The following is a 128,124-nucleotide window of genomic DNA, read 5'->3' as shown; positions in this document are numbered from 1 at the left end:
TCTTTTTCAGATTATAAAAAAGTACATAGTCATCATAAAACATTTAAACTGTACACAGAAGTGGAAAGAACGTAAAAAATCACCCCAAAACCAAATACCCAAAGGCTACTACTCTTAACAGTGTGGAGAGCCTCCTTCTAGCCCTCTCTCGGGACATACACACATAGTTATGCTATCATTCTTGTGATGTGCACGTTTCTGTCCCATGCTCCTACAGGGTGGCCTTGTGCTGAAGTCAGTGTCTCTGCTACCTCTTACCTATGGTCCTCCCACATTTCCCCAATTTTAAAAGTTATGTATCTTTATAGAGGGAAAGGGAAAATATAAAAACCATAAACAAGAAGATAAAAATGCAAAAGAAGTAAAATAAAACGTAAACATCACCCCCACTACCCAGATAACACCATTAACATTTCTATGTGTTTCCTTCCAGTCCCCTCAACTACCCAGGTATCACCATTAACATTTCTATGTGTCTCCTTCCAGTCTCTCCATCTTTTACATAATTGTATATATACCTCATAAACCTTGTCTTACCTCCTGGCTTCTCACAAATCTCACTCCCTCACTCCTTCCCTTGCATCCTGGACAGCCAACCTCTCCCTCCATTTATCCTTCTTATTAGCTTCATGTTCTTCCCAGGGTACCAAAACAAGAAAATCCTCTTCTAATCCTGTGTCACCCTCCAGATACTGCCCAATCACCTTCCATTCATAGCCCTTTAAAATTTTTAAACAATATTTTACTTAACCCAATATATCCAAAGTAATATCATTTTGGAACATAATCTTTATAAAAACTATTGAGATATTTCACAGTTATTTATATACTAAGTTTTTGTGTATTTTACACTCACAGTTCATCTCAGTTCAGACTAACTTTCCAAGTGCTCCATAGCCACATGTGGCGAGTTGGCCACCATACTGAGCAGAAGAAATCTAATTCATTGCTCCATCTGATAGATGATTACATACCTCCCCCAACCAAAAATCATCTAGTGTTCTGCTATTCAAATGTGGCCAATTAGTAGCATCAGCATCACCTGGAGCTTGCTAGAAATTCAAAAATCTCAGGCCCCACACAGGACCTATCTAAATTAGAATCTGCATTTTAGCACTATCCCCAAGTGATTCATTTGTATTTGAAACTTAAGAAGTCTGGTCTGCCTTCTATTAAACACTTCCAGTAGCAAGGAACCCCCAATTCCATCCCCAACGAAGCCTGCCCCTTCTTTAAATGGTTGTAATTATTAGAAAAACATTTCTTCTTTATTGAAGATTCCCCGTAAGCCTGGCATTGTGCTAAGAACTTCACATCAATTATCCATCTCATTTAAACCCAACACTCTATGAGATAGTTGCCAATTTTGACTCCTTTTGTTGTGGTCACTGTTTATTGTGATAAAATATACATAATCATAAAAATTTACCATTTAACCACTTTTAAGTGTACAATTCAGTGGCGTTAGCTACATTCGCAATATTGTGCAACCTTCACCACTCTCCATTTCCAGAACTTTCATCATCTCAAACTGAAACCTATTAAACAATCACTTCCAAAAAAAAAAAAAAGAGGTTAGAGTGGGAGAGAGCCAAAGCGTAAGAGACTCTTAAAAACTGAGAACAAACTGAGGGCTGATGGCGGGTGGGAGGGAGGGGAGGGTGGGTGATGGGTATTGAGGAGGGCACCTGTTGGGATGAGCACTGAGTGTTGTATGGAAACCAATTTGACAATAAATTTCATATATTTTTAAAAAATAAATAAACATTTCCACATCTCCTCTCCCCCCAACCCCTGATAACCATCATTCTTTCAGTCTCTAGGAGTTTGACTATTCTAGGTACCTCTTATCAATGAAATCATACAATATTTGTCTTTTTGTGTGATTTATTTTGCTTAGCATGTTTTCAACATTCATCCATGTTATACACTGTATCAGAATTTCCTTCCTTCTTACAATAATTATTCCTTTGTATGTATGTACCACATTTTGTTTATCCATTCATCTACTGATGGACATTTCGGTTGTTTTCACCTTTAGACTATTGTGAATAATGCTGCTATGAACAGTGGTGTACAAGAATCTGAGTCCTCGCTTTGAATTCTTTGGGGTAAATACCTAGGAATGGAATTGATGGATCATATGGTAATTCTATATATTTAACTTTTTAAGGAACCACCAAACTGTTTTCCACAGCAGCTGCACCATTTTATCATAGCCTTTAAAAAAACAGTTGTTGTGGCTATTTTTCAGATCAGAAAAAAAATTTTAACCCTTTTATGAAAACTGGAATACAGAGAGAAAAAAAGATTTTTAAAAAATTATAATCCCATTATCCAATGAAACTCTTCACATGTTCATACAGATTCTTCCAGGATGTATCTTTATGACAATTGTTCCTTAAAATAAAGGTTTTGGGGGTGACTGGGTGGCTCAATCGGTTAAGTGTCTGACTCAATTTCGGCTCAGGTCATGATCCTGCAGTTCATGGGATCAAGCCCCACATCGGACTCTGCCCTGTCTTGGTGGAGCCTGCTTGGGATTCTGCCTCTCTCTCTGCCTCCCCCCGCGCCCCCAACCTCTTTCTCAAAAGAAATATATAAACTTTTTAAAAGAGAAAGGTTTTGTTACCATGGAATTCTAAACATGCTTTCGAAGGAATATTTCAGAAGTGTACTTCCCTTAAAAATATACCATTTTTCAAATAATATGCAGCCATCAGAAATTATGCTTCTGAGAAGTATGCAATCATAATGAACTTTATCTTCTATTGAATGCCTCCTTTTTTCCAGAAAGTCACCCATGCTGACTCTAATCCTCACTACAACCTTGTGTAGGCTTTACCACTGGATGGACCAGGTTTTGCCTGCTGTGTGGTCTTGAATAAGTACCCAACCTTCCCATCCTTAAGTTTCCCCAGCTGTGAAAACAAAGAACCTACTAGCACCAACCTCTGGGGTTACTGAGCATTCAAATGAGACGATCCGCATAAGGCATGTGGAACGGAGCCTGGCTCGTCATAAGCACTCAGGAGATGTCTATGTTCATCAAGTAAATTCGGGTTGCCCTGGCAATTTAAACATGAAAAATGAGGTGCAACCATGACAGTACTCGAAGAACGTGTAGCTGAACACTTTGATAATCCTGGGGGTGGGGGAGACCTTCTAAGCATGCTATCAGAGGCAGAGACATCAAACAAAGAATTATTGGAACCAGGGGCACCTAGGTGGCTCAGTCAGTTACGCATCCGACTTTGGCTCTGGTCATGATCTCGCGGTTTATGAGTTCAAGCCCCGCATCGGGCTCTGTGTTGACAGCTCGGAGCCTGAAACCTGCTTCGGATTCTATGTCTCCCTCTCTCTCTACCCCTCCCCTGCTCACGCTCTCTTTCTCTCTCTCTCAAAAATAAAGAAGCATTAAAAAAGAAGAATTATTGGGGGCACCTGGGTGGCTCAGTCGGTTGAGCCTCCGACTTCAGCTCAGGTCACGATCTCACAGTTTGTGGGTTTGAGCCCTGCATCTGGCTCTGTGCTGACAGCTTGAGGCCTGGAGCCTGCCTCGGATTCTATGTCTCCCTCTCTCTGTGTCCCTCTCCCGCTCGTGCTCTGTCTCTCAAAAATAAATTAAAATGTTTAAAAAAAATTAAAAAGAATTATTGGGACCAACCACACAATAAAAATCATGGCTGAAAACACCAAGAAGTTAGAAGATAAGCAATAATTTGGGGGGGGGGGATGTAACTAATTTGACAGACAAAAGGTCTTTAATATACAACAAGCTTTACAAATTAAATAAATACAAACACTTAAAGGTATTTTCGTAGAAAAACAGGCAAAGGATAGAAACAGTCAAGCAAGGGAGTCCAATGTGGCCAATTTATGCATGGGGACATTTTGATGAGCCCCACCGGCACAGCTGCTGTGACGCAGCCACCCGTTCCAGCTGTCTCCATCACAGTGCACTCCCCCACCTACCCTCTCTCCCCAGCCTGCAGTCCAGAGGACTCTCACTTTGTATTTTAGTGCTTTCTGCACTATTTACATTTTCTTCTACAAAAGTGTTACTTCCAATCATAAAAAATAAAAATAAAAAATCTTTTATACAGCGTAAACCTCCAAGGAGAAACTAAAATCATCTTTATAAAAGAAGTTTTATGGTATTAAATATAATGTTTGCATACTCTAATCCTGAGAGAAAAGTTGGGAATTTCGTTGAGCATTTCCTCTACGTCTGGAGCTGAGACTAAGGAATCTTTTGTGCTTTAAATACTTTCCTTCCCCTCCATTCAGTGTCAGATAGATAGGTAGGTAGGTAGGTAGACAGACAGACAGACAGACAGACAGTTGCAATTTATTCATCCATTCACTGGATAGGTACTTATGGAACACCTGTCGGGTGCCAGGCATCGTGTTAGGCACGGGGACCTAGCAGTGAACTAGAAACAGTCCCTGCCCCCTTGAAATAGACAGTCTGGTTGGGGGAGGGGTGAACAGAAAGGAAGTCGATATTCAGGTGGATGACATATTGTCAGGTGTGAAGAAAAATGAAGCAGGGAAAGGACACAGAGAATGGCAGGGGCTGCTGTTTTGGATTAGTCAGGAAGGCCACACTATCTAATGTGATATTTGTGGAGAGGTGTGAAGGAGGTGAGCGAGTGAGCTATGAGGATTTCATTCCAGGCAAAGAGAACAGTAACAGCAAAGGCCCCGAAGCAGGACTGAGCCTGGTGTGTTTGATGAACCCTGAGGTCACCAGGGTGGCTGGAGCAGGGGGATGAAGGGGGACAGCAGTAGGAGATGAGGTCAGAGAGGTCATGAGTGGAAGGAGATCAGGTAGGGCTGTGTATATCATGGTAAAAACTTTGGATCTTCTTTTTAAGAGTCTGGAAAGGTTGACATAATCAGGAGAAAGCAAACCTACAAAACATAGAGGTGTCTATCCTTTATACTTTCGAATGAAAAAGAGAGTAATTCCCATTAAAACAAATGACTCCTAGTTATATGTGATTATAGACCAAATGGTGCCCAATCCCTAACCATCCTTTACTCCCCCATCACTGAGACCTTAACCTCAGATTGGAAGGGTTTAGCAATAGGGATTTGGGTGTTATGAGGAAAGAGTTAACAGAGCAGGTCTGGTGGCTTACTCCTTGTCTGTCTCCAGGAGAACCATGAGAGACCCTTAGGCAACCCATGAGGATCTAAGAGTTGTTTTTAACACCAACGGATTGATGATTTTGTTGTGTAGTACACCTACAGTAATAGGCCATGGCCATGCTATCTTGTTATGATTACTTTGCACAAACATGAAGATTGATGATGTGAACCTGGTTTCATTGTTGGGGTCCTGAATCTCCTGGTCATGGCCACTCGTCAATAAGATGTACATATGTGACCAGTCTTCCCATCTGTGATCCAAAACCTGAGACTCAAAATGGTCTTTACTGGACACAGATATTTCATGTGTATCCCTGAAATTCACTGCTACAAGACACTGAAAGAGAAATTAGAAAGTATTTTGAACTAAATGAAAATGAAAACACAACCTAACAAAAGCTGTGGGCTACAGCTCAAGCAGTATTTAGAAGGAAATTTATTGCCCTGAATTCCTATATAAGAAAAGAAGAAACAGCCTCAAATCAATGACTCCAGCTTTGATCTTCAGGAACTAGAAAAATAAGAAGAAATGAAACTCAAAGTAAGCAGAAGAAAGGAATTATTAAGGCAGGGGCAGAAATCAATGAAATAGAAAACAGGAAAAAATAGAGAAAATCAATGAAATCAAAAGCTGGTTATTTCAAAAGATCAACAAAATTTATAAACCTGTATCCAGACTAATCAGGAAATAAAAATGGAAGACACAAATTACCATTATCAGAAATAAGAGCAGAGATATCACCATAGATCTTCCAGACAACAAAATAAGGGAATATTATAAACAACAAACAATATAGGAAATTTAGATAAATTAGACTTCTTCAAAATTTTTAAATTTTTGTGCCTCAAAAAAAATTAAGGAGTGTCAGGGTGGCTCAGTTGGTTAAGCACCTCTTGATTTCAGTTTAGGTCATGATTTCACGGTTCATGAGTTTAAGTCCCTCATCGGAGGCCACGCTAACAGCACGGAGCCTGCTTAGGATTCTCTCTCCCTCCCTGTCTCTCTCTGCCCCTCCCCTGTGCTCACTCTCTCGCGCTGTCTAATTAAATAAATAAACTTAAAAAAGAAAAAACTAAAATAAATTAAAAAATAGACATTTTTGAGCCTTAGAAGACACTACCAAGAAAGTAGAAAAACAATCCACAGAAAGGGAGAAAATATTTGCAAATCATATATCTGATAATAGTTTTAGTATCTAGAATAAATAACTCTCATAATTCAACAGAAAGAGAAACAATCCAATTAAAAATGAGTAGAGAGATGGGGTGCCTGGGTGGCTCAGTTGGTTAAGTGTCCAACTTTAGCTCAGGTCATGATCTCACAGCTTTTGAGTTCTAGGCCCGCGACAGGCTTTGTGCTGATAGTTCAGAGCTTGGAGCCTGCTTCAGATTCTGTGTCTCCCTCTCTCTGTCTCTCCCCCGATCACACTCTCTTTCTCTTTCTCTCAAAAATAAATAAACATTAAAAAATAGAAAAAAATGAGGAGAGAGAGAGAAGGACATTATATGATTATAAAGGAGGCAGGGGGAGCACTTGGGTGGCTCAGTTGGTTAAGTGTCCAAGTCTTGATTTTGGCTCAGGTCATGACCTCACAGTTCATGAGATAGAGCCCCATGTTGGGCTTGTGCTGACACCATGGAGCCTGCTTGGGATTCTCTTTCCTTCTCTCTCTATCCTTCCCCCACTCACTCTCTCTCTCAAAATAATGAAATATTTTATTTTTTAAACATTTTTAAAAATTAAAAAATAAAAGGGTGGGTAAATCTTGCAAGAGGACACACAATTCTAAATATTTATACATCTAATAACAGCTTCAAAACATATGAAACAGAAACTGATAGAATAGATATGAAAGGTGGCATCTGGGTGGCTCAGTCAGTTAAGTGTCCGACTTTGGCTCAGGTCATGAACTCGCGGTTGGTGAGTTGTGGGGCTCTGTGTTGACAGCTCAGAGCCTGGAGCCTGCTTCGGATTCTTTGCCTCCCTCTCTCTTTGTTCCTTCTCTGCGCTCTCTCTCTCTCTCTTTCTCTCTCTCTCTCTCAAAAATAAAGATTTAAAAATTTTTTAAAAAAGAAATGAAAAGGGGCGCCTGGGTGGCGCAGTCGGTTAAGCGTCCGACTTCAGCCAGGTCACGATCTCGCGGTCCGTGGGTTCGAGCCCCGCGTCGGGCTCTGGGCTGATGGCTCGGAGCCTGGAGCCTGTTTCCGATTCTGTGTCTCCCTCTCTCTCTGCCCCTTCCCCGTTCATGCTCTGTCTCTCTCTGTCCCAAAAATAAATAAAAAAAAAAAAAAGAAAAAAAAAGAAATGAAAAATAAACAAATACACTCTTAGAGATTTCAACATATCTTTCAATAATTGATAGTAAAAGTAGACAGAAAATCAGTAAGGATATAGAAAACTTAACACTGTCTACCAACTTGACCTAATTGAAATTTATAAAACACTCCAATGAACAACAGAATATACATTCTTTTCACATGGCTAGGGAACGTTTACCAAAATAGACCATATTCTGGGCCACAAAACAATTCACAACACATTTAAAAGTATTAGAATTATAAAACTGTATGTTCTCTGAACCCAATGAAATTAAATTAGATTTTACTAGATTAGATTAAACTATATCAATAAAACAAAGATTTCTAGAAAATGCCTAAATATTTGGAACCTGAGAAACAAACTTTTAAATAACACAGGGGTCAAGGAAGAAATCAAAAGAAATTATAAAGCATCTGAAACTGAATGAATATGAAAACAGCAAAAATTGTGAGTTGGAGATAAAGCCATGGTTAGAAGAAATTTTATGGCAGTAAATACATATATTAGAAAACATTAAGGATCTTGAAACAGTGACCTCAAATTTCACCTTGAGAAGCTAGAAGACAAAGGACAAATTAAACCTAAAGTAATCAAACTTAAACCTAAAGTAAAGACAGAAATCAAACACTGAAAATTAAAAACAACAACAACAAAGAAAAGCCGGTTCTTTGAGAATGTCAGTAAAATAGATAAACCTCTAGAAAGATTGACCAGGACCCAACTAACCAATATTAGGATTGAGAGAAAGAACAGAAGTTATAGATCCTATAGATACCACAATTAAAGACGTTATAAGAAAACAAAGACCAATACCGCTCATAAACTTAGATGCAAAAATTCTTGGGGTGCCGGGGTGGCTCAGTTGGTTAAGCGTCCAACTCTTGATTTTGGCTCAGGTCATGATCCCATAGTTCATTAGTTCAAGCCCCAAGTTGGGCTCTGCACTGACAGTACAGAACCTGCTTGGGATTCTCTCTCTCCCTCTCTCTGCCCCTCCCCTGCTCACTTTCTCTCTCTGTCTCAGAAAACAAACTTAAAAAATTCAAAAATTCTCAGCAAAATTTTAGCTAATTGAATCTATATGTATAAGAACTACTTCATCATGACCAAATGAGGTTTATCTGAGGAATGCAAAGTAGGTTGAACAATCAACATCACTATAATTCACCATATTAACAAAAGAATAAAGGAAGAACATATCATCATCTCATTAGACATAGAGAAAGCAGTTGAAAAAATGCAACATCTTAGCATAAAATCTCTTAGCAAAGTAGGAATAAAAGGAATCTTCCTTAATCAGAAGAAAGGTAACTACAAAAGACCTACAGCTAAATCACATTTAATGATGACAGAGTGAATTGAATGCTTTCCCCCTAATATCGGGAACAAGGCAAGGCTATCCACTTTTACCATTTCCATTCAATATTATACTGGAGATTCTAGCCAAGCCAGTAAGTCAAGAAAAAAAATGCATCTAAACTGGAAAACCTTAAGGAGAGGAAAACATTAACCTCTCATTAGTCATGGATGATAAGTTGTCAAAACATAAAATCTTCCAGAATGCATAAACAAGCAACGACTAATAAGTGAGTTCCACAAGGTTGCAGGAAGTCAATATACAGGAATCAACTGTATTTTTACACATTAGCCACGAACAACTGGAAATTAAATTTTTTAAAGCATCAAAAACATGAAATACTTCAGGATAATTGGGTTAAAAATGTCCAAGTCTTATACATTGAAAACTACAAAAACATTACTAAGAGAAATTAAAGAAGAATTAAATAGAAAGATATACTCTACTCATGGATTGGAAGACTCAATATTAGTAAGATGCCATTCCTCCACAAATTGATAAATAGATTCAACAAATACCAACCAAAATCCTAGGAGACTTTCTTGTAAAAATTGACAAGCTGATTCTAAAATTCATAATTGGTATGGAAAGAACCTAGAATAATAAGCAAAACAACTTTGAAAAATAATGACAAAGTTAAAAGACATACTACCTGGTTTTAAGATTTATTATAAAGGTACAGTAATCAAGACAGTAGTATTGCCAGGATAGAGACACGGCCAATAGAACAGAATAGAGGGTCCAGAATAGAAGGTACAGGTTGCATATATGGTCACCTGATTTTTGACCAAAGTGACAAGGATATTTTCAACAAATGATGCTGTCAAAATTGGATAACCTTATGCAAAAAAAAAATAAAGTTTGACTCATTTTATGTCATATATAAAAATAAACTAACAATCAACCTTAGACCTAAAGGTGTTAAAATATTTCTTGAAACTCTTATGTAGCAGTTAAACTTAATCTGATATAGAGGGATTCCATCATGTAAAAAAGATGTGAAGAATTATATTCCTTTCCTAAAGATTTGGAATTTAAAATAACCAATTAAAAACTGATAAATTCAACAATAAACAAATATCTTTAATTTTGTTTAATCCAGTAACACACAAATGTATTTGATCATGGAACTCTTTATTTGCACATTAGTAATATTCTATGAAACACACTTTGGAAATCATGATTTTGTTCAACACTTTTGCTTTACTTGTGAGGAATCTGCTACCCAGAGACAGCAACTCACTTGACCAAGACCACTTGTCTCCAGGCATAAATTATCTGCTCTTTGCATTATGCAACAGATTATTATTTTCACTAGGTATGGGATATGTCTTGAAGGTTTCAAAAACAAGTACTGCTTCTATTTCTGTGCTTGCACTACTCCAAGGGCTGTTCCTATTATATAGCATTTGTCATCATATAGTACAGCAGTCTGTCTTCCCCATTAGACTGAGCACTCCCTCTGCCCAGAGAATGTGGACTGATCATTTTTGTTTTGCCCAGGTGGTTCCAGTGAGTAGAATATAGTGGAATCTCAGTAAATGTTCCATGAATGAAAGGACTTGGGATGGTTAAAGGACTTCCATGTGAATAGCCCAAAAACAAGAGTACAGACATCCAAGAGAAGAGTAGAGGACTCCAAGTTGGACAAAAAGATACTGAGGAAAAGTGACATATGGGAGAGAGGCAGGACTGGAGAAGTATTAGGAACAGTATTCGAACAACAAGGAATCAAGAAAGTGGACCCAATGAGAAGTAGTGGTATCACCAATGGAGAGAAGGTATTTGGCTCAGGACAATTAGTAGATTATTGCATCATCTCTAAATACTTATCTATTCTATCTAGATGCCAAGAAAATGCTCTGCTCCATGCAAAAAAAAAAAAAAGAAAAATAGCACATTATGACATAACCACATTATAAAATACTTATTTCAGGGGCGCTTGCCTGACTCAGTCAGTAGAGCATGCAACTCTTAATCTCAGGGTTGTGAATTCAGGCCCCACTTTGGGGTGGAGCCTACTTTAAAAAAAATAGTTATTTCAGGGCGCCTGGGTGGCTCAGTCAGTTAAGTGCCCACCTTCGGCTCAGGTCACGATCTCACGGTTTATGAGTTTGAGCCCCGTGTCAGGCTCTGTGCTGCCAGCTCAGAGCCTGGAGCCTGCTTCAGATTCTGTGTCTCCCTCTCTGTCTGCTCCTCCCCTGTTCCCACTCTGTTTCTCTATCTCTGTCAAAAATAAACACTAAAAAACTATTTCAGTTGGATAGCACTGAACATCTATCATAAGTATCAGTTCAATGTGTAGAGCGAAATCATTTCAAGCTGGTTATTCTCAAAATAAAAATAGTAGAATATATGAAAACACAATTACATCGCAAAAAGAACTAACATTGATCATGACAAGCTCTTGGTATACATAAACTCATTTAGGTCTCTCAACTACGTTGTGAGGTAAACATCTCCCCACTGGTTTCAAAAAGATTTGAGGAACTAAAGCATCTTCTAAGAACCTGCATTCTGTCATCAAAATCTGGGTTGCCCAAATTTTTCCAATAATTTCCAAAACCAAAGTTGTTTTAATGTGGTGAACTTCTCCAATGCCCCAATTTTTTTTAATGTTTATTTATTTTTGAGAGATAAAGTGCAAGCAGGGGAGGAGCAGAGAGAGAGGGAGGCAGAGGATCTGAAGCGGGCTCTGTGCTGACAGCAGAGAGCCCGATGCAGGGCTTGAACTCATGAACCTTGAGATCATGACCTGAGCTGAAATCGGACACTTAACTGAGCCACCCAGACGCCCCTCCAGTGACCCCAATTTTATAAAAAGAGTTTGATTTCCCTGACTTACATAATTTCTTGTTGAACAGCTAAAAACGATAACACGTGCATCATCTTATTCAGGGCAAACTGTAGGATTTCAAAACAGCTGCCTCTCTAAGGAGCATCCAAGACTTCTTAAGAGTTACTAATATGGGTTCTGTATCAAAATCAATTTGTAACTTTTCATTGGAAGAGAAGAAAAAGAGGAATGAATGTTTATAGAGTGCTTAAGAAATTCCAGATATTGTGCTAAACACTTTAAAAAGTTTCCTGTATATTATTCTCATACCCTCCTTATGAGATCAAATGGACCTTGCTTCTGGAATGCTTATAAAAAACTGTGAGTTTTAAAAGTTAGAAAAACAAAGGACAGGGGCATCTGGGTGGCTCAGTCCGTTAAGCCTCCAACTCTTGGTTTCAGCTCAAGTCACGATCATATATGGCTTTGATGGTTCGAGCCCCACATTGGGAGATGCTCTAGCAGTGCGGAGCCTGCTTGAGATTCTCTCTCCCTCCCTCTCTCTCTGCCCTCTCCCCACTCGTGATGTCTCTGTCTCTCTCAAAATAAATAAACTTTAAAACAAGAAAAACAAAGTACACAAATAGGATAAAAATTTAATAATGGAAATTAGTCGTAAATATGCAGAAAGTAAACTTAAAGACAGCACTACTACAAAAATAAAATCTAACTTTACTTTTTATTTATTTTTATTTTTTTAATGTTTATTTTACTCTTGAGTGAGAGAGAGACAGAACACGAACAGGGGAGGGGCAGAGAGAGAGGGAGACACAGAATCTGAAGCAGGCTCCAGGCTCTGAGATGTCAGCACAAACTCATAAACCGTGAGATTGTGACCTGAGGCGAAGTCAGACGCTTAACCAACTGAGCCACCAGAAACCCCATAAAATCTAATTTTAAATCTAAATTTCTACTTATTTGTCTCACTTATTTCCTTAACATTTTAAATAACAGTCCATAAATATAAGGCAAATATATTAAGTGATACTATTACCTAACAACACTTGGAAATATTAGTTATGTTCTATTCTAGAAAACCACTTACATGAGAGATTCTAAGATTAAGTTTGAATTGTAAAGTTTTGCTTATGATCTCCACTTTGGAAAAAAAGTAAATCTCATTACATTTACATTTACATGGATGCAGTCAAAATCGTGTCCAATAACTCTGCCACAGGAAAGATTCATTATAACACAGTTCTATAGAGCAGGTATTGGTCCTGCCTCCTACCCAGCAGTCAACAACAAAATCCAACCCATTAAAAGTAAGGGCAGGCCCTCTGGTTTCAGCTGATATATTTTTTGTCATTAGTTATTACCTCCCTCCCCCATAAAATTCCAAAGCAGTCTTAAAAGTGCCCCGCTCAAATGGCTGGAAATTCTACCTCTGTACTGGCTTTCCTATAAAACTGACACCTTTCAGGTTATCATCAACTATATTAATATGATCTTGGGAGGGGAATGGAAAGGGATGTTGAAAAAAATATTTTTTTCATAGAAGACCCCTTCCCTAAATTCCTAATAAATATCAGGATCAGAGGGTGACATATGATTACACTGTTATCCTTTTAAGTGGTTAAATCGAATGACCCCTCTGGCATTCACATTTTAAATCTGCAAGGCTAGACATTACATCATTTAGATGTCAAACTTGGGGAAGCTGGACTCCAGGCCCCCGAACTACTACTACCCAAAGTAGATGGAGTTCACGCTACCTTGTCTCCACATCGCCTTTTTTGTTTCTTTGTTTTTCTCCTTTTGTAAACTCCAAGATGCCGCGGAAAATTCTCCTGCGGCACTGAAGTCGAGCCGATCCCTATTAGCGGCCGTGCGCTGCTGCTGGGATTCATCTTTTGCCACTTCTGGGAGGTCCTAAAGCTGAGTAGACGGGCTCCGTGGGAGACACACCAAAGCCCAAAGTGGAGAGTGGGGAGATGGGGCAGGGCATCAGGAAGAGTTTGAAAGTTTGGGGCGCTGGGCTCGTTTCCAATGTCCCCCATTTGTTACCAAAACAGTGTGAGCAGGAGGGGGAAGAGCCCGGGACTGGGCGGCGAGGAAGGACGAGAAGGGACCGGCTTGCCAGGCAAGGACAGAATTGACAAGTTGCAGGGAACACGCCTTCAGCAGCGCTGAATTCGAGCTGCGGGCCGTTAAGTCCCCAACCCAGTCTGGGGTCGGAAAGCTCCCCACTGCAGGTCCAAGGCGCGTTGTTAAAAAGGAAACGGAGACACTGACCCCTAATGTCACTCTCGCCGGGCTTCCTCCCGGTTTTGATGCCCGGTCCGCGAGTGACCAGCCCTGGACCTGCTGAGCCCACGAAGCTCGCTACGCGTCAAAGCCACGTGCTCTCCCACTTGCCCCAGAATCCCGGCACCCGCCCCAGCCGAGCGCGCCGCCCGCGGGCTCGTGACCGTGAGTCGCCGCCCCACTCAGCTGGTCCTCGTGGAGCGGACAGCGAGTTTGGCACCCTGCAGAGGAGCGCGGGCCAGGGGCGCCCCTCTCCCAGCCTGAAATTGCCTGCCGCCTTGTGGCCGCATCCAGTCATCAGGACTAAAATTCGCTTTGGCTAGGAGAGCGCCCAGGCTTACTTTGCCCCAGGGGGCTCTGGGTCCCAGCGGGGATGGGGACCCCCTCGCGGGACGAAATGGCCGCCCCCCGCCCGGGAATTGAACTGGTGGGTCTCCTCGGGCGGGCAATTGTTCCCTGGGGTGGTCTCAGCCCTGGGGCTTGGCCTCAGCTCCAGCTCTGGCGCCCGCTGCGCCTGGAAAAGCCGCTAGTTAACCCCTTAGTCACCTGCGGAGGAAGTAGGTGTGGGTGAGCGAACGCGGAAGAGCTGGCGGGAATCAGGCGCGACCGCGGACCGGCTGGAGGACAAAGCCCTCAATGAGGGGAGGCGGGGTGGGCGGGAGAGGCGCGCAGGCCCCCCTGGGGAGCGCAGCGCTGCGGGCGCCCGCACGTCCTGCTTCCCGCTCTTCTCACTCCTTCCTCCGCCCTGAAGCGGAGCCACAAGGAGAAGCAGCTGCGGACGCATCTGGATCCATTGCGGATCCATCCACGGCTGGCTGCCGTCCCCCAGCGAGCCGCGCTGCATGCTGGCGACTGAGGCCGGGCGAGGCTGCGCTGCTCTCGGCGCTGAAGATGCGCGCGTGGGGGAAGGGAGGCCAGGCCCCGTCGGCCCTCTCTTCGGAGTAACGTTTTGGTTGTTCAGATTCGGTGCGGAGCCCAATGCAGAATATAGGGCAAAACCTCCCTCGAATTCTACAAAGCAGTGTGGGCTTCATGTTTCCAAACACTATAGTCACTCAACCCCTCCCCCTTCATGTTCACAATCATTTCCTCCCACTCGAATCCTGTTCGGGGCCACGGAATTGGGCAGTGGAGCCAGTCCTTGGAAATGGATCAGGACAATGCTTTTCGTTTTACAGAGGAGAACCAGACAGGTTTTGTCACATAGCCACTATCTGGCACAAGTTTTGAACTTGGCTTGAGGAAGAAGCCTCAAAGGTGTAGAAAGAAAATATTACTAAATCTCTATTACGTTCAATTCAGGGATGGAAGTAAGGACTTCTCTTCTGACATCTTTTTGGGTCAGTGAATGCAATAAAACCGGTAAGACCTAAGCAGAAGAGACAGTGCAGAGAAAGAAGATATGTTCAGAGTAATAAATTCAAGGAAATAGTCATAGCTGAGGGCAAGAACATGGCAAGAAGGAGCCATAGGTACTCTGAGTTGGATGAAAACAGGGAGGTAGATTCAATGGAAAATATATGGATATAATTCCTTACGAAGGCAGGGAAGGCAATTTTGGGGGTGGGGATTTCCAAGGTATCAGTGGCCAAACCAAGACCCTGTGCCAGACAGACCCTGTGGTAACTTCGCCAATATCCACTCCTCCTTATTTTGGTGGCCACCTCCTGTTCCTTAATGTTACATCCCTGCCCTGACTGCCTTCTGATTCCAATTTTAGCAAATTAGCATAATGCAAATCTAAATCAACATAATACCATTCCCTGGCATTGACTGGCTAAAAACATGACCCAATTGGGGCTAGTGAGTGTAGCAATTTCCTGGGGGCTTTGAGAAAAGTTTTTCTTTCATGTTCTGGAAGAGTTTCAGAGGCAACCCCCTCTTCTGCATGTGCTCAAAGAAACAAGGAGCCCCTGATATTCTGAGCAGCCATATATCAACCATAACAAAGAGCCAAGTTTAAATAATGCAGACATCAAGAAAGTATAGGCGGAAAGAAATCTGACATTGGTTCCATTTTTGATCTCCGAATAGTGCAATTTTTCGTATCTATTATGGCCCGTGATATTTTATTTTATACTTTCTTTTCCCCATTAGATTGCATATTCCATCAGGGTTGGAGCTGTCAGGCCTCTTTCTACAACATATACCTAATGCAATAGACACTTCAAAAATTGGGGCTGGAATCATATCTATCACTCACTTGACATTATAACAGAAATAATTTTTATGCTGCAATACAGTCTTTTCATGTGTCATTTTTAATGATTTTTAATGACACATTTTTTTATTCCCACCAGTGGATTTCCTATAATAGCTCTGTCCACTTGGGAAAAAGGGAACAATGTGATATAAAAATTAATAACAAAATGGGGCACCTGGGTGGCTCAGTCGGTTAAGCATCTGCCTCTTGATTTCAGCTCAGGTCGTGATCTCGTGGTTCATGAGTTCGAGACCTGCATCAGGCTCTGTGCTGACAGCCCAGAGTCTGGAGCCTGCTTTAGATTCTGGGTCTCCCTCGCCCTCTGCTCCTCCCCCACTGCACTGTTTCTCTCTCTCTCTCTCTCTCTCTCTCTCTCTCTCTCTCTCTCTCTCTCTCTCAAAAATAATTAAACATTAAAATAAATTTTAATCATATAATATGTGAGTTTTTGTGTCTGGCTTCTCTCAATTAGCATTATGTTTTAGTTTTTTTTTTTTTAAGTTTATTTACGTAAGTAATCTCTACAGCCAATGTGGGGCTCTATCTCATGACTGAGAGAGCAAGAGTCACATGCTCCTCAGACTGGGCCAGCTAGGTGCCGCAGTTAGCATTATGTTTAAAAGGCCCATCAATGGGGGCGCCTGGGTGGCTCAGTCGGTTGAACATCCCGCTCTTGATTTTGGCTCAGGTCACGATCTCACTGTTCATGAGATAGAGCCCTGCACTGGGCCTACAGTGTGGAGCCGGCTTGAGATCCACTCTCTCCCTTTCTCTCTCTGTCCCTACCCCACCCCACCTTTCCCTCAAAATAAATAAATAAACATTTAAAAATTTTTTTTTAAATAAAGGTCCATCAATGTTGTAGCATGCATCATTCCTTTTTAGGGCTGAATAATGTTCCATTTATGAATATGCCATATTTTGTTTATCCTTTCACCCACTGACGGACTTTTTGGTTTGTTTCCACCTTTTGGCTAATATGAATATTGCTGCTGTAAACATTCCTGTACAAATTTTTGTGTGAACATGTTTTCATTTCTCTTGGGAATATACCTAGAACTACTAGATCACATAGTAATTCTATGTTTAACTATTTGAGGAACTGCCAAACTGTTTTCCACAGCAGCTGCAACATTTTGCGTTCCCACCAGGAATGTATGAGAATCTCTACCTCCGTATATCCTCACCAAGATGTTTATTATCCACTTTTTTTTTTTTTACCCACCCTAGTGTGTACTAAGTGGTATCACAGTGTGGTTTTGAATTACATTTCCTTACAGACATCTCTTCATGTGTTTGTTGGCCTTTTGTAACATATCTTTGGAGAAAATTTTATTCAAGTCCTTTGCCAATTTTTCACTGGGTTGCTTGTCTTTCTGTTGTTGAATTGTGAAATTCACTTACATATTATGGATGTTAAAACTTTATCAGAAATATGATTCGCAAATATTTTCTACAATTTTCCAAGTCACCTTTTCACATTCTTTTTTTAATGTTTATTTATTTATTTTGAGAAAGAGAGAGAGACAGAGTGTGTGCATGCACGTGCAAGCAGGGGATGAGCAAAAAGAGAGGGAGAGAGAGAATCCCAAGCAGGCTCTGTGCTGATAGGGCTCAATCCCACGAACCTGGAGATCATGACTTGAGCCAAAATCCAGAGTCAGACGTTTAACCAACTGAGCCACCCAGACCCCTGTCTTTTCACATTCTTGATAATGTACTTAGAGGCACAACAGTTTTTGATTTTCATGAAATCCAACTTATTTATTCTTTGGTTGCTTGTGCTTTTGGTGTCAATCGAAGAAACCATTACCAAACCCTTATATAATGCTTGTAAGAATGTAAAATGGTGCAGCCACTGTGGAAGACATTTTGGCCATACCTTACAAAGTTAAACATAGACTTAATATATGATCTAGCAATTCCATTCCTAGGTATATACCCAAGAGAATTAAAAATATGTGTTCATAGGGGCGCCTGGGTGGCGCAGTCGGTTAAGCGTCTGACTTCAGCCAGGTCACGATCTCGCGGTCCGTGAGTTCGAGCCCCGCGTCAGGCTCTGGGCTGATGGCTCGGAGCCTGGAGCCTGTTTCCGATTCTGTGTCTCCCTCTCTCTCTGCCCCTCCCCCGTTCATGCTCTGTCTCTCTCTGTCCCAAAAATAAATTAAAAAAAAAAAGTTGAAAAAAAAATGTGTTCATAAAAAAACTTATACACCAAAGGTCCTAACAGTATTATATATAATAGTAAAAAATGGAAACACCGAAATATTCATCAATTGACAAATACATAAACAAAATACTTTATATCCATACTGTGGCATACTATACAGCCATAAGAAAGAATAAAGTACTGATATGTGCTGAACCATGGATGAACCTTAAAACATATGTTAAGTGAAGAAGCCAGGCACAAAAGCCACATTTCGTATGGTTAAATTTTATGAAATGTCAAACATAAGCAAATATAGAGAGCTAGCAAGTAGATTAAGGGTTTATTAGTGTTAAGGGGTGTTAGTGTTAATATGGCAATACTCCCCCAGGGTGCCTGGGTGACTCAGTCGGTTGAGCATCAGATTCTTGATTTTGGCTCAGGTCATGATCCTAGGGTTGTGGAATCGAGCCCTGTGTCAGGGTTCAAGCTAAGTGTGGAGACTGCTTAAGATTTTCTCTCTCGGGGCACCTGGGTGGCTCAGTTGGTTAAGTGTCCGACTTCAGCTCAGGTCATGATCTCATAGTCCGTGAGTTCAAGCCCCGCGTCGGGCTCTGTGCTGACAGCTCAGAGCCTGGAGCCTGCTTCGGATTCTGTGTCTCCCCCTCTCTCTGACCCTCCCCCGTTCATGCTCTGTCTCTCTCTGTCTCAAAAATAAAAAACATTAAAAAAAAAAAAGATTTTCTCTCTCTCTCTCTCTCTCTCACTCTCTCTCTCCCTCCCTCTATCTTCCCCTCTCCCCCACTCATGCTGTCTCTCTAAAAAAGTTGGCAATACTCCCCAAAATTGTACCTCCAGATTGAATGTAAGACTAGTCAAAACATCACCTCCTTTCTTTTTTATTTTTGCAGAAATGGATGAGCTGGTCATAAAATTCATATGAAATTGAAAAGGATCCCAAATATCCAAAACAAATTTGAAAAAGAAGAACAATGTAGGATTAGTCCCATTTCTCCATTTCAAAACATACTACAAAGCTACAGTAATCAAAAGAGTGTGGTTCTAACGTAAGGATAGAAGTATAGAGGGGCGCCTGGGTGGCTCAGTCGGTTAAGCATCTGACTTCGGCTCAGGTCTCACGGTTTGAGTTTGAGCCCCGCATCAGGCTCTGTGCTGACAGCTCTGAGCCTGGAGCTTGCTTTGGATTCTGTGTCTCCCTTTCTCTCTGCCCTTCCCCCACTTGTGCTCTGTCTCTCAAAAATAAATAAACATTTTTTTAATTAAAAAAAAAGAAATGTAGACAAGTGGAGGAGAATGAGAGCCCTGAAGTAAGCCCATACAACTATGGCCAATTGATTTTGACAAGGATGCCACAACCATTTAATGAGGAAAATTAGTCTTTTCAATGAATGCTTCTGGGACAAGTGATATCCACATACAAAAGAATGATTTTGTACCATGTTTCATACCCTATTACAAAAATTAAAATGGGTCAAAGACCTAAAACTATGATATTCTTAGAGTGAACTATATGTATAAATCTTGACTTTGGATTATCCAACTTTCCTAAATATGACACCAAAAACACAATTAAAAAAGGAAAAAAATAGATAAAGTGCACTTCATCAGAATTAAAAATGTTTGTGCCTCAAAGGAAACTAAGTGAGAAGGCAACCCACAGAATTGGAGAAAATATTTGCAAATCATATATCTCATACAGGTCTAGTTCAGAGTACAGAAATAACTTTCCAAACTCAACAACAAAAAGATAAACAATCAAGTTAAAAATTGGGCAAAGGACTTGAACAGACATTTCTCCCAAATGGCTAACAAACACATGAAAAGATGTTCAACATCATTCCAACGCAAATAAGAATTACAATGAGGGACGCTTGGGTGGCTCAGTCAGTTAAGCATCTGACTTCAGCTCAGTTCATGATCTCATGGTTCGTGGGTTTGAGCCCTACATTGGGCTCTTGGAGCCTGGAGCCTGGAGCCTGCTTTGAAGTCTGTGTCTCCCTCTCTCTCTGCCCCTCCCCCACTCACTCACACACGCTCTCTCTCTCAAAAAAAGAAAAACTACAGTGAGATACCATTTCAGACCCACCATTATAAGTATTAAAAAAAAGAGAAAGTAACAAATGTTGGTGAGAATATAGAGGAATTGGAACCCTTGTGTATTGCTGGTGGGAAAGTAAAATGGTGCATCTCATAGAAAACAATTTGGCAGTTCCTCAAAAGTTAGACATATAATTATTGTCTCAGTCTGTGTGGGTGGCTTAAACAACAGATAATTATTTTTCATAGTTCTTGAGTCTGGGAAGCCCAAGATCAAGGTGCTGGCCAATTCTATTCCTAGTAAGAGCCCTCTTCCTGGCTTACACATGGCTGCCTTCCTGCTGTATCTTCACATAGCTCTATTTCTCTCCTGTCTCTTCTTTTTTTTTTTATAATAATACCCACTTTTTTTTAAGTTTATTTATCTTGCAGGAGGAGGAGCAGAGAATGAGAGAGAGAGAGAGAGAGAGAGAGAGAATCCCAAGCAGGCTCCACACTCTTAGCACAGAAATTGACACAGGGGCTCGATCTCACAAACCATGAGATCATGACATGAGCTGAAATCAATAGTAGGATGCTTAACCAACTGAGACACACAGGCGCCTCTCTCTCCTGTCTCGTCTTATAAGGACACCAATCCCATCATGAGGATATACACTTATCACCTCATCTAAACATAATTACCTCTCAAAGGCCCCAACTTCTAATACCATCACATTGGGGGTTAGGACTTCCACATATGAATTTAAGGGGGACACACAAACATTTAGTCCATAACAATACCATATGACCTATCAATTCCACTTCTGGATATACACACAAAAGAATTGATAGCAGGGACTCAAACAGGTATTTGTACACCCATGTTCATAACAGCATTATTCACAATAGCTAAAAGGTGGAAGTAACCCTAGTGTCCATTGACAGATAAATAGATAAACAAAATGTGGTATATGTGTATAATGAAATATTATTTAGCTTTAAAAAGGAATGGTTTGTGACACATGCCACAACATGGATGAAACTTGATAACATTATGCCAAGTGAAAGAAGCCAGACACAAAGGAGACATTATATTATTCCATTTATATTAAATGTTCAGAATAGGCAAATCTAAAGAGAGAGCAAGTAGATTAGTTGTTTATTATGGTAAAGGTTTTGCAGGCTAGGGAAACGATTGCTAAAGACTATGAGATTTTTGTTGAGGTGACAAAAATATGTTAATAATAATTGGCTGTGGTGATGTTGCACATATCTATGACTATACTATACTAAAAATTATTGAATTGTACAGTTTAAATGGGTGAATTGTATATTCACAAATTATATGTCAATAAAGCTGTTTTTTAATATTTTATTTTTTATCCTAAATATTCTCCCTTTCTTTTTTCTTTTTTCTTTTTATGAATATAATTTATTGTCAAATTGGCTTACATACAACACCCAGTGCTCATCCCAACAAGTGCCCTCCTCAATGCCCATCACCCATTTTTCCCTCTCCCCCACCCCCCCATCCACCCTCAGTTTGTTCTTTGTATTTAAGAGTCTCTTATGGTTTGCCTCCCTCCCTCTCTGTTTGTAACTACTTTTTCCCCTTCCCTTCCCCCATGGCCTTCTGTTAAATTTCTCGAGGTCCACATATGAGTGACAACATATGATATCTGTCCTTCTCTGACTGACTTATTTCACTCAGCATAATACCTTCCAGTTCTATCCACGTTGCTGCAAATGACAGATTTCATTCTTTCTCATTTCCAAGTAGATGTGGTTTATATATACAATGGAATAAAGATTTTATTTTGAAATAATCTCTACACCCAATGTGGAGCTTGAACTCACAACCCTGAGGTCAAACGTCACACACTCCACCAACTGAGCAATCCAGGTGCCCCTGGGTTTTTTTAAATTGTATTACTATATACTTACATGGAACAATTGAAAGCAAATAAGAAAATAATTGCATTTGGGGCGCCTGGGTGGCGCAGTCGGTTAAGCGTCCGACTTCAGCCAGGTCACGATCTCGCGGTCTGTGAGTTCGAGCCCCGCGTCAGGCTCTGGGCTGATGGCTCGGAGCCTGGAGCCTGTTTCCGATTCTGTGTCTCCCTCTCTCTCTGCCCCTCCCCTGTTCATGCTCTGTCTCTCTCTGTCCCAAAAATAAAAAAAAAATAAAAAAAAAAAAAAAGTTGAAGAAAATAATTGCATTTAAAATAGAGTCAATACTGATTTAAAAAATACTTAGGAATATTATTAACTAAAGAAGTAAAAGACTTATTATAAACTGAAAACTACAAAATATTGTCAAAATAAACTAAAGAAGACATAGAGAATGGGAAAGTCATTCCAGTTTCATGGACTAAAGTACATAATATCGTTAAGATAGCAAATTCCCCAAATTGATTTAAAGATTGAATGAAAAGCCTATCAAAACCTGCATTTTTGGGGCCCCTGGGTGGTTCAGTCAGTTAAGCATCTGACTTTGGCTCACGTCATGATCTCACAGTACGTGAGTTTAAGCCCCGCATCAGGCTCTGCGCTGACAGCTCGGAGCCTGGAGCCTGCTTCAGATTCTGTGTCTCCCTCTCTCTCTCTACCCCGCCCCCGCTCGCACTCTGTCCGTGTCTCTCAAAAAACGAATAAAATGTTTAAAAAAAAATTTTTTTAACCTGCCTCTTTTTTGCAGTTATGGACAAATAAATCCTAGAATTCATATGGAATTGAAAAGTACCCTGAAGAACAAACATCATATTGAAAACATAGAGGAGTGAAATAAAATGAAAGTACAGAAGTAACCTCACACATCTATAATCAATTGATTTTCAATGAGGATGCCACAACCTTTCAATGAGAAAACAATAATCTTTTCAACCAATTGAAAAGATTAGATTGGAGAATTGGATATCCACATGCAAAAGGATTTTGTCCCCTACCTCATACCATAATCCAAAATTATCTCAAAAGAGATCAAGACCTAAATGTAGGAGTTGAAAATCTAAAATTCTTGCAAGGAAACATAGGTGCAGATCCTTGCGTTCCTGGATTAGGCCATTTGTTCCCACTCCTAATTCTATACCTAATGAACTGAAAACATATGTTCATACAATAACTTGTCCATGAATGTTCATAGCAGCCTTACATTTTTAAACTTTTAATTTATACTCTGCTTTTTAGGGTGATGAAAATGTTCTGACATTAGATTGGTGATAATTGCACAATATTTTGAATATACTAAAAACACTGAATCGCACACTTTAAAATGTACATTTTAATTTTAATTTTTATAATTCAATTTTAATTTTATGGTATGTGAACTACAACTCAATTAAAACTATGCTTTCTATAAATGAACAATATAGAAACAAATTTAAAAAATTATATTTCACTTCTAATCCCGCCAAACAGCTAATAAGAACTTTTTGGTATGTTTCTTTCTCTTCTAGTCTGTGTGTGTGTGTGTGTGTGTGTACATATATAACATATATTTCAAAATTAAAAGTGAGATCATATTCAAATATAATTTTACAATCTAATCATATTTTATAAAAAATTCATACCCTTGGGGCGCCTGTCTGGCTCAGTCGGTGGAGCACGGGACTCTTGATCTCAGGGTCGTGAGTTGGAGCCCCACATTGGGTGTAGAGATTACTTATATAAATAAAACTTAAACTTTAAAAAAAATTACGTTTTATTTTTACTTAAAACTTTTAAATAAAAAAAACTAAGCTTATTTATTTATTTTGAGAGAGAGAGAGAGAGAGATCGCACGCATAAGCAGGGGAGGTCCAGAGAGAAGGAGAGACAGAATCCCAAGCAGGCTCCGCACCATCAGCACAGAGCCCAATGCTGGCTCGAACTCACGAATCGTGAGATCATGACTTGAGCCAAGATCAAGAGTCAGATGTTTAACCGACTGCACCACCCGGGCACCCCAATAAATAAAACTTAAAAAAATTCATTTCCTTACAATATGAATAGAACAGTATAATTAACCCCCATGAATCTACTACCTGGATCAACAAATATTAAACTCATGGCAATTTTCCTTCATCCTCACTTCCTGAGTAATTCAAAGCAAATCCCAGACAGCAATTCATATTATCCATAAATATTTCAGCATACATATATAAAAGGTAAGGATACTTCTTTTTTTTTTTAATTCTTTTAAAGTTTATTCATTTTTTTTAGTGTTGTTGAAGTTTTTTTTTTTAATTTTTTTTTAACGTTTTATTTATTTTTGAGACAGAGAGAGACAGAGCATGAACGGGGGAGGGGCAGAGAGAGAGGGAGACACAGAATCCGAAGCAGGCTCCAGACTCTGAGCCATCAGCCCAGAGCCCGACACGGGGCTCGAACTCACAGACCGCGAGATCGTGACCTGAGCCGAAGTCGGACGCCCAACCGACTGAGCCACCCAGGCGCCCCGAAAGCTTATTCATTTTTGAGAGAGAGAGAGAGAGAGAGAGAGAGAGAGAATGTGAGCAGGGGAGGGGAAGAGAGAGAGAGAGGGAGACACAGAATCTGAAGGAGGCTCCAGATTCTGAGCTGTCAGCCCAGAGCCTGACGTGGGGCTTGAATTCACAAACCCGTGAGATCATGACCTGAGCTGAAGTCGGACACTTAACCTACTGAGCTACCCAGGCACCCCAAAGGTAAGGATACTTCTTAAAACCGTAACAAGAATGTCAATATTATAATTTTATAATTATTTTATTTATTTGAGAGAGAGAGAGAGAGAATGAGGCGGGGGGAAGCGGCAGAGAGAGAGGAAGACAGAGGATCTGAAGGAGGTTTCATGACCTGAGATGAAATCAAGAGTCAGACACTTAGCCACCCAAGGACCCCTGGATTGTCTGTTCTGTACAGTTTTCCATAGTCTGGGTTTTTGCACTGTGTCATTTGGTGTGGTTTTTATCCTCCATATTTTCTGTGAACTATTATTTAGATTTAGAGGCTTAATAGACTTTAGTGTGATTTTTCTTTTTAAAAAATTTTTTTAACATTCATTCATTTTTGAGAGACAAAGTGCAAACAGAGGAGGAGCAGAGAAAGAGGGAGACACGGAATCTGAAGCAGGCTCCAGGCTCTGAGCTGTCAGCACAGAGCACGACACGGGGCTTGAATTCAGAAAGGCAAGATCATGACCTGAGCCAAAGTCGGACACTTAACCGACTGAGCCACCAAGGTGCCTAGTGTGATTTTTCACAAGAATACTTCATATGTGGTGCTGTATACATGCCATCAGGAGGCAAATAATGTCTGCTTGTCTGTTCTGGGGGAAGTTAACAGCCACTCAAGATCCTGTCCTAGCTGTAATTTTTCATTAAAGATAATAAAATTATGACATTCTATCATTTCTTCTCCATTTATTAACTGGAATACTTCTGTTAAAAAATATCCCCTTATTAACTCCATGGATACCCTTAGGTACCATACGGAAATGAAAGGCGAGATAAAATACTTCATTCTTTTTTATTTTCCAGTTTTTAAAATTATGAGTTGGTTCCCTAGCATTGTTTTTAGAGTATCAGTCAGATCTAATGCATTGAAATAGATTTGATATGTTTCAATCCATTAGAGTTATTCTTCTCATTGCTACTCTAATTGTCCCCTCTTTGAGCAGCAGGAGGATCTTCAGGGTGGTTCCTGAGTCCTTTTTAGCATGAGCCAGCATGAGCCAGCCATACTTCTGATATGACAACATGTTCCAGGATCATCTTGTAATTTTCTGCTCCAATCCTAAAGTCAGCTATATCTCCAAGAATGCCTGGACAAGATTGCTTTTAATGCCTGCAAGTTATGGATGTGTTATTATTTATTTAACCAATCCACTATTTGCAGGGAAAGAGCTTTAGATAGTTTCTAACTGTTCTGCATTATGAATTAAACACTGAGCTATTTTATAGAAATAGTATATATAAGATGACTGACAGCATGCTTATATTTTTCTTTATTATTTAATATTTAATGAAAGCCTAGTCAGTTGACTCATTTATGGCCTGACTCATAAACTAGTGTGCATCATTAACCTATTAAAAACACCTGCCTCTAGAGCAGGGCTTGCAAACAATGAATTAAAATGTGGCAGCAAAAAAAAATTAATTAAAAAAATAAAAAGTGGTACCAAACATGAAATAAAATCTCTGGACGGAAAACTATATATATTTAGTCCCTAATACTCATTAGCCCTTAACGATACTCTGCTTCCTGGAACTATAATCCCTCTGACAGTTCCTAGACATTTCATCACCAGCCAGGAAGATAAGACTTGGTGGGAATAAGTTAACTGAAAGGTTTTTATTGTTAAGCTTCATTGGAGGTGGCTCACTTCTTGTGCACCTCTCCAAGAAGTTTTTATCTAGAAAACTACTCACTTACTCCTAAGAATTATACATGGAAAGTCACTGGCTCCCAACCACCCAAAATTCCCTATTTGTTTGCTTGGCAATTTTTGTATTGGCTGAAATGTTAGAGTGAATTAAGCCATCTCATACTTTATACACACACACACACACACACACACACACACACACACACACCAAGGCAATTGGTATATATTTTGGAGTACTAAAAGTTTTCTTCAATTTTTGAACATGATGCCTCTAATTCCTATTGATACATTATAGAATTTCTCTTTTTCTCAGACAGAATGTTTGAAACCTATTTTTCTAAGACTCCCAGACATGGGCAACAATCTTTAGGAAGAAAACAAAAGCATTCTCCAGAGATGCCAGTACATACTTTCACATTTTTTAATTTATTGCGTATTTTCTTTTCTTTAAATTTTTTAAATGTTTATTTATTTTTGAGAGTGAGAGAGAGTGCAAGCAGAGGAGGGGGCAGAGAGAGAGGGAGACACAGAATCCGAAGCAGGCTCCAGGCTTTGAGCTGTTAGCATAGAGCCCACCGCAGGGCTTGAACCCACAAACCATGAGGATTAACTGACTGAGCAACTCAGCTTCCCCTACTGTGTATTTTCTTTACTTACTTTAAGACTCATTTCATCTGTATTTTGAAAGAAATGTAAGTCAGTTTCTATGAGATAAAGGTGCTTTCGGTCAAATTTCATTAAGTAAAAGCAGTTGCAACTCATAGTGTACTTTGGCGTGGGGAAGACTTCATTCTATGGGATAGTTAATAGGAGAAGCCACTCTTCCTTCAAATTATAGAGACCCAAGATATGGAATGCTTACAACAGAACCCACTGTTCTTGAGACTGGGTGGAGTGTACATGTCCTGCTGTCATGCCGTCTATAACCTTGCCAAAACAAACAAACAAAAAAACTGGTTTGCATGCATTCGTGTAGGCTATGTCAATTTTTATGTTTGTTCATTTTGTTAATTGTGGGGAAAGGGGTATATGGTTAAGTAGAGTCGTCAGATAAAATACAGGCCATACTTACACTAACAATTATTTCTTGTTTATCTTGAAATTCAAATTTAACTGGGAATCTTGTATTTTTATTAGCTAAATCTGACAAACCTACTTATGAGTAGACAGTAATAGTGATTGATCTTTGGAAATTAAAAAGGACTACATATTGTATAATGCAGAGGGGCACTTCTAAAGTTTAATGTACATACATAATTATCTGGCGTGCTTGTTAAAAACCAGATTCTGATTCTGCAGATCTGGAGGCGGGCCAGAGGTTCTGCATTTTTTTTGTTTCTTAATGTTCATTTATTTATCTTTGAGAGAGACAGAGAGCAAGCAGGGGAGGGGCAGAGGGACAGAGATCATTACAGATCCTGCAGACACCAAAATGATAAAAAAGGAATATTACAAACAATTCTACACACATGTATTTTAGAATTTAGATGAAGTAGACCAATTGCTTGAAAATCACAAACTAATAAAGCTCACTAAAGACAAAAGAGATACTTTGAATGCTCCTTCTTATAACTATTAAATGATAATTAATTCATAATTTAAAACCTTCTTAAAAAGAAATCTCCAGGCTCATAGTTTTACTGAATAATAATACCAAATATTTAAATAGAAATAACACAATTCTACCCAACCTCTTACGAAAATAGAATAAGAGGTAATACAGTGCAAAAAAAAAAAAAAAAAAACAACTTCAGATCAATATCTGCCATGAACTTACACACGAAAGTCCTCAGCAAAATACCAGTTAACAGGATCTAGCAGTTTATTAAAAGAATTATACACCATGACCATGCAGGATTGATTGCAGGTACGAAAAGCTGGTTCAACATTTAAAACTCACTCAAAGCGGAGCAGATTCTAGCTGAGTGGCGGCGGAGCGCAGCTCACTGCACCCCCCCCCCCCCATTCCGGCCTCGGCCAGGCCCCCAAAGGCAAGGAAAAAGAGGCTGTCACAGAGGCTCCGCCCGAGCCAGGCTTACCTGCGGTTTCGGGAACCGCCGGCTCCAAGATGGTGTGAGGGGGGCTTCTCGTGTTCCAAGAACTGCCTGTGCGGCGCTCAAGCTGCTGTACACAGGTCAGCTTTTAGAAAAGTTGGTCGGAACAATACAGCAAGTGCTCGAAATGAAATCCAGAGAAATTTAGACTGATGTGGGTTTCGAACCTTTAACCCAAATGACACCTGTCTGGCTAGCTGTGTGAAAAGCAGTCACCCATGCTCACCATATGCTCCAATAATAGGAAAATATGAAAAAAAAATAAAAGGAAAATATGCCGGGGAGGTTTTGAGATTTGTTGGTGGCATTGACCTCTTCTTCAGCTTTACAGAGATTCTGGGTGTTTGGCTGACCTACAGATACAGGAAGCAGAAAGATCCTTGTGCTAATCCTAGTTCATTCCTTTGATGCAAAAACAAGGCACATCTTTCATATTCTGATCTTTTTCACTTTCTCTAACTTAAATTTCTGCTAATTTGTCTGTTTAAGAAAGCAGTGTCTGAAAAGTCACATTATTGACAGTGGAATTATATATTTTTACTCTTATGTTTCTCTAAATGTTTTCTTTTTTCCATTGCTTAAAAAAAAAATCAGAAACTTATGGTCTCCTCTGAATCTCAGTGGTACCTGTAATCTGTATTCTCGGTATCTGTCACTGTCCACTGTGGCCTTTCTTAGCATTTTTACCTGCAGAAAAACTTTTTATGGCACTATTGTGCTGATCATATTGTAAATATAAATATACGTCTCACTGGAATAATTGTTTGTAGTACTGTCCTGTGTAGATAGTTCCTACTGGAAAAAAGAGTTGAAGTTTATTAAAGCCAGAAAGTATCAGATTTTATTATGTTAAATTCAGTAAGGGAAATCCAAATTCTCAATTTTTTTGTCTTTTTAGGAAAGCTGTATTGTGAAAATTGTTAACATAAAAGTGATAATTTAGTTCCAGTAGTCTTTTCTGATTAAACTAATGTAGCCTAGAAATAGCTATGTCTTTAGGAAAGTGTGGTTTCGTTTTTGATTTTTATAGTTAAGTACAAAGGAGAAATGAATGGTCTCATGAATGTTCTGATGTGTAACATTTGCCTTCAGCCTTCGAGATGGAATGAACTTGAGAAATTTAGAAAGTATCACTATATAATATTCATATTTTTTATAATAATTTGAAGTCCAAAAAACTGCATTTTTAAAAAACTTACTATTAATGCATTGGCCCACATAGCAAAGAGATACTTGATTATCTTACAAACTGTTAAATACCTTTTTCATGAATTTTCCCAGTATTGTAATCCAAGCATATCTGAATGTGAGCTCCCATAATTTGAAATTGAAATAGTATTGTGGTTCTGTATATTATGTTAAAAAATTAAAGAATGGAAACCTTAAAAAAAGAAAAAAAAGAAAAATCATTCAACACAGCAAACCATATCAACAGCTTAAAGAAGAAAAATCCTCTGATTGTATCAATTGATACTGAAAAGTATTTGTCAAAATCCAAACTCCATTCAGAATAAAATCTCCCAGTAAACTAGAAATAGAGGGGAACATCCTTAACTTGATAATGTACATATATAAAACCCTACAGCTAACATTACACTCAACAATGATTGAGCATCAGACTTAACTATAGAAACTGAATGTTTTGCCCAGGGAAGTACAATTCATCCATGTGGCCCCAGGAGTGGAGTTGCGGTCCAGTCCACTCACCTCCCTCTGGCCCAGCCTCTGGTCAGTGGAGCAGCCAGAGAGAGAAATTTGTCCTTCTGCAGCAGGGGTCCAAGGCTCTGAGGCCCCAGTGCCCTTGTCTGCTCTTCTGGCCAGTTGAGTGGCAGGAGATTAGCCTAGGGCTAATGCAGAATCTCTTCACTCTGGATAGAGCAGCCTCCACCCACAGCCTTGCTCCCCTTCGTCCTGGGCATTCTTTCTACCACACCCACACCATTTCTCCTTTGAGCCTTCTCCAGGTCGGGACCCTGTCTTCTAAACACCTTGATATTTCTCTCTACAGTGAAAATGAATGATGAGTGAGCAAAGAATGTGTTCGTGAGAATAGTAATTAGCATTTCTGTCAATGTTTATACCAAACGTTCCACTGCCATCCAGGCTTTCTTAACAGACTACATGTAAAGTGATGCAATGGAGACTTCTCAGTGAGGAGGAGTAAAGAATGCATCCCTTCTGATTCTTTAGTGACTCAGTGATGAACCCTTTCAACATTCTTGAGTGTTCTCTATTAAGAGAATCTTGAACTGGTGAATTTCTCACTTGGTGTTCAGCTGTGGTCCAATCAGAGCATTTGATATATCTTTTACTCATTACATCTGAGGGGGGAAAACAGCACCACTCCCTCCTGCACACATTTTCAGACTTATGGGCATTTTCAGACAATTGATACGTTTGAAAGAGGAAAATACTATATTGTACCTTGTTTTCTCACTTGCATTACATCCTCCTGAGACTGTGGCTTGACCTGTAGCCTGTGGTGTTCCTGAGTATGATTGGCATGGGTAATTAGCAAGCGACTAAGAAAGAACAAAGAAAGTGATATCAAACAAGTATATGCAGGGACATCGGAACAATGGCTTCAGAGCCTGAGGACTTAGTGGATCACTCTAGCTCTGCACACAACTCCATGTACCTTCACTTCTTCTTGGTAAATTAAATTAAATTAAATTAAACTGTTCTTACCTTCCCTATATCATAAGTATGTTACAAAAATAAACTTAGATAATTGAGGTGAAAATACTGAAGGTTTTGTTTGAGGAGGGAAGTAGTGGGTGAAAGGAGCTCTCTGAATGGAACATCCAGTAGAAGAAAGCCATTTGACCTTCAGTTTAGAAACCATTCATTTAATTAAATTCAATGCACATCTTTTGAGCACTAACTCTGTATATGTGGCATTCTGGGTCGTGTGCTATGTGGTCTTCATAGAAGTTATGACCCAGGGGAGCAATGCTAACTCCTATGTACTCTGACCTTCTCTTATACCTGTGCCAGTTCCCAGCCCTGAGTCCGGTCCATTTTCACCTCTTTCTGTTTATGCTCAAAGGCAGCACAGCATTCTAGATACAGGCCAAAACAATGATGTTGAAGTTGGGGCCCCCCACTTGAGCCTAAGTTGTGGGTTGAGATTTAGACATGTCTGATTACCCCAGTGACTGAGGAGCCTCCTGGGAGAGAACGTGTCCTCAAGGAAGAAGAAACCAGACACAATAAGCTTCAGCCAAAAACAAAGACTAGGTCATCAGAAGGGAGAGATTCTCTGAGCCCAGTTCTGTGTCTCCTGGCCCTTGTCCAAGTCCAAAGGGCGGTGGGGTGGGATAGAGTGAAGGGAAGAAGAGGGAGTGGGGCTATAGATAAAAGCTGAAATATCTGTTTCAAACTTTTCAAATCCCAAATTTTGTATGTATTACACATGCTCTTATTTCTTATTTTACTCTGAAAGGATGAAGGCATCAATACAAGTGCAAGCAATAGAATACCTGATTGGAGGTGACTTTTTAAAAATAAGAAATGTGTTACCTCATAAAATAAGTTTGGAGGAAGATGATTCCAAGGTTGGTTAATTGAATAGCTCAAGTACATCATCAAAGGCCCAAGTGGATTTCTTTCTGCTCTGCCATCTCCAGCATGACGGTAATATTTCCTGTCATCTGTCAGGGCTATACCATGGCTTCAGCATTCTTTGGCATCAGATGCAAATAGAGGCATCCAGCAAAGAGGGATGATGCCTCCCAGACCTGTGATTCATTCCCTACACCCTCCCTCTAAACAAAGGAAGGAAAAATCTTTCAGGAGGCCTCTAGCCGAATTTCCCTTGGGTCTCATTAGGCAAAACTGTGTCATGTACCCATCTTAAACTGACTCCTTATAAAGACAATGAGACTAATCATAATCCACTCCTCATACTGAGAAGAGAAATCACCTTTCCAGAACATGCAACAGAGTAGGCTCCAACAACAATCATATTTTTCCAGAAATAAGGATAGGTGGCTATGGCTTAGGCCTCAATGAGTTCCTTCACCTTCCTTCTCCACCATTTCAAAGGTTTGTACATAGTCCTATCTACTGTAAAATGTTTCTATATCTATCCCTCTTCATCACCTCTAAATTGTCCTGTCTTTACCTAGATTCTGTACTATCTCCATCTGAGAAGTAATACCCCTCCACTTCAAGACCTGGCCCTCTGTGTACTTGGTGTATCCTCGACATTGCTCTTGTCCTAGACCCTCACTCTATTCCTGAACCACGCCTATAGGCTGCTCCACCTGGCACTCCATAACTGAGAATCAGAAGAGATCTGAAGCCCTTTTCTTTGTCCCAGGAGAATACAGATTTAAAGATTAGAGAACACTTTTAAACCCTATGAGATGGGGCAGGAGTGGTGGTGGAGAGGCAAAGACCAAGAACATGCTTTATTGTGTCCTACCAGAATTCTATACCCAAAGATTCTCTGTCCCACTCTGGTATGTAGGACTGCCATGTGGCATCCACAGCCACTTGACTGGGGTCTTTTGGGGGCCACTTCCATTCCCCACCAGCCACAATCCCTTGGAAATTGAGTTTCACTCTAATTTTCTAATTTATCCTGGAGGAAATCCAAGAATGACTGAGAATGACTTGGTTTGAACTCAAAACTTGTTCCCTTTTCTTACACGCCATTGAGGCATTTATTCATTCAACAAATATTAAACTCTGTTCCAAGAACAATATGCTAGGGAGACATTGGTGAATGAATCAGGGTTCCCAACCTTCATGCATCTTACATTCCGGTGAGAAAAACTATTTTTCCCACAAGACTTGGCTTGAAATTCATGTCTCTCTGACAGGGACCAGAATGGAAACAGAAGCTGGCAGCAATGTTGAGTTATTAACTCTATACAGTACAACCCATGTTCTAATCCTTCACACACAACTACTATTATTAGTATAAAGTATTTTGATCTTTATACAACTCTTATCACATTTTCCACTGAGGGCATTGTTTCAGTCAGTCACTGTTTCCAATGAGATAAACACTGTGGGATATACTTGTGGTACAATATGCCTTATTAACAGTATGTTTGTCATCTGAGTGGAATAGGCTAAGGATACAGATTACAGCAAACATGGAGCCAGTATCTGATCCAAATTTATGTTCCATCATCGTTGTTACCCTTTCTCTGCTCATAGTCAGGAATTGATCTGACTATTCAACAGAATAGCTTATAGATGTATTTTCAGGAGATAAAATATTTACTGTTACCTACCCTCCTTTGGTTCTACTTACTGGGGAATATATAGTAAAATAGAATTTTATTTTCTATTTTAATGTTTCAAAATTCACCCCAGTTAATCATTCCCATATTTTCTCAGAAAAAAACAATTTTTCACAAAAAGTGCTACATTGTATGGAAATACAATACTGCTTTTTTATACGCCTTACAAATGCCCTCTATTCATTTGAGGAAGTCCTTAATTGTTTCTAATTTTCTAAAAATTTTTACCAGGAATAAATATTGGATTTTGTCATATGCGCTCTGAATCTATTGGAATGATTGTATGGGTATTCTCCTTTATCCTGCTATTACAGTGAGTTACATTGATTGATTTTTGGATGTTAAATTAACATTTAATTATCCCAGAGGACAAATCCTCCTTAGTCTGGAAGCATAATTCTTTTTATATGCTGTTTATTTTATTTGGTAATGTTTTGATAAGGAAATTTGCCTCTATATTTATGAAGGATATTGATCTGCAATTTTTTAAAATGTTCGTTTATTTTTGAGGGAAAGAGAGAGACAGAGCGTGCAAGCGGGGAAGGTCCCCTACTATTATTATATCGCTACTATTATTGTATTATTAGCAATGAGATTCTTTATGTTCGTTATTAATTGATTTATATATTTGGGTGTCTCAAGTTGGGAGCATATATATTGACAATTGTTAGATATTCTTGATGGATAAATCCCTCTACCAAACATTTAAAGAAAAATTGATACCAATGTTTCACAAATGCTTCCAGAAAATAGGGTGAGATGCTTCGCAATGCATTCTATGAGGTCAGTGTTACCCTAATACCATGACTAGAGCGAGACATTACAAAAAAAGAAGAAAAAGAAATGAAAATTGTAGACCATTATCCCTATGGATATAGACTCAAAAAAATCCCCCAAATTTCCCACTTTCCAAAAGTGGAAACAACCCAAATATCCATCACCTGAATAATGGATAAACAAAAATATGGTATAATCTATATAATGGAATATTATACAGCCATAAAAAGGAATGAACTACTGATACATGCTACCACATAGATGAACCTACCTCAAAAACATCATGATAGGTGAAAGAAGACAGACAAAAAAGCTATATATTGTGTGATTTTATTTATATGCAATGTCCAGAATAGGCAAATCTGTACAGACACAAAGGTGATTAAAGGTTTCCAGCGTATGTGGGTAGAAGGGAATTGGGAGTGGCTATTAACAAGTATGAGGTTTCTTTTTTGGGAAGAAGTAAATGTTCTGAAATAAGATAGTGATGGTTACACAGTATTGTGAATGTATTAGAAGCCACTTTATTTTTATTTTTATTTTTTTAATTTTTTTTTTATATTTATTTACTTTTGAGACAGAGAGAGACAGAGCATGAAGCGGGGAGGGTCAGAGAGAGAGGGAGACACAGAATCTGAGACAGGCTCCAGGCTCCGAGCTGTCAGCACAGAGCCCAACGCGGGGCTCGAACTCACGGACTGCGAGATCATGACCTGAGCCGAAGTCAGATGCCCAACCGACTGAGCCACCCAGGCGCCCCTGGAAGCCACTTTAAATTTTTTTTTTTAACGTTTTATTTATTTTTGAGACAGAGAGAGACAGAGCATGAACGGGGGAGGGGCAGAGAGAGAGGGAGACACAGAATCTGAAGCAGGCTCCAGGCTCTGAGCCGTCAGCCCAGAGCCTGACGCGGGGCTCGAACTCACGGACCGCGAGATCGTGACCTGAGCCGAAGTCGGACGCCCAACCGACTGAGCCACCCAGGCGCCCCTGGAAGCCACTTTAAAACAGTGAGTTTTTTTATGCAAGTACCTCAATTTTAAAAATTGCTCCCCCCAAAGGCTATATAGGAGTAAATCCTCGTTTAATGGCAGTCCTGGGGAAAAAAAAAAAACACCAGTGGCCAGTTCATCAAAAGTACTAACAGAATGGTTTTCTAGAAGCTCGGGGAGGGGTTTTAAGCAGAGTCAATCATTCACATAATTTCCCATGTGTTAAGTACATTCTCACCAGGCATCCTTTGTATTATAGTTGGGCTTCTTGAGTACATTTCCTTTTGAGAGAAAATTTGCCAACCAGGTTTCTGGTCTTCTTGGTTGTTATATTTTTCACGAAAACAGAATAACTTGCATTGGAATTTTGATTTGGTTTATAAATGTTTTCTGATCATCCCATTGAGGAGAAATTGACCCTCCCCTCTACTAATTTTAGTTTGGATGTGGAGGCTCATGACACTTTATACACTAGGAGAATTAGAAAGAAATTTTATTACTCAAGGAAACTCCTGGAGAGCAGGAGGGCCAAACAGGCCTGGGGTGGCTTGAGAGAGGCAGAGAGAGTGCACTGGACCTTTATAGTGTCTAAGGGATGGAACTGGGGAAAAGCTTCCCCTCATGGGCTGTAGACTTATAAGTTTTAAATTTCACACCTGTGCCAAAGGATATGGCAGGCAAGCTGCAGTTAGTTGCCAGGTTTTTTTTTTTTTTAATGTTTATTTATTTATTTTGAGAGAGAAAGGGAGGAAGGGAGAAGGGAAGAGAGAGAGAGAGATGGAGGGAGAGATTCCCAAGCAGGCTCCACACTGTCAGAGCCTGATGCGGGGCTCAATCCCACTAACCATGAGATCGTGACCTGAGCTGAAACCAAGAGTCAGACACTTAACTGACTGAACCACCCAGGCGCCCCTAGTTGCCAGTTTTAAATGTTCCATCAATACCAAAGGAAGAGGCTGGCTGGAGAGTTGCAAGTTTTAAATTCCCCACCAGCACCAAGGGCAGGGGTGCCAGGGCTGTAAATTTGCTAGTTTAAATTTCCCACTAACAACAAATGAGAAGGCACTGGGCTTTTCTATCAGCCTCTCTAGAAGTGGGGAGCAATCTCTGAATGCCTCAAGATTTTGGAACTTAACTTTCCATATTTGTTACTTTATTCTGTCCTTTTCTGTAAAGCTTATTTTCAGTACTAATAGCAAAGGACAGTATAGATGAGAAAGAAGAAACTAACTTAAAAAGAAGAATTGGTAGGATTCAGTGACTGACTGAACTTATGTATGTGTTAAGGAACTAGTGAAACAAGATTCTAAGTCTGGGTAACTCTTGAGAACAGTACCACTAGTGCCACAGACTTTCTGAAATTCTATTGGGAGAGGAAACTTTCTTAACTGTTCAGAACACACATATTTAGAAAATGTTCAAGCAGTATCTTGGAAAATGTTTTTCTTGTAAATGTATATTTTTCTTAACATTTTAATAACTATTATAGATATCTATATGACAGGAATAACAAAGAGTTGAAAGCAAAGTTATATGGTTTAAAACAAACTTACTGGCAAAATTAACCAATAATTTAAATAATCTAACTTTTATTCCTTTTATGCATCTGGTTTATTTATGTCTTTGCCTCTAAGGCACAGTATTTTTTTTTTTTTATTGGTGTTCCTAACTCTTATACACAAGGAACACATTTTCAGGGTGTGCAGTCCAAATTTCAAGAATGCAACTCAGGATGAAGAGTAGATTCCCTGAGGACGCTGGCATCAGCCTAGGACCCTCACCCTGTCCCTCTGCCTTCGAGAATGTGTAAGTCCGTGCACATGTCCGTGCCGCCCTCCCCGATCGGTTAGAAAAGAAACCCGGATGTGCATGGGCGGGGAGGAGCTGGCGTCTACCCATGAGGCAGTGCGCGTAGTTATACATTTCTGCCTTGGTCTGAGGCGCTCATTCCGCGCTGGGAGTCGTCGCGGCTGCCGCTGTTTCGGCGGCGGCCGCCTAGTGTTTTCGCGCTCCTCCCTTTCCTCCTCCTCTTTCTCCTCCTCCTTCCAGTCCCAGTCAGGGCGACCTGCACTGCTCGCGGTAAGTGTCCCCCGCCCCCGCCTGCTTAGGCAGCGGCTCTGCCACACGGCTGTGGCCGCATTTCTCCGAGGGTGGCGGCATTGCTCTGAGGGTGGCGGCAGCGGCCCGGCTCTGAGGAGAACAGGTTGAGGGTCCGGTTGCCGGCGTGTGTTGCTGGGATCGCCCAGGGAGCGGGGGAGGGGACGAATTTGGCGGCGCGGTGGCGGGTGGGCCACCATCTTGCCGCCAGCCCTGGCGGGGGAGGGATCGCGGAAAGGTAGCTGCTCGGCGGCGGGCCGGGTTCGGAGGCCCGCTCACGCCATGGCCGGCCGGCCGGGCCGCCGCCGCTGCTGCCTCCTCACCGCCCAGGGCCTGTGCGTCTGTCAGCGCTCAGCCTGGTTTTCGCTTTTCTTTCTGGTGGCAACTCCCTTTGGTCTTTTGTATATTTGATACAAATGTTTGGCGAAACCACAGAAGGTTCCGAACTTTCTGGCTTCAGGGCCCCTCGGGCTCCTCCTTTGAGCCCTTATTCCCCCCATCCAGGTTACCGTTCATTCAGTGCTGATACCCTTGTTCTTGCCAAAGGAACTGTGCTCCTCGTCATAGAAATCGTGCTCCATTCAGTTATTGTCTAGAAGAGCCCTAAGGAGAAACGTGGAGTTAGGTACCTAGTTTTTAACAGTACAGTTTGTACCTTTTGCTGAGATGAAAACAAATGTTTCATTTTGCGGTCTTATCCTTCTCTAGACACAGAGGGAATACCTCTTAACTTCTCTCAAGTTTTAATGCTTTTTAAAAGGAGAAATCAGAGAAGAAAATGTCAAGTGAACCAGCTTCTGCAAGAACGGGGGATGTTCATCCAGGGGATTCTCTTTGTTTGCAAAGATTTTTTAGTTTTTTAAAAAAAATCTGTGAACTTAAAATTTGCTTTTATTGTCTTCAGATTTGAACTGTGAATTTAAATATCTTTTAGTGTCATTAGACATAAAATGTAAACCAAGAAATAGAGTTTCAAACTAGCATAGTCTTCTAGCATTTGTGAGATGCCCTGTTTGGGGGGTTACTGTAAAAACTCAAGCTGTCTCCTTAAGCAGAAACTTTACTGAGCTTATGAGGGAACTGGCTTGCTTATAAAATTAAGTTAGGGCTGTGTGCCCTTGGTGCTTTAACATCTGTACAAGTTCTGCTATCATTGCATCTTGCATTTGTATATTTCATTGACAGTCCTTTTAAGATGAGCTGTGGAGTGTTGGTAGAACTGTTTAGAAAGTGAGAAAATAGCCTCAAGGAGAGGACTTTCCCTGAGGTCACTTTGGATAGGAGGTGATAGAACCTAGGTCTTCTGACTCCTCCAATGCTCAATTCACTATAACATGCCCCACTTTTCATGGGAATGAGGTGGTCAAGGAGAATAAGCAAGGACACTCACTTAAAAAAATATAGGAGACATTTTTCAATTCCCCTTACCTTTATATTTTCATTTTAAGACTTCGTATCGTTTCAACTTTGTAGTATTTAAATAATAAATAATATCATTGTTTCCAAGCATATTGAAAAGTTGAAAAACAGCTCATTCTTCCAATAACCCATTTTTCCATCAGAAAAAGTTCTGATGTTGAAGGGCTCCAAATTTCAGCTTCCCTGTTCAACCCATTTTCCTCACTTAGGTTTTCTGGTCCAATGTGATTTCTTCAGCCCAGTGTTTTACTACCCAGCACCAGCATTTTAAATAGAAAAGCAGAGTAAGCAGAAAGAGTATATAATTCTGTACCCCTGCTTCTCTCCAATTTGTTTTCTTTATTCAAGAGGACATTTAGAACCATACCAAAGAATTTTTTGTTATATTAATTGGACAGGAAAATTACTTAAATGAAAAACAATTGTTATAAATAGAAAGTAATCCATAGTTTTAGTGACCAGATATAGGAACTTATATTGAGAAAACCTGTTTTGTTATTCCAAAAGTAACTTTTCAAAGAACAGAAATATTTATGATACATTCAGTAATTAATATAGCCCTGAATATTTTTTTCTGTACTCCTGCTTCAGAGAGGGACTTAAAAATGTTTGGTTTTCAGTCAGGTTTTAAATAATGACTCAGGGAGATGTGGTTTACTTATTTGTATCAAAAATGTGTTTTTGATTCATTCTCTGCAAAGCAGTTTTCTTTTAAGGAGTGGTTTTATTAACCCTCAGTATGTCAAGAAAAAGTCATCACTGTGTATCATCTGGATAAAATGGACCATTTTTATTTTATTTTTTATAAGTTTTCTTTTTAGTGCTTATATGCATCAACTTGTAGTATGACTTTCAGTACAGAAGGAAAAGTTTAGTAAAATAATGTGAAGTACTCTACAATAATTTTTCACGTGCTTTATTTAGTCTTCCCAATAGTGCTGCAAGGAAGGTATTACTGTTTTTTATTTTACAGGTAGAATAACTAAGCTCAGAGAGGTTGATTAAAAATCCTATAGGTTTGGGGTGCCTGGGTGGCTCAGTTGGTTAAGTGTCCAACTTCAGCTCAGGTCATGATCTCGTGGTTTGTGGGTTCGAGCCCTGCGTGGGGCTCTGTGCTGACAGCTCAGAGCCTGGGGCCTGCTTTGGATTCTGTGTCTCCCTCTCTCTCTGTCCCTCCCATGCTCATGCTCTGTCTCTGTCTGTCTCTCAATAATAAATAAACATTAAAAAAATCCTATAGGTTTGGTGATCATAAAGTGGTAGATTCAAAATTCCCAGTTATCCAACCCCTATTTCAAGTTTTTTCATCATTGTACTCTACTTTTTTTCTTGATATTTTCCCTAGTAGATAAGTTTTACTTCTATAAAATGTGCATTAATTAATAAGCATACTTCCTGAGGTTACTTTAGTAATTAGTGATTATAGAATATTTTATGAAGCTTATATAAAATATTTATTATATAATTTGGCTTTGAAAAGCCAATTATTAGTCTTTTTCTAGGTTATGCCTTTTACATATGCACTACAATAAAAACACATTCTTATAGGTAAAATATTTACCCTGAGTATGATATACAAATTACTTTGCAGAAAGTAAATTTTATTATTGTGTCCCATCCCAAAAACTAACATAAAAGAAAGTGTTTTTAAAATATAAGCAATCTTTGCAAAGTATTATGTGAATGAACTTTAATCTTAGTGTCAACTAGGTGTTTTCTACAAATAGCTGAAATATGAAAATCAACAGAAAAATTGAAAACCTAAATAAAATTAGGGAGAAAATAGTAAAGTTATTAAAGAAATGTCTTCTCAAAATGTGCCTGGACTAAATGGGTTCAGACTTTCAAAAAATAATTCCCATAATATGAAAATTTCTTAAATAAAAAAAAAGGTGAGCCTGTGTTTTTCTTCTAAATAATATGTGATTTGTTCCCCAAACCTGGTTTGAGAGTTTGAATTGTTTAGATGCCAATGAAATTGTCTAAGGAACTAAGGTATAATCCAGTGTTTCTTGCATGTGAGTACTGGACCAATTAATTTCTATTATAAGAAAAGGTTTGGGGCGCCTGGGTGGCGCAGTCGGTTAAGCGTCCGACTTCAGCCAGGTCAAGATCTCGCGGTCCGTGAGTTCGAGCCCCGCGTCAGGCTCTGGGCTGATGGCTCGGAGCCTGGAGCCTGTTTCCGATTCTGTGTCTCCCTCTCTCTCTGCCCCTCCCCCGTTCATGCTCTGTCTCTCTCTGTCCCAAAAAAAAAAGAAAAAAAAAAAAAAAAAGAAAAGGTTTTCACAGACCTCTTCCTACTAAAAATGTTTAAAATATCTCTGGAGCTCTTACATGATCATAAAATAGTCCTATAAAACTATAAAATCAATACTATTTGAGTCAACTTTAATACATTGAATGGATAATACATTTTTTTTTTTAATTTTTTTTTTCAACGTTTTTTATTTATTTTTGGGACAGAGAGAGACAGAGCATGAACGGGGGAGGGGCAGAGAGAGAGAGGGAGACACAGAATCGGAAACAGGCTCCAGGCTCCGAGCCATCAGCCCAGAGCCTGACGCGGGGCTCGAACTCACGGACCGCGAGATCGTGACCTGGCTGAAGTCGGACGCTTAACCGACTGCGCCACCCAGGCGCCCCATGGATAATACATTTTGATGAAACAGAGTCACTGCCTGCTTATTATTGAGTTTTTCATACCTATCTTAAACAATAGCAAGATTTTTCTATTTGAATCTTTTCAATACCATCATTTCTGTAGCTAACTATACTGTCACTTGCCCTTCATTTGGTGCAAATTCGTCACTTAGATATTTTCTTCCTATGTTCTTGAGTTTGTTACTAGCCAGCAGCATTAAAAGTGGTAGTACTTGATGAACAGGCTGTAGTAAAGACAGACAAAAACATGAGTATTAATATGCTCCAACAATTCCACTTCTGGGTGTTTATCTGAAGGAAATGAAAACGATAACTCAAAATGATATTTGCATCCCCATGTTCACTGCAGCTTTCTTTACAATAGCCAAGACATAGAAACAACCTAAGTGTCAATCCATTGGGTGAATGGATAAAGAAAATATGGTATATAAATATAAAATGGACTATTAAAAAGGAAAGAAATCCTACCATTTGTGACGTGGATGGACCTTGAGGGTTTTAATCTAAGTGAAAAATCAGAGGAAGACAAATACTATATGATCTCACTTATATGTGGAATTTTAAAACAAAGGAACTTATAGAGAGCAGATTGGTGGTTGGGGGTGTGGGATGGGCAAATTGGATGAAGATGGCCAAAAAATCTTGGGGATGTAACGTATAGTATTGTGACTACAGTAATAAGACTGTATTGTATATTTGAAAGTTTTTAGATAGACAGCAGAACAAAAATTTATTTTATTTTATTTTTTTAATGTTCATTTATTTTTGAGAGAGAGAGAGACAAGCACTAGCGGGGGATGGGCAGAGAGAGAGGGAGACACAGAATCCATAGCAGGCTCCAGGCTCTGAGCTGTCAGCACAGAGCTGGACATGGGGCTTGAACTCATGAACCACAAGATCATGACCTGAGCTGAAGTCGAATGCCTAACCAACGGAACGACCCAGGTGCCCCAGAACAATATATTGTTTTAGGGCTCTCTTGCACCATTTTCTATATATCTATTTTCCCCAGAGGTCTATTAGTTTGAAAAATATTGGGGTATAAGCCATTGGTAAATGTATTATTACTGTTGAATGCAAGTACCAGAAACCTGGCTCAAAGTAGATTAAACCATAAGTGAACAATTATTCCCTTTTTTAACTGAAAAAGCTTAATAATTTACTTCAAGCATGGCTAGCTTCAGGTGTTTAAATGGTGTCATCAGAACTTGAATATCTCCCTACCCTACCCTCTTTCTCTACCGCCATAATCTTAAGGCTTTGCTATTTTTTTTCTTGGTTTCTTTCTTAGACATTCTTTCTCCACACAGTGACTCCATTCCTCCCAGGCTTATATCCTTCCAGCTTATTATTTTCTTAACAGCTTTATTGAGATAAAATTAATATAACATACACTTCACCCATCTGAAGTGTATAATTCAGTGGTTTTAGTATATTTACAGTGTCATGTAACCATCACTACAATCAATTTAGAACATTTTCATCACCCCTGAAAGAAAACCCATATCCATTGGGAGTCACTCCCCATTTCCCTCCAATCCTTCCAGCCCTAAGCTGTACTTTCTCTCCTTATGAATTTGCCATTTCTGGACATTTCATATAATGAAGTCATACAATACGTGGTCTTTTTGCTGTCTTCTTTCACTTAATATGTTCCCAAGGTTCATCCATATCATAGTATGTGTCAGTGTTTAATTTCTTTTATGACTGAATATTATTCCATTGTATAGGTATATCACATTTTATTTATTGATTGGGCATATGGGTTGTTTCTACTTTTGGGCTATTATAAATAATGCCGCTACACACGTTCCCATGTATAAGTTTTTGCATGGGCATATGCTTTAAATTCTCTCTCACTTGGAGTGGAATTGCTGTGTCATATGGTAACTATTTTTAACTTTGTGAGTGACTGCCAAGTATTTTCCATAGTGTCTGCACCATTTCATATTCCCACCAGCAGTGTATGAGGGTTCCAATTTCTCCATATCCTTGCCAACACTTGTTATTATCTGTCTTTTTGATTACAGCCATCCTACTAGGCGTGAAGTGCACATAACATACAGTTTACCATTTTAACTATTTAATCTATTAATGTTTTTTTTGAAAATATCATAGACTTGAACTCTTAAAAGTGAGTCTTAAATATGTAGAAGCTGAAACCATAAAATATCTAAATAGTAAGTATTGATACAGGCAGTCTCCAAAAACGATCGTATTCCAAGAGGTCTTTCATTAGTTACTTGGAATTCGCTTTTGCCCCATAGGAACAGTGTATTATGGGTATAGTAACTCTGAGTCAATAGCTGAAGTGGAGACTTCTGTTCTGCCTGTTTTGGTGCCAGTTCTGAGTTGCAGAACATAGAGACCCTCTGGAGTTGCTATTATGGGAGCTCTAAGATCCTCATTGCATGTTTTGCTGGGTATTTCATTTCTCTAACAGATTATTTAATCTCCCACAGAATTCCCCGCCAAAACTCTGATGAGAATTTTTTGTGGTGATAGTTTTGGAAGGCTTGATTACCTTACTGTATAGCACAACTTTAGATGAAGTTATGATTCTAATGGCATCTGGGGATTTTTGACTTTTTTGAGTGTTTATGAATGTACCAATTGAAGCTCCTTGGTGACGGTTATGGGCCTCAAAATTCATCTTTGTAGATATAGGCGGTGTATATGACTTGTTTATATAAACTACTTGTACATTTAGTACTAATTTTAGGGTATTTGTGCCAATAGACATTTTATTTGAGCATTTAATAAAAGTGTTATACATGAGTCTCCATAGGCTATGTGGTTATGACTCTTAAAAAAAAAATCCGTATTCCTGGTAGCCGTAGGTCTTTAATGCTGAGCAAGAATTGACATGGATTTATCTATGGGATATATGCATTACCTTAATTCTAGTTTAGGGAGAAATGGTAACTATTCAAGTAATTGAGTTAAAGAGATTTCGGTAGTCAAACTTCAACAAGGGAAATTTACTTAAGTTCAGAATTCACTTGAGATCTTTGTGATAGTAATTCAAACATTTATACCAATAACAACTTCTGGAGTGAAAGTGGGTTTTTTTCCCCTTTGGTCTAATGCAGTGTAAATAATTTGGAATTGGAAAAAGCAGGAAAGTTTGCTTTTGCCAGTCTGAAAATAAAGACGCATGTGAAGATTCAGCTCTGTTCATCCTAATACTTTAGGTATCTGATGACTATTTTTTAACTTTTTTTGTTTTATAACTGAAATAGTTTTTTACAGCATTTATTTTGTCTGCAAAAAAAAAGTGTGTGTGTGTGTGAATTCAGAACACAAATACCTGCTTTAAAGAAAACAATTCAAAAAATTTTTGATAATGTTTACTATAACAGCTTTTTTTAAAAGCTCAAAGAACTGTAGATATATTAAATTGTAATCTTCTGAAGGCAAGGACTATGCCTTATTCATCTTAACTTTTTCCCGAGAATTGAGCACATCATTTTGAACACAGAAGGCAATGAGTAATTAATTATTTTTAATGAGTTAATCTATGATGAAGTATATACAACTAATTCTTTGTTTCTTGTAATTAGTGTGAATAAGAAATAAAAATATATAAACTAAAAATTTTTTAATGTGTTTTGTAATAATTACATTTATTTCTGAAATATGAAGAATAAGTAATGGTTAAAGATTGTCACTTAGCATTTCAAAATTCGGATTTACTAAAGCATGTATATTACATGTATTAACTAAAATATGTATTTACTAAAACGTGTTAGTCATATTTACAAAAAGGTATCTTTCAAAATTTATTTGCAACTTAACAATCGTCAGATTTCTTCAAGTAATAAATGCTTAATACATTCAGCATTTTATTTACTAAATTTGCATTCATTCAGGAATGAGCGAATCATGGAAAGTGAGTAGCATATGTATATCAAACATAATAAGCTCAAAAGGTAAATTTTTCGTAGAACAATATTAAATGTGTGTACATTTAACAAATCCACCCTAATAGTAGTTATCCTTATTTTTTTATAGGGCAGAATACTAAGACCTAACTTGCTATCTTGTCTGGAGTCATATGGTGAGTTTGCTGGAGATCAAGATTAGACCCAAAAATTTCTGAATCCCAAGTCTCATGTTTCAATATTTGGTGTTAAAGTAACTCATAAAATTGATTGATGTCATGTGTTGGTGTCTTAGGTGACTCTGCAACTTGATGGATGACGACAACCCTTTTCCATCAAAAAGTAAGTATTGCTGTTGCAAGTGATACCAATGTGCATGGCTTTTATACTGATAACTTTGTTTTATAATAGGTGAGAGAAGCAGTGATAGGCACGTTTTTAAAAAAAAATACCAAAACACTTAAATTGATTAAAGTAATACATGTGCATAGTAAAAAAGAACAATATACAATAAGAATGTCAGTAAAGTAGAAATGAAGTGTGTCTTCTTCATCTCTAGAAATAATTACTATTACTGGTTTGGTATACATTATCACAAACTTTTTTCTATGCATAGACAAAAAAATAAATTATTTCTAAATAAGATCATACTATTTATGCTATTATGTGGCTTTAAATTTTTTTTACTTGGGGCGCCTGGGTAGCTCTGTTGGTTGAGTGTCTGACTCTTGATTTCAGCTCAGGTCATCCCAGGGTCGTGGGATCAAGCCCCATGTCAAGGTCCGTGCTGAGCATTGATCCTGCTTAAGATTCTCTCTCCTTCTGCCCCTCTTCCCCACTCGCACTCACACTCTCTCTCTCTTTTTCTCTAAAATTAAAAATAATAATTTTTGGGGCGCCTGGGTGGCGCAGTCGGTTAAGCGTCCGACTTCAGCCAGGTCACGATCTCGCGGTCCGTGAGTTCGAGCCCCGCCTCAGGCTCTGGGCTGATGGCTCGGAGCCTGGAGCCTGTTTCCGATTCTGTGTCTCCCTCTCTCTCTGCCCCTCCCCCGTTCATGCTCTGTCTCTCTCTGTCCCAAAAATAAATAAAAAATGTTGAAAAAAAAAATAAAAAAAAAAATAATAATTTTTTTTTTTACTTTTTTACTCTACAATCTATCTTGAATATATTGACAATGGTAGTACCCAGTTAAAAAGAATGAGGAAGATCTATGTGTTAGACATAGTATCAAGACCATGGTATCAACATAGATATAAATGATTTTTTAATTATCTGCATACATGAGTGTCCCTCATTTTTTTTTAATTTGGCATTGCCTGACTGCCTAGTTTCTTAGCTTGTTGATTATCATGTTAAGTGTCAGTGCTTATTCAGTAGACTTCTGTGAATAGGAGGAAATACAAAGGAAGAAGAAAATATGTTTTTCATTCTCACTTTGGATCTTACTTTGGAGTTAGATGCATACAGTTAAGAAATCCACATTAAGGGGGCACCTGGGTGGCTCAGTTGGTTAAGTGTCCACCTCTTGGTTTTGGCTCAGGTCATGATCTCACAGTTCGTGGGTTTGAGCCCCACATCAGGCTCTGTGCTGACAGTGCAGGGCCTACTTGGGATTCTCTCTCTCCTTATCTCTGCCCCTCCCCTGCTCACTCTTTCCCTTTCTCTCAAAATAAATACACATTATTTTTTTTATTTTTTTAGATAAAGAAATATTAAGAAATAGTGAGCAGTTTGAGATCATATATAGTAAGTCTGGAACTGCATGGCATAGAATGTCAATGTAGTAAAAGGTGGAAGAAAAACAGGTCTACTGGTTTACTAAGGAGGTTGTAACTGAACCAGGAGTTGGGAATTAAGGTACTGTTAAGTATCTGCTTGAGGTTAGGTTAGGTACTTTATATGGCATTTTCCTCAATCTACATTACCATTTCCATTAGGTAGATATTGTACACATATTAGAGGTAAGAAAACAGATTGAAGTAATTTCTCCAGAGTCACATCATTAGAAATAGTGCAGTGAAGATTTGAACTATTAAATTTTATGTGAGGTCCATGCTCCTACTATACTCAACGTGGACAGTATAAGGTAAGGAGGGAGGATATTTTAGGTAGAAGAAAATACAAATGAGAGGTCCAGGAGACACAATGAAGATGGTGTTTTCAAGTATTCAGGATATGTAAATGATAAACTATGAATTACTCTTTATTTGACTTAGAGCATTCTGTATATATGTTTTTAAAGTAAAGTTAGAAAAGACAGTTTGTAAAATTGGTTACATTTGGAAGGGTGGGAAGGTTTTTGTTTTGTTTTGTTTTATAGTAAGTAACTCACCAAACATTAAACATTATGCAAGAAATAATTTTGGCATACCTATATAGAAGAGCAAATTAAGTTTAAATAATTTTAAAAGAATAGTGCCAATTGATTTGTTAAGGTGTTTCTTTTGTATGCCATCCCCACATCATTGTTTTCACACACTAATTTTGAGTCAAAATTAGAAATGACATTTAATCTAGCAAAATTATGTTTAGAAATTATTGCATTTAAAAGATAAAGATATCATTGTCTTAAAAAAACCAGATGATCATTGTCTAAGCCAGATCCTGGAGTTATTGTTTTGTTGCTTTTTAGTTGTCCCCCCATCGGCAGGCATCTCACTCCACGTATCTAGTACCACTTGTATCCATCCTCCTTGCTATTATATTAAATTAGGTGCTTCCTCAATACTTTTTTAAAACCATAACAATACATGCATAGTTTTAAGAAACAAATAATCTGAAAGTTATAAATTGCATAACCACAGTTTTTGAAGGGTAAGAATGAGAGGTGTGTGTGTGATCTGGATGTATGTATTCCCTATTTGTTCAGGCATTCCCTTTCAATAGGTTAGCTTTTTTCTCATAATTATTTCCATATTTCTAAATTTTTTTTAAATTTTTTTAACGTTTTTATTTATTTTTGAGACAGAGAGAGAGCATGAACAGAGGAGGGGCAGAGAGAGAGGGAGACACAGAATCTGAAACAGGCTCCAGGCTCTGAGCAGTCAGCACAGAGCCCGACGCGGGGCTCGAACTCATGGACCGTGAGATCATGACCTGAGCCTAAGTCAGACGCTTAACTGACCAAGCCACCCAGGCGCCCCCATATTTCTAAATTTTTAACACATATGTGTACTGCTGTCTCTTCAATCAATTTTTTTGCCATTATCTAATAATTTTTTTTATCTAACATGAGGATTTTAGTTTTCTTACACTTAGCCCTCCCTCCAAGCATCTTTCACTGCAGTTATAGCTCAAATTTTGGTTAAATCATTAGATGTTTTTATTACGATGACCATAATATTGTTCACTGATGAACATAGTACTATGGTATTAATATGCTATGCATACATTGCCTTTTTCTCTTTTTTATATACTCAGAAATTCAAATATTTCATTTTTAAAAATTTGCTAAAAGTTATATTGTTTATTATAGTTGACTAAATTTGCTAAATTTCATTAAAGTCTATAGCCAAGTCTTCTCACACCCTTCTGTAGCTTCTTAATTCAATTTTCTATATGGTAAAACTCATCAGGTAATCTAACACTTTGTGTGTGTGTGTGTGTGTGTGTGTGTGTGTGTGTGGTCTCCTGGAGACATTCCTCCTGGGAGTAATGTTCTCTTGTTTTACTCTGGCTGGTTGTTATCTAGACCCATTGAACAGCTATTATCCTGGGACTTTCCTTTGTCTTGGTATTGTGCTGAATGCTACAATTTCTGCATTCTGTATCTTCCTCCTTCCTAAGTCCCATATTTTGGTGGATTCTTCCTAAGAAAGGAAGAATGAATAGGGGGTAATTTTCTGTGATCTTGGTGATCTTTATTTTTGATGAAAGAATATGTACCTCATGCTTGATGAAAATCTTGGCAGGGCACAGAATTCTAAATTGAAAATTATTTTTACTAATACTCCTGAGAACATTATTCTAACTTTCTTTCTGATTATAGGATAGTTTCTATGTCTAGCATTCACAAATCACGTGATATATTCCTATAGTGTAGATTTTTTTCTTTTCAATCTGGACATTTATGTCCTTTAGAACTAAGAATTTCTTTTGTATTTTTCCTTTGATTATATCCCCTCCCCTTTTTTTCTATTAATTTTTTTGAAACTTCTATTAGGTGACATTGATTACTATATATATATTTTTTATCTTTTAAGTCCACTTATGGGACATTTATTCAACTTTGGCATTTGGGTTTGGGGGCTTTTCTTTTACTGAATTTTGTCTGTCTTTTTAATCTTTTTGTTTTCTGCATGTTATTTTTTATAATCTTATTTCTCTGAAAATGCTAATTACATTCTAATAACACTTTTTTGAATTCTGTACTACCTCTTTTTTTTTTAAGATCTTTTAACCTGCAGGGCGCCTGGGTGGCTCAGTAGATTAAGTGTCCGATTTCAGCTAAGATCATGATCTCACGGTTCATTAGTTCGAGGCCCACATGAGGCTCTCTGCTGTCAGCGTGAAGCCTGTTTCAGACCCTCTGTCCCGCTCTCTCTCTCTCTCAAAAAGATTTTAAAACATCTTTTAATCTGTTTCATTGTTTTGGTTTTTCACGTTGGAGGTTTAGTCCTATTTCTGGTGTTCATTGGCGTGTCCATATTTAACAATGAGGCACTAAAATGTTTCCTTGGAACTCTGAGTGCTTGGTCAGCACTTGTAGGCTGGTGGTACTAACAGTATGTTCTTTGGTTAGTTTCTCCAGGTGAGAAATGTCTAATCTTTCCTGGGATGGAATAAACCTCACCTTAAGTCCCCTGTTTTCATTCTAGCACCTCATTGCTGCTTTGCTGTGTGCCTAGTGTTTCTGAAGCTGGTTCGGTTTTTCTGGTAAAAATCTAACCTATTGCCTCTTGTTTTTAGTTTATCTCCGTTTTGTTAATGTAAAAGTTTATGGGTTTTTTTTTTTTTCAGATATAGTTAGGTAGTTAATAGGTATAATCATATTTTATTAATAAAACTGAAACTCATTTTCATTGGATTTGACTATTTAAGTTTTTATTTAAATTCTAGTTAGTTAACATACAGTGTAATATTAGTTTCTGGTATACAACTTAGTGATTCAATACTTGAATACAACATCTAGTGCTCATCACAAGTGCCTTCCTTAATTCCCATTACTTATTTCACCCATGTCCCCACCCACTTTCCCTCTGGTAGCTGTTTGTTTTCTATAGTTGAGAATCTGTTTCTTGGTTTGCGTCTCTCTCATTTTTCCCCTATGTTCATTGGTTTTGTTTCTGAAATTCCATATCTAATTGAATCATATGGCATTTGTGTTTCTCTGACTTATTTTGTTTAGCATAATACTCTCTAGCTCCATCCATGCCATTGAAAATGGCAAGATTTCATTCTTTTCATAGCTGAGTAATATTCCATTGTATCTATATATACCACCTCTTTTTTATCCATTCATCAGTCGATGGACATTTGGGTTGTTTCCCATAATTTGGTTATTGTAGAAAATGCTGCTATAAGCATAGGGGTGTATGTATCCCTTTGAATTAGTATTTTTGTATTCTTTGAATAAATACCTAGTAATGCAATTGCTGGCTCATTGGGTAGTTCTGTTTCCAACTTTCCGAGGAACCTCCATACTGTTTTCCAGAGTGGCTGCACCAGTTTGCATTCCCACCAGCAGTGCAAGAAGGTTCCCATTTCTCCACATCCTCATCAACACCTATTGTTTCTTGTTGATTTTAGCCATTCTGACAAGTGTGATATCCCTTTGTAGTTTTCATTTGTATTTCCCTGATGATGAGGGATGTTGAGCATTTTTTCATGTGTCTGTTAGCCATCTGTAGATCTTCTTTGGAAAAATGTGTATTCATGTCTTCTGCCCATTTTTTAATTGGATTGTTTTTTGGGTGTCGAGTCTGATAAGTTCTTTATAGATTTCTGATACTAACCCTTTATCAGTTATGTCGTTTGCAAATATCTTCTCTCATTCCATAGGTTGCCTCTTAGTTTTGTTGTTTCCTTCACACTACAGAAGCTTTTATTTTGATGAAGTCCCAATAGTTTATTTTTGCTTTTGTGTCCCTTGCCTCAGGAGACATACCTAGTAAGAAGTCGCGACAGCTGATGTCAGAGAGGTTACTGCCTGTGTTCTCCTCTAGGATATTGATGGCTTCCTGTCTTACATTTAGGTCTTTAATCCATTTTGAATTTGTTTCTGTGTATGGTGTAAGAAAGTGGTCCAATTTCATTCCTTTGCATATTGCTGTCCAGTTTTCTCAACACCACTTGTTGAAGAGACTCTCTTTCATTGGATATTCTTCCCTGGATTTGATTACTGAAACTTTGATGTTTCAAGTTTTTCTTGGATTTGATTATTCTTTTTTAAAATATTTATTTATTTTTGAGAGAGAGAGAGAGATCAGGAGAGGGGCAGAGAGAGAGAGACAGAGGATCCAAACTAGGCTCTGTGCTGTCAGCACAGTGCCTGATGCGGGGCTTGAACTCACAAACCTGAGCCAAAGTCTGACACTTAACCCACTGAGCCATCCAGGCACCCCTTGTATTTGATTATTCTTAACATTTATTGGCCACTACTGATGACTAATGTTACCTGTTACTTAGCCAGCTAGCTTAATTTTATTACTATAAATCTTAGAGATTGAACTGAGTTTCTTTTGCTATCATGTACTGACTGCAAATATCAATTCAGTAACTAATATTAGGATTACTAAAGTAGATCTTAAATATCATGCTATGCATTGCAAAAAAGTTACTCAAAAATATGTTTCTCTCCTTTTGACATTTAGATAATTCAAAAATGGCAGAACTCTTTATGGAATGTGAAGAAGAAGAGCTAGAACCATGGCAGAAGAAAGTAGAAGAAATTCTGGATGAAGACGATGATGAGCTGATCTTTGTTGGAGAGATATCAAGTTCAAAACCAGCCATTTCAAGTAAGCATTTATTTCAGTGAAGTAAAGTTTTATAGAAGATGCTATTTCTATTAGAAAAACCTGTGGGCTGTCTTATCTGTCCTCGTTATTCTGTAAGGAGTTGGAGCACACAGGTCAGTAAGAATTGGTAAGAATCAGAGGGAGGATGTGGTTGAGGACTTGAGTAAGGAGGAGAGAGGTTAAAATATCATTTGAAAAAAATGAAATGTTAACTAAGTTAACTAAAGGTTAAGATTACCTAACAGCATTGTAAGCCTTCTGAAGTTGGAAATCGTAAGTTTTAGTGGAGCTGAGTAGCCTATTCACCGGTTTTCTTTTTCTCCCTTAAGCCCAAATACACCTAGAAAAGAAAGCGTTTGGAATGTTTTGCTTGAAATATCAGAATACTGGGTGGCTGGGTGGCTCAGTCGGTTAAGCATCCAACTTCAGCTCAGGTCATGACTCATGGTTCATGAGTTTGAGCCTCGCATCGAGCTTTCTGCTGTCAGCACAGAACCCTCTTTGGCCTCTGTCCCCTCTCTGCCCCTTTTCTACTCGTGCACTTTGTCTCTCAAAAATAAGTAAAACATTAAAAAATAAGGGAGCATGAGTGGCTCAGCTGGTTAAGCATCTGACTTTGGTTCAGGTCATGATCTCCTGGCTTGTGAGTTCAAGCTCCGCGATGGACTCTGTGCTGACAGCTCAGAGCCTGGAGCCTGCCATGGATTCTGTGTTTTTTGTCTCTCTCTGCCCGTCCCTGGCTCATGCTGTCTGTCTGTCTCTGTCTGTCTGTCTGTCTGTCTCTCTCTTTCAAAATAAATAAGTAAATAACATTTAATAAAATATCAGAATGTTAAATACGTTTGTGTTAGTCTCTGGGATGCTCACATACAGGCAACTGCCTTATCACAGTGTCATCTTGATTCACAGCTACAAAATGAACAGGCACTGCATGATTCTCCAGTCTCTTGTTTGTGTACCAACATGGGCTATAGTTTTTGGCCACACATATCTTCCAGCAACTCTTGATTATATTCATGAAGGAAGGAGGGTCTGGTCTTTAGCCACTGTGCTTGGACAATGCAGGCAGTTAGCTTACTTAATTATCATGGCTTTCTAGTAGAACATGTCCAGTAATTTTGTGGATTGTTAGGTTTCAGTTAGAGTAATTAGTCTTGATGCTGTGATAATGTTATAGTGAAGTTTTTGATCACACTTGTTAAAATGTCCAATCAACAATGTGTAAAGTGCAGAGGAGCAACATAGAGAATTTCAAGGGAGAAAGAGGAAATAGATTCTTTTCCTTTATATTTACTTTTTTCAAGCCAGGAGAATTTTGCAAAGAATATAGCCAGCATACCAGTGTTCTCTTATTTACCATGGCAGTACATTATATTGTGGTTAAGACATGAGTTTTTAAGTTTTTTGAAAGCCCAGTTCTTGCTTTTCTTGACTCCAAACTTGGTATAGCACTTCTATTCAGTTTTATCAGAGATAGAATAATTTAATTTAATTCTCAATATAATTTCCTGTAGCAAATTGAGAAGTGCCAAGTGGAAAGCCACTTCAGTTATAAACTGAAGTAAGTATGTTGGCATGTTGGTTGCTGACAGTGGAACAGAATATTATAATTATTTCCTAGTTGCTGTGATTATTTTTATCCTGAACTATTAGGATATTTCAAAATTATTATTCAAATAATTCTATTGAAATCATGGTAGTTCAAGTCGGATTTATATCAATTGTAGATAACTTAACAGTACTCAACTAAAATAGTATGTATTAGTTTTAAGTAATTCTATCTAGAATAATGTGTATTAGTTTTAAGTAATTCTATCAAAAAGAAAGTTGACCTCAGTGAAATTTCTCTTCTAAATGAACTCAGAATTTAAATGAATTTATTGATGTTTAATTTTTGAGCCAAAAAATATTTTTGGCATATGGACCATGAGCTAAATATTGATATAGAACCATCATAAAGTTAGGGGTGGTGGTAAAAAGTTGTGTTTGATAGATTACAGTCACCAGAAAGTACTGTAGGATTGACTCTTTAATGGTTTGAGTAAATACCTACCTTAATTTATGAATGAAAACAGTATCAAGTTGTTTGAGCAGATTTTTCTTCCAGAAGACTTCTGTGGTGCCTAGTCTTAGAGAACTGAATTTCCATTTTCTTAAAAAAACCCTACTTTTGTGTGACCCTTTACTTTACAGAATTATTCTATGAAATCTAGCTCTTTTCCCCTAGGAGGGGGAAAAGGAAATATTTTGAGGTTTTATGTGATTTTTAAAATGTTTTGTACCTTTTCCTGATTAGCAATTTTAAGCAAATGTCTGCTCTTCCAAAACTGTATTTGATTCCTCAATAACCTAGAAGTTATGGGTTTGCATGGGTATAGGAGTGAACAATCTTTAAAAAATTTTTTTTTACCTTTTATTTATTTTTGAGAGAGAGAGAGAGCAAGTAGGGAAGAGGTAGAGAGAGAGGGAGACACAGAATCCGAAGCAGGCTCCAGGCTCTGTGCTGTCAGCACAGAGCCCAATGCAGGGCTCGAACCCACAAACCGTGAGATCATGACCTGAGCCGAAGTCAGACACTTAACCCACTGAGCCCCCCGGGTGCCCCAGGAGTGAACAATCTTAAACTGATTCAGAGGGTCATGTCAGGCTCAGATTGACTTTTGGTATAATAGTAGATTTAAGACACTCTGGTAAATTCTAGGTTAAGTTTAGTCCGTGGTCTTCAGTAGTGTCCCCTTCAGAACTCGAGAGCAGTGGCACAGATAATCTAATCAGCTTGCCCATAATGAAACTTTCAGGCTTTGGGGTATATACTTAAATTATTAGTTGTATATGGATATATTGGGAAATTTTTTTCTATTATCTTAATATATATTTAATTCTACTTGTAGATATTTTGAACAGAGGTAACCCCGGCTCATCTTCAAAGGGAATAAAGAATGAGACACTCACTCAAGGTATGGTATTATTGTACTGATTTTAATTCTAAAATGAAATATTTTGATAAAATTGGTTGTGTGGAACAATATTCAATATACTGTGTAATTTTAAAATGCAGGTGTTACTGATACATTCAAGCCTACGAGTCAACACTACAAAGATCCAACATCAAATCCAGTGGCTGCCTTGCCTAGATTTCATCCTGAATCTAAATCTTCACAAAGCTCTGTTATTGTTCAGAACGTGTCTAAACCTGTAAGTGTTTCTGAAACTACACAATTAGCTCAGGGACACATTGGATAGTATAATATCCAGTTAGAATTGTGGACTATCATAGCTAGTCACCATTCCATTAGAAGCATAATTGCAATCAGAGAATGTCAGTATCTTTATGATAGCTCAATCAGTACCCAAAGTAATAACTGTAGGAACTAGCCAACTTGTCAATATCAGGTAATATGCTTAAATAGGTAGAATATTGAAAACTATGCTATCTAAAGGTGAGTAAAAAAGATCAGTAATGATTGTTGCATACTGGCAAAATTCTTAAGACAGTAAATTGAACCAAGTATTCTTATTTGGGAAGATTGTTCTGAGGTCATTGTTCCTGTTTATTCTGAAAACATACTTTCATGGCTTAGCTTTTATTTTTTTAAAGTTTATTTATGTTGAGAGAGAGCGCATGTGTAAGCAGGGAAGGGAGAAGGAGAATCCCAAGCAGGCTCCACACTCAGCGGAGAGCCTGACATGGGGCTCAATCTCAAGACCACGAGCTGATATCAAGAGTTGGATGCTTAACGGACTGAACCACCCAGGTGCCCCTTTGTGGCTTATCTTTTAAAACTTCTAACAGATATAATAGTTAATGGTAATATTTAATATTTGTTATTATGGGTCCTTATTCTAAATGCTGTATGTAAATTAATTTCATTTAATTCTTATGATTTCTCTATGAAGTAGGCATGATTATTATCCCATGTTATACTTGAGGAAACTGAGACTCAGGCTAAATAATTCACTCAAGGCCATATAGATGGTAAATAGATTATGGATATGGGATTTCAATCCAGGTTAACCCAGAGGTGTTTTGGTTTTGTTTCTTGTATTTTGGGTTTTTTTTAAAGCTTAAAAATTTTTTTTTCATGTTTATTTATTTTGAGAGAGTGTGAGAGAGAGAGAGAGAGAGAGAGAGAGAGAGAGAATCAATCCCAAGCAGGTTCTGTGCCATCAGCACAGGGCCTAATGTGGTGCTCAATCCCATGAACCATGAGATCATGACCTGAGCTGACATCAAGAGTCGGATGCTTAGCCTACTCAGCCACCCGGGATCCCCTAGCCCAGAGGTTTTAAAATATGCACGTACACACATCCATCCATACATTTAGCATTGTCATACATAGAAACATTGCTTTAGAGGGGCGCCTGGGTGGCGCAGTCGGTTAAGCGTCCGACTTCAGCCAGGTCACGATCTCGCGGTCCGTAGTTCGAGCCCCGCGTCAGGCTCTGGGCTGATGGCTCAGAGCCTGGAGCCTGTTTCCGATTCTGTGTCTCCCTCTCTCTCTGACCCTCCCCCGTTCATGCTCTGTCTCTCTCTGTCCCAAAAATAAAAAAAAAAAAAAAAAAAAAAAGAAACATTGCTTTAGAGCGGTGTTATAGTCCGCATACCATTGGCATTCCCTGAGACCCTTTCAGGGGTTTGTGAAGTTAAAACTGCTGTGATAATTACACTGAGACATTTCCTCTTTTCACTGTCAGCATTTGTACTGATGATGCAAAAGCAATGGGGGATAAAACTGTTGGTGCCTTACTATGAGTCAAGGCAGTGGCACCAATTGGGTGCTAGTAGTTTTTGTATTAGTGACCACCAAACACTCACAGAAAAATTTCACTTTCACTTAAGAATAACCTTGAAGATGTAATAAATTACTAATTTTATTTTTTTAATTAAAAAAATTTTTTTAACGTTTATTTTTTTGAGACAGAGAGAGACAGAGCATGAATGGGGGAGGGTCAGAGAGAGAGGGAGACACAGAATCTGAAGCAGGCTCCAGGCCCTGAGCTGTCAGCACAGAGCCCAACGTGGGGCTCGAACTCACAGACTGTGAGATCACGACCTGAGCCAGAGTTGGACGCTCAACCGACTGAGCCACCCAGGTGCCCCTTAAATTACTAATTTTATTAACTCTCAGTCCTTGAATACACTTCTTTTGAAATACTGTGTGTGATGAAATAGGTAGTATGCATAAATGATTTCTGTATCTACAGTATAAAGGTTTTCTTGAGGAAAACCACTTGAATTGTAAGTTGAACTAGCTGCTTTTTTTTTTAATCCAAAGACATTTTTGTTTGAAAGGATGATCGGCAAAGCACCATGTATTAATTATTGCTGCATAACAATAGGATCACAAACTTAGCAGTTTAAAGCAATATGCAGTTATTATCTCATGGTTTCTGTTAGGAGTCAAGGCATGGCTTTACTGGGTCCTCTGCTTCAAGGTCTCACAAGGCTGCAGTTAAGGTGTCAGCCAGAGCTACCATACCATTTAATATTGCTTCCAAACTCACATGGTCATTGGCAGTATCTAGTTCTTTGTGGGTCATCAGACTGAAGGCATCTGTTTCTTGCTGCTGTTGGCCAGAGACTGCACTCAGTTCCTTGTTATGTAAGCCTTCCTAACATGATTGGTTGCTACCTCAAAGACAGCAAGGGAAAGTGAGTCCTTAGCAAGACGAGCTATATACCATAGTCATGTACATTCTATCACATTTGCCATACTCTTTTGGTTAGAAACAATCACAGGCCCAACCCACACTCAAGGGGAGATAACACAGGGTGTAAATATTAGGAGGGAGTCATGGGGGCCACCTTTAGAATCGCCCATACAGTTTTTCAGTCCTCAAAAATGTACAAAGTGTGCCTGTCACAGAAAAACAAAAACAAAAACAAAAAAAAACCTGATAGTACTCTTGCCAATGATAAGATTTGAGCTTTCAAGCAAAAATTAGATTTTTGTGGGGGCATCTGGCTGACTCAGAGGAGCATCTGACTCTTGATTTCAGAGTTGTGAGTTCAAGACCCATGTTGGGGACTTTAAATAAAACTTCTTTAAAAAATAGATTTTGGGGGCACCTGAGTGGCTCGGTTGGTTAAGGGTCCGACTCTTGATTTCGGCTCAGGTCATGATCTCACAGTTAGTGAGATTGAGCCCCGTGTTGGGCTTCGTGCTGACAGCACAGGGTCTGCTTGGGATTTTCTCTCTCCCTCTTTCTCTCTCTCCCTCTTTCTCTGCCCCTCCCCTGCTTGTGTGCACACATACACACTCTCTCTCTTAAAAAATTAAATTTTAAAAGATAGATTTTTGGAAAACTTGTATCTGCATTCTGAAACAATTATCAATAATAATATGAGTTCTGGAGTAGTAGTTCAAAAAACCTGAATTGAAAATGAGAGAGACATGGGGCGCCTGGCTGGCTTAGTCAGAGTAGTGAATTTTAGCCCCACATGGGGTATAGAGCTTACTTAAATCAAGCTGTATAAGAAAAACAAAGAAAAGAAAATGAGGGGCTTGAGTGCTAATTCTAGCTAGAGCATTGTCACAACCTCAGTGGCCCTCATTTTCTTCATTTCTAAAATAAGAATATTTACCCAAACTACTGGCTCTCAAACTTGGATCCTCTAAGCATCCACAGGATGTTTTTCTTTTTAATTAAAAAAAATTTTTTTAATTTACATCCAAATTAGGTAGCATATAGTGCAACAATGATTTCAGGAGTAGATCTCTTAATGCCCCTTACCCATTTAGCCCATACCCCCTCCCACCAACCCCTCTAGTAACCCTCTGTTTGTTCTCCATATTTAAGAGTCTCTTAATGTTTTGTCCCCCTCCCTGTTTTAATATTATTTTTGCTTCCCTTCCCTTATGTTCATCTGTTCTGTGTCTTAAAGTCCTCATATGAGTGAAGTCATGATATTTGTCTTTCTCTGACTAATTTCACTTAGCATAATACCGTCTAGTTCCATCCACATAGTTGCAAATGGCAAGATTTCATTCTTTTTGATTGCCGAGTAAGACTCCATTGTATATATATACCACATCTTTTTTATCACAGGCTGTTTTTAATAAAAAGTTAGTAGGTGTTCTTGATAATGGTAGGCTGCCAAAAATGTAAAAATTATTTTAGCTGGAATCAGACTAATTCAGTGGTTTCTCATGCTATCATAAGCTGTTTGGCATTTAGGGGAAAAAAAGCAAAAAGGAATATAATCATTTACATGGAGATAGATGAAAATCATTCCTACCTTTGACCTAGGGAAAAAGAATAATGGAGTGGGTGGTATCTTTCATATTAAAAAAATTAGAAACTAGAGTTTACTCAGACTCAGAATTTTTTGTTTTTGTGGGTATGGTTGTTTAATCAAAGTTCCTCAGTTTCCCAATCCTAGGGAGCTTTTAGAAAACAGTTTTTTTTTTTTTTTGTCATTTGATCTGGGGTGAGGCCTGGGCATGATAGATTTTTTTTTTAACTCTCCAGGTGATTCTAATGTGAGCCAGGATGGAGAATGACAGATATATATTTTCAAATCAATTGAGAATCCTATGTAAGGGAATTTTCTCTGAAAACGTTAAGCTTCATTCTTCTCTTACCACAACAGCTCTTTAGGGCAGTCTAGAAGATAATTTTGTGTGTGTGTGTGTGTGTGTGTGTGTGTGTGCGCGTTTCATAAAAGTTTATGAAACAAAATAATTATAACTTTTTACAGGATTTTACAAAGAATTTATCACAAGTTGAATCGGATGATTCTTCAGATTTACTGTTTGACTTGACCCAGGATACAATTCCACTGTCCCAGGAGGGACCAACAATTTATATAGAAGGTTTGGCTTAGCACATTTTATGAATATAATAAAAAGAAACTTAGTGAATATACATGTGGATTGAATTTCTATTTTGAAACCCATACCTTCATGTTAAGTTTTTCATATACCATAAGATAGAAGCTAATAATCCCTGACTGCCTTTCTTGTGTGATTTCTTGTGTATAAATTTGAATTTAATAGTAGAATATTGTATTTCTTTCTATTAAGTTAGCTAACATGTATTTTTTAGCTCATTCTCACTTGGAACCAGCCATGGCCTGAAAAATCTTAATATAATTTCTGTGAGTCAAGAAAGTCCCCTGATGTCCTAATACTATCATTTTTTAAAAAAAGTATTAATCATTTGGAAGGCCATTAGTATGAGAAAAAGCACATGGTTATAGTTGATTTTTTAAATAGGCTAGTGTCTTTCTTTCCAAATAAATCATGTTGATGTGATAGTTAAATATGATTATAGAGTATTATTATAAAAAGGCAGTCTTTAAAAAAATGGTTATTTGCACATAGTAAGTACCTAGTAAATATCCATTGAAGGAATAATGAAAATTTTCAATTGAAGTATTACAGTTCTTTGTGTACCATAACAAAGTTCTTCATTAACCTGAAATAAATTAGTATGCCATGAATTTTATTTAGTTAAAAATTCCCTTATAATCATAGCAATTGCTATTTGTATATTAGTAAATTTGTTATATTTCACTAAATGGACAGAGGTATGTAAAGATTTTTTTAATATTTAAATTGTTTACTAACAAATTCACGCACATTTACCAAACCAAAATAGAAAAAACATCTATAGTAATATGTGTGCAAAAATATTTTTCCCATTTTGATAATACTTGGTTTATTTACCAATCTAGGGTCACTTATCTAAGTTAGTAAAATAACCAAGAACCAAAATAAATGAGAAGGTAAAATAGTTGTCTGAAGTCTGATTTTATAAAGCACATGGTCTTTATTCATAGAAAATGTCTGAAATCTTGAAGCTTCTAGGGGGTAACAACAGTGACACCTAATGTGAATTGTTGTACTATAGGGAGTGGAACTTTGCCTTGATGGTAAATGGGGTTATAGTTGATTAGCAAAGTATAGGTTTGAGCCTGTATTCTAAAGGTTTTTGTGGCCTTTATCATGTCACATCTTTATGTTTCAGATTTCTCATTTTATTGAAATAGATACTTTTATTTTTGTCAGATAATACATTCATTCTCCAGACCTGAAGTCAGCCATTTGGAGATATAATTTTAATTCTTGCTCTACTTATCTCAGAGCTTTTTTGAGGCTCAAATGAGATAAGTGAGAAATGATAAATGCATTAAAGCTTTAAAGGACTTGACAGTAAACAGTTGTTAGAATGATAATTGCGAATGATAATATGTATTATGTGTTCAGAAGCCTGATTAATGGACTCCTGTCTAGAATAATCATAGAAAGTCCTTGGAGAAGGTTGGATTTGAACTTGATTTTGGAAGAATGAGAATAGGATTTTTATTGGCACTGTTGAAGATGGTGAATGGCACAAGCCAAAGACAGTAGAAATAAACAGGTTAAGGGGTTAGAATTTAAAACTATTGAGCTCAGAGTGATTTTATTTAACTTGGGAATTTACTCATGCTTTAAAAAATTATATATGAAACAGTCTATATTTATTGTACAGCCTGCTAGATAATCAGTTGCCAAAATAACAGCAATCATTGGTTGTTCAAGTAACCTAAGTATCTTAGAAGAATGTTGGTGATTACACAGAAATTGATCCCAAGTGCCTGCAGTATAGCTGTCAGTAAGCATGTGCTTGAAGATGGGAAAAATCATTTCTGTGTTATCTTAAAGAATGAAACACATATTTGACAGTGGAGCCCACTAATACAATACTCTCATTTTCTGTTATTTGTCTGTTCTACTGCTTCTCCTATTACTGTACAGTTGGGAGCATTAAAATAGGATGTGCAGTTTTAGAATCTTTATCACAAAGTACAATTGTGTGTTATTTTCTACAGGACTTTTGCTGGGTCTGGTTATAGCCTAAATAGCCCCACTTCTCTTGAAAATACCCTGAATTACATGATTCTTTAGCCTTTTAAGGTGATGGTTTTCAAACTCAAAACTGTCTTTAGTAATGAAATCTCCTCTCAAACAAAATTTTATGTAAAAGTCTAATTTCTTTAAAAAGGTAAAAGGAGAGTTTTTCTATCTGATTTGCCTACTATATTCCCTAAGACAAAACCATTAACCTCAGGGGAATACAGTTTGAAAGCCATCATACTTTTTTAAGTTTTTCATATGAATGTGTGAGGTATTATCATTCAGGATTAGTTGTTTGTACTTTGTTCATGGGTTTAAATTAGTTGTTTATTCCCTATCAGGTTGTTAATAAGTAGAAAAAGAACTTTTTATGAGTATCTTAAAGGTTTTCTCTAAATTTTTAAAATAAAAGTTGTTTTTGTTTACAAGCCCAAAGGTGTTTAAGCATCTGAAGGTAAATCTGTTTTATGGGAACTGAGCTTAGAATGTTCCCTGTGCTTCAACTTTTTTTTTTTGCTGAGGATTTTTTTGGTCTGCCTTCTTTTATGTTACCTATTTATATATATTTCTTTATGTGGAAGTATTTTTAGAATTTTCTTGCATAAAAAGTTTATTTCATAAATTGTTCAAATGTATGTAGTTCATAATAACTATTTGTACAATTTCTATCTTGATCATATAAGTTTTGATCATTCTGTATTGTCATTTGTATGCTATAATTCATTTATATTATCTTTAATTTAGCTTCAAAGTATTTTTACTTAAATTTAAATGTAAAGCCATTTTAGTAGCATTTGTAAGCAATGGTCTATATTAAAGTATTTACAAATATTTTCCCCACTATTTAAATCATTGTAGGTATAGATGAAACTCTGCCTATAATAAAACGTTCTTCTACTTCTAAAGTAAACAGTGTTAATCCAAAAAAGCCAAAGACCAGTGAAAGTGGTTCTGACATAAGTCCTTGTGCTTCGTTGTCCTTAACTAACTCTCCTTCGGTGGCATCTTCCCATGTTATGATATCAAAAGGTAAATATGAATCTAGCATGTGAAATAGAGATTATATTACTTATACATAAATTTTAGACATTCTAATGAATTTTTAAACTTTTATTACTGGTTGTTTCACGTTTAAAAAAGAATTTGAGTCACGAAAGTCCTTAATCTGTTTTAGGTACAAATACCTCATCACCTCACTATAAAACTGGAGCGCCTTTTCTAAGATCTTGTCCGAGGTGCAATGTAAAGTTTAATCTTTTGGATCCCTTGAAATATCACATGAAGGTAAAATTTTTTCAAAATTTGAATTTTAAAAATACTGGCAAGTTTCTGAAAACATTAAGGATCGGTCCATTGTAAATGCTCGTTTGTCCGGGTATTTAGATAAGGAATCTTCTCATTGATATTTTCATATAACTTAAGTAAAAATTGATATTCATGATCATTGTCTTTATACAAGATTTAAGAATCTTTCCCAATCATGAAATTTTAAATTTAGCTTATGTGTACTATAGTATATGTATATTGTATTTTACAGGGGGCATTAGAGGATACCAAGTAATCCTTCATTAATTTTATTAGATGTGATAATAGCTTTATCAGCCATAAAATTATCAATAAAAATATCCATTTTCTGGAGCTGGATGATGAAGTAAGGTGAAATTGACAGTGTTTGGGAATTGCTTTAAAACTAAGGATGCTAGACCAAAGCTTTAGATGTTGCTTTTTCTAAGAGATGTGATTGTCATTGATCTCTCTCTGAGGCTTTAGAATATATGAATACATTAAACACAGTGTGTAGTACTTTAAGAAATAGAATAGTCCCGAGTGAGGAGGAGATCTTCCCTACCTCTGACCCCTTTATTATTTTTTTAATGTTTATTTTTGAGAGAGAGAGAGAGAGCTGGGGAGGGGCAGAGAGTGAGATAGAGGATCTGAAGCAGGCTCTGCAGTGTCAACGCAGAGCTGGATGTGGGTGGGACTTGAAATCATGAACCGTGAGATCATGACCTGAGCTGAAGTCGGATGCTTAACCGACTGAGCCATCCAGGCACCCCTCTCCAATCTTTTTAAAGTATTATATTTAGAAGACTGTAAAAAGTCCAGTGTTTCTTTTAGCGACAGCCCTCAGAATGTTTGCAGGTATTGGAGCTTTCCCAGGTGAATCATTTATTTCTCAGATCTTAACATTTCTTTCTCTTCATTTCTGGCATTTTTTTTAATTTAAAAGTTTTTTAAGATTTATTTGTTTTTGAGAGAGTGCAAGCGGGAAAGAGACGGGGACAGAAGATCTGAAGTGGGCTCTGTGCTGACAGCAGCGAGCTCAATGCAGGGCTCGAACTCACGAGCTGTGAGATCATGACCTAAGCCAAAGTTGGATGCACAACTGACTGAGCAACCCAGGTGCCCCTCGTTTCTAGCATTTTACCACTTGCAGGACAAATGTCTATGGCAAATCTCATTTGCAAAACCATTTGCCCCTACCCATGAAATGGTTCATGGGTGGAGGAATCCTCTCCTGCTCCTGGATGGCCTCCAATCGAATTGCTTTATTCAATCCCATTGCTTTATTCAATCCCAAATGGTTCCCAGATAAGTTAGTCCAATGCACCACAGCTACCAAGTCACGCAGGGGCTGCAGCCTTTGATAAGGCCCGCCAGGCCCTGGGCCGAGGCACCCTTAGCCAGCACTCACACATGGTGCTTGAATCTCTGGGCATACTATATTTTAACTTCTAATGAAAATAATGTATTGATCAGAATATTTTATTGACTAGGTCATGCCATTCTTCAAACCTCTTGTAAAGCAGACATTTTGTTAGGTGCTTAATCTTTCATGGCACTTAAAAATTCTTTTCTTTAACGTTATTTTTTTTGTCTGGTGATATACGTGTGTCACGTTACTCAATGAAAATCTTAGTCTTGGCATTTTAGTGTTTATTCATCAGGCAGAAACTAATGGTAGAACATTTCATAAGTAATGCATGTTACTAGTTGTTACAGGTTAATTCTAGCTTTATGTTGGTGTAGGAAGCTCTTGAAATTAGGTTTTAGATATTTCTTTTTAAAAAAAATGTTCATTTATTTTGAGAGGGAGAAAGAGAGAGTGGAGGAGGGGCAGAGAGACGGGGTAGGGGTGGGGAGAAAGAATCCCAAGTAGGCTCTATGCCCAATGTGAAGCCCGTCCCAGGGCTTAATCTCATGACCATGAGACCATGACCTGAGCTGAAATCAAGAGTCAGATGCTTAACCGACTGAGCCACCTATATTGCAGTGTTCTGTGTTGTCTGTGGAAAGATAGTCTGTAGTCTTGTATGCCCAATATAAATGGCAGGCAGGGGGAAAAGAGGCAAGAAAAAAGGCCATGTAGATTATATTTAGGAAAGACGGGATGAGAAGAGTGCAAGGCAAAGAAGCAACTTAGGAAAAGTTCTTGCTGATTCAAAGACTGGCAAATTTTTCACTGAAATTCAACATTTTATAAAAAATGTAGAAAGAAGTGTCCTAAAATTCCAAGTACAATCTTTTTTTTAAATTTTTTAACGTTTATTTATTTTTGAGAGACAGAGAGTAGGGGAGGGGCAGAGAGAGAGGGAGACACAGAATCTGAAACAGGTTCTAGGCTCTGAGCTGTCAGCAGAGCCCAGTGCAGGGCTTGAACTCATGAACCATGAGTCATGACCTGAGCCGAAGTCAGATGCTCAACCTACTGAGCCACCCAGGTGCCACTCCAAGTGCAATCTTTATTCTTGGGCAAAACTGTATTTGAATATTGAATATTTGAATATTGGAAATATGGTTATTTCCACCTCCCTGAGTGTGATTCCTGTTAACTGAACTTTGGGTTTTGGTTTTATATAAGAATTAGCTTTTACCAGCATTTTCAGTTTTCCTATGTAATATAGAGATATACTTGATGTTTCTACGTTTTACATTATAGATGGAAAGTGAAAAAAAGGGCTGACTTTTTTAGTTATCCTTGGTTTATTTAATTGGGGGTGGGTGGGTAATATAGTCACATGATTCAAAAAGTGTAAGAAGGTAGATATTCATCATCCCTTACCATCAAGGAAATGCAAATTAGAACTAGAGTGAGATATAACCTCACACCTGCCAGAATGGCTAAAGTCAGCAACAGGTGTTGGCAAGGATGTGGAGAAAAGGGAACTCTCTTGCACTGTTGGTAGGAATGAAAACTGATGCAGCCTCTGTGGTAAATAGTATGGAGGTTCCTCAGAAAGTTAAAAATAGAACTACCCTATGATCCAGCAATCACACTACTGGGTATTTACCCAAAGAATACAAAAATACTAATTCAGAGAGGCACATGCACCTCTATGTTTATAACAGTATTATTTACAGTAGCCAAGATATGGAAGCAGCCCAAGTGTCTATTAATAGATGAATGGGTAAAGAAGATGTGGTATATATACGCAATGGAATATTATTCAGTCATAAAAAATTAAATCTTGCCATTTGCAGTGACATGGATGGAGCCAGAGAGTATAATGCTAAGCAAAATAAGTCAGAGAAAGACAAATTCCATATAGTTTCACTTATATGTGGTATTTAAAAAACAAAACAAATGAGCAAAGGGAAAAAAAGAGAGAGGCAAACCAAGAAACAGACTCTTAATTATAGAGAACAAACTGATACCTACCAGAGGTGAGGATGGGTGAAATAGGTGATGGAGATTAAGGAATGCACTTGTTCTGAGGAGTACCAGGTGTTGTATGTAAGTGTTGAATCACTGTATTTTACCCTGAAACTAATATAACACTGTATGTTAACTAACTTGGATTAAAATAAAAACTTAAATAAAAAAGAATGTATACAGTGAAGAATCCCATCCTGTCTCCTGTTTGCCTGGTTCCCAGTATGAGTTGCAAACGAAATAATTTTTTTAATGTTTTGTTTACTTTTGAGGGGTGGGAGGAGCAGAGAGAGAGAGAGAGAGAGAGAGAGGGAGGGAGGGAGGGAGGGAGGGAGACCAACAATCCGAAGCAGATCTGAGCTGAGAGCCCGGAGTCCCATGAGGAGCTCAAACTCAGAACCTTGAGATTATGACCTGAGCCCAAGTTGGACGCTTAACCAACTGAGCCACCCAGGAGCCCCAAAATATTTTTTTATTAATTTTTTTATATACTCTTTGACATTCTTTCTGAATGTATAGGCACACGTGAATGTTCTTATTTTTCATATATTTTATACACAAATCATAGCATATTACATATATTTCTTCACTTGAAGAAAGTGGCACACATGTTCTCTAAAATGTAGCTTTTATTCATTGTAGTATTGTTTGTGATTAAAACTATGTGAGGGTTTTACATTTTAGCTTTACATTTTTATATTTCAGTTAAATTTTTATAATATTACAATAAGGATTTCCATTTTGAAAAAAATGTGAATTTTAGATTATTTGTGGATAATCTTTTGCTGTTATTATACATATGTAGATTGGAATACCACAAAGATAATATTTTCTTCCAAAGGAAGTATTTTAGAGTGTAAATGAAACATCCTATTTATCTAAGGCACATTACTAAGCTTTAAAGTATTATTTCATTTAATCCATAGAAAATTCTTCAGGCTCGATCTTTTTCTCCTTGTTTTATAGCCAATTAATTGGTATAGCTGGGATTCAAACCTCAGTCTCTTTGATGGCAAAGTCCAGGTTCCCACACTTTTCTCTCTGTTTTGAAAATTGTATGGGCTCTTTTCTTGGATGTTACATAGAAACTTGAAAATAAGGGTTGTTATTTTTTTTTAAGAGTATGGAATTTGATAGTTATCAGTCAGTTCTAACATACAAATATGTTATTTAGGTTCCTGTATCTTCATTTATATTCATCTACCTGCTCTGTCATTTTTTTAAGTTTCAAATTAACACTATTTTCTTTGATGTCTTCCAATTCTGTTTTATGGCTGCTGCTATTTAGGATATAGATGGATCTATCTCTTTTAACTTCATTGTGAATGTATCCTATATCATTTTTATAAAGTGTTCCCTTTTTGGCCTGGATTCTATTTTGTTTGACATTTATATTCTTTATCTTTTTATTTTCACCCCTTCCAAATCACTTTGTTTTTGGTACGTTTCTTGCTTCCACAGAGTTGTTTTTTCTTTTGTGATCCTGTGTGAAATTTCTTTTTTCAGTAGTTGAATTAAACCCACCCATTTGTATTGACAGGATAGATTTAATTGATCTGGTAGGTTTAATTGGTCTTGATTCTGTCACAATTTTTTTGTTGTGTTTTATTTTTCTAAGCTTTTCATTTTGTGGTTGCATTGTGAGTATGTAGTTTGAGTTTTTAGAAAAGTTTATATTTTTGATCTCTAGTTATTCTTAAAGAATTCTTCTAGAGAAACTCCACAACTGCAAATTGTGTATAATAAATGAATTAGTTTTATCTAATTGAAAATTAAAAGTTTATGTATGTAAGTATTCCACATTAGGGTCAGTTTATATGAGGTCTTGGGTTGTTTTTTTTTAAGTTTATTTATTTATTTTGAGGGACGCCTGGGTGGCTCAGTTGGTTGAGTGTCCAACTTCTGCTCAGGTCATGATCTTACAGTTTGTAAGTTCCAGCCCCACATCAGGCTCCGTGCTGACAGCTCAGAGCCCGGAGCCTGCTTCAGATTCTGTGTCTCCCTCTCTCTCTGCCCCTCCCCCGCTCACACTCTCTTTCTCTCAAAAATAAATTAAACATTAAAAATTTTTTTTAACTTATTTTTGAGAGAGAGAGAGACAGAGAGAGAAAGAGCATGCACACTAGTAGGGGAGGGGCAGAGAGAGAATCCCAAGCAGACAGTGTGGAGCCCGTTGTGGAGCTCAAACCCACAAACTGTGAGATCATGACCTGACTCGAAATCAAGGGTCAGACACTTAACCCACTGAGCCACCCAGGCACTTCTAAGCTATATCATGACAAATATGAAATGAATGACTTTAGGCCAAGGATCAAATTATTATTAAATATTTATATCTGAAAATTTTACTTACAAGGAAAATGGTATTAGATATATAGCTATCCCTGGTCTTAAGGTTTTTAATTTGTTTTTGAAATTATTAAGATATGAGTGTTTATTGTTTGAATTTTTTAGATTATATGAAGAAAGAAGCAAACATTTTGGTGACTCTCTCTCCAGATATATTGCCAAGCATATTTTTAGCTAAGCTGGCCCTAGTTATAAACACAGAATCATTTTATGGCACCTCACTTTTTAGAGAGATGTAAATAAAACATACATATATTTTTTTCTCTTTCAGCGTTGTTGTCCAGACATGGTGAATAAATTCTTGGAAATGATTAAAGCAGAACTTATAAATACTGAAAATAAAAATAAGACTGGTGCAGAAAAAGGAAAATTAATTATGTTAGTTAGTGACTTTTACTATGGAAGACACGAGGGAGCTGTCGATGATGAACAGAAGACTTACACAACTTTTAAATGCTTCAGTTGCTTGAAAGTTCTTAAAAATAATATTAGGTATGTAAATATTTGTTACTGTTTCTGTTTGAAAATTGGTATGCTACTGATGTAAATATCGTATCTTTATTTTCCTGTGCTATCCTAGATAAGCAATTTTAACACTTTCTACTAAGAATAAAGGCAGATTATTGTGTCGAAAATCTTTTGTTTTTTATTGTATTTTAGGTGTTTGACACTTAGATCCACTTTGTTGTATTTTTTTAATAAAGCTTAAGAAAGGAAAAAATTTGTTTTAGCTTAGAGAAAAATCACATTTGTCTGTATTTATCATTGAACTAGGAATTTTCAATGAGATATTTTTATTATTTAGCTACTTTTGAATCTACTTTTCCTATCACAAGAACTACTTCATCCAGTTTGACCTCCTCCATATTAGTCTTATTTAATGCTCTAGTTTTCAATTCATATGTATCATTTTTACCACATTTACCTTGCAGAGAAAGTGATATTTTAAAAATATTTTTTTAATTTTTTTTTATTTTTGAGAGAGAGAGTGCACAAGAGGGGAAGGTGCAGAGAGAGGGGGGGACAGAGGTTCCAAAATGGGCTCCACACTGACAGCAGAGAGCCCGATGCAAGCCCAAACTCACGATCTGTGAGACCATGACCTGAGCTGAAGTCAGACACTCAACCGCCCCTAGAAAGTGATATTTTTTGATGATCTTCTTTTTTTTTTTTTATTTAAAAAAAATTTTTTTTAACGTTTATTTATTTTTGAGACAGAGAGAGACAGAGCATGAACAGGGGAGGGTCAGAGAGAGGGAGACACAGAATCTGAAACAGGCTCCAGGCTCTGAGCTGTCAGCACAGAGCCCACACGGACCTCGAAATCATGACCTGAGCCGAAGTCGGCCGCTTAACCGGCTGAGCCACTCAGGCGCTCCTGATGATCTTCTTTAGAGAAGTTCCAGTTTATGAAACTTGTCTGCTTTTATTTTATAATTTAACATATTTTAAAAGTAGAGATATAATTCTCGATTTTGAAGATTTATACGTGTATGGTTTAAATTTTAGGAACTTACACTTTGCAGTCTTTGAGTAATATGGCATATTACTGTCATCCTAAGTAAGATAGTAATGAACAAAGTAACAAGCAAGACACTGACTGGTATTTTTCATTGGGTATGTAGTCTGACATTGTTTTTTTCAACATTTTATTATAAAACTTTTCAAATACTCAGCAAAGTTGAAAGTATTTTACAGTGAACATCTGTATACTTACCACCTTGATTCTACCATTAGCATTTTACCTCACTTGTGTTGCCATGTACCTATTCATCCATAGGCTCCATTTGATGTTTGTTTTTTTTTGTTTTTTTTTTGTTTTTTTTTTGTTTTTTACTTTTCAGAGTAAATTGCAGGCATCAGTGCACTTCCTTTAGATGTGATACTGATATGTATATATGTGTATATTGTCACACACACACGTATTTGTAAACTTTTAAAAATATTTACCCTTGATAGCTATGCTTTGTAATTAGCATTCTTAAGTATCCTGCAGGTCATTTCTAAGCCTAGTATTTATTTTATTTTCTGATGAACTCTTGGGTCCAAAATGAAGTACCTGGAAAATCCCTGAAATGCACTATAATATAAACCTAAAACAATTATGAATGCTACATTTGTGGCAGTGCTTTCTATTCAAAGACCTTTCACATATATGATTCATATGAGTTTTTACATTTCTTTACCTCCTTTTATTAAGCCCTAACAGCCATCAATAGCTAATGGCCAGTAGCTTAACAGAAGAGAATTGTGCTTTGAGATGTAACACTGAAACAATGTTATGATGAGAATTCTGTGACTTCCTTCCATATCTTTACCATTTTTACAATAAAATACATCAGAAAATAATAGTAAATTTGGTCAAATGCATAGGAAAGCGGTTCACTGTTTAAGTATTTAACTTATTATAGTTAAATGTTAGGCATGTGATACTGGAAGTTCTTTCAGCAATAGCCTTTTGGTTTTTCCTTTAAGATTGGCCTGTTTAATATTAAACATGAAATTTCCTTTTTTGTTTCATTTCAAAAGACTGGTTATAGATTTCTAGATTATCAGAATATCTAGAAATTTTAAGCTAACCATATTTTATAACACTTAGAAATCTTGTAAGATTTTTGTCATATTGTTTAGTAAATAAAACCTGAACAGTTAACCAAAGATGTTGTAGATGTGAAATAACATTTTACCTTAACAGTAAATCTAGGATGGCAAATTGATGGTCTTAGAGGGTGATAGAAGTGAATAGGTCAAGATTTCTACTCTCTGCCCTGTCAAGATATTGTAGGATTTTTTTTCTACATTAAGTGTTACCAAAACCAGTTAGGGCTATTTTATTCTGAGAATGGCTTTGTGAGGTGGTTACTTTTTTCCACATCTCCATCTCCTGGCTTGAGAAATGTGCACTGCAGATGGGGGCAGTGGAATAATTGAGAGATAGCTAGTTAATAGATCACTTTATGCAGGTAGATTGTATTACTTAAAAGTTATAAGCTGAAAGTTTAATGGCTCATGACCTTTATATGTAAATATTTAGGCAAAACTTGGATTTTTAAAAATAGATTTTAATAAAGATGATGTTAAAATTAAAGAAGGGGGAAGGGGGGCTGCTGGCTGGCTCAGTTGCCAGAGTATGTGATTCTTGATCTCAGGGTCGTGAGTTCAAGCCTCACATTGGGCATAGAGCCTACTTAAAAAAAGGAGGAAAAAATATGTCAAGGTGTACTGTAAGCAGGACGTGTCAAAAGATAAATGTTAAAACCTCCAGGGGCGCCTGGGTGGCGCAGTCGGTTAAGCGTCCGACTTCAGCCAGGTCACGATCTCGCGGTCCGGTCCGTGAGTTCGAGCCCCGCGTCAGGCTCTGGGCTGATGGCTCGGAGCCTGGAGCCTGTTTCCGATTCTGTGTCTCCCTCTCTCTCTGCCCCTCCCCTGTTCATGCTCTGTCTCTCTCTGTCCCAAAAATAAATAAAAAAAAAAAATGTTAAAACCTCCATATTATGATTGCTATCTAGGCTGATGACATCATCACTTCAAGATTGTATCCTTTGGGGACTCATAATGGGTAACTGTTAATATTTGTCTCTGTATTAAAATTGTTAACGTGATTGAATAGCTTTACTTTGAAATTCAGTAAAAAGTTTCAGTGAGCCTTCTGAAATAGATCTGCCTTTTTATTTTATTTTTTTTTCAACGTTTATTTTATTTTTTGGGACAGAGAGAGACAGAGCATGAACGGGGGAGGGACAGAGAGAGAGGGAGACACAGAATCGGAAACAGGCTCCAGGCTCTGAGCCATCAGCCCAGAGCCTGACGCGGGGCTCGAACTCACAGACCGTGAGATCGTGACCTGGCTGAAGTCGGACGCTCAACCGACTGCGCCACCCAGGCGCCCCAGATCTGCCTTTTTATATTGTACTCTCTGCCATCGAAGGTCATAGTTTCCTTCTCATAAGAAACCTATTAGGGAACCTGACGTAGCAGAATGTAAAAAATGAACTGCGCTACAGGGGGCATGGCCTGCGGGTCAAAATGAAGTGTTTGTGCTAATAGTAAACCACTATCATGAAATAAAACAAGATGTTCTTGTAATTACGAAAAGCTCTTGTAATTATAGGTATTAAAATTGCTACTACATGGCATTTACAAACCAAAACACAAATAAAAATACTAATTTGTCTTTTAAGCAGCTGAAACCTATTGTATGTCTTTAAGACCTTTAAAAGACTTCTCTCTGGCTCCGTAGCCGCTTTTGGTGATAGGGTTTTCTCTCTTTATGTATTTAATGTATTTAAAATGGAAATAGTATTTCATGTATGGAAAAGAAGCCTGTTGTTTTTCTTTGCAAACTTTTAAAAATCTGAATGAACGATGAAGGCTTGTAGCAAAGTAGTGGTATTTCATATGAACTACATTAATGGATGATTCTCAAAGATGCAGAGAGAAATGTTTACTGGGCCACCTAATGAAAGTGATTATTTAAAGTGCACACTTTTCTAGAAGACTTTAAGGCTTTGCAGATACTACTTTGAGTAATATAACTATATTTTTAACATTTAAGTTCAAATACTTATCTGTGAGTTTTTTCCTTGGTTATAAATCTGAATATTTGCATCTATTGACAATCATTTATAGGTTTATGAACCACATGAAACACCATCTGGAACTTGAGAAGCAGAACAGCGAGAGCTGGGAAAACCATACTACCTGCCAGCACTGCTACCGTCAGTATCCCACACCGTTCCAGTTGCAGTGTCACATCGAGAGCACACACACTCCGCATGAGTTTTCTAGTAAGTCACCATTTTGCTGAAGTCGTGAACATCCATGACTTTGGTTATCTAAGCTCTGAGGACTCCTTACGATTTCTGATGAGAAACGTAAGAAAAAGAAATAGACTTTGGATTGTGGGCACAGTTGAAAATCAAGTTTTAACGTGTATAAACTCTTTGCTAGAATTGCTTTCTAAAACTGAAGTCTTGTAAATAGAAACTTCCTTTGCATAATTCGTGCATCGTACATAGGGGGCTAATGTTAGAAAATTCGGATGCCCCAGTTTGCAATTATGGAATCAATGGCCTTGATTTACACCCTAATAAGAAAAGTAACTGCAATGATAGTTAAAAATCATGGAGTCTGGAGTTAGCTAGGATTTAAATTCCAGTTCTGCATCTTAATATAGCTGTTAAGACCTCCGGCAAGTTACTTAATCTTTCTGTGCCTCAGGTCCCTCATCTGGAAAATGGGGATAAAAATCGCAGTACCTCTCTCAGTGACGGCATATAAGTAAAGTCCATAGAACAGTGTTACAGAGTTAACAACTCTAGAACCGTTGGAACCACCATCACTATTACTATTACTGTTATTATTGCCATTCTTATGGGTATACAAAATGCATCTTTTATTTCTATACATCCTTAAAATGGTGTAATTGTTTTCTCCACTTTCAGCTATTTGCAAAATCTGTGAATTATCATTTGAAACCGAACATGCTCTTTTGCAACATATGAAGGACACTCATAAACCCGGTGAAATGCCATATATTTGCCAGGTACACATTTTATCATGTACTTAGGTTTTTGTTTTACTTTCATGTGCCACAAAATCATATTCTGTTGCTCTTATTAACTGTTTGAATAAAACGAGTTACTAAAATTGAAGACACTCTTCAATAATGGAAACTCCATTGATGTAACTCATATACATGGGCAATGGTGGCTTGGACTTTGTAGGCCATAGTTTACTGACTCCTGGACTAGACAAACAAAATGCCCTGCTGCAGAAAGACACGTATGGATTTTCTTACCATGTAGAGAAGAATATAGATATGACAGAGAAATAAGAAATGCTATTAGTTATGGGGAACTCAACTAAATGCTTTGAGACCAGTATTTTTCCAGAATTTGAAATGGTTCCCAATCAGATAGCAAGATAAATTGCCTCTGTCATAGCCTGGGTGCCATTTAAAACCCAAAGAAGAGAATACTCTATTTTATATAGCAGGAAAAACTTTCTAGGACAAGAGGTGTCAAAATTTGGAAATTCAAACAAGATAGGGGGGCAGTAGGTCTGAAAAAAAAGAAGAAAATCTGGTTATATTTAGGAATATATCCCCAAACTTTGAAAGATAATTTTTGTTTCAAAGATTATACTTATTATTTTCAGTAATAGAATTCTTGGTTGTATACGCAGCAGAGCTGAATTAGCGTTTCATAATATTCCTCTAAATAAATGACTCATCATTACTACTTTGATGTAATTGCATGTCCGTTATAAACTTTCAAGTTAAATTAAACCTTCTTTATATTTCTAGGTTTGCCAGTTTAGATCTTCAACATTTTCTGATGTAGAGAATCATTTTAGAGCATCCCATGAAAACACTAAGAACTTGCTGTGTCCATTTTGCCTCAAAGTTAGTAAAATGGCAACTCCCTACATGAATCATTACATGAAGCATCAGGTGAGATTTAGCAGTTATTTGTTCATTTTGTCTTAGTAAAAAGGCGTGTGCGTGTATATATGTATGTATGTGCACATATACGTATGCATATGTGTATATACGTATATGCATATATGTATACACACACACACACACACCTTAGGGCATTGGTTAGATTTGTTCTAAAAGGAAAGTTAAGTGGTTCCAAATGACATGATTAATTTACAATTTATGCTGAACTGTGAAATTTCCACTCCTTATCTCTGTCCACTTCCTATTGGTGGTGAGGCTCTTGAATAGAGAGAGTTCTGAGGTAGAAATGGGAGGCCTAGAGCAGAGGGGAAGAGGGAAGATGAGGGAAATATTGAAGTTGAATATTTCAGGGGTCTACAAGTGGTGAAAACAGGAATGATTTTAAAGGTAGTGAATCAAGAGCAGGGAAAAGGGTATTTTTGAACTGAGAAAGATAAGCTTGAGGACTCCATTTTTTTTTCTCCTTCTCCAAACTTCATTTCTACTTTCTAGCTCAGTTTTTATTATGAAAAGACATGTGGTTGTCTTAGCAACCTAGAATGGTCTTTTGTAGCAGCCAGTGACAAAGGAAATAGCAATGACACTTGTTTCTAGATATGTGAACTCTTCCAGAGGACTATATTTAGGTTAGAACTTGTTTCCTAGATGACTTTTGCCAGTTTAGCTTTGTCATTTCTGGGATACCAGTGTTAGTGCTGGCACCTTTCCCTTGAATTCTCAGTTTATTCTTGCTGGGTCTTTTCCTGACACAATTAGACCATCCTTTATTTAGGCTGAAAACTTTGATGAGACAGTAAACCTATTCTTTTTTTTTTAATGTTTATTGATTTATTTTTGAGAGTGGGGGGAGGGGCAGAGAGAGGGAATGAGAATCCCAAGCAGGCTTTGTCAGCTGTCAGCACAGAACCCAGTGCGGGTCCTGAACTCATGAACTACGAGATCATGACCTGAGCCGAAATTAAGAGTCAGACACTTAACTCGACTGAGCCACCCAGGCACCTTTAAACAGTAAGTCTATTCTTGAGTGTTTGAAAGAGCAGTGGTACCTTTGCCAAAATTAGAAGTCAACAAGTTTACCAAATGCAATTATGTGATCGAGTTTTGTCTCCTCACTCATAAGCTCATTACATTGTCTTATTGTTGATTGCATTGTCATGGCCAATTTACTCAGCACTGGTTTTCTCAGCATTGTCTACTCAGTATTGTTTTCAGTTCCACTCATTAAATGACCATGAAATCAACTTGTACTTGTTAATTGAAAAAAAGTATAAAAAGTAGAATACCCAAATATATTCAGGATCACCTGTGTCATGACTGGGATGGTTCCAACATGCTGGGTATGCCATCTCACCCTTAAGAACCTGTGGCAAAATCTTTCTTTTTTAAAAAAAATTTACATTTTTAAAATTTATTTTTGACAGAGACAGACAGAGCACAAGTGGGGGAGGGGCAGAGAGAGAGGGAGACACAGAATCCAAAGCAGGCTCCAGGCTCTGAGCCCGATGTGGGGCTCGAACTCACAAACTGTGAGATCATGACCTGAGCTGAAGTCAGACGCTTCACCGACTAAGCCACCCAGGTGCCCCCCGGCAAAATCTTTCTATTCTAGAGTTTCCCAGGAGTGTTCCATCAGATGTTAATAGATGTTCCACTCTAAAATTGCTCCTGGAAAAAGAAGTTCCGTAATTGGCTGGATTTACAAAATTAACAATTTTTTGTTTATGTTTAAAAATAGAGCTTTTAATATGCTAGAAAACCTTATAAATCCCCAAGGAAGGGATATTGTCTATATTGTTCCCAAAATTTATTTAATCCTTTATTTGCGCAATGCCTACTAACATTTCTTGAGGAATAGTTTGGAAAACACTGGTCTTGGTGCTTTATTTCATGTTTTGACCTTTGATTTTGAAAGGAAGAATGAGATGTAAAACAGTAGCTCTAACTATTTCATTATGAAGCTTTTAACATAATTCTTCCTACCATGCTTTACTAATCTCCAGAGTGAGGTACAGATGCAGAGGAAGTAAGAATGTCCTTAGAAAGGTAAAGAGATGGATGGGCCTGCCATGTGGACTACGTCTCTTAAGTGGTTTACCTGGTCTATAGTCACTCTTCATACCCTAAATTGTATGCCTTATCTTGCCATGTATATAGGAAAGAGTTGACCCAGCAGGTCTGCGTTGTTCAAATCATGTACATTTTCAGAAGGGTCTGTTTGCATATTGGCATAATTAGCCCTTGGCTAACTCCAGGAAATTGAGCCTTTGTTATTAATTGATGAGTGTTTTACATGCCTAGGACCTTGAGCCACATTGTGCCAGCTTTTCTAGATCATTTGTACAAAGATATGATTATGGTGAACACCTGCTTTTCTTCTGGGAGCCTGAAGATTTGGTGACTGAACCCTTTAAAAAAAATAAACCTGGCTTCTGGTGACTGAACCCTGTAAAAAGAACAAACCTAGCTTCTTAGACTCAAGAGAGCTTTCCTCGTAAAAAGCACTTCATACGTATTGCTGCAGTTAGTTGCCGGGGGATTGATTAAACGTGTCCTATGCAGCTTGTTGGGAGAGTGCACTTGGAAACTGGTGCCAATATCCTCCAAACTCCACCCAATGCATTTTTCTTCCTTTATTAATCCTGTTCTGTATCCTTTCACTGTAATAATTGTGTCTATGAGTATAACAATTTCTAAATCCTGTAAGTTCTTTTGCATCATCAAGCCTGGGAGTAGTCTTAAGGACTTGGTGCCCAATATTTGTGAGTTTGGAGTACCTAAGAGGTAGCCAGTGAGCAGTCAACAGAGGAAAGAGTCTAATAATAGGATCATCAAGAGTTTTTCAAAGTACTTTCAGTTTATGCAGTTGTCCACAAAAGACTCAAAAACCATAGCTGAGCAGAATTATAAACTTGTAATTGAGCTAACATTAGTGTGATTTTAGATAATAGGAATTATTGAATCTGTGGATCATTTTATTCTTTTTGAAGACTTTGGTTGTAACCTTTTCCTAAAAAGAATATATTAGTATGTCTTAAGTGATTTTAAGAGCTATGGATATGGTTTGTACAACTTTTAAGAAAGGATGAAGGATTTCATATGTTAGATATTCTTATTAAATCTTTATAGAAATAACAAGTAGCTAATATATACTAATCACTTGTTGTATGGCAGTCACAGTGTTTTTACTTGCATTATTTTCTTCAATCCTCACAAACATCCTACAAAGCAGGTATGGTCATTTTCATTTCATAAATGAGGAAATAAAGCTTTATAGACAGTAAGTTACTTTGCCCAGTGCCACATTCCCTAATAAATGGCAGAGCCAAAAATTGACTTAGAGCCCAAGGTTTTACCATAGAGTCATATCCTTTACCAACATTAGGTCTAAAAGCAGATATTACAGATAGTCAGAATTAGCCTTGAAAATTCCTCAAATCACCCAAACAATATAGTATGTTTGTCAGAAAGTTCAACACAGACGGGTAATTCTCTATCCTTGGAATAGATCACCAATTTTTTGGTTGAACATCATATTATTTAAAACTGTACTGTATTATCCTTTTTTTTTTTTTTTTTAAGTAGGCTTCATGCCCAGCGCGGAGCCCAATGCGGGGCTTGAACTCACGACCCTGAGATCAAGACCTGAGCTGAGATCAAGAGTCAGACGGTTAACCGACTGAGCCACCCAGGCGTCCCTCTGTATTATTCTCCTTACCACATCTCAAGCATATATGCATAAGAGAGATATGCAAGACTCGAGTCCAACTAAGGGAATAGTAGATTAATGTCTCCCATTCCAGGGCTCTGGGCAAATGCTCATTGAATGGCATGGCAGACATTTTGAACTAGTTAAATTGTGCCTGCTTCTCATGTGCATGCTCCTTCAGTCTCTTGCTGTCTTCCTCGTTATTTATTTAACAAATACTTATTGAGTGCTTAATATATGCCAGGGACTGTTTAACAGAAGTGAACAAAACAGTTTGTGCTCTCTGGAATTTGCATGGTAGTGGAGAAAGAGTATGTGTATTATGTCTGAATGTAAATGTATGCCAGCTGGTGATAAGTACCATGGGAAGAAAACATGTGAGGTTAGGGAGTGCCAGGGCTTAGGAGGTGAAGGAAGCCATTTCTGTTTTTATATGGGATGGTCAAAGAGGGCCTCTCCAAAGGACATAAGAGAGTTAGCTATGTGGATATCTGAGAGAGGATATTTCAAGGAGAGGGAATAGTAAGTAGGCAGAGAGGTGAGCGCCTATCTAGATGTCCAAGGAACAGCAAGGGGCCCGTGTGGCTGGAGCATGGTAAACAAGTGGGAGGGAGAGTAGGTTGAAATGAGACTGTAGCAACAGAATGCAGAGTAAATGGCGTAGGGTCTTGTGAGCCAGAGTTAGGATTTGGATGTGGTGTGGAAAACCATTGGAAGCTTTAAGCATGTGAGAGATCACTCTGGCAGCTATAGAGAGAATAGACTGTTAGGAGGAAAGGGTGGGAACAAGGAGAAGGTAGGAGGCTATTGGAAAAGTCCAGGTGAGTGGCTTGGACTGACATGGTAGCTGAACAGGTGATAAAAAGTGGAAAGATTGTTTTTGAAGGTAGAGCTGACAGGTTTTATTAATGGGTTGGTGGATGTGGGGTGTGAAAGAAAGGCATGAATTAAGTGTAACTGAGTTCTTTTGTCCTGAGCCACTGCAAGAATGGTGTTCCCATACACTGAGATATTGGGAAGACTAGAGAAGGAACAGATTTTTTTTTTTTTTTGCAGGGTGGATGGGGGAAAATCTAGAGTTCAGTTTTGTTTATGTTGATTTGAAATGACTGTTAAATATCAAGTAGTGATGTCAAGTAGGCAGTTGGATGGATGCTGTTTAAAATCATGAAACTGGATGAGGTATATGCACAGGTAGAGAAAAGATTTCTAGGAATTGTACTCTGGGGAATTTTCTACCTGTCCTGTCACCTTGCTATCTGTTTCTTGACTGGGATCTTTTTCCCTCTTTCCTTCTTTCTCTTGAACACATGTTAGGTGAATCTGTTTACATTGCCTATACCTAGGATATGATCCAATGCACCATACTTCTAAAATTGTCTTAAAAATGAAACTAAAATAGTAATACAAACATTATATTTATATATTGCTTTGAAGTTTTTTCAGAACTTTTATTTATCAAATGCCTGCTGTGCACCAGTAACCACTAGCTACTTACACATGTTAACTCATTTGCTTTTCCTAAATAATTATGCTTTACATGAAACTAGTGATGGGCCTGTGGAGATACAGCTTTGGAGAAAACATTCTTTTGCATTTGTATGTTGTTCTAAATTTACCTATAAATATAGAATATATTTTTTAATTAATGAAAACATATACATAAAGATTGCAATTGATAATGTGTAATAGAAAGAACATCAACTAGCTATGAGCAAATGACTTAGATCTCTCTTGGGTCCTATTTCCCATTGATAAAAAAATAATAGGCCTAAGTTTGAGAAGGGATGTAGTCAAGGGGTTCTCTGACAGTAGATTGGGATCAGTTGTTCTCATTTGTGCTTCTGTAGCCATACTGGCCAGTATCACAGCCACTAGCCATCTGTGCCTACTTAAATTAAGTAAAATTAAGTAAAATTGAAAAATCAGTTCCTGTGTTGAACTTTTTACAGTTCAGGTGGTCAGTAACAACATGTGGCTGGTGAATACCATATTGGACAGTGCAACTATGTAATGTTATCAGACACTGTAGAAAGTTCTGCTGGACAACACTGCTTTATACAATCATTTCTGTAACAGAACTTTTGGAGGGGATGTCTGGTTAAATTTGTTTTGGTTTTAGGAAGTTCAAATCTTTTAAAATGTTTACTTATTTTGAGAGACAGAGAGAGAAAACATGAGTGGGGGAGGGGCACAGAGAGAGGGAGACAGAATCTCAAACAGGCTCCTCCACACTGTCAGCACAGAACCTGATGCAGGCTTGATCTCACAAACCACGAGATCATGACCTGAGCTGAAATCAAGAGTTGGACCCTTAACTGACTGAGTCACCCAGGTGCTCATAGAAAGCTCAATTGTTTTTGTGAAACAAATAGAAATGTAAAAAATTGGGACGCCTGAGGGGTTCAACTGGTTAAGTGTCTGACTCTTGATTTCGGCTCAGGTCTTGATCTCGAGGTTCGTGAGATCAAACCCCACATCGGGCTCTGCACTGACAGCACGGAGCCTGCTTGGGATTCCCTGACCACCCCGCCCCCATCCCCACCTTCTGTCTCTCAAAAAAATAAATAACATTAAAAAAAGAAATTTTAAAAATTAAAAATAACTTCACCTTTTCTAGGATAAAAATATAGTGTAACTCATTTTCACTGTATCGTGTGCTTGAATGGTTTATACTTAAATTTATAATTAAAAAAGCTTTCACACTACAAAGGTATAGGACTTGTCACATTTGAACCTAACTGATAATAGCTTTTGTTTTGATTGCCTATATGGCAATAAATACTTATTTTAAAGATTTCATTTTTAAGTAATCTCTACACCCAGTGTGGGGCTCAAACTTTTAAACCCTGAAATCAAGAGTTGCCATGTGTTACCAACTGAGCAGCCAGGTGCCCCACAAATACTTTTGAAATACAAATACTAATGCAAGCAGTGTTCTTGAAAAAAAATGAAAGAATATTCTGGCATTGTTTATGATGGGATATAGTAAAATACTGGTTTATAAAAATTATTTAGCTATTACAATTAAGAGCAATTTCAGATTCCAGGATTTGTGGTGATAGAAGTTATTATTTCTCATAGTATTTTTAATGTTTCTTCTAAACAGAAAAAAGGAGTTCATCGTTGTACCAAGTGCAGACTACAATTTTTGACCTGCAAAGAGAAACTGGATCACAAGACCCAGCATCGGACATTTATAAAGCCTAAAGAGCTAGAAGGATTGCCTCCTGGTACAAAAGTGAGTTTTAGATATGTTTTATTTTAACATTTTGTGTGATAGTAGAAGTAAATTCCTGCCTGGTTTTGTTTTAAATGTCTATTTATTTATTTTTAGAGAGAGAGCACAAGCAGGGGAGAGGGGCAGAGAGAGGGGGAGAGAAAGAGAATCCCAAGCAGGCTCCAAGCAGCATGGAGCCCAACACGGGGCTTGATCTCACAACCACGAGATCACGACATGAGCCGATATTGAGTCAGTGACTGAGCCACCTGGGCATCCCAGATTTTCTTTTCTTTTTTTTTTTTTTTTTTTTTTTAAATTTTTTTTTTCAACGTTTTTTATTTATTTTTGGGACAGAGAGAGACAGAGCATGAACGGGGGAGGGGCAGAGAGAGAGGGAGACACAGAATCGGAAACAGGCTCCAGGCTCCGAGCCATCAGCCCAGAGCCTGACGCGGGGCTCGAACTCACGGACCGTGTGACCTGGCTGAAGTCAGACGCTTAACCGACTGCGCCACCCAGGCGCCCCCAGATTTTATTTTCAAGTAATCTCTATACCCAATGTGGGGCTCGAACTTACAACCCTGAGATCAAGAGTCACACTGAGCCAACCAGGTGCCCCCTGCCTGGGTTTATCTATTGACTATAATATTAAAAATTAACTTCTGCTTGTCATTAAGATATAAGTTTAGGTTTTACCATTGTTTTGCTTGGAAAGAAACCTATCCTTTTTTTTTTTTTTTTTTTTACTTAATTGACATGTGCTATGTTGGAGCATATTCCTATGTAGTGAGTGCAACTAGATTAACCATAGGCTGTGTCAGTGAGTTGTTTCAATATTTTATAGGCTGTTTCTGAGTTCTTCCAGTTGGCAGCATATATGTCTGCTTTAGCTGCTAGACTGTAAGGAATCCTCTTTAATTTATCTTTGTGTCCCCAGCATCTGTCATAGTGCCTTGAATGCCATACTTTGTTGAAGTTGGTATTACTGAATCTACTCTCAGAAAAGCATCGCTCCTCAATAGCATTGCTGTCTTAAGTGAGCAAACACACATATCTGACTACAAAACTTCCTTTTCCCTATTTGTCTTATGTACACCTGTTTTCTCTGACTTCTTATGTAAGTAAAGTCACCTCTTGATTATTTGCTCTGGTAGAAGGATACATAATCCAAAGTGAAATAGTTCCCAAACATTTATATTGGCTTTGAGTGCTTACCTTTGAATGTAAGTATGTCCACTATTTGAATTAATTAAAAAATGTAAAGCAGTGCTCTGAAGATCTAGAGTGAAAGAAGCTATCCAGTATCCTTACCTGTAATCCATTCATTCCATGCTGGGACTAGACATGCAGAAGACTAGTATAAGCAGTACAGTCCTTTCCCATATCTTCTCTTATTAATAATTAATAATAATAACAAGTGTATCATGATATCGTCATCATCATCATCATAGTAATAGGTGTCTTGTAACACTTTAGAATTAAGCTTTCTGTGTGATTTTTCATACATTCTATTATTTAATAACAATTTAGTGAGGTAGACAAGACAGGTATTATTTCCATTTTATAAATGAGGAGGCTTAGGGGCGCCTGGGTGGCTCAGTCGGTTAAGCGGCCGACTTCGGCTCAGGTCATGATCTCGCGGTCCGTGAGTTCGAGCCCCGCGTCAGGCTCTGTGCTGACAGCTCAGAGCCTGGAGCCCGTTTCAGATTCTGTGTCTCCCTCTCTCTCTGCCCCTCCCCTGTTCATGCTCTGTCTCTCTCTGTCTCAAAAATAAATAAATGTTAAAAAAAAAAAATTAAAAAAAAATGAGGAGGCTTAAAGAGGATAAATTACTTACTCAAGGTCAAATGGCTAGCAAGAGGTAGTATTGAGACTTAACCTGGGTCTTTTGACCCCTAATTCAGTGCTTTTTGTATGATACCAGGTCACATGTATTTCAAAGGACTTCCTCATTGGCTGGTCCTCAAGTACATGGGAGTAGTATAGTCAAGTGATTAAAGAGAATGTTAATAGGCAACTGTGTTTTCCATTATTAATCAGTGGGTATAACCGAACATCACCTTTTTTGAATACTAAATGATAAATGTTATGTTAGTTCCCTTTAGGGAAATTCTGAATATTTTCAAACTCTTCATTCTGTATAATTAATTGATGTAACCTCCACAATAACCTTTGGAATTATAAATCCTGACCAATGAACCTCCAGATGGAGCAGGTCACATTTACTGGAGATCTGTTTTATAGTTACCAAAGAGTAATGCAGGGCTTTCCAAGGTTATTATTTCTGGTTTTGAGATTTAAATTTTGACTTCTGTGTTTGTGAAAGCTACTTAGTTGTATCAGAGAATAAAATAGACATGGAATGTGCTTTTTTTGATATTCATATAATTTGCACTAACTCCTAATTATCTGTTAATATCTGTTAACATAGAAACGCTATCAATACAAAACTGCAATTTACAACAGTAAATAAATAATGAGGTAAATGTCATTTAATTGGTATGACCATTTAGAATAAATGGGATACTTAACTGATTGTAGTTTATATTTACCATTTTCAAAATAATGATATTTAAATTTTGAACTGCAGTGATTTTTTGGTAAAACAGCTTTATTGAGATATAATTCAGTGGTTTTTAGCATATTCACAGAGTTGTGCAAACATCACTACGACCCATTTTTGAACATTTTTGTCACCCCAAAAAAAAACCCTATAGCTGTTAGGAGTCACTCCCTATTTCCCCTCCACCAGCCCTAGGCAAACTTTACTTTCTGTTCCTATGGATTTTCCTATTCTGGACATTTCATAAAAATGGAATCATATAGGGGCCCCTGGGTGGCTCAGTCAGTTTTAAGCATCCGACCTTGGCTCAGGTCATGATCTCATCATGATTTGTGGGTTCAAGCCTTGCCTCGGGCTCTGTGCTGACAGCTCAGACCCTTGAGCCTGCTTCGGATTCTGTGTCTCCCTCTCTCTCTGCCCCTCCCCTACTCGTGCTCTCTCTCTCAAAAATAAACATGGAAACAAAAATTTTTAATGGAATCCTACAATATGTGGTCTTTTATGATTGGCTTCCTTCACTTAGCGTAACATTTGTGAGATCTATCAATATTAAAGCTTGTATCAGTAATTTATTCTTTTTTATTTGATTTATCCATTCATTATTTGATGAGCATTTGGGTTGTTTGCACTTTTTGGCTATTGTAAATAATGCTCTTATGAAAGCTCATGTACAAGTTTTTGTGTGGACTTACTTTTTCATTTCTCTTAGGTGGAATTGCTTAGGAGTGGACCACTAAGGAGTGGAATTGCTGGGTTATATGAGAACTCTCTTTTTTTTAAGTTTTTATTTTCATATTTTTGAGGGAGAGAGAATCCCCAGGCAGGCTCCATGCTGTCAGTGTGGGGCCAAATGTGGGGCTTGAACCCACAAACCATGAAATCATGACCTGAGCTGAAATCGAGTCAGACACTTAACCAGCTGAGCCACCCAGGCGCCTCATATGATAACTCTTAAGTTTAACATTTTGAAGAACTACCAACTGTTTTCCAAAGCCACTGTACCCTTGTACATTCCTACCAGAAATATATGAGCTGAGCATTGCAGTTTCTCTACATCTTGTTAATACTTATTATTAATCTGTCTGTTTTTTACTGTAGCCATTTTAGTTAGTCTAAAGTGATACCTCACTGGAGTTTTGATTTGCATTTTCTTGATGACTAATGATTGTTGAGTATGTTTTCAAGTGTTTATTGGCCATTTGTATATCTTTAAAGAAATGCTTGTTCATTCAGATCATTTGCCCATTTTTAAATTCAGTTATTTGTCTTTTTGCTGAGTTGTAAGCGTTCTTTATATATTGTGTACACAAGTCCCTTATTAGAAATATGATTTGCAAATATTTTCTCTGATTCTGTGGGGTGTCTTGTCACTTTCTTAACAGTGTCCTTTGAAGCACAAAAGTTTAAAATTTTTATGAAGTCCAGTTAATGTTTTTCTTTGGTTGCTTATGCTTTTGTTGTCATATTTAAAAAGTCATTATCTAACCCCAAATCATGGAGATTTACTCCTATGCTTTTTTTCTAAGAGTTTTCCAGTTTTAGCTCTTACAATTTGATTCTTGATACATTTTGAGTTAATTTTTGCATCTAGTATGAGATAAGGATCCAAATTCGTTCTTTGTATCTATTTATCCTGTTGTTCCGACACCATTTGTTTGATGACTGTTGTTTCCTCCACTGAGTTGTTTTGGTACCCTTTTCAAAAACCAATTGACCATAATGTCAAGGTATGAAGTAATCTTTTTAATATTAATGTGATGATTAATTTTCTAAAATATGTATATATTGTCTTCCTTATTATAGGTTACTATTCGAGCCTCAATTGGACCTCTTCATTCAAAACCAGTAACTACATCTCCCAGTAGCAGTGTTCCAAGCACTTCTTCTTTTCAAATCTCACCTCCAAGGTCTAAAAGTACAACTGCTAAAAATATAAAATCTACTACAAGTAAATCCAAGACAAGTAAGCCTCATGCAGCTGTATCCAGTGCAAGTAAACCTCATGCCAAAAGGCAAGGTAGAGTTGCATCTAAATATAAGACCAAAAAAACCTCTTGTAAACAAAAGAAACAACGCAACAGAAAGAATAAAATCAGCATAGCTTTGAAGAACTTAAGGTAATATCTTTTATTCCTGATACGTAATATTTATTGAATATTAAATATTAAAGGTTTATTTTAATATAATTTACCATATCACAGAGCTCCCTTGTACATTGACATGATGATCATTTGTCTGGCCTAAAGGCCTAGAAGATAATAAAAAGGTACTTTTTACAACTGCGGAGCAGAACTAGAATTAGCGTTCATTGTACAGTTGTCATCATTTACACTAGTCTTCTGTTTTGTGCTTATATCTTGTCATAATTGAATTGATTAATGCAGTCGTTTTATTCCAGGGAACATTAACTGGTGTTTGATTTTTGACACTTATTCTAGCTTATTGTTTCCAATCAAATTTTCAAATTATGTCTCTATTTAAAGATGCTAATTTAAACATCTTAGCTTCAATTAATAAAATGTTAAGGCTTTACCTTATTATTTTTGTTTCATGAGAAATTTTCATTATTTTTTTTCTGTCTCCATAAGGTGCCGTCGGGGAATTCACAAGTGCATTGAGTGTCATTCCAAAATAAAAGATTTTGCAAGCCACTTTTCAATATATATCCACTGTAATTTTTGCAAATACAACACTAACTGTAACAAAGCCTTTATAAATCATATGGTGAGGTAAGTTAAACATGTACACCACCAATCAAAATTGCTATTTGACAATTTTGTTTTTTAAAAATAAGGTTGTTTTTTTAGAAGCCAGTTTGTCACTTAAGGGGCTAAAAGGATCTAGCAAGAGGGAACATCTAGGATATTACTTAATATTATTTTCCAATGTAATACCTCATGAAATTTAGGGGACCAAAGTTTTAAGAGCAGTTAGACCAATGAAATTAGAATAGGTTTGTTAGGAAATTTGTTTTTCTAAGTCTTTTAAGAAGTGGTATTTTCAAACATAAAATTTTTAATGTTTTTAAAATATTTGTCAAATAAATACATGTAACCACAAGAGTGTTAGCCTCTTCAAAGGAGTCACTTTGAGAGACTCCAGGTTTGTCAAAGATGCTAAGAACAATATTGGCACTCTCATGAATGGACTCTCTTCCTCCCTTCTCCCTCCCTTCTGCCCCTTCCCTTTCATCCATCTTTCTGTCCATCAGCCTTTCAAGCCATTTATCTTTGTATTCATTCAATGAAATGTGAAGTGAGAGACTATAGGTATATTTTAGTCATGATGCTACTGTTAGAATTCCTTTTCAGACAAAAGTTCAGTTTGAGCACCTACCATGTACTCTGTGCTAGAGAAAAACTACAGAGACCACACTACTTCACTACTTTCATTTGAACCTCATTAGTAGTAGCTTACTTTATTCTTTCAGGAAGGATTTTTTTTAAATATGTAAGAATTGTTCAGATATAAATATGCTAAGTTGATTATCCAAACTGATGTCGTTCCATGTATTTTCAGTCAGAAATAAAGTGGTTTTCTTGCAGATCATAACAAGACCTCTGTTACCTGTTACCCCCCCCTTCCTTACCACTGTCCCAATGTACTTCATCATATACAATATTTATTCATTTTGAGTTCTCATTACCTGATGATTTTGAGTCTTGACCCTTCTTTCCAGTGCAGCAGCACCAAACTTGATATCAACCTCACCCTTAAGGTCATCTGTTTTGAATGTTGCTTGCTTTTTGTCTTAGAATCTTTTATATCTTCAGTCATGTTTAACCTTACTATCCTTGGATCTCTTACCCTTTTTGATCTTTCTTTCTGCTGCTTTCCAAACTACCAAACTGTGTTTGATTTAATTATCTCTGAATCCATGATTTTTTTAAAAAAATGTTTATTTTTGAGAGAGAGCGAGAGAGTGCAAGCAGGGGAGGGAGGGGGGGTGGGGGACGTTTCAGGGTATCCGAAGCAGGCCCTGAGCTGACAGCAGAGAGCCCAATGCAGGACTCGAGCCCGGGAACCACAAGATCATGACCTGAGCTGAAGTCTAACACTTAACCAACTGAACCACTCGGGCAACCCTCTGAATTCATCATGATTTTTAACTTTAATTTGGTTGTGCGTTTTTAAAAAGACCTCTTTATTTTTTTCTGCAGCACCTGTTTAAATCCTTTTCAATACCCTCAAGGTTTTATTTTAGTCTCTTAGTTGTTAGTCTCTTTCCTAGTAACTACCCAGAGGTCATCTTCTCGTTTTTCCCAAGATTAACTTTTTTCTATCGCAAGTTTTTCCCCCTTTATCCAGGTATCTCAGAAAAAGACATTTCTCACTTTTCGAAAGCTAATCCTGCTTTCATTTGCATTCATCTCTTCCATTTGCTCCACAACCTTACTCCTTTATTTTGTCCCTTCATTTCATCTCTTTCTCTCTACCACATTCCTTCTGCCTGCTAATATTTTCAGGTATTTTTCTAGAATGAAGGAGATTTGCGTTTTCTTTGTGTATTTTCTTGTCTTCCTTTTATTGTCAACATTTTCAAGAGTTTCTTTACTATCTTATTTGCTTTTTCTTTACCCTTTGTAATTTGAGTATCGCCCCCACCTATCAGTTAAAGCTTCCCCTTTAAAGGTTATCAGTCATATCCTAATCATTAAACGTACTCATTATTTTTTATTCTTATTTTTCCATGATTTCTTTAGAATATTTGATACTTTTCATCACTCACTTTTGAAAATCTTCTTGTCAACTTAAACTGTTACCATCACTTTTTTTCTTCCCTTTTGGCTACTTCTCTATTTCATTACCTTTTCTTTTTTTTGTCTCAGACTATTTTTTAGTTTTTAAGTTTTTAATTTTAGTTCCAGTATAGTTAACATACAGTGTTATATTAGTTTCAGGTGTACAAGATGATGATTCAGCAATTCCATATATTACTGGGTCCTCATCATGACAAGTGCACTCCTTAATCCACATCACCTATTTCACCCATCCCTCCTACCTCCCCTCTGGTAACCATCAATTTGTTCTCTGCAGCTAAGCATCTGTTTCTTGGTTTCTCTCTCTCTCTCTCTCTCTCTCTCTCTCTCTCTCTGCTGATTTGTTTTGTTTCTTAAATTACACATACGAGTGAGATTATCTGGTATCTATCTTTTCTGATTGACTTATTTCGCTTAGCATAATACTCTCTAGCTCTACCACATTGTTGTGAATGGCAAGATTTCACACTTTTTTGTGGCTGAATAATATTCCATTTGTGTGTGTGTGTGTGTGTGTGTACATATATATACCACATCTTCTCTATCTGTTCATCTGTTAATGGATACTTGGGCTGCTTCCATAATTTGGCTATTTTAAATAATGCTACAATAAACATAGGGATGCATGTATGTATCCCTTTGAGTTTTTGCGTTTGGGAGGGGTAGAAAACCAGTAGTGTGGTTACTGGATTCAAGGGTAATTCTGTTTTTAACTTTTTGAGGGAACTCCATACTGTTTTCCACAGTGGCTGCATCAGTTTGCATTCCCACCAACAGTGCATGAGGGTTCCTTTTCCTGCACATCCTTGCCAACACCTGTTGTTTCTTGTGTTTTTGATCTTAGCCATTTTGACAGGTGTAAGGTGATATCTCATTGTGGTTTTGATTTGTATTTCCCTGATGATGAGTGATGTTGAGCATCTTTTCATGTGTCTGTTGGCCATCTGGATATCTTCTTTGGAGAAATGTCTATTTATGTCTTCTGCCCATTTTTAATTAGATTGTTTGGTTTTTTTGGTGTGACCTGTATCAGTTCCTTATATATTTTAGATGCTAACCCTTTATTGGATATGTCATTTGCAAATATCTTCTTCCATCCAGTAGGTTACCTTTATTTCATTACCTTTTCTTTTTTTCAATCCTTCTTGCCTCTTTACTTTCCCTTTCTTGGTACCTTAATCACTCTCAGAATATTATTTTACTTTTCTACTGTAAATCCTCCAATTTCAGTGCTGAGTTTTCCTAAGATCCATCTCTTCATCAGCTTGACAGATATTTTTATCTTTGACCCACTGGCATCTATGAAGAACAAAAATAAGTCAAACATTATTGTTTGTCTAGGATCCAAACTACTATCACCCCCAATACTCTTTAAGTTCAGTTTGTCTCAGGGTATCATTTGCAGAAATGTGGAGCATCAGCAAAATATAATACACTTTAAGTTTCTGAAGCCTGTGGTGCTCTCTTGATCTGCCACCATTCATAATGACTTCCTGAATGTCTACCTGCTGCAGTTTGCCACTCTGCCTCCTATCTACTGCAGGGGTTTCCATTCCTTGGTTGCCCTAAACCAGGCCCCAGCCAGTCTCTCTCAGTATACTGCTGGGAGGAATGCTGGTGTTTTCATTAATTGAAGTATAATTAACATAAATTAGTTTCAGGCGTACAATATAATGATTCTACAGTTCTATATATTGCTCAGTGCTCGTCAAGATAAGTGTGCTCTTAATCCACTTTATTTTGCCCATTCCCCTCCCCCCTCCTCTCTATCAACCACCAGTTTATTCTCTGTATTTAAGAGTTTAGGGGGTTTTTTTGACTCTTTTTTTGTTTCTTTGTTTTGTTTCTTAATTTGCACATTATCAGTGAAATCATAATGGTATATTTCTTTCTCTGACTTACTCTGCTTAGGATTATACCCTCTAGGTCTGTCCATATTGTTGCGAATGACAAGATTTCATTCTCTTTTATGGCTGAGTAATATTCCATTTTATAGAGATAGATAGACACACCACATCTTTATCCATTCATCTGTCAGTGGACATAAGTTGAGTTGCTTCCATATCTTGGCTATTATAAATATAATGGTGCAGTAAACATAGGGTTCGTTTTCTTGGCATAAATACTCAGTAATGGAATTACTGGATTATATGGTAATTCTATTTTTGTTTTTTTGAGGAACCTTCATACTTTTTTCCACAGTGGCTGCACCAGTTTGCATTCCCACCAACAGTACATGAGGGTTCCTTTTTCTCCACATCCTTGCCAACACTTATTTCTCATGGTTTTTATTTTAGCCATTCTGACAGATGTTAATGTGATATCTCACTGAGGTTTTAATTTACATTTCCCCAGGCGTGCCTGGTTGGCTTAGATTGAGTCCAGGGTCTTGAGTTCAAGCCCCATATTGGGCATAGAGCTTTCTAAAAAAATTAATTTGCATTTCCTTGATGATTAGTGATATTAAGCATCTTTTCATGTTATCAGTCATCTGCATGTCTTCTTTGGAAAAATGTCTCTGGACTATCTTGTTGTAGTCCCAGTAGTTTAATTTTGCTTTGGTTTCCCTTACCTGAGGAGACATACCTAGAAAAATGTTTCTACAGCTGGTGTCAAAGAAATTACTGCCTATGTTTTCTTCTAGGATTTTTATTGTTTCAGGTGTCACATTTAGGTCTTTAATCCATTTGGAGTTTATTTTTGTGTGTGGTGTAGAAAAGTGGTCCGGTTTCATTTCTTTGCATGTGGCTGTGCAGCTTTCCCAGCACCATTCATCAAAGATACTGTCTTTGTCAGTATCTTGCATCCTTTGTCATAGATTAATTGACCATGTAAGTGTGGGTTGATTTCTGCGTTCTCTATTCTGTTCCATTGATCTATGTGTCTGTTTTTGTGCCAGTACTATACTGTTTTGAACACTACAGCTTTGTAGTATATCTTGAAATCTAGAATTGTGATGCCTCCAGTTTTTTTCTTCTTTTTCAAGATTGCTTTCGCTATTTGGGGCCTTTTGTGGTTCCATGCATATTTTAGGATTATTTTTTTCTAGTTCTGTGAAAAATGTTGTTGGTATTTTGAAAGCAATTAAGAATGCTGGTCTTTTATTCTGTGCCAAACACACAACTGCCCCAGTGGAGCTTTAATTCTACCCATAACTTATAGGAGATTACATTGGAAAATATTTTTAGTGTTTCTTAAACCCATGGTCATTCCGTCCTCCTATCTCCCATTTTCCATAGGCTCCTTGGCTGTCTTGTAGGACCTCCCATATCAGTTCTATCCCCACATACTTCCAGTTGGCCTCAGGCTTCCTTTGTAACCTTCTCCTATTTTCCAGTGAGCCCCAACCCTACATTGCATTGTCATCACACACACACAGCACTTATTATTAGCCTCATATAGAACCAAAAGCTTCCACTTCTACTTTTCTAAGGGCCTTTGCATTTCCCCTAATTCAGTGATGCCTTGCTTCCTTTGTTGCCTCAGGTACCCTCCCCCTGACTGGTACACCCTGACCCAGTGTGGACTTTTGTCATAGATTTGAGCTCTGCATCCACAGAAGCCTCATTTTCTTAGAGGTTGAGTACCTTTATTCCCAGCCCATACTAACTCTATAACCACAAATCAGGCCCCCCAAATTAATTAATCTTCCCCAACATATAGTTTGTTTCATATTCAATATCTAAAGTGTCTTTCCTTATTTGTTATTCCTTGGAATCCCCCTCTCCTTCCCTTTCAGTTTACCTTCTTTTGTGAGGAATCTGATCCCCACAGCCACTTAATAGGAATCATTCCTTCCTTTGAGTTCTGTACCATTCAGCTATTCTGCCTCGTATTAAATATGTGTCTGTCTTATCTACTTGAGAAACAGTTCTTTGCATTCATCATGGCACCTATTCTGCAGCTGTTTTCACAGGATTATAACTAGCCAGAATCTTTCTTTTCCCATGCATAGGTGGTATGCTGGTGATAGTTACCTTGTGTCTCAGGATAATCATTGATCTGGTGTGTTGGCTGGTTTGGGTCTGTCAGTGCAAGCTAGGGCCAGTGTTTCTCAAACTGTAGCTTGCATAAGAATCACCTGAAAAACTTGAACTGATTTCTGGGCCTCACTGCCAACGATGAATTCAGTAGGTCTAGAGTGGGACCTGAGACTTTGTATTTCTGATGATTTCCCAGGGGGTATGGATGCTGCTGGTCCATGAACCACACTTTTGGATGCTATGGTATGCTAGTCCTTGTTAATCCTGCCTGGTTTTCTAATACAGGAAAGCTTTCCTTCTCAGTTTAGAAGGGGATATAAAAGCTATTACCATTTGTTGCAAAATTTGGTTAGTGTTTTTTTTTGTTCTGTGCATAGAGCTGTTTTCTTTAATTCGCTTTCCCTAAAGGCTCTCCTAATAACTGCAAAAGATTCTTTAAATGTTTCATTTTACTGATGGCAAGTAATGTAATTTATCCCAAGTAGCATTTACCTTGAGGATCATTCAGATTCTCTCCCCTTGCTAATAAGTATAAGATAAGAAAGTGATAATTATTATTCATAACAATTTATATTATAGCAAAATACATTATTAGCAAATATCTTTTAAATTGTTTTCAACTCTTAGGGCACCTGGGTGGCTCAGTCGGTTGAGCGTCTGACTCTTGGTTTTGGCTTCGCTCATGATTTCATGGTTTGTGGGTTTGAGCCCCACATCAGGCTCCATGCTGACAGTGCAGAGTCTGCTTGGAATTCTCTCTCTACAAATGAATAAATAAATAGTTTTCAACTCCTAATAGTTGAAAAAATTTAATTTTATGCTCTTTGCATTTTTAACTTTGAGGGTTTTTTAAATAATGGTGAGGGTACTGATCATTTAAGAATATTCTCAGGAAGGGGCACCTGGGTGGCTCAGTCAGTTGAGCATCCAGCTGTTGATTTCAGCTCTGGTCATGATCCCAAGGTTGTAGGATCGAGCCTCGCATTAGGTTCTGTGCTAAGCATTGAGCCTCCTTGAGAATATCTCTCTTCTTCTGCCCCTCTCTCCTGCTCACATGCATGCACGCACTCTCTCTCAATATAATTAATTAATTAATTAACATTAAAAAAGAAAATACAAAATAAAAGTCTTGAATTAGGGACACCTATGTAGCTCAGTCAGTTAAGCATCTGACTCTTGGTTTCGGCTTGGGCCATGATCTCACGGTTCGTAGGTTCAAGCCCTGCATCAGACTCTGCACTGCCAGCGCTGAGCCTGCTTAGGATTCTCTCTCCCTCTCTCTCTGCCCCTCCCTCGCTTGTACACGGTCTCTCTCTCTCTCAAAATAAATAAATAAACATTTTTTTAATCTTGAATTAAACAGATGAATAATAGAATTTTAATAATTTAGCTCATGATCTTTTATTCAAAGCTAAGAAACTAAACATGTACTTGAAATATGTTCATAAAATTAATATGAATTACTGTATAATAACATCTCATCTGTCTGTTCTTTTTCCAGCTCTCATAGCAACCATCCAAGTAAACGGTTTTATATTTTTAAGAAGCATTCTGGAATTCTCAGGTAACTAGTTGATCTTTTTCCATTTTCTCTATTGAAAAATTCTAGTAACTTTTTTAACCTTATTCTTGAGTACCTTGTTTGGAAAATGAAGTGATTACTACCAGACGTAATACAGTTCTCTTCATTATAGCATAGAGCAAAGCAGAAATAGCCTATATTCTCTGGCTAAACTTTGTTTCAGTGGTGTTAGGCAATAAGGCGAAACTTTCGTGGATTTACATTATAAAATAAAAAATATTTGAAGATCAAAAAGAGGTTTAAGATAATCTAGTAAATTGACTAACACATTTTGATTTTGAGCAATATATAGCCTTCATAATTCTTGGGATTTTTTTTTTCATTTGTTAAATAAAGTACACAACCTGTTTACTCTACAAAAGGAATTGCTGATGAACATTTCGAAAGGCACTGATAATTAACCCTAATTATACCACACACGCTTAGCTCAGAATCCACTATGCATCATTTTTCCACATTCTTCTGCTTTCTTTTTACTTCATCTTCTTTTGTTTATTTTGTTCATGTTGTCATTGCTATTTGAAATATCAGTGCCAAGATTTTGGTAGCATCAAGATGTCTTATGGCTAAGACGTAGACTTAAGTTTAGCCAGTACTTGTTTTGATGCTTTGGATTAATGGAAAAGCGGAGGGGGAGATGATACATCTCAGGACCTTTGTATTCATTATTCCTTCTGCCTTGTTCACTCTTCCCCAGATATCTGCATGGCCAGCTCCTTCCTTTAAATCTCTAGTCTAGTGAGTGAGACTTTCTTTGACCACTCCATTTAAAATAGCATCCTTTCCCCTAGGCCCCATCCCCACCACTACCTATCTCCATTTATTTTATTTTTCTTCACTTTTTGCTTTCCACCATATTGTATACTTCACTCTTTTGTTTATTGTCTGTGTCTTCTCACTAGAATGTGTGTGGTTTGGATATTTGTCAATGCCATATGTTTACTGAGCATTGAATAGTGCCTGACACATGGTAGGCATTCTGTAAATATTTGAGTAAATTAATGTACATGTTGAAAATGACATATGTGGATGATGTTGGACCAACAGTTCATAGGCAGAGGAAAGTTTGATTCTATTTTAAAAATATATTCATGCTATTTTAAAAGTATTACTAAATTTAAGGAAATAGAATTTTTAAGAATGAAAAAGGACTTGTTAATTCTAAAGATGAGCGTTTGTTTTATTTTTACATCATTGTTATCAAGCTCAGTTGTGTGGTTGATTCTTAAATTGATTCTATGACTTTAAAGATCTGAGGCTTTTTTTCTCAATTTGGATGGGCCTCAGATTTAAATATAAAATTGATTAGTTTCTGTGTATGAGACTTAGCATATTTGTAATTCTATAGAACAATAAATTTTGTAATTATTATTTTGTTAAAAAATGCAATGTTCATTTTTTTAATTTATTGTGTACCTATTATGTATAACACATCGTAGCAGTTCCCATAAAGATGACAGTGATGAAGAAGGCTTGTCCAACCTTCAAGGAATGTACAATATATGTTAAGGTGTGAATATAAGTAAAAGGTTTGCAGGGGCGCGTGGGTGGCCCAATTGAGCATCTGACTTCAGCTCAGGTCATGATCTCGCAGTTCGCAATTGCAGGAGGCACATGGACTGTTTAAGATTATTATGGTAGTTAACATTGACTTGATAAGAATCTGGGTTAAGGTAGTGAAGTGGTATTACACTGTTTAAGAACATGGGCTCTGAAATCAAAGGGCTCACTTTCAAATCTAATTTTGGCCTTGATAGGTTTTTAAACCTGACCCTGTCCTCTATAAAAAAGTAATAATTATAACACCTACGTCTTTGGTTTGTTATAGCATTCAGATAAGATGATATATCTAAAACCCTCAGCATGGCACAGAGTTAAGTGCTCAATAAATTGTTAATAATGTAAAATATTTGAAATATTGACTATTTTAAGAAAAAAGAGAGAGATAATTTTGAGCCATTGTGTTGGGAGCATGACATCATAAGAGAGATTGGTTAGGAGGAATGGTTTTGGGGGCTGGGGAGGAAAGCACAATTTCAGTGTATGAAGATCATTTTTGATGTTCCAGCGTGACACCCAGGTATAAATATATAGCAGGCTGTTAAGACTAGAACCACAGGGGAGCAGTCAGTCTAAGGTATGCTACTGGTTTTTATTCCTTGACACGTCGAAGTACTTAAATTTAAAGCATCCAGTGAACTATAAAACTATGTTTACGCTCGTTAATTGGTAATAACAATAATTAAATTATATGATTTACTTTTAAAGCCTTCCCATTTCTTTTCTAATTTTATCACCTCTAAAATAAGATACTAGATTATAGGCTCCAGAGGTTGCCCTCTTTTGTTCACTCTTGTGTCCGTAACATCTAGCAGTAGAGTGTGTGGAAAGAAGGTCCTCAGAAATGGGCCAAAGCACGGAAAGAGTGTGACTTGCACAAGCTACACAAATTGTTAGTGGAGCCACGATTAGGCTTTAGGTCTCTTGACTCTTGCCCTTTAGCAACCGGTATGAGAGGAAGTGGTTTATAAAGCAGTAAATGTTAGCATAACTTAAATGTGGCTATGTCATTTTCTAGGGTACCATTTCAGATAAATCAGGCTTAGAGAACAAAATTGGCAATTGATGGTCATAACACATAAAAAGCAAATCAAGAGTTATTACATGGAAAAATAATTATTGAACGTGCCTCTGGACTTGGATAAAAGATGAAAACCTTTGCTTTCCTTTTTTCTTCATAGGGGCATTACTCTAGTGTGCCTTAAATGTGACTTCCTAACTGATTCTTCTGGCTTAGATCGTATGGCTAAACACCTAAGTCAGCGTAAAACTCATACTTGCCAAGTTGTAATAGAGAATGGTATGTATTTATAATTGTGTTACTTTGAATTTCTGATATTTACTCCAGTACTTTTGATCAGCCACAATATGGGCTCTTACGTACTAAACTGATAGTGTCACTCATCACCTATACTACTGTAAATGTAAACCTCTTCTTCTAATTTCAGTTCCTGAAAGTACCTCAACTTCTGAACCCTCGTCTGAGTAAGTTCAATTTCCATTTCGTGCATTTTTCTTTGATGGATTTTAGCACTGTTGCATTTTTAAATGTACCATTAATAGAAATGAAAAATATTAAAGTATTTTGTTTTTGTTTTTGTTTTTAAAGCGCTTGTTGAAATAGATTCCTGCTCTATGGAGCTCGTGCAACCTGGTGCAAGACAAGTTGGAATTTCCTAAGTTCAAAGTTCTGAAGTGTTTTCTTACACAAAGGCAGTTTCCTAAGTTCAAACTTCTGAAGTGTTTTCTCACAAGAAGGCGGTTAAGCAGTTCATGACACTAGTTCTGATTCAGTTCTTTTCAGCTTTCAGATGGCACTAGATTCTTATTCCACCTTATCTTTGTGTCAGGTTAACATATCTTAACATAAGCTTTTTTCTCCAGTTGGCTCTCTCCAAAAATAGCTTTTGTTGCCATGGTCGTTTTTGCTTTGCTTAAAATAGTTTGTGTTTTTCTCTGCTGTACTTGCCTTCAGAATATCGCATTCCAAATGATATGGCTATTCATTTTCTTTGTCTGTTTTGTCTGGTTTCTTAGTTAATTTCTTATAAGTCTTACATTTTTAGGTCAGATAGCTGTCTTTTTCCTCTTTCCTTGTCTGTCATTGTTCTATTTTTCATATTTTTCAGATGCAGAAGCAACACAGAAATTTCAAAAAATGTCCAGGATACTCCTGGTCAGTGTCCCCCTTCGATGGACACAACTGATGCCTGTTCTCTCTTTCCAAGGAATGTGAATTATTTGACTGTGAGACCTCCTCTAGATTGTGGCCTTAAGAAATCAGATCTTGGGGAGAGTCCCTTCCTTCATGACTGGCCTCCCATAAGGCTGATGCTAATTTGGCCAGAGATGACCTCAAGGCCCACCAAATTGAGCACAACTTCCCACTGGGGGCTTTGGTTCTTGATCTTACGCTTATGGGTTCATTCTGACCAAGAAAGGCCCATCAAATCAATGCTTCAACGTCCAAGTTGGAGTTTAATCATTTTGGCTGCTGCCCTTTAATCTTCGTCTAGTATGCATGCAGTCCAAGGAATATAAAAACTGGTTGTGTAGGGAACCAAGGTTACTTTCATGTTCTTGGAAAATAAGTTTCTAAAATTACAGTTCCAAAGTTATAGTTATTTGTACTGTCATTTAAAGTTTTATCCAGTATTAATCCTAGGAGTTTTCAGCAATACTAATATTCAATTTTTTTAAGTTTAATTTTGTCTTGATTTTATGTTGTTCTTCACCAAATTTATTAATGTGTGTTTTGTTATGTCCACTTTTATCTCTTTTCTTTAAAACTTTTGTTTTGTGTTTGTTTTGTTAAGAACTCCAAGAAATTCTTTAGAATTCTCTACAAATTTCACGTAGCTACCTATTGATAGCTTCTAGATTTGGTAGTTGTTCAGACCACTAGACAGGATTACATCTTCTGTCTGTTTTGGGACTATCATTAACATTATCTTAGTGATTAGGAGCTCAAAGACATAAAGAATTGGCAAAAAACACTTCCTACAGCCCTTAAAACAAATTTTAAAGTTATGTTTCTGTACATCTAATACATAATATCTTCTTAGCCATTAATGTAATTCCTTTGGATAAAGATAATATATTCAGAAAATATTGGGACCAAAAAATGCACTTGTTTCTTGCCCATATATATATAGATGTATATTTTTTTTAATTTGGTGTTTGTTTATTTTGGTTACATTGAATATAGATTTGCTGAACAGTTTTGATGTTATTACTTATTTTTTTAATAAAATTTGTATTGGTAAAGTGCCTGAGGAATTATTTTCTCATAAATAACTTCATATAAAAGCTGTAGATTTTACCGTGTGACTAGGAGCATTGCTTTGCTTCTTACATGGAAGCCTGATTCCTTGGCCTACAGACTGAGAGCTTCACCAAATGCATCTTGCAGTTTTTCCTCCAGCACAGTTAAAAGTTCACTATTTATACTTTACTAATTTCTTGGACTTTGGAGGCTGACAAAGCCCCTTTGTGATCTTAATAACTATTAAGGTGGTCAGGCTTTGAAGTTGTTTGACTCCATCATGAGTGGTTTTTTCATCCTAACATCAGAACTTCCTGTACTTTTTACTTGCACCTTGAAACTGTCTTAGTCCCTTTGGGCTGCCATAACAGTATCATAGACTAGTAACATGAGCAACAGAGATGTATTTCTCATAGTTCTGGAGGCTGGAAAGTCCATGATCAAGGCACAGGCAGATTGAGTATCTGGCGAGGGCCCACTTCCTGGTGCATAGAAGGTCGTGTTATTGCTGTATCCTCCTGGCAGAAGTGGGGAGAAAGTTCTGTGGTGTCTAATTTATAGGGGCATTGGAGCACCTGGGTGGCTCAGTCGGTGAGGCGTCCAGCTCTTGAGTTTGGCTCAGGTCATGATCTCATGGTTCGTGAGGTCAAGCCCCGTGTCGGGCTCCATGCTGTCAGTGCTTGGGATTCTCTCTTTGCCTCTGTCTCTGTCCCTCCCCTCTGTGCAGCTGGCTTGCAGGTGCCCTCTCTCTCTTTCAAAGTAAATTAACATTTTAATTTATAAGGTTACTAATCCCATTCATGAGGGCTCCACCCTCATGATGCAGTCATCTCCCGAAGGCACACCTCCTAATGCCATCACATTCAAACATTCAGCTTATAGCAGAGACATATTGAAAGCCAATTTCAATGACCACCTGTTATGTAATCTATTTGTAATTCAGTCAAAAATGTAGAATCTATTAGTTTTAATTTTCCAGACATTTTTTTTTATTTTAATGTTTGTTTGTTTGTTTATTTATTTATTTATTTATTTTGAGAGAGGGAACGTGAGCAGGGGAGGGGCAGAGAGAGGGGGAGAGAGAGAATCCCAAGCAGGCTCTGCATTGCCAGTGCAGAGCCCAACAGGAGGCTCAAACTCATGAACCATGAGATCATGACCTGAGCCAAAATCAAGAGTCAGACGTTTAACCGACTGAGCCACCCAGGCACCCCCAGACTGATTTCTGCTGTAAATGATTTTCCAAAATCTCTAAAAGTGTGGTTTGTTAGTAGTGTTTCTACTACTACTTGTTTCTTAGTAGTAGACTTGACAATATTCGAGTCTTTATTTCCATATCTCTCCCTCTAGAATGTTTTTTCATTCACCATCTTTTTTTTTACTTTTCAAAAATTGTAATGAAAACATATAACTTTTTGCCATATTAACCATCTTCAAGTGAAAAATTAAGCACCAATTACACCAAGTTTTAAACTTTTACCCAGAAATAACTTCTTTGTGGTTTCAACATAGATTCTCTTTTTATATACAGATATTTTCTCTGGATCTGTTATAGTTCAAGAATATGATAAACCAAAACACATTGTTGCTATAGCAATATTTTAGATAGGGGTACAGCTTTTTGTTCTTCCATAAGATTCTGTTTCTTACAGTTTGTATTAGGTTCATTTTCTCGAAGTATAATACTCTTAAAGTTCTGTATCCTGTAGCACCATTTTTTTTTGCTTTGTTTCAATAAAACATTTCAGTCACTACTAAGCTTCTTATTATAGGCAGTTAGTTGAGTGTTAATTGGTGCAAATGAGTATTAGCTCTACATTTTGATCCCATTGCCCTCAGGGTATTCTAAATAGTTCTTTCACTTGATTTAGAAATAGCCATCTCTCACATGTGTGCTTTTTAAAAGGTTACAGCTGAATAAAGGTGTGATTGGCTCAGTTTCAATCCATCACCATTATTAGAAAAATAACCTCCGAACTACAGAGACTTAGCTTCTTGTCCTTTTTTGTCACACTTTGCCAAAACATCTCTTTGGGCTTCACTTCCTTGTTCAGCAAGTACTTATTGAGCACTTACTATGTGCCTAACACTATTCTAGGTTCTGGAAAAACAGACTGAAATCTCTTCCCTGGTGGAGCTTATATTTCAGTGGCGGAAGACAAGACAATAAAAAATAAGAAATTTATATAGTATGTTAGATGATGATCAATGCAACGGAGCAAAATAAAGTGGGCAAGGAGGATGGTAAGTATGGGCTGGGGTTGGGAGGTTGCCATTTTAAATCTGGTGGTCAGGATAGGACTCTGTGGGAAGAGGACCTTGAGTAAGGACCTGAAGGAAGTGAGGAAGTAGGCCACTTGATTATCTATTGGAAGAGCGTTCCAGAGAGAGAATAGCAAATGCAAAAGCCCTGAAGAGAAAATTGAAACCCCTACACATTGCTGGTGGGAATGTAAAATGGTTCAGCAACTGTGGAAAACAGTTCAGCAGTGCCTCAAGAAATTAAAACGTGGAATTACCATATAACCCAGCAGTTCTGCTCCTAGGTATATCTCCAAAAGAATCAAAAAGCAAGGACTCAGATACTTGTACATGCATGTTCATAGCAGCATTCCTCCCAATGGCTAAAAGATGGAAACAGCTCAAGTGCCATCAATAGATGAAGGAATAAATAAATTGTGGTATATTCATACAATGGGATAATATTTAGCCATAAAAAAGGAATGAAGTACTGATTCATGCTACAATGTGGATGGACCTCAAAAACATGCTATCACAAGAGATCACATATTGTATAATTTCATTTATGTGCAATATCCAGAATAGATACATCCATAGAGATAGCAGATTGATGGTTGCCAGGGCCTGAGAGGGGAAGTGGGAATGGGCAGTGACTACTAAATGGGTACACGGTTTACTTTGGGGTATGATGAAAATGTTTAGGAACGAAATATAGGTGGTTGTACAACATTGTAAATGAACTAAATGCCACTGAATTGTTCAAGATGGTTGAGTTCTTAAATTTTGATTTTAAATTATGTGAATCTCACCTCTACAAAAACAAACTTAAGTGTAGCAAATTAGGAATTTGAAGGAAACCTTTTTAACCTAACCTAATAAAAATCAGCTAACATAATGTGATGCAAGGTAGAAATAGAGTCCTGAAGTAAGGTCATGCTTGGCTCATGGAACAGCAACAAGACCGATGGGGCTGCAGTGGAGGGGGTGTTGGACAGGAGAGCTTGTAGTAGGAGATGGGGCCTGTGAGATGATGTGGGCCATGTAGTATAGGGACTTCTAGGCAGTTGTAAGGATTTGGCTTTCACTCAGAGATAGGAAGCCATTAGTGGATTTTGAATGGAGAAGTCTTTTATACCTCAATGAAAAACAAAAATTCTGAGGTGCCTAGGTGGCTCTGTCGGTTAAGCAGCAGACTCTTGGTTTCAGTTCAGGTCATGATCTCAAGTTTTGTGAGTTTGAGCCCCGCATCGGTCTCTGCGCTGACAGTGCAGAGCCTGCTTGGAATTCTCTCTCTCTCTCTCTCTCTCTCTCTCTCTCTCTCTCTCTCTCTCTGCCCCTCCTCCACACACACGCACAGGCTCTCTCTCAAAATAAATATACTTAAAGGGAGAGGTCCCTCAAAAAAATTGAAAAAAGAAAAACATTCTTAATTACAGTCTTAACAGGATCACTAGTTGCTGTCTTGAAAATAAGCTGTAGGGGACCAAGGGCAGAATCAGGGAGGTCAGCTAGGAAGCTGTTTTAACAATCCAGATGGAAGATAGTAGAGGTTTAACTAGGATAGGTGAAAGTGTAGGTGATAAGTGGCTCAACTGGGCGACTATCTTGAAGGTTGAGCCAACAGAATTTGTTGGTGGTTTGGGTATGAGGTATGAGAGGAAAAGTGTTGTGGAGGACAGCACAGCCATTAGTCTAAGCAACTGGAAAGGTGATGTTGTTAACTGAGATGGAGAAGACTAAAGGAGGAGTAGATTTGGAAGGGAAGATGAGGACTTTGATTTGGGACATGTTTGAATTTGAGATGCCTATTAGATATGCTAGTGTGGATGTCATGGACATCCTGATGTGTGAGTTTGGGGTTTAGAGGAGAAGTCCAGGCTGTCAGTAACATTTAAATTTATTAAAGAGTTAAAGGCTATGAAATCACCAGGGGATAGACTAGGGATAGAGTAAGGACAGGGTTCACAGATTGAGCTCCAGGGCATTCCAACAACAAGAAGTTAGAGAGATGAGAGGGAATCAGCAGAGGAGAGAGTAAGGAGTTGCAGGTAATGTGAGAGGAACTCCAGGGTAGTGACTGTGTCCTTGATCTCAGAGGTCCTATTTGTACACCATGGGTACTAACTTGTTCTAGAGTTCTTGGATTCTATGATGCTATTTTGGTTATACCTAAACATCAGTTATAAATTGTTCTTAGAAGAAAGTGAATTCAGAATGCCACATACCACTATCCCCAATAGCAGAAACAGGCACTCTTTCAAAATTAATAGAATGAAATTCCCCAGTTAGTCCTAGGCATGGTTAACTCCCCACCATGGACTTTTGTAAAAATAACACTCTTCCACTTCTGCAAAAGAAAGTATCTATATTGGGGCACCTGGGTGGCTCAGATGGTTAAGCATCCGACTTCGGTTCAGGTCATGATCTCACAGTTCATGAGTTCAAGCCCCGTGTCAGGGGGCTCTGTGCTGACACTTAGAGCCCGGAGTCTGCTTCAGATTCTGTGTCTCCCTCTCTCTCTGCCCCTCCGCTGCGCGCTCTCTCTCTCTCTCTCTCTCTCAAAAATAAATAAACATTAAAAATTTTTTTAAAAAAGAAATCATCTAGATCTAGAGTGAATGTCCATAATTTATAAATGGTCTGCAACATAAAGGTGTCATGGTCAAATAAACTTAGGAAATACTGGGTTATACTTGCGTAGATTATTATTGGATTGTTCATGCTACATGTGTTTGGTTCTCTAAGAGAACTCAGCACTTATTTTGACCCTGGAATTTCTGCCCCCCCCATACTTAATAGCTTCTAAACATTAATCTCCACAAGATACAGTGGAGAATGCTGACCTAGATTAGTTATTAGTCAGATTTTCTGAACTGGAAAATAATAGTTGAATGAGGGTGTTGACTAAGATGAACTTCTAGACATTTCATTCATGTTCATGAATCATTTGTAAGGTGGAGTATGTAACAGGTTAGCAGTATCCATTTTCATAGTCTTAGAAATTATATCAGGAAAAAAATTTTATGTTCATTATGATGTATGTAAAATCTAAGAAATGAATAACTGGAGCAGACCAGTAATTTGTGTTGGAGGGTATGGTCATCTTAAATTATTTCAAACTCAAGAAGCTTCAGGCTCTTATCGTAATAATGTCTAGCTTCTCTCTATAACTTGTTATGCTTAGCTTATCAGTCTACCCGCTTGCCTACTTTTCTTGCAACTGTTACTATTTTTAGCCTATTATTATCTATTAAGGGGTTTCTTTGTGAAGTTTACTTCCTGCTTACACAGCTTCAAGAGATCTTCCTTGATATGAGCTTTGATATCTGACCCCAGAGTAAACCCTCCCTGTACCATAAAGGGGCAGTGTGGGTGAGTGGCTAAGAGCCCAGGCTCTGCAGCAGACTGCCGAGGTTGGATGGAGTTCGTGGCCCTACCAATGTCCAAATGTGTGTGACTTTGAGCTCCCTGCCTCAGTTTCCTCATTTTTAAAATGCAGACACCAGTACCTACTCATAAGGCTGAGGGAATTAAATGACTTAACACTTATGTATACACACTTAGAACAGTGGTTGGCACACAGGAATGTAAGTCCCCATTGTTACTATTATTGTTAGTTTATTACCACCCTTCCTGATTTTATTTGTTTTCATTTTATTCAGATAGATCTTCAGCCTATTTTTCATTATGACCTTTCTACAATGATTTCTGATAAGCTTCTTTTCCTAACCCATTGTGTCTTTCTTGAGAGTCATTGTTGAAGCACATAGTACTGGGTGGGCATGCCATTAGATTTTTGGTGTCGCAAGCACACCAGACTTTTATTTTTATGGAAGTTATATGAGTGCTCCTAGGTTCATCTGAGTCATAACTGCCTTTTTAAATAATATTAAGGTATTTTCCCTAAATTATACTGCCTTACTCTTGACCACACCATGGTTTGCCTCACACTCAAACTCACACACCTCACTTCTCTGATTCTGAGATCCTTCTGCAGCCTCACCCCTGTCACTTTGTTATTCGACCACCTGAAAAGCTTGCTGTCATTAACAAACTCAGGCTAGTGTGTATCACTTCTGTTTTTAATCTCTCATGCTGAAACATGCGTGTTTATCCATACCACTGTAACGTATGGTGGTGTAAACAGAGCTAAGCCTTGAAATAAGACAGTCCTAGGTGTAAATCCTGGTTTTGTGTCTTAACCAGTTGTGGAGCCTCAAATAAACTACCTCAAACCTCAGTTTCTCATCAGTGAAAGGTATGTAATGACAATTTCCTCACAAATTTGCTATAAGGATTGTGTGTGTGTGTGTGTGTAAGATTTGGCACTGTCTTTTAAAAATTTTTTTAGTGTTTATTTGTATTTGAGAGAAAGGGACAGTGTGCAAGGGGGGGGGGTGGTGCAGAGAGAGAGGGAGACACAGAATCTGAAGCAGGCTCCAGGCTCCAAGCTGTCAGCACAGAGCCCGATGTGGGACTCGAACGCACGAGCCGTGAGATCATGACTTGAGCTGAAGTTGGACGCTTAACCAACTGAGCCACCCAAGCGCCCCTGATCTGGCACTGTCTTGACAAAAAGTAGGCATTCAATAACTGCTGCTGCTTACACTACTACCCCTAATGTTAGTGCTATTCCTGCTGCTGCTTCTGCTGTTACTGCTTTCATTGCTGTTGCTGCTATTACCACTGCTGAGAGAAGACCCTGGAAGCTGCTCGTAAGTGGAATCTTCTCATTGACAGTTTTAGTGGCAATCCATCAGGACTGTGGTTATCTGTAACTTTGTCTTATAGTGCCCAGGTCTTGTAATACATTCCTCCAAACTGCTGGGTGGGTGATGTGTTATCACAGTGCTTCAATTACGTGTGGTATAATTCTCTAACATTGAAAATGAGTGTAGTTCTGTCTAAAGGCTATGAAATGACACTGTCTTGTTGAAAACTAGTATAGAATCCAGTCTACTGTGGAGGAAAACATTTCTTTTGTGCTTAGAGAGTCCTTTCCTTACAGGAAACTTTTAAGTAATTGTTAACCAGGAATTCATTTCCAGGAATTTCAGCTACTTATCCAATACTATTAATTTTGTGGAAAAGTATAATTGTAAATACCAGCAGTAAAGTGGCACATTGGACTCGCTGCTGTCAACACAGAGCCCACTCTGGGTCCTCTGTCCCCCTCTCTGCCCCTTCCCCACTTGTGCTCTGTCAAATATAAACATTAAAAAAAAGAAGTACCCTTGTTTTCAGAGGTAAAGGATATTGTCACTCAATCTTGGAATTGCTGTTTGCCCCTTATCATCTTCTCCCTTCTCCAATTCTCCAATATATCTACCTGACTACACTCATTAAAGAAGGAACATTTTAAGTTGTACAAGTTTCTTTTCTTGATAAAATGTTGACAATAGAATGAGGTAATTCTGTTTCGCAAACCTTTGGAGCCTCAGAGCATAAGAATTCTTGAGTGAATCAGTAAATATCTTAAGCTTAGAAAATTAGGCTAATCAGTTGTCTGATATTGATTGGATCAAATGTCCTAAAGACCACAGTGTGAAGTGATTTTCAAAGTTTATTTAGTTCTTTTGGTGACTTTCAAGTGGCTTTGTGGTCAAATTATCTCAGTTCTGAATAATTGAAAACCAGAATATATTCAATGCAGATTCATTTTCAAAACTGAATGATCAGGAGAAACCTGAATGTCTTCCATTTTCATTTGTTCCCTGTGCCCTTTGTATCAGGGAAATTGAATAAGTATAACATATGAATTTTTTCTATAAACTACATTTCACATATGTTATCTTAGTTAAACTTTCAAAAAAGTCTTGTAAAGATGATTTTCAATCCCATTTTACAGATAAACAAACTGAGTTCACTTGTCATTCTGAAAATCAAATGGTATCAGAAAGTACTGACTTGTTCCTGTTACGGAAACATCATCCTCCCTGCCCTGGTTTTAGTCAAATCTGAGCATTTTCATTAATGAAAACAAGCACAATTTCAAAGCTGACTTCTTTTTATTTTTTAATTTTTTAATGTTTATTTTTGAGAGACAGAGTGCGCACAAGCAGGGAAGGGGTAGAGAAAAGGAGACAGAATCTGAAGCAGGCTCCGGGCTGTCAGTGCAAAGCCCAACGTGGGGCTCAAAGCCACGAACTATGCCATCATCACCTGAGCTGAAGTCGAATGCTCAACCGACTGAGCCACCCGAGCACCCCAGCGCTGACTTACAATCTGTAGACAAATAAGCAATCCTTATTCAGAGGACTAAAATTGCATTGTCTTCATAGGGGGCTTAAAATACATGTGGACCTTGAAAAAAACCTGATGCATGATCACACTGTACATTGGAATGGAAAACTGGAAAGAATCTTAGAGGTCATTTCTTCCCATCTCAAATGGTGCAAAGAAGCTCTTCTAAAATACCCCTTTTGAAAACAGTTCCAGGGGCGCCTGGGTGGCTCAGTCGGTTAAGCGTCCGACTTCGTCTCAGGTCATGATCTCACAGTTTGTGAGTTCAAGCCCCACGTCGGGCTCTGTACTGACAGCTCAGAGCCTGGACCGTGCTTCGGATTCTGTGTCTCCCTCTCCCTTTGCGTCTCCCTCACTTGTGCTCTTTCTCTCTCTCTCAAAAATAAATAAAATGTAAACAAAAAAATGTTTTAATGTAAAAAAAAAAAAAACAGTTCCAATTGTTAAAGCCAGCCCATTCCTAGACTTTCCATCTCCCTATCCTGCCCTCCCTCCTAGGAGGACAGTTTGATCCCTGGCTGCCTACTCAGTCCCTGCCCCCAGGTTCTGGGCCTATACCTGAGCTAATAGCGATTTCACCAGCTCAAGACCCAGTGCCTAGCATCCACTCCCATTTCATCTATTACTTGGTGTAAGTGCAGCAGGGGTGGAGTCCTTAGTCTCAGGCCCAGGAGCACATCTTTCTCTCAGGCTTACGAGAAGTAGAGAAGAATAAGAGAAGTTAGCATTGTGGCTCTAGCTGTGCAGTTAGACGGACCTGGGCTATACCCTGCTCTAACACTGGGCAGCATTGTGACCCTGAACAAGCTACTGTGATCATTCTGTGCCTCAGAGGTGGTTGTGAGGATTACACATGATAGTTCCTGTTAGGCACATAACAGAGTACTTAGTGCATCGTAAACAATGTCAGCTGCCACTAATAATTGTCGTTATTTCAGTTGGAGGTATAGAGGTTGGAAACTAGGCTAGGTCTGATATTCTTCCCATCTAATGATCTCCCTGGAAGGATAGGCGAGACCACAATAGCTGGGGTCCATCCTCTTTATCTGAAGCATTGAGAGTTCCACCTGGGATTGGTGGGTAAGGATCAGGTAGGCCAGATTTCTTACCTATGCTTTTACCTGGCACTTCCTCCAGTACTTTAAGATTAAATGCAAAGGGTCACATACTTAGTCACTAGGGAAGGGATTAAGTACCAACTGGAGAGCTCAGGTCGTGAGGTCTGTTTCCCAGTCTATTTCAAGACTGTGTCATGGTGTAGAAGAGCATCCTTGTGCCCTCAATGGTGTCTCTTAAGGCTCTCAGGCCTCCTTACCTACCCAGCTTCAAAACTTCTCTCCCTGGGCAGATGAGCTGCTTCTCAATGTCTCCTCTCCCTCCCTGCTGCCACGCTAGTAGTTCCTACCAGGGTTCACAGATTTCCCTTAGGAGAGTTGAACCCCAGTGATTTGGTAGAGGTAGCTTACTTAGAAGAGTAAGCTTAACATGAGCTCTCCCCTCTTAATGAATGTTAAGTGTTCTTAAACAAAAAAAAAGCACACACAAAAAAAGCACAAAGAAACTTTTGGAGGTGATGGATATGTTTATTACCTTGATTATGGTAATGATTTTATGGGCATATGCCTATGTCCAAACTCATTAAGTTGTATAAACTAAATAAGCTCAGTTTTATATATATGAATTATACCTTCATAAAGCTTTTTTTTTTTTTAATTAGTAACCCTTCTAGTTTCAGGTGTCTAAGTGCCGAGACTGGGACCAGGATTAGCTCCTTCAGATGGGCTTCCAACCCAGGAAATGGTCAGTACCAGTCAGAAAAACTCCTACTGGTAAACACTTTCCAACCTTCATTCATTTTAACCAGCAGAGGGCACACAGCAGACATGCAGTTTCTCTACTGAATTAATCTGTGTCTTGCATCCAGCATGGTCCTCACAGCATAGAGGTGTTTATACTCTGGATTAGTTCTTCAGTTGTCTCTCAGGGTTAAAAGGCACTTGCCTAGTAATTTCAGACAAACAGTGCAAGGACATTTGATATGACTTAAACACTTTCATTTATCCTAAGAAAAGACACTGAAAGGATCCACCTTACCAGGCTGGGTTCCGTGAAGCTCTGGCTTGGGAAAAGTAGTTTCTGATTTTAGAGTTCATCAGGAAGCCTGAGGATACCCACTTAACCACAGAGAGGGGGAGAGAGCCAGAGAGAGGAGGCCTGGAGGCACATGAGAATCAACTATAGACATTTTAAAAATACAAATTCCAGGGTGCCTGGGTGGCTCAGTCAGTTTAGCATGCAACTCTTGATTTAGGCTCAGATCATGATCTCACAATTCATGGGTTCAAGCCCCATGTAGCATGGAGCCTACTTGGGATTCTCTCTCTCCCTCTCCGTCCCTGCCCCATGCTCTCTCTCTAAATAAATTAATTAAATAAAACTTTAAAGAAACAACAAATTCCTGAGCCCTGCTCCCAGATGTAGTAGATCAGAGTGGTGTTAGTGTCCCAGGAAATCTGTATTTTAACACGTTGCCGACAGTTTTCATGCAGTTGTCTACGAGCCAGCATTTGGAAGCCTGTAATCTAGGGAAATTTCTGGGATCCTGTCTCAGTACTACTGCCCCACTGCCAGTCATTAGGGTCGTGGACAAAACAAGATTCGAGGGCCCCCTGGGTGGCTCAGTCGGTTAAGCATCCAACTCCTGATTTTGGTTCAGGTCATGATCTTGCAGTTAATGAGCTCGAGCCCCATACCAGGCTCTGCACTGAAAGTGTGGAGCCTGCTTGGGATTCTCTCTCTCTGCCCTTCCCCCCCTCCCCCGGTCATGTTCACTTGCTCTCTCGCTCCCTCTCTCTCTCCCTCTCAAAATAAATAAATAAAACTTTAAAAATTAAAAAAAAAAATATTTGAAACCAGTGGAGCCTGGGCCAGCCCTCCAGAGAGCAAGGCCTCTCCCAGTGGGGGGATGAGGGATGGTGAGTGGAGAAGAGCCTCTAGAAGTTAAGGCAGCAACGCTGTCCCCTCAGGGGTTACAAGAGAATAATCGTTGACCTCTTTCTGCATCTGCCATTGTTGCTAGAGAAGCTGAGCCGTGCTATCCAGGGAACTCTCGGCACACCTCCACGCCCTCCATCCCACCCCGTAGTCAGGGTGGTCTGAAGTCAGCTTCACGTGGGGGGTGGGCTTCTCCAGCTCTTCTGGGCTAGGTGTCCCTCCCGGGCACTGCTCTCGGTGATGTGCTCAGAGCAGGATCTGGTCCTGGGATGTCTGACTGAAGGATCCTGCTGAGATAGTCCTCTGCCTCATGAACTTGGCCAGAGCCAGTCGTCAGGCTGAATGTGGGGGCCTGAGCAAATGCACAGATGCTGGGGGATGGGTAGTTCTGGGGGGCCCAGTGACAAATCCTGTAGCCCTAAAGGCTGAGCAGCAGAGTCCACCTGGCTGCGTGGTTCCCAGCTTATTGTCTAGGGCAAGGACATCTTAGGGGGTCCTTTGTCCCAGAGCTGACACTTCTGTCAGCCACTTGGGCTTCTTGGAAGAATCTGGCCAGGGGCATCCCATTCAAGGAGGAATGTCCCAAGCTGGCCACCTGATTATTGAACGGCCTGCTTGCCAAACCCCCGTGGATCAGGGGGACCGGCTAGAGTGAACCTGAAATCCCTGCAAAGGTTCTGGAGCTTGGAACTAGCTGGAATGACAGTATAATATAGAAAGAGCCCAGACTTGAAGTGAGACAGATCTTGCCTCACCACTTACTATATTGGACAAGTCACTAAATCAGTACATCTATATTCATATACGTAAAATGGAAATTGTTATCCGCACCTCACGGGGAAGGAGCACTAAATGAGCTAGTGAAGGAATGTGGTGTGTTAGCACAGAGCCTGGCATATAATAGGCATTCAACTGTTGGTAGTTATTTCTCTGGGTCCTCTCTCTGTTACACAGGGGAAGACTCAAGGGTGTAGCTCTGAAAAGTGAAGACGATCTGTAGAGGAGACCTACTGGCTATCATGGATCATTCCAGAGACATAGTGAGACTGCATGAGAGGCCTGGAAACACCTCACTTCACTTGATTCTCCCTGCTCCTCACCACCCTCAACAGCAACAAGGGTGTCATGATTCTCTGGCCTCCTTAGTCCCCTTCCTCTGGTGGCATTCTGGGATCAGCCCATTCCCAAATCCTTTTGCTCCTTCTGATGGAGGCTTGAGTGCCATTGTGCCACCCTGCTGATGCTAGCAGCAAGCTCTAGGGCCAGGAGACTGGGCGGAGCCTGGAGGTTCTCAGGATTCCCGGGGTCACAGTGGGAAGCCCCAGGACTTCTTGGCTGTTCCCAGGCACCTGAGGGAGAACAATGTCATTACTGCAGGAAAGGACAGGATCATGCAGGTGAGGCTCAGAGGACAGAGGCAGGTAGGATTAGTGAGCACCTTCTACTCAAAGCAAAATTACCAGAGCCTTGGCAGGACCAAAAGATGATAGTCTTGGGGAAGTTCAGAGTCTGATTTTTAAGACGGGGGGCAGCCAGTATGGAAATGACAGTCCTAAGGCCCACATTCAGGAGTCATCCAGGAAAGGTGTCTATTCCTCTCAGAAGAGCTAAGGAAAGTAGAGGCTTTTCGCTCTTGCTGGTCAGCAAGCCTGCTGAATCTTACCAAAGGCTATTGAGTCTAGGTGATGATAAAACCTTCCACTCGCTTCCCACTGCACTTAAATAAAACTCCAGCCCAACAGACCTGGCCTCACCTACTTCTCAGCCTCATCGCCCACATGCTCTCCCTTGCACCCACTAGCCTCCTTTCTGTTTCTCAAGCACACCAACCTCACTTCTGCCTCAGGGCCTTGGCATTTGCTGTTTCTTCAGCCTGGAGTTCTCGTTCTGACCTCATACCTGGTTGCTCCTCTCCATTCGGGTCTCAGCCCAAATGTTACCTCTTCAAAGATACCTGTTGTGATCACTGTATCTAATATGTTGCCCTCCCCCCACCTCCCTCACTTTCCATCCATTTACCCTGTTTTATGACCCTGAGAGTCCTTATTGCTCTCAAATTCTCTCATTATGTATCTCACTTCTTGTATAGTGTCTATCTCCTTTGTGAGAGCAGGATTTAAATTGTTCACCTGCATTATCCCCAGGGCTTAGCACAGTGGCTCATAGTAGATGCTCAGTAAATATTTGTTGAATGACTGAAAGGTGTCAGAGGCAATTCCGGTCTAGAAGAGGCAATCCTGATTAGAGGACTCAGAATGTTGTTATCTTGACCCTGTTACGGCAGAGAAGGACCCTGAACAAGACAGGCCAAGACCCAGACTGAAATGTAACCATCAGAATGGATAAGTGTACCTGCAGCAACTGAGAGATGGCCCAGCCCTGCAGCCAAGTCAAGAGCCAAAAGACACCACACAACAGCAGGTCGTGTCCTGGGTAAGGACTCAGCATCTGAAGTCTGAGACAAGGCTCAAGGCCCAAGTCAGTTGGGGAGAAGTATAGCAACAGGGGGTTCAGCAAGCAGTTCGCCAACAGACAACAGGCTCCTAGCCCCTTGGGTGAGATTCAGGGGCAGGGTGTTAGGTGGGGACAACTAGTAAAAAAAAAAAAAAAAAAACCTAGCCCTAACTGGGGTACTAGGCAGGCTTCAATGATGGATCAAGGCAGAAGTCAAGTAATGAAAACCAAACCGGTGACTGGGACTCGCCTGAGGCCAGGTGAGGGTGGGATGGGGATGGGGTGGGGAGTTAGCCAGTTCTGGAGGAAGAGGGCTCTAAGGACAACTAGGCAGGACCAGACAGGCTATTTGTTTGGGTGGGAGGTGCTTCTGGTATGTATGATCTTTTGCTGGGGTGGGGGTGGGGAGGAGGATAGGGGACAGACCTGGGTTCACCTACCAGAGGAAAGTGCTCAGGGGTTGTCTGCCTGGGACCCTCTCCCCATGGGCTTCTGACAAGAGAGCAGCCTTAAAGAGTACCCCTGAAACACCTGCTTCTGATTCTGTGTCTCCCTCTCTCTCTGCCCCTCCCCCACTCATGCTCTGTCTCTCTCTGTCTCAGAAATAAATAAACATTAAAAAAAAAATTGGGGCTCCTGGGTGGCTCAGTCGGTTGAGTGACCGACTTCGGCTCAGGTCATGATCTCACAGTCCATAAGTTCAAGCCCCGCGTCGGGCTCTGTGCTGACAGCTCAGAGCCTGGAGCCTCCTTCTGATTCTGTGTCTCCCTCTCTCTCTGCCCCTTCCCCACTCATGCTCTGTCTCTCTCTGTCTCAGAAATAAACATTTAAAAAAAAGAGTACCCCTGAAATAAATCTTTTTGAGGCTGTTATAGCTATGCCTTTATAGCCACTCTTAATTACTTTAACAATTGGACAAGGGACTCTCACATCCATAGGACCAGACATTTAACAAATACCTACAGGATTCCTGCTGGAAAACCACAAAAACTCCCACTGCCTCAAAGAGCAACAAACTGTCCTGCCTCTTTTTGTAGGCCTCCCTATCCTCAGCTCCCCCACTAGGGCTGCTCAGCTTTTGTCCTTTCATTCAACCCCCAAGGTCATTCCTGCCTCCCTACTTTGGCCACTCCCCCCCTCCACCAAACCAGATGGAACACTTTATTCAACATACAAAATAAGTTATTTTTCAGTGGCTCCTCCCTATCGTTGAGTACATAATGCTCTCAATTCCCATAGCACAGCCTCAAACTTGGTGATATTGTTTAATTTTTGTTCTCAAGTAGTTTCAGTATGGACATTGTTTCCACAACCAGATCAGAGCGTCTTTGGAAACAGGGGACAAATCCTCCCCTTGTTATGTTTCCTCCATAGCACCTAGCAAGGATCTGGGGGCATAACAGGTATTTGTTAGCTTGAGCCCTGCCCTCTTCAAGAAAGGGTAGGGGGAAAATACCACTCTGGCTGTCACAGACTGATTGGTAAAAAAAAAAAATGGGAGGCAGGATTTAACTATTTTGGAAGCAACTGGGCCCCTTGGGCAACCTATACTTTTTATTTTTAAACTTTGGGAAATGAGGAGAGAGCAGCCTACTCTCAACATCCAGGGAACCTAGGAAATATTTATAAGTTAGCATCTCCTTTCAAGACTTCTCTATCCTTCCACATATCTGGTCTATATCCCACCCTCTCTGGGTGTTTCTGCCCACTGATGACACTGAGTGACAGAATGAATTAGTCCTGAAGAAGTGACTCAAATGATTCAGGTGGCATAGAAGTCTAGTAGGGAGTGTGCCTTGGCAAAGCATTATTGTTCTAGTAGGGCGAGCTGCCTCTTCTCCTCACAATCAGAAATGTCTTCTTGGTGGAAAGCAAGACATCAAGGCGTGTGATAATCTATACAAATTTTATTTTAATATCAATTTGTATGGAAACAAGCAGATGTCAGCATTTTTGCAGGCACAGGAAAAAAAGGGAAAGAAAAAACTCCAGTAATAATTGATCTTGTATTTACACCATTTGGTTTCAACAAGGACAGGAAGCTTTGCTGTTAGCTTCCTGTGGGGACTCCAGTTTCTGCACCTTCCCCTGCTGCCTCTCAGCATCACGATAGAGCAGGGATTTCTGAGCCTTTAATCGGCAAGCCAGGCACATGAAAATTGACTCCACGTTCTGGCTCTCTTTGGGGTCCTTGGCCGAAGTCTCAAACAAGAGCATGTTGTGGGCATCAGCAAATTTCAGGGCTAAGTTGGAGGGCACCTGGATCTGTTCCCTCAAGTCACACTTGTTGCCCACAAGCACTTTGGGGACTAGTGGGGGCACAGCATGCCCATTGCATTCTTGGATCCACATTTTGAGGTTGGTGAAGGATGTCATCTTGGTGACGTCATAGACGAAGACCACTGCATGCACATTGCGGTAGTAATGCTCGACCATGCTTTTGCGGAAGCGTTCCTGACCTGCTGTGTCCCATACTTGAACCTGGAAGATACAAAAACCCATATCTGGAGTCAGAAAAGCAAACATGAATGGATAGGAGAAAATATGGTTCTGTGATCTTATAAAAATCAGGTGAAAAGCCCTGACACAGTAAGGGGTTCTTTGAAAGACTGGCAGAATGGACTTTTCGAAGTATACAAAGAAGTTTCTTTCCAGGTTTTAACATTTTTCTCAAAAATTTGAGTTGAAAATCTTGAGTCGAAAAATCTTAAGGCTTTTAGTTGAAAAACTGGGATGTAAATTGGTCACCTTTTCTGGAGGAGTATTTGGCAATATTATCAAGAACCTTGAAAATGTTCAAAACTCTTCAAGCCTATAATATCACTTCCAGAAATCCATACAAAGTAGCAGAGATGTGGTCAAATTTCTGTACAAAGATTTTTTTTTAATTTTTTAAAAGTGTATTTATTTTGAGAGAGAGAGCATGCACACACACGAATGGAGTTGAGGCAGAGAGCGAGAGAGAGAGAGAGAAAGGGAGAATCTCAAGCAGGCTCTGCACTGTCAATGTGGAGACTGATATGGGGCTCAAACCCACAAACCGCGAGATCATGACCTGAGCTGAAATCAAGAGTTGGATGTTTAACTGACTGAGCCACCCAGGCTCCCCCTGTACAAGGATCTTAATAGCAGTGTTTATACTTTTTTAAAAACAGGAAACAACTGGGGCGCCTGGGTGGCGCAGTCGGTTAAGCGGCCGACTTCAGCCAGGTCACGATCTCGCGGTCCGTGAGTTCGAGCCCCGCGTCGGGCTCTGGGCCGATGGCTCGGAGCCTGGATCCTGTTTCCGATTCTGTGTCTCCCTCTCTCTCTGCCCCTCCCCCGTTCATGCTCTGTCTCTCTCTGTCCCAAAAATAAATAAAAAACGTTGAAAAAAAAAAAATTTAAAAAAAAAAAAAAAACAGGAAACAACCTAAATGATCACTAAGAATAGCAAAAGTGTATGTACATATCTATACAGTGGGCTATTATACAGCCATTAAAAATAATGTTTTCAAAGAATAAATGGTGGACGAAATTCTCATAAAATATCAGGAAGTGAAAAAAGCAGTATACAAAATTTTTTATATGCTATGGCCTTAATATTTTTAATATTAAAAATAGACATATGCCGGGGTGCCTGGATGGCTCAGTCAGTCAAGGGTCCAACTCTTGATCTCGGTTCAGGTCATGATCTCATTGTTCATTAGTTCGAGCCCTGTGTCGGGCTCTGTGCTGACAGTGTGGAGCCTGTTTGGGATTCCCTCTCTCTCCCTTGCTCTCTGCCCCTCCCCCACTCATGTGCACACACGCGTCCTCCCTCCCTCTCTCTGTCTCTCAAAATAAATAAACTTAAAAAAATAGACATATACCTAGGAGAAACTGGAAGTGTACACACCAGGAAATTAATGGTATTTATGTACAGTGGGACTATAGGTGCTATTTATTTCTTTTTTTTTTTTTTTTGGTATATTCCAAATTTTCTAAACACTTTGTCTTGTATTTTTACCTGACTTTTAATTTTTTTTTAATTTTTTTAGACAAATGATTTTTTAAATGTTTGTTTATTATTTTTAAAAGAGAGGGGGACAGGGGATCTGAAGCAGGCTCTGCACTGACAGTAGCGAGCCCAATGCCTGGGTCGAACTCACGAACTGTGAGATCATGACCTGAGCCAAAGTCAGACGCTCAACTGACTAAGCCATCCAGGTGCCCTTTACATGACTTTTTAAATAAAACAAAGTGTTAAAATCTCACCTTTTAGGGGCACCTGGGTGGCTCAGTCGGTTGAGCGTCCAACTTCAGCTCGGGTCATGATCTCATAGATCTTGAGTTCGAGCCCCACATCCAGCTTGCTGCTGTCAGCAGGGGCCCACTTCAGATCCTCTGTCCCCCTCTCTCTCTGCCCCTCCCCTGCTCTCTAGCTCCCTCTCTCTCTCAAAAAAAAAATCTCACCTTTTAGCTCCATTTATTCTAAGTTCACTTCTTTGATGTGAAAAAGGCAATTTAGCTCACTGGATTTTTCTTCTGCATCTCAGCTTTTGGGATAAAGGCCAAATTATGAAGGAAAAAATGCTGATTATCAGTAACACATACAAAGACACAATTCCCAAGGGATACTCTGGAGTAGAAGACACACAATCACCCCATCTATTTCCCTTTATACATCCAAAGTCTTGGACAAGAGAAATTTATTCTCAGAATGATGGCCCAAGGCCCTATGCAATTCTCAGTTATCAAAGAAAATTTGATTATGGTCACTAATTGACTACTATGGCTCTTAAAACCAAGTATAGCCTTTATTTGCAGTTAGCAGTCAATAAGTATAATCTGGTAAATATAATTGAATCTCTTTGCTGAGTGAAGATCTTACAGGGCCCCAGAGTCATCATCATTCTGAACATCAATTTTCATTGTCTAGGCTCTCCTTCATCTCCTCTATTGACATTACTGCCACGTTCCTTTGGCACAACTGTCAAATTCACTCCTTCTGTTTTGATTTTCATGTCCCTAGGCCAGACCCTCCTTTCCTCACTCCTGGACTACAGCAAAGTCTTTTGGATTCTTGATGTCTCCACTCCAGTGCTTCCTGCATGCTGCTTTCAAACTAGGCTTCCTAAATCCCTGCTTGTATCAGCGTGACACCTTCCTCTTTAGGAAATTATGACAGCCCTCTTCTGCATGTGGCCTCAAATGGAAAAGTTGTCTGACATCATTCGGCCCGGTCCAGCCTGGTTTCAAACTACTCAGTTATACCCGGTTCGTTCCCTCCTCTGTACCTTTGGTCCTGCTAGTCCGTCCTTCCCCAGCAGAACAGGTCGCCCCCTTGTTGCCCTCTCCAAATCTCACCCATCCTTCAAGGTTCGGCTCATGCCCACATTCTTCCTAAAACTCCATTCTTCTCCACCTTCTCCTCAATTCTCTGTTCTTCTAACTTTCTATTGTACTTTGAGTCTGTACCACACCATTTAGAATATATTATTTGTTGTCTACTTGTTTCATCAGTGCTCTTGACATTTCTCCAGCCAAACTTGTAAGCAGCCTTTTTCTGCATCAGATCACTTGTCACCATGGTCGTCGTCGTCGTCATCATCATCATCATCATCATCAAAAGGCAGTATTGAGCCACCAAAACTACAGTCTGGCATCCTACGTATCTCCCAAGGCAATTTCAGAAAAAACATTCGACTTTGGTTACACAGAAAATGTAAGTCCTTGAACATTGATTTGCTTCTGAAAGCAGAGAGAGAAAAGATTTTCACTTTTCCACCTCTCCAGTGCTCTGAGCAGAAAGAAAGAGCAGGCCAGGAAAGGTATGGAGGTCAATGGGAAGAGAGCAGGTATAGCACAAGAATATCATTACCACTTGGCTCCTGATCCCCACCTCCACCCTCCACTAGTCCTAACTCTTGCCTCTGAGTAAGGCTGAATCCCTACCAGCCCTCAGGCATGTGGCAGATGCTTTAACACCATGAGCTCAGAACTCTAAAAATACCTGCCACCAGCAGGAACACGGGTGGGAGTGTGTGAGGTGTTTGGGGCTGAGTGGGTTGGCTGTTTGGCTTTTCTTTGCCTTCAGAATTGTATACACCATCCAAACTGCCAGAGCTGCAGGGAGGATCCTTCCTGCTGTAGACCTCCTTGCCTTTCCAGTGCCACGGGGAGCCTTGAAGCTTTTATTTGGAGGCTCAGAATTTAAAGTGTAGCACTGCTCCCATTGCAGCTTTTTATAAACCCCACTCTAAGTTCTTTGCACCCCCGTCAATGGCAAGCGGTGAGTCCGGAAGCAGGCTGCTCATAGCACAAAGTCAGAATGGATGGTGTGGCCTCAGAGCCATCACAAAGGGAGAGCGCAGCAGTCAGTTCACTGCACACAAATGACCTCATTCTGTTTGGGAGTTTGGTGTCCCTGTTCTTAGCATCCTCACAAACCCCTGATCCCTGCCAGACAGCGAAAGTATCTCCTCCCGCTTTCCAGCTGGCACTCCTCTCATCCATTCTTCCCTTTCTGTGGGCACCGCATCCACACGGTAGCCAGGTGTGCTGGCTGCTTCCTAGCCACATACATGCTCCCCAGATCCTCTTTTCTCTCCCAGGGCTAGTGAGGGCATCGTGGAGTCAACCAACCTGGGTGCAAACCTCAACAGGATCATGTACTAATCAGGTGCTCTTAGGTGAGTTACTTACTCTGTCTTCAGTGTCCTCCCCTGGAAGCTAAAGATAACCTCAGCCATCTCCGTGGGGATGCTGTGAGGATTAGCATTCCTCATGAGTACACGACACAGCGCCTAATACGTACTCTCCCTTCCTCCCTGGCCCCAAACTTCCACCATCAAGTCTGGTCCAACAGCTAATTGAGCGGGTGCTATCAGAGATGCAGCAGCAGTAGGCATGGCATTGAGAGACCTGGGTTCCAGCTCCTCTACTTAGTAGCAGAGTAAATGACGAGGCAGATTAACACACGAGAAAGAGCTTTTGCAAAATAGAAGTACTCTGTAAGTGCTGGCTGTTGCCATTGTCTCAGAGGGCCCATCGGCTGTCCTGGTAGCACTGTTCCCTGGATGCACTGGTTCTCCTCCTGGAAAGCACAGAAAGCCTGGCTTCTTGATGATGGCATGGAGCCAAGGCCAAGGCAGTCAGTGGGGAGGGGGAAAGAAAGCAATGCCAGCAATGTGCCACAGGCGGCTGGGGGCAGGCCCAGAGTGACAGGGGTGTTGGAGGAGGCTCCAGGGGCACAGTGTGGAGAGCTGCCGAAGAGAAATCTAGGCTTTTAAACCATTATCCTGGGGCTGCCGCTGCCTGAGCAAGCTTCAGCAAGTCCCCCACCCCTGCACGTGCTCCTAGCTCACACGGGTATTTCTTTTCCCTCTGGAACATATCTGGCATCTTTCTATAGATGAGGAGTGAATGTCCTTTTGTTGGAGGCCGGCGGGGGAGGGTAGAAGTAGAAAAAGGGAGACAGATACATCTGTAACCTTTGGAGGATGCCCAAGTGGATGATGGGAAAAGTCGAAAACAAATCTTTTTTCATTTAGCTGGACTGTCCCATCTGCACCTAAGATACACACACAGTCACACACAAGGCTGACACAGAGAATGGCAAAGGAGGACAGAGACAAAGAGAAACGCACACACAGAAAGAGAGGCAGCAAGGCAGGCAGAGAAACACACACTGATGGATAATTAGCCATTAAGTGAACTGGCATAAGATGGAAGTTCAGAAGCCCTAAGGAAGACATGATGTCATTCTGACTGCAGGCAGCTTCTGAGGGAACACTGAGCTCAGCCTCTGTCCCCTCAGTAATATAACACAGGAAGGTGTCTGTCCAAGTGCTCAGCAGAGGAAGAGAGTCCACAGTCCTGGGTGACACCTGCCCACAGACGCAGCTGACCTGCAGTTTGCCTGGTCGGGAGGGCTGGGGCAGAGGGGTACCAGCTGTTGGGGGAGCTAAACGAGACAGGAGCAGGGGTGCTTCCATGAGAATTTACAAAGAATGGCTCAAAAATTAGTTCTGAGCCTCTCCTCTCTTACCTCCCTCATCCCACCCCTCACACACTATTTGGCACTTTCCAGTGCTTTTAGACTGAGGCAGGCTTAATATGATTTAGCTAAACCTGTAGGAGATGGACACATCATGTCATTAAGGAAAGCTCCACCCTTCCTTTAGGATCAAGAAGGCCTCCACACTTCCTAGGCTGATGTCATGAAGGGCCGTCAGCTTTCCCATATGACGCCCCTCTGTATCCCTGTCACAGGTAACTGCGTGGGTTGGGTGCACCATGGGACCAGCCCAAATTGCTAGGGAAGAGCACCCACAAGGGAATTGGGAAACCTGAGTGGAAGGCCTGTCCCTGTGTGATCTTGTCACTTTCCCTCTCCAAGCCTCGGTTTCCTATCTGTTAAATGAGCACATTGGATTAGAGATCTTTAAGGTCTCTTCCATCTCTGAACATTCTCGGGTTCTCACATCCAAAGGGAGACAGTCAAGATGCAAAAAGTAAAACCTAGGTACTCAGCTCAGTGTCTGGGGTGCAGTTGAAGGAGACATCTTGCAGGCTCCTAAGTTCCAGGGCTCTAACCCTGGACCCCTTGGCCTAGAAGAGACCACAAGGCCAGCTGTCCAGCCTGCCATCTCCCGCTGAGCACACTCCCCACCTCCCCACCCCCCAGGCTAGAAATTGCCCCCTAGAGCAGAGAGTGGTGTTAAACAGCTTGGGCTTTGAATCCACATTGAAGTTCTGACCCTGTCACAGAGAACTCAGGATAGTGAGAGAGACAAGTGGTTGGGCTCAAGGCTCAAAGACTGAAGCTCAGATCCATGCGCCTCTGGGCAAGTTATTTAATCTCTCTAACTTTGGTCTCCTTATCTATTGAATAGGAATGATAATAATAGTCCAAATTGCATAGGGCTGCTGTGAAGATCAGATAAGATAGTGCCTGTAAAGCACCTAACCCAGGCTCTTGGTTTAGTCAAAATGTATAAGTTGTTGTTGTTGTTGTTGTTATTATTATTATTATTGCCTACTCATTGGAAGCTTTTCTTGATGTTCATGTGAACCAGGAAACACTGGATTATAAATTCTGTGATGGGGAGGGGGTGGGACACATTGATTGGAAACACCAAATGGGGCTTCAAAGCCCTAGAGATGGCCCTTGTAATTAAGAGAGTAGCCCTAAATTTGAGAACTCAGTCACCCCCCTGCAGGGGTTGATGTATGTGCTACCTTGGGACACAGGGAGGCTGCCCAGGAGAGGCCACACCCTACCCCTGGACTGAGAGAAGAGTTGCAGAGACCTCTCTGCCATCCTCCTGTGAGGCTGGCATCTGTTGCCTGACGGCCTTCTATTGCTGGCTGTGGCCTGGGGCCACTTCAGCCTGTCACATTGGACTTCTCTCCCTCCCCCAAAGGGAGAAGCCTTTGGCAGTCACCTCCTAGCATGGATTTGGCATTTGCTCCTTGAAAAACTCCAGGCCAGCCGGAGCGTGGGGCAAAATCTCCTCCCATCTAGATCATGTGCTAGCTGCCTTGCTCTGCCATCTTCCCACAGACATGCTGGTCTCGCCTGCTGCCTTTGGCCCTGAGGTTGCAGCAGCTCTACAAGAGGCAGGGTCACTATCTCCCCACTCCCACACCCCACCCTGGGCTCCTTCGGAATCTGCACTCGGAGGGCTCCTCTATGAACAGTGTCACAAGGCTTTGCCCTCTCAAAAATATCATCTTCCCAAAAAAGCCTGTATTAAGCACTTATCGGCACATGGTGTTGTGCTGAGCTCTGTTTCTAGTGAGTCACACTGTCACAGGCTCTGCCCTCTGGGAAAAAGTCTGGAATCTTTGGCAAAGACTGTAAACTCCAGTTTAGCTAAGTACTTGGTTGTTAGGAAGGAAGGAGTCTTTTAAAAATGTCCCCAAGGCCATTGGGCAGTGACCCTCTTCTACTTGTTTTCACCTCCCTTTTCCCACTTCTGGCTTTCTCCTCTCCTCTCCTCCTGTTCTCTCTCCTTCCTCCTGCCCCAAACTCCCAAACACTTTCTTTCTCCTCCATCTGAATTTCAGGTGGACTTATTCTCCCTCTTTTAAATCCAGAGAATTCTTTGGCTCAATGTGACACTTGATTTTAAGCAAGCAATAACATTAAATTTTAAGGTCTTTGAGGGTTTAAGAACACATCCATAAGTATATTTCTACTTTAGATATAAAAAGGCATGTTTCAGGGCGCGCCTGGGTGGCTCAGTTGGTTAAGCGCCTGACTTCAGCTCAGGCCATGATCTCATGGGTTCATGACTTTGAGCCCCACATTGGTATCTGCTGACGGTATGGAGCCTGCTTGGGATTTTCTCTCTCTGCCCCTCCCCCACTTCTCTCTCTCTCTCTCTCTCTCTCTCTCTCTCTCTCCCTCCCTCCCTCCCTCCCTCCCTCCCTCTCTCTCTCTCTCTGTATCTCAAAATAAATAAACTTTAAAAAGAATAGGGGTGCCTGTGTGGCTCAGTTGGTTGAGCATCCAACTTCGGCTCAAGTCATGATCTTGCGGTTTGTGGGTGGGTTTGAGCCCCACACCAGGCTCACTGGTGTCAGCACATAGCCCACTTCGGATCCTCTGTCCCGCTGTCTCTCTGTCCCTCCCTCTCCCTCTCTCTCAAAAATAAATACACATTTTTTTTTAATGAAAATAATAAAATAAAAGGCCATGTTTCAGAAATTCCAAAATCTTTTTTTTTAGCTTTTTTTAATGTTTATTTATTTTTGAGAGAGAACTCAAGCAGGAGAGGGGCAAAGAGAGAGAGGGACACAGAATCTGAAGCAGGCTCCAGGCTCTGAGCTGTCAGCACAGAGCCTGACATGGGGCTCAAACCCACGAACTGCAAGATCATGACCTGAACCAAAGTCAGACACCCAACTGATTGAGCCACCCTGGTGCCCAGAAATTCCAGAATCTTACAACCTTACATTAAAGAAGTCAGACACACTAGAGAACGTCCTAACCAAGCAAACGTCAATATACGAGCCCTAGAAAAAAGATACAGACAGCTACTTTGACTTTAAAAAGGAAATGTAGCAATTCCCCCCCAAAATGCAAGGGACAAACAAGGTCTCTATTTCAAAACAGTGCCCCATCTTCCTGACCCTGGGGCTCAGTTGCTCTCCAGAGCTCTCCCTTACCAGTACCTAGCTGCCCATCTTCCTGACATCCAGTGCCTCGGCCCAGTTTCCGAAGCCATTTTAAAACACATTCATTTTAATAATCAAGGAATCTGGAGTTGTGCACAGTTTAGTGTTTCATCATTCTCCCCCGTTACTCAGCCCTTCTCTCCACATCACTCAGAAGAGGCACCTTGGGGTCATTTGGGCCCCTGACCAGCAAGAGGGAAATTGACCTCCACCCAACAGCCAGCGTCAGACCATAGGCTCAAGTAAAACCCAGCTGTGGATCCAGTAGAGTTGGTATTTAGTGCCCAGGGCCTTTTGAGGTGCATTCCTGCCCATAATCCTGCCCCCTCTGATCCCCTGACACATGAAGCTGCCCTTGCCATGTCCTCCCTCTGCACCTAGAAATGTATCTGTCCTGTCGAGTTTCTACGTTTTCTGAACCAGCGTGAGCACAAATGGTCAGATGAGAATATCTGTACTTAGCCAATTTGATAAATAAGCTAATGGGGGTGGGGGTGGGGAGGAGCAAGACACTTTCCTTGGCCCTCAGATAAGTTGCTCTGCATTTTTACAAGGGCCTGCTGAAGACAATACCAACAGAATGAGTAATGAGGTAGTTCATTCATTAGGTATCCCAGACAAATAAACAAGATACCATTTGAGAGGAGACTGTTCCAAAAGAACAAGTTTGTTATGAAGGGCTGGCGGGTGACCCTGCCTCAATTGCTTTAAAAGGGCTCATGGCTTTGTGCCGGAACCACCCCACTTCACCCCTGTTCCACCTCAGTCCTGATCCTAACCATAAACTGTAGTTTAAAATAAAGCGGTTTTCATTCACTGTGGATTTCCATGTTTTCCCCCTCTCTCATGCCTCAGGGCTTAGCCAAAGTGGGTTTTTGCAGCCCACCAGCACCCAAGAAGTAGAAGAGACCTCAGGATGTGCAAAGTGCTTTGGGATCCATCCCACAGACTGGGACCAAGAGATGCCTTAGCCTTATACCTCCCTCTGCCCACAGGTGCCACTGCTCACGGCTCAGGGTCAAGGATGGGATCAAACATGCTTTTCCTATGGCAGGTGGCAGGCATGGGCAAAGGGCAGGAGTGCAACCACTCCCGCCAGCCCTAACAAAACGGGTGAGGTGGGGACCATGCCACTTAGAGAAACGAAAGGGAATGAGGAGGTGCCGAGGGTCTTCGGCTCGGCACGCGGCGACACGGCCACGCGCTGGACGTTTACAACCACTAGAGCGATGCCTCAGGCGAGGCCCCCTCCCAGGTCCCTCCCTTCCCGGACCTGACCGTCTGGATCACCTTGATCTTCTCGCCCTCGATTTCCACGGTCTTCTCCCTGAAGTCCACGCCAATGGTGGCCTCAGTCTTGTCCGGGAAGGTCCCCCCGCAGAAGCGGAAGGTCAGGCAGGTCTTGCCCACGTTGGAATCCCCAATCACGATGATTTTGAAGATGCGAATCTGCACGTACTGGTCCAGCGAAGAGTCGAGCTCCAGGGACGCCAGGCCCGCGGCCGAGGTGGGCTGCAGGCTCCCATGGCCCAGGATGGGCTGCGCCATCTCCCCCGGACCGGACCGGGGCCCCAACCCCGCTCGAGGGCTCCACACAAAGAGAGCGGGCACGTTAGTGCGCTCGAGGCGAGCGAGCTTTGTGCGTGTGTGTGCGTGTCTGTAAGTGTATGTCCGCGCGTGTGTGCGTGCGCCGGCGGCGTGTGCGCGCGCGCGTGAAGGGGGTGCCTCTCACCCCAGGCCCCCCTCCTCCGCCAGCGCACCCTCCTTGCAGCTCCGAGGCACCGGCACAAAAGCCGGCGAGTGCGCGAGAGACGGAAGGGGCCGGCCGCGAGCCTCCTCCTCCTGCCCGTGCCCCGGACCGGACGCTCGCGCGGGCGGCTCCACGGCGCTCTCCAGGCGGCCGCCGCCTAGGCCCTCCCCTGCCTGGACCCCTGGGACACACCGGAGGGCGGAAGCCTGAGGAAAGGGAGGGGATGTTGAGAGCGGCGCACACCGACCGGGGAAGGTCTTCCGTTCTCCTCGCCCCCATTGATTTTATAGGTTGCGGGCTCCCCACCCCCGCGTTCTCAGAGCGCGCGGGGTCGGTGGGCAGGGGGCACAGCTGGGGAGGACAAAGACAGCTGCACCCTAAGGCTTCTCGGGAGCACTTCGGCCTCGGAGCAACAGTACCCGGAGGGGGGCGGGGAGGGGCAGAGACACCTCTTTCACCTCCTGAGCACGCCTCCTCGGCTCCCTCCCAAGCCTGGGAATAAAGAGATGCTCTGTCTTTTTGAGTAAGCAGGTGCACTCGCGCGCCCCGAGGAGCCGGGGAGGGTGCTGCCAAGACACGCCTTGGGT

The 128,124-nt window shown here is 39.4% G+C and overlaps 2 protein-coding genes across 8 annotated transcripts; one reads left to right on the top strand and one right to left on the bottom strand.

Annotated features, from left to right (window-relative positions):
* Positions 1-37,667: 37,667 nt before the first annotated feature.
* Positions 37,668-126,603, top strand: ZNF280C (zinc finger protein 280C). Of its 6 annotated transcripts, XR_009257350.1 has the most exons (25): positions 37,668-37,812; positions 45,925-45,970; positions 46,090-46,136; positions 52,608-52,754; positions 55,646-55,711; positions 55,813-55,949; positions 60,457-60,571; positions 63,455-63,625; positions 63,771-63,880; positions 69,871-70,091; positions 74,229-74,386; positions 75,044-75,144; positions 75,907-76,053; positions 82,881-83,012; positions 87,361-87,674; positions 88,146-88,286; positions 95,802-95,864; positions 98,624-98,742; positions 98,891-98,927; positions 102,806-102,951; positions 110,921-110,991; positions 113,140-114,618; positions 120,124-120,325; positions 121,215-121,292; positions 122,787-126,603. XR_009257350.1 is itself a non-coding variant. In XM_058714785.1 (20 exons), exons 3-20 carry the CDS (start codon positions 46,106-46,108, stop codon positions 99,059-99,061), a joined length of 2,220 nt encoding a protein of 739 aa, XP_058570768.1. In that variant the 5' UTR covers positions 37,669-37,812; positions 45,925-45,970; positions 46,090-46,105; the 3' UTR covers positions 99,062-100,709. The 6 variants fall into 6 exon arrangements, 1 of the variants encoding a protein (XP_058570768.1); XR_009257349.1 differs by having other exon boundaries at positions 121,215-126,603; XR_009257348.1 differs by having other exon boundaries at positions 120,176-126,603.
* On the bottom strand, positions 116,532-127,779 carry RAB33A (RAB33A, member RAS oncogene family). 2 transcript variants are annotated; one of them, XM_058714786.1, is made up of 2 exons: positions 127,066-127,779; positions 116,532-117,120 (listed from the first exon to the last, which is right to left on the bottom strand). In XM_058714786.1, the coding sequence occupies exons 1-2, from the start codon at positions 127,333-127,335 to the stop codon at positions 116,665-116,667; spliced, it is 726 nt and encodes a 241-aa protein (XP_058570769.1). In that variant the 5' UTR covers positions 127,336-127,779; the 3' UTR covers positions 116,532-116,664. The 2 variants fall into 2 exon arrangements, with proteins under 2 accessions (XP_058570769.1, XP_058570770.1); XM_058714787.1 differs by having other exon boundaries at positions 127,078-127,721.
* Positions 127,780-128,124: the final 345 nt, after the last annotated feature.

Source organism: Neofelis nebulosa, chromosome X, assembly GCF_028018385.1.
Source record: "Neofelis nebulosa isolate mNeoNeb1 chromosome X, mNeoNeb1.pri, whole genome shotgun sequence".
In the NCBI taxonomy this organism is placed as follows: Eukaryota; Metazoa; Chordata; class Mammalia; order Carnivora; family Felidae; genus Neofelis; species Neofelis nebulosa.
This window is presented reverse-complemented; position numbering and strand designations above follow the sequence as displayed.

Coding starts and splice junctions, on each gene's coding strand:
- RAB33A (XM_058714786.1), bottom strand. CDS start 127,335: ATGGCGCAGCCCATCCTGGGCCATGGGAGCCTGCAGCCCACCTCGGCC. Junction 117,121..127,065: donor AGATCAAGGTGATCCAGACG/GTCAGGTCCGGG, acceptor TGTATCTTCCAG/GTTCAAGTATGGGACACAGC.
- ZNF280C (XM_058714785.1), top strand. CDS start 46,106: ATGGATGACGACAACCCTTTTCCATCAAAAA. Junction 74,387..75,043: donor CACTCCGCATGAGTTTTCTA/GTAAGTCACCAT, acceptor CTCCACTTTCAG/CTATTTGCAAAATCTGTGAA. Junction 75,145..75,906: donor AAATGCCATATATTTGCCAG/GTACACATTTTA, acceptor TTATATTTCTAG/GTTTGCCAGTTTAGATCTTC.